The sequence below is a fragment of the Eretmochelys imbricata genome, chromosome 1 (genome assembly GCF_965152235.1).
Source record: "Eretmochelys imbricata isolate rEreImb1 chromosome 1, rEreImb1.hap1, whole genome shotgun sequence".
In the NCBI taxonomy this organism is placed as follows: domain Eukaryota; kingdom Metazoa; phylum Chordata; order Testudines; family Cheloniidae; genus Eretmochelys; species Eretmochelys imbricata.
The window spans coordinates 258,855,872-259,000,050 of NC_135572.1; the positions used below are offsets into that span (position 1 = coordinate 258,855,872).

The 144,179-nt window shown below is 39.7% G+C and overlaps 1 protein-coding gene across 1 annotated transcript; it reads right to left on the reverse strand.

Moving 5' to 3' along the window:
• Positions 1 to 10,972: 10,972 nt before the first annotated feature.
• Positions 10,973 to 88,053, reverse strand: IGF1 (insulin like growth factor 1). Its single transcript, XM_077807540.1, has 4 exons — positions 87,991 to 88,053; positions 84,160 to 84,316; positions 28,931 to 29,112; positions 10,973 to 11,032 (listed from the first exon to the last, which is right to left on the reverse strand). The coding sequence occupies exons 1-4, from the start codon at positions 88,051 to 88,053 to the stop codon at positions 10,973 to 10,975; spliced, it is 462 nt and encodes a 153-aa protein (XP_077663666.1).
• Positions 88,054 to 144,179: the final 56,126 nt, after the last annotated feature.

A 144,179-nucleotide genomic window follows, 5' to 3' on the forward strand; every position in this document is an offset into this window, starting at 1 on the left:
CATCCTAGAAGTCTATTTCCTTCCCTACTCAGATGAAGTCCATCCCGAGAGAACTGTCCTCTGTCCATGAATGCCTCCCAGTGGCCATACATCCCAAAGCCCTCCTTATAGCACCACTGCCTGAGCCATCTGTTGATAGTCATAATCTTGTCACACCTTTGTTGCCCTTCTCTAGGAACAGGCAGAATCCCACTGAAGATCACCTGAGCCTTGATTTCCTTCAGCGTCTTCCCCAGCCTGGCATAGTCTCCCTTGATACATTCCAGTGAGAATCTACCGGTATCATTTGTTCCCATATGAAGGACAATCAGTGGATTCTTTCCCTCCCCCTTTAGGATCCTTTGCAACCTCAAGTCCACATCCCGTATCTTAGCACCTGGAAGACAGCACACCCTTCTATTCAGTCATTGGTTTCCCTTCTGATTCAGTGTCACCTTCCCACAAGTCTCTGACCAGATCCAGGGGGCCTCTGAGCTTCCTTCCATACACAAAGTTGAATGGGGCAAACCCTGCTGATTCTTGGGGTACTTCTCTGTAAACAAATGATAGGTAATGCAGGAACATATCCCAGTCCCTTGCCTCCTGGTCTATATACATTGCTAGCATGAATTTCAGTGTCCCATTAAATCTTCAACTGAATCATTTGCTTCTGGTGATATGGGTCAGACATGAATTGTTTTACCCCACACCTTTTCCACAATTCAGAGAATATGTGGGACATGGAATCTGATAAATCAGATAATCTCTTTTGGGAAACTCACCTTATTAAATATAGAAAGGAGAGCAGTTGTCACTGTTTCTGTTTCTATATGAGCTAGGGCCACTGCCTCTGGGTATCTTGTGGCGAAGACAACCACCACCAACATGTGTTTTTTTTTCCCCATTTTTGGATGGCTTAGGGAATGGACTAATAATGCCCATGGCAACATCCTGGAATGCTTCTCCAATTACAGATAATGGTTGCAATGGGGCTTTACAGAGATTTAGTCTTTCTGCTTTTGGGACAAGTCACAGGACTTATAGAATTCCTGGACTTATAGGTTTATTCCAGGCCAGTAAAATTTTTTCTGTTGCCTTTTAAATATCCTCTGTATTCCTAGATGTCCAGCGAATGGATAGTCATGGGCTAAAGTAACACTGACCAGCACTTTTTAGGCACTAGGCATTTTTTGTGGCATTCTCTGGGACCCTTGATCTTACCCACTGGGGCTTCCCTATATATCCTACTATCTTTCATAAAATGCCTCCCCCATTATCCTCCATATGGACATTGTTATAAAGTGTTTTCCTAATGCTTTCTAGGGAAGGGTCTGTGTCCTTATCTTTAATAAAGGCTGATTGCCGCTGACTGGTTTTAGAGCTGCTTTGGTAAGAAGAGCTGATGCCCTTTCCCCAGGAATGTGTTCCCACCCTACAATGCAGGCAAGGTGTCCTTCCCTTTGGGGCTTTTGTTTGATACCCATTCTGGCCTCCTCATGCAAATCAGCAGCCCGACCAGCCACCTGCAGTGCATCAGGAGATTGTTTCCCATAGGGCAGCTCTGATTTTGTCTGGGAATGCATTCATTTATTCCTCCTGCTTGGTTACCTCCATCCTATCTAACCTCCCTCAACACCCATAGACTTGAGTTTGAGTCAAGAAAGCTCATCATCTTATACCAGAAGAGAGAGGAAAGGAAAAAGCCCCTTTAAAAAGGAGACTAGAAACTCAGGTCTGCATCAAGAAATGGAGGGACGGTCACCTGGCATGCATTCTCTCTGAAATGTTAGATCTCTGGTATGCTGGGAAACTGTTCAAAGGTAATGGGTAACTTCCTGCTTAGAGGCTATCCCTCAGTTTTTGGATGGTCTTTAGTTCAAATCCCTTCTTTTTGAAAGGGTTTCTCCTTTTTTCCTCTCTCAAACTATGGTGACTCATGGTTATTCAGATTGGGGAAATTCAAGGTTGGATGTCTCAAAGTTCACAAACTCACAGGCTAATCTAGCCCTAACAACTGGGAATGAGTGGGTTGTGTTTACTAAAGGTGAAGCTGGAGATGATGAGGATTTTCGCATGGAAGGCAGTGACACAAAATGTTGGTCTCTACAAAAGCAGGTTTTGGAAGAATGTGAAATGAAGAAGTGTTATTAATGCACGAGAAATGTGTAGTGGAAATATAGATTGTTATGGAGGTTGCAATCCAAAGTTGATTCAATAAAATCCAAATGCAAAACGGGTAAACCCCCCAATGTTTCTGTAAGAAGTGGATTATAAGACAAATGAAGGGCATTAAAAATGCAAAGAGATGGAGGAAAATTGGGAGAACAGTACAAATAAGCAGTACAAAGTAAAAACTTAGTAGCTAAAGCTAGAAAGGGCAATAAGAAATGACAAGTGGCAAATTGAAGAAAATATCCCAAATAAAAATAAGGGACCAACTTCAGTTATTGTGTAAGTGGATGCAACTCCACTGAAGTCAATGAATTTGGTCCAAGAGATTTTTCAAATAAGTACACAATAAATAAAGGATAGAAGAATGTTTGGCCTGCTTACAACTGAGAACAGAGAACCTATGCTAAGGGTAAGGAAACAGCAGAGTACTAAACTAGATTCTATTCCCTAAATATAAAAAAATCTACTGGTCAAGATTTTAAAAAGTGATTCTAGTGATTGTTGGGTGCATCAGTTTTTGGGTACCCAACTTCAGACACTTAAAGGGGCCTGATTTTTAAAGGGTAGGTCCTCAGCACCTTCTGAAAACCGTGCTCCTTTAAATGTGACTGGTTGGGCTCCCAAAGTCAGAGTCACTTTTGAAAATTTCAGTCCACTCTTCATAAAGAAAATCAAGAGTTGTTTTTGGGGAACAGCAGGTCAGAGGCTTAATATTGACCATGTATATTCCTAAAAAGACAGTGTGCATTTTATTAAAAAAAACTTCAGTACACATCAGATGAAGAGGGTGGAAATTTAAGTGATGGATTCATTTCCCAAAACAATCCAATCTCTTTTTTTCAGTGAGCTAAGGGAGTCTGTCTCTCTCCATCCTCTCCCCTGGGTCCAGTCAGTATTTGTCTTTTCTGTACTCTCTGGTTCTCTGAAGAAGAGCTTTATGGATCTAGAAAGCATGTCTCTTTCACCAACAGAAGTTGGTTCAATAAAAGATATTACTTCACCCATCTTGTGATTCTCTCTAGGCACTCCTATTCTTCTCAAAGATATAGTCTCCTAGGAAAAATCCTCCCCTGTGAGGAGGACCGGCACAAGACCTGTGCTCCACTTTAGTTCCACTTAAAACTGCAAAATAGGGACTTCAGTGGCGCAGACGTCCTTGCGCAGACTATCTGCGTGGATGTGACTTTCGCTGTATCTTGTTTCACTTATTGAGATGCATTGTTCATAGAAGATAAATCACTGTTGCTGGGGGGAAAGAGTACCATAAAACCATCCTCACTCTTCTATGTTATATTCATTCGGAATGTATTTACAAGATGTATAATAAAAGACACTAGATGAAAGGATGCAATAGGAATCTAAAATTATAAGGGCTTAAACAGAAATGAATTTAGTAATTTGTGACTGAGGCTATTCTTTCATCAACTATTGTACTACAAAAAATAAACACAAGAGAATATACAGGTGAATAAAGTTTCTCCTGACAGATAAAACTGTCCAACTTCTCACATAATATTTGATTTTAAAGTATTTTTAACATTGTGCCCTTCTGCTTTCTGAGCCTCCTCCTTTCCTATTGTCCTCTTTCTCTCTTACATAAGTGCTTTCTGAATAAGTATCTCGTCAAGGAGCAATTGATTGTGAATTGACTTTCTACTCAGCTGTGTCCCAAAACCCATTCTGAGGTTAGGGCAATGACTGAATTAAGATTGCTTTCCCTTATGCCAGTATCTAGACCTGGGTCATCAAGAAAAACTTTTTAATCAAAACTACTATAGATGATTCAACGACCTGCATCCCAGATATTGGGCTCTTTAAGAAAGGAGTTTGCCACTATACCTGTGATCTAACTGAGCTATTAGTAACTTTGTAGTGTTTTGTAAATCTTTTGTCTGTGTTGTTTTTTTTTTACTGTGTTAACGTGGCTTGACATACAATACATATACTGACAATTGTTCATATAAGATCTGAAACATATTGCAAAATATTTAATGCATTAACCTTACACATGTAGTTATCTTTGTTTCTCAGTTCAAATTATGAACAAAATTGTGGTTCAGATCACAAAACCCACACAACTGGTCGTGTCTCTGGCATCTGCATAATGTGCTCAGAGTTACAGGATGAGTGTGTGTTTATTATCCCTGGATCAACATTTTTGAAACAACAGTTTCAATACATTTCCTAAGTATTATTTTAACTTGTAGTGTTTAAAATTGTTTTTGTTCTATGAAAATTTGTATAGAAATGTAAGTTGGTGTAAAGGAACAATACTACATTAAGGTCAGCATAGGTAAGTACCCACAAACTTCTGGATGACTGCAAAATAAGTCACCTACAGCTAGCAAGGCCATCTGCCAGTAACCATCAAGATAATCTCCCTACATCAAACCATATCTCAGCACTAAAACCTAATTTTCTACAGTATTGGTGGATGTTCCTGTATATAGTTTAGATCAGAGTCTAAACTAGTTTTTTTTCCAGAAAAATCATATATCATTATTGTGTGTGTATATATAATATATATATAATGTGGGTGAGAGAGAGAGGAAGGTTGTTCAATACACAGTTATTAACCATTATCCTTTATTAGACCTCACAGAGGTGTAAACTATACATACAAATACATTAGAAAGATACCCTCTTACAGTAATGCTTCACATTTTGGACCTGATACCAAGAGGGTTGCAAATATTTCAGTACATTCTACAAACCAAAGGGTGCATTAGCCTTTATGTATACAGAATGACAGAGCCCTTTACTGAAATCAAAGTGGATAAAAGTGAAAATCAGTCAGCTAGCTCTTTCAACCTTTGGACCTACCATAATGCATATAAAAGCCTTTAGAAGCATGGATACACTATTATTTATGGAACAATGTTTACTGATTTAGACAGTTTGTAGAGAGAGGGGAAGAAAATGGCTAAAATGGCATTACATGAACTGCAAATTAGCAAGAATCCTTGATTAGCTTTTATATTTGTACATATTAAAAGCTCCTTTCCTTGGACTTGATGTTTGTTACTAGAAAGCCTGTCAGTGCTAAATGGGGAGAATAGTGCAACAAATGACATTGTTGAGGTATTTGGGGGGGTTCTGCAACACAATGATGTTACATACACAGTATGAAATATTACTTGTCATCAAGTAGTGACATCACATTGTGTGTAAGCACAGGATAATAAAAAAGAATGAATCCAGTTAGAGGTTTAGTAGGAAGTTTACGGGGTTGAAAGTGAACATATAACACTCATCACTGTTGGGTTATAATGATTTGTATTGTTAAAACTAGCATTATTCAGTAGTGATAATCAGAAATTCAAGTGTCCACATTCATGCCTGCATCATGTAAACCCAGGCTTATTCAGGATATCAATTAAAGTCTAACAATGAATAAAGACAGATCAGTTAATATTTATCTATGGAAAAAGTGGCATCACAATCATTCTTGGATCTTTTGCTGCACTCCTATATATTTCAATTGTACAAGTTCTTCATAAATCAAAGTATACATTGTTTTCATTCACTGAGCGATATTAGGTAGCTTGCATATTTCTATTTTATGCAAACTCCTCACTTAGTGGAAATAATGCTCAATTAAAACATAATTCATCTAGAATACTTATATCTATGTTAATCTGAAGGATTAATTTATTACAGTAAAGTACCAAATCATTAAGGATAAAATTCACCCCTGTGTACTTAGCCAGCATGAGGTTTACAGTGCCACTTAAATCCACAAAAAAGTTCATAAGTGATGTGTGGGCCCCTATATTGGGCCTTTGCACAAGGTGGAATTATATCCTGTAATAGCAAAGTGTGATTAATAAATTAAAGGTAATGGAACACTTATTTACATCTGAAAACTCATCAGTATAATATCCCATTATCAAATATAAATTTGATGCAACAAATCAGCTCTAATTATAGTTTTCTGGATACAATTTTTCTTTAATTCAAGAGTATATTAAGCATTACATTCATTTTAAAGTGTTACCAAGATAGAAATTCTTTCAATTCTGCATTTGTTTTGTTCTGATTGCGGGGCAGGAGGGTAATAAGATTGTATTATTGAATTAGAATAAAAGACACTGAGTTTTATTGTATTTTATCAACTATTCTTAACCAAAGCAAAGTGTGAAATCACATGAATCTCAGTCTTAACTGGATTGTTACTGTGTATTTGTTAGAAAGAGCTTTCAATCAAATGCTATGTAGAGGTTTTACATAGATGCAGATTTTTACAAGTATGTTTAGTGTATGCTTCAGGGAAAGAGTGGGTAGCAGCGGAAATATCATATTAGTGATTATCACGAAATGTATGAGCCAAATTGGTAAACAAAATCAGATTAAAGCATAGACATAGATTAGAATTGGTTTTAAAAAAAAAAAAGTCCTTTCCACTTTTTCAGTATTTGTCTGTGTGACTGGAAGGTCTGAAGTCTTAGAGAACTATTAAGTCCATTTATAAAGCTTATTTAGTTGACATAGGCATAATTCAGATGACAATAAATGACCAAGATCCAAACTCTCCCCAGTTTATAACATCCTTTGTTCCTATATCAAAAAGGAGACCTTAACAATTTTTGTAAAAAAGGTATGTAATGAAGGATGAAATGAAAGAAAACATTTAGGCCAATATTTTTTAAATTGGGTGCCTAAAGTTAGGGTCTTAAATCCATACTTAGGCACCAAAATAGGTTTTCCTGATTTTTTTTCAATAGAGTCTGTAAATTCACAACATTTTTGAAAATCTGGCCATCTATTTAGTGGCCTAAATATGGATGTTGGATCTATCTTTAGCCACTGATATTTTAAAATCTTGTCCTGAAGTTGGAAGAAACATGGAAGAAATTCATGAGAAAATGTGAAAGAAGCAGAGAAGAAAAATTTAATATGTTATAGGTCAAATTTCACTGCAGATTTTTTTAAAAAGCACAATATACACCCTTTATGCAACCAGTATGAGACTTCCTAATGTAATGTAAGCATTAGGGAGGTCCTTGTTTTTGTCTCTGTCAGACTGATATCTATACTGTACTATATGTAATCAAGTTTCAGATATTATAATTTCCTTCATGTAAAAATCAAACAAAAGATGTGTATATATCGGGTATTGTGTTGGACATTGATCATCCTGTAAAATATTACAATGCTGTGACAAGCAAAACGTGTAGTGTAGGATTAAAATGAACAAAAAATTGCATTTATGATTTTTTCTCTTTCAAGACAGAACTTTGATCCATTTGCTTTACTTTATGCTATTTCCACAGGTAAAATGGATAATTTGTGAAGAGTCTTGCCAAGGCAGATTTAGACTTTTTGTCAATTTGTGAAAAAAATCCTTTAAAAAAACAAAACAGTGATGCAAAGGCATTTTAGCTAGATTTGCCATTTGAAAAAATAACAATGGAAAAGTCTGTTTGAGTGAAACTTTGGCATCTTTAAGATTTGTTTGAATTGAAGAAGTGTTCCTAAAAGAGTAACCAGCTGTATAGGTTGAGTCCCAAATAAATTATCACAATTCCTTTTCAGTCTAAAAATAACTTTAAAATAATTTTAAATAGATGGATTATAACTTCATCAGAACATAAGTATTCTAGCCTATAGGTTCAAAGAATCTCTATTTGGGTTTAACTTACTAACTCTCATTCAAAAAATAATAAAACAATGAACTGTCATTTTTTTGCACATTAAGTTGTCCATAGTGACTGTATAAAGTTAAAAAAAAAAATTCACAGACTATTAGCCATATCTTTCAACTCTTTCTCACAACTCAGAATTGCTTAGTATTAGAAGATAACCTGTTTTTCATTGGCAATGCTTTTTCTTCATTTCCCAGCATGATCAGAGACATACTTTGCATTACTTTCTGTACAAGCAAAAACCTTATTGTATGGCTTGAGGATAATAGTGAAGGATGGAGGGCTAGGCAGGAGAAATAGGGAGTTCCAGATTAATCATTCCCCTGAATTAGAACCTGGACTATATTGTGTCACTGACTATAAGCAGAACCCACCACTGATTTCAATGATATGGGACCTTCCATTGACTTCAGTGGGCTTTGAATCAGACTCATGGTCTCATGACTTTAAATGCTTTCCTTCATCTGTAATACCCACTTGGAATAAAATGTTGATAATTGTATTGTGCTTGAAAGCTTACCCTGGCCCAATCCCTATAATTTAGCAGATTTCTTCATGACTTTTTTGTGATTAAAAAATTGAAAAGTTATGGCTAGACATTTCTATTTCAATAAGCTTATCTATATAATTGTCATTTTCATACTTTAAAAAAATATTTATATGCTTTCTTTTATATTTTAGTCAAGTACTTTCTTAAACAAAACAATAGCACCACTTTGGCATTGTTGGCCAAATCGGTAAAAGGTAACTCAAATTGCTACATGTTCTTTTCTGAACTTGAGTTGTAATGCATTTGATTGTTGAAACCGAGGGTCATTGAGCCATTGTACTTGGCATACCAGAGGCTTCATGCATGCATTCATACATGCCAACCATCTACAGAAAGGGCAATCTGAACATGGCTACTGCTTATGGATAAAATTCACTCCTGCCTAAGGCCCATACAAGGCCTATGGACCACAAGCCTTACTGACACACCTAGGCTGCATGTTCTCTTGGGCAGGGACCATCTTTTTTATTACATTTGTGAGCTAGTACCGTACAATATGACTCTGTTCTCTGATCGTGGTTCCTATTTATGCCATAATGTAAATAATAATAATAATAAGCCTTGTTCAGGCCCTCCTCACAGGTGTGAATTTCACTCTATATGTACAATTTTCCAGCTGTGCAGAGAATTTATTTGTGCTATCCTTTCAAAACGGTTAATGGTTAGTGCTAATTACGATTGAATGTGGGCTCAAATCTTACAACCATTGAAGTAAATAGCAAAAAACATATTGATTTCAATATGTAAAAGATTGAGCCCTTTTTGCACTACTTGTTAGTCAACAGTCAGGTTTAACTCTCTCTTTTCTTTTAAACTTCAGTGAAAGTCTATGTAGTAATTAAGTCTTATTTTTGTATCAAATTTTAGAAGGTCAGGATATTTCCTGAAATTTAGTAATTTAAATTTAACACTTTAAAATTTACTAAGGGGTGGAGAGCGCAAAGCTGTCCAGATGCAGAGAGTAGAGCTATGTTGCACATCTTGAAGGGGTGTAGCGTTGTGTGTGCTCCTCCCCATAGTAGGTCATTCTGGTGCTCCCTCTGCAACAGTGTTGGTTCCACATCACCCTTTGTTTCAGAGCTGTTTTAGCCTTGAATCAGAGAGTCACATATGAAGGTTCTGTGAAATGGCAGCGATTAGAAACATACAATCTTATTCCTCCATCAGCAGGGTATCTGGGTGTATAAACGGTACAAAGTTACAGTCTAAAGAACTGCTCTGTCCACTTCTCCTTGCAGATTGTTTTTTCTGTTGTTTGTAACTGATGATAAGGTTAGCTTTTCTGATTTACAAAGGGATGCTGCAGTGTAATTAACACTTGATTTAGTCACATAGGGATGTGGGAAGAAATAAGAGTATGATTAACCCCCGTTATAAGAGCAGAATACTAATGTTTCTTAAGGATTTAGGGCCTGATCCTACCTATTGAAGACTGTTGAAGTTTTTCTATTTACTTCAGTGGGCCTATGTGTATATGTCTGTGTTCAGAATTACTGTAACTGTATTTGTGTGTTACTATAAATACTAGAATCCAAATCTCAAAAAGGAAACTACTAGAACTTCACATCGTTATTTTCTTTTGAAGGTGAGAAACAATTTTGAAATAAGAATCTAAAGCACTGAGTCTTTTAAAAAAATATACTTGTGTTTTTTTGACCTACTTTTTTTTATTTCATCTTTGGCTTAGTTTTCTATCTTTACTTTTACCTTTTACAGTTTTGGCCAGACCCTTTCATATAACAGATTACAAAATAGCACCATTGTACTATAAAAGAGAATTTTACATACTGTTTGATATATGTGTATTATTGATATGCTAAATTTTACATATTGCATTATATGGTGGAAAAAAAGTTATTTATACCATTGCAAAACAATTTGTTACCTGAAACAATCAATGATGGTCTAATAGCCTACATATGCTTTAACTGCTTCTAACAATCATTTGCCTCACAAGTTGCAACTATTTGCATGTTAGCAAGATGTGGAAAAATAAAGCTTTGTCTTAAATGTATTTAACCCATATGCTGTCAAAATGCCACAGATGGAATAAATGGATGTCTAAAAGTTGTGTTACTTTACTGCTGCTGCTACTGGGAATATCAGACTGTGCAAATATGAAAAGGGTAGACAAACAAAGTTATCAGACACTGTAAAACAAACAGCCTGTTCTTGTATAGAAGTGCAAAAAAAAAAAAAAAGACCAAACAAAACAAACCCCCAACTCTACGCCAAGGCTGATGAATGACTCCAGCGGCCAGGGTTCATAGGTTAATTTAGTGCAATTGGATCCATCAAAGGCCCATAAATTTGCAGGCTTTTGAGGGGCACAGGATTTTAAGAGTTTTCATGCAGGACATTTATAACAGGTTAATACTCAAGCAGCATTGTACCAACCTCAGAACATTTTTAGCACTGGGTTGGTTTATAACATTCTGCTCTCTAAAGACTTGATGTTGGAATGTTTACTTGCATTGTTTATTGGGAGAATGCCCACTGGTTGAGATTTCATCAAGCTCATTAAACTATAGTTTTTAAGTCTTCCAATGTTTAACAAATAATTTATTTACAGTGAAGTGTCCTGCAGATGGCACATTCATTCTTCATTCTTGTGGATGGCATTTTCTTACATTCTGTAGTTCCTGTTTCCTGTGTTCCCTCTACTTGTATTCTTCAAATGCACTTCCTGAAAGTTTAAAAAAATATATTTTAATGAGTTTTTAATCTGAGATATGGTTATATGAATAACTTGGGTGGGTGGAATTAGGATTAGGAATCATGAACTCCTCCATTCATATCCCTGGTTCTGACAGTGATGCTGTCTGCAGCCTTGGGCAAGTCAATCATGCAAAATCTACCTTGTAGATGTTTGTGGCAATTAATGAAGGTTTGTAAAACAACTGGAAGATGTAACTCCCTAGAGCCTGTGCAGTAGTGCATACTCAAAGGCTGATGGTTTCCAGACATGTTTTCTGTCCACCAATACAGATATGAAGATGCAGATATCCTAAGTGCGGGTGGTATTAAAGTTCTAACACCAAAACATACAGCACTGGGTCCTGCAGTCCCTTTGCACCCAGAACTCCCAGTGCTCCTGGCATCAGCAGAAAGAAAATTACATCCAGTTATTTATCTGATTTGATCTGTAATCCTGCTCCAATACTCCTGTACCTTTCAACAGTCTCACCAGATAAAAGTTAGCAATCAAGGGATACTCCAATGATTAGTTCAATGAAATACCTACTCCCCTTTACCAGATATTACTTCTTAATGTCACTAATAAATAGTTGCCTCATATACCTTGAACACATGGGTAGATACATTTAAATATGATCTGGATCCACTATAACTTCAGGTCTCATTTGCAGCTTCCTTGTGGAGCCTGATCTATTGATTATATTGATTACTTAAGAATGACCATTTAACACTGAGGGTTGATAGGTTCTTGTCCCAAGATCAGGCCCAGTATTATTCAAATTATTATATAGTTGGGAACCCCAATGTACACAGCTGCAACACTCACACTATAGGAACTCCTCTATATTTACAAATAGTTTATTAATACATTTAGCACAGTCACAAACACCCCAACTCAGTAAGGTACATAGCAATGCTACAGAATGTATATCTGCACATCCATATACTCACACCATCCCTTGTAGAACAACCTGAAATGTTAGCCATCATCTTTCTCATCACCTTCTTCATCATCATCAGTGGCTATCATTCTGGCAACTCCCAAAGATTACGTCTCTTTCTCCTCCTGTCCATAGGCTGGGATGCCCCTTTTATAATATGTTGTACTGATTCCACTATGTCTGATGTTTGTTTAGTAGGGATTTCCCCCCTTTTTCTTATTTGTATATCCTCACTTTACTAATGATGCAGTTTTCTTCTCCTATCGGGTGGTGTTATCAGTTATCTCAACTTCTTATAATATACATCAATTCATTACCATGGCCCTCTTGTGGTTCGGTATCTGCTGATGTAGCTCATGTACCTGTTATGTATGTCAAGTCATTGCTATGACATTCTTTTGATTGGACTCATGTTTCTGTGGTTGGAAATTCCTCTTAAACATTCTATTTTCAGCTCCCCAATACTTGAGGTTTTCCGTTGGGCTGTATATCTGTTCAAAGTTTATCTGTTCAAAGTTCAATGGCCTCAGGCCTTATGATAACTTGCAGAAGCTAATGTTTTTCAGGATACAGGCCTTTAGGTTCCTTGCATTACTGCTGAATATAATAAAAGAAGAATATAATGCAAAACAGTGAATATAATAAAAGTAAGCTGGCCCAATGTACTATACTTGATTTGCCTCTCCCAGGCTTGGCAAAATAACTTTCCCTACCTGTCTCTAATTTTTCCCAAATGACTTCTCCTCACATACACTCACCCCAGATGAACCCTTTGGTTTTCACTGATTCATGTTGCATTTATGCTGCTGGCCCCATATCTTAAAGATTCCAAGGATCCTACCCTAATCCACCCTGATGACAACAACAAATGGGGAAAGGATAAATTATTTGTATCTTCAGCCTTACAACTTCTGCTATGGCAATGGCTTAAAATACCAGCATGATCATTGTTGCTCCAGGATATGTACCGCCTCTAAGAAGAATTTACTAAGAGATGGGGAAGGGACAAGTTATTTCACACAATAATTTTTTCCTTAAGTCAAGTATTCCAAAAATTATCCAAGTATATTATCTATAAACTAGAAAGTAGCACAAATGACTATTCTTGATCTACAGCCGTATTCCATGGTAGAGGAAATGGCTTCCAGAAACTATTAGACTGATAATGAACCATGCAGTTTCCTAATGAGCAGATATATCTTCTCCACTATTGTTGTACTTTGATTTTATGATAGCTTAGTCATCAAAGCAAAACATAGATTCTGATGGGCCGGGGTAAAATCATGTTTCAGTACTGAGATATGGCCAAATGAGACATTGCTTATTATCCTGTCATAGCACATGGAATTAGGTTTGAATCTGAGAAAAGGTGGAGTTGCTCCTCTGTTCTGGTCATGGCCTCAGCATTTTCATCCCTGCTGCTAGACAGAGGAGGCACTGGTGGCGGTGGCAGCCGCAGTGCACGCCAAAAAAAAAAAGGACTCTGCCCCAAGTAGCCCATTTCCTACTAACATGAACAGCTGAGACCATTCAAAACTAACTGGAATGTCTGGTTAGTGTTTGGATCATCTCCCAAGGTCTCACATCTGGCCTCTTCATGCAGACAATGACAGCAATAGAGTAAAAGTATGCGGGAAGCTTGGTCTAGCTCGCGTCTGCTGGTTCACACATGTTGGTTTTAATTCGATCATGCAGGGTTTTCTCAACAGTGCATGACCTATCCCAATCACGTTATGCGGAGTCATGCAATGTGTGCCCCCACTTTAATTGATCTCCAAAAGCCTAGGTTGCTCTGTCCCAAATTCAGCTAAAAAGCCCCCTTGCATTTCTGCATCTCGCTGAATAGATAACAAACAGATGGAATCTAATTCACCGTATTCTTGATGAGAAATCGGTAATCATTAAATACAACATTATATAAAATAAACTGGGGCTGATCATCCAGCCAGAGTGCCATTCTTTATCATTTTTTTATGGATCTTGGAACACTCTGATGTATAAGAATGAAATTCTTAAACTGAACAAATAATACAACAAATTATCCCCAAAACATCCAAAAATGAACAAAGTGAAGAAAAATAAAGACCCTAGTATAGTCCTGATCCAAAGTGCTTTGAAAGTCAACGGGAGCCTTTCCAATGATTTTAATAGGCTTTGAATGAGGCACTTGGTCACTTATGCTGACATTAAAATCCGGAAATATATATTTTTTTAAATGGCTTTTTTCTTTTTCAACTATTTGAGAATCTGTTAGCAATTATTAAATACAGAAAGCATTAGCTATGGTCTTGTTCAGATGCTGGGTTCTGGGATAGACCTCTCCTTAGTTGCCATAACAGACAGAGATAAGGACTACAGGCAATTTTTAACCGACAAAGCGAAGTAGCCATGCTTTCAATGGCAAAATGCCAAATGCCTGGTTTACCTGCACAGAACCAGCAGAGAGTGCACATTGGCGCCAAGCCTTCCTTTACACCTGTACAACTCTAATTAAGACAATCAGGCTGCGGAGGCATGAGAACAGAAATTGAGCTTATCTTCTTCAGCTCTGACTTCTTTCACAGAAAGACCAGCCAACCTTTGGAAAATGACTATCTCCATGATCTGAAGGGTCATTTAACTGAAACTGGCAAAGAGGATTAGGAAGCATGCAGTGGTTTTCTTAAGCTTTCACGGTGGACATTCAAACCTAACATTGGCATAAAAAGACCTCTCTGCTTTACTGGTAATAATAATAAAAAGTCCAATGTTTGTAGTTTACAGCCACTATATCTTAGTTACGAACCCTCTAGAGTCTATTTTGAAAAGCTTTTTAGCTTTGTGGGCAATGTGGTCAGTGACAAAATAACTAGACTGAAAAGTCTTAAAGAAAACAGCCCAAATTCTGTTCTCTGTTACACCTACTGCTTCCCATTGACTTCAGTGGTGTGGCATGAGTCCAAGAGGCGGTAGGATTCATGTCATTGTTCATATTTTGGCCTATGAATATATATATATGAATTGTTAATTGCCAATCACCAAAGATGCTGCTAATCATTCAGAAATAAGAACTAAATCAGTCTCCACTTTTCCTCTTCTAATGATGTTTTCTTAATATAAAAATATTAACTTCCACAATTTGTTGTTGTCGAAAAGTCTACTTAGGGCCAAAAGTATAGATACAATCTTTCTGAGATGACCAAATATCTGAATTTGTTAAAGATCAGCTATACTACTTGTACCTGGATGTTACTACATGGGGGGTAGGGAAAATAAGGCCCTAAAATAAAAGAAAGGGGGAATTAGATCATGAGTTGTCCCCTTCTCTGGCCCTTTTGCTAGAGGGTGAGCGGATGGTCTGGTAGTGAGTCTTTGTCTTCCCCTCTAGCCCTGATGTCTTTCAGAGAGATAAGGTTGGCCCGTTAACTCCAGAATTTGCACAGTACATGGGGTCTAAAACAAGATTTTATTTTCTTGTCCTTAAGGTTGGCTGTGACATCCTTACAAGGGTGGCCAATCATGCATTCCCAGAATACTGGACATTCCAGGAACAGTGTGGGCCTTCCCCTGCCAGTATGGCCTTGAATGCATGGTGCATATAAGGTCATGCCACACAGAGAACACCCTTGTGGAGAGTACTCTACCCCCACCAGTTTGACCTTGCATGCTGGCTGGGGCAGAACAGTGCACTTTTCAAAATGGCGTTCCCCACTCCCCCAATCCCTGATACCAGACAAAACTGCATCCGGTTTTGTCTCAGTACTGGACAGGCGACAAACCATTTAAAAACAGGACTGTCCATATTAAAAACCAGATGAATCGCCTGCCTAATCCTTACATGTGCAATGGTGATGGTGCCTTTTAATCTTAAGTCAACAAGTCTTTTTGTGCCCACTGTGGTAACCACAGCACTTCGATGTAGGAAAAGCCATAGCCTTCCCTATATCCTTGATTTATGTACAGGCTGTTGTGGTAATCTCTCTACCTCTTTGCCTGGACTGAAATTAATTTCCTTTGAGAGTGCTGGCCTGTAATTTTTCCAAATAACTGTCAAAACCCAAAACTCAATTTAGAGATAAATTGACTAAGTTTTTGTTGGCAGAAGAGAAAAAAAAATCAGAAAAATAAAAATGTACGTGCTTAACACAGGATGTACAGCCCACTATATCTAGAACTATAAACTTAAATTCCATAGGAAAGCTGAGGAAAGCAACAATGTTACCTCATGGCCTAAATAATGGAGAGCTGCTCCCACAGTTTTATACTGCAATCTTAGATATTTTATACATGTTCTCCGAAAATCAGATTTCTACCTGAAAACCAGTTTAGTAATTGGTGTAATTCAGAGTTTGGTATGAAGGTGTTACAAAGTATAGTGTACTTTGTACTTAAAACATCGCTTTGCTAATTGTAAAAATATAGTGATGTCTTCTTTTCTTGGTATTAGGCACATTAGCATATAATTAGGTTATGTCCTCTGTAGTAATTTGTTTGCTTCTTTACATGGATAACTACATTCACCTTAGCTGGGATTTAGGTATAAAAACTTTTCATCACACAAAGACTTTCAATTTTAGACAACGTCTTATCGTTTAATGATTCTGGCTAGATAAATAAACACTTTTTTTTAAAACAGACTTCAGTTAACTGGCCTATTGTATTGCTAAGAAATCTAGGTAATATCTTCCTGCAGAGTATTCCAATAACATACAAATGAACAAGCACTTTTAGCTACTTTGGATAAGCATAGTTGAGTAAAATAATGAAATCCAAATAAATTTAGGTACGATTAAAATTAGACAGCTATGTCACATACTCAGTGACATAATACATAATACATACTCAGTGTTTAGGGATATCAGTACCTAAAACTCCATTGGACCATACAGATTGAATCAGAGGTCTATCTCATTAACAATAAACTGTGACCATATGTGGGACTGCCCTTAAACTCAGTGAATGTTCGAAGACTTGGGTTGAAATTCACTCCTGGACAGAGTGCCAACACAAAGGCTGTTCGTAACCTTTAAGTTCTATTTTGAGGAGTTAAGTGGGATATAAGTGGTGCATAAGTTGTGTGCTGACCCTCTGCACAGGGGTGAAATTCATCCTTAATGAATTTGTATATGTTTGGTGAAACTATGGCCCCACAGATGTCAATGGCAAAATTCCTATTTACTGCAATGGAGCCGGGATTTTACCCATGAAATTACTGCAAATCCTAAACATATAAAGTATGTTTTGAAAATATTTTTAATCTTCCCAGAATGCAACATAATAAAACTTTAGATTTGAAATATTAAATAGACTGTATGTGCTGCAAAAATATAATGATATGTATTCAAAGACTAAAAATTCATTTAAAACTAGTATCTTAAAAACAGAGTAATACTGATTTTTAAAAAATGGATTAAACATGTTAGTTTAAAATGCATAGTCTAGAAATGGGCGGATACTGAAACATCCATCAAATCTCTAACCTGTCAAAAGAGGACACCATTAAGTCCATAGGATTTTTAGTATAATTACATCTGCTTTAAATACAACTGTTTTAAAAGTATATTCTGTGTAATTTATTGAATTTAGAGGTTTTTTAGAGGGTTTTAAGACCCAGCTTGACAAAGCCTTGGCTGGGATGATTTAGTTTGTGTTCGTCCTGTTTTGAGCTGGGGATTGGACTAGATGACCTCCTGAGGTCTCTTCCAACCCTAATATTCTATGAGACTATGAATTCCAATGTATATTTGAGCATATAACTTTTCTTATGAAATTGCAGTATTCTTTTCCCAAAGGTACTTGGGAGCTCATGATTTATATCTTGAAATAATTTATTGAGCAATAGTATGTCATCAAATTGTCCTATGTGTATTTTACATTGCAGTTGCAGCCAGTTGGATCAAATTCTGCTCACAGTTACATTGGTGTAAATCTGGTTTAGCTCCACTGGCATTTTTGTAATTCACTCGCAACTTCAGAATTTTTCATGTGTGGCTTGGAAAACTTTGCAATAAAACATACACCGTTTAACAGTTTAACTGTCATCTAAGGAATCAATGAAGTTGTCTGTGGAACCTAATCTGTTATAGCAAGGGGAAAAATTGCTGCTGTCTGGTACTGGTAAAAACATATGTAGTACTGATAATTGTTTCTTGCTAATTTACATGCAACCAAATAAGGTAGAATAGAGGAAAATTACTGGTGACTATTATTATTCTGCATTGATTATTTCAAGTTAAGATAGCTGTAAATGTGTGATTTTATGTTTGCAGTCTTATATGTGCTTTATTTAGAATAAATATGTAGTTGATCACCACAACATAAAGGCCCCAGGAAAAGATGTGGGTTTGAGTGTTACTGAAATTAAACTCAGCATATGTTGAAAAAAATTAATAACACCTAACTTGCTTGAGAGAGGTTGGAAAATGGTTTTTGACATGGGACATTTTACAGCACTGATTTTACAGATTAGCCTGTGTCGCTTCCCGCAGCTCCCGTTGGCCGGGAATGGGGAACCATTGCCACTGGGAGCTGTGGGCGGCTGTGCCTGTGGACGGTCAATGTAAACAAACTCTACCGCAGCCCACCAGCGGATTACCCTGATGGGCCGTGTGTGGGCCGCAGGTTGCCCACCACTGGATTAGCTTGTTCAATGAAATCTGGAGTTGGTGAGGATTTTTTGGTTGGCCCTGACCCTGCACACACTTACACACATGCTTAACTTTACACATTGAAATAGTCCAATTAAATTCTATGTTTCAAGTGAAATGTTTGCAGGATTGGGATTGTCATGGCTGGGTCATGGTCAGCCAGACCTAGTAGTCGGAGCCAGAGTCTGCAGTCACAGGACAGGAGCCAAGAGTCAACTGGGTGGGGACACTGGAAGATCAGAACCACGAATTGGGGACCAGTCAGGCCAAGTCAGGATATTGGGGCCTGGAGGTTAGGAACTGCAAGTCAGATGCCTGGAGTCAAGCCAGGTTGGAATGCCAGTAAACTAAGAGAAGGAAAAGCAGGTAGTAGGTAGCAGGAAGCACAAGGCACACAGTCCAGAGCAGGATGGAGGCCAGTTGTTCATACAGCTTCCTGTTCCTGCTGCTGGCTTAAATAAGGCCAGCAAGCCAATCAGGTTCTTTGGGACTCTGCCAGTTGGACCTCATGGATGGAGCCGGCTTCATTGGTCTCAGGTAAGTTATTGCCAGCAGGCTGCTAGGTGGAGGGATGGAGTGTGGCTGCTCCCATGAACCTTGTGGGCCCAGGTTGGAGACCTATAGGTCATGACAAGGTTCTTGTTTTGTAATAATACTAGAGTGACCTACAAAAGGCAAAATATTAAATTCCAGTAACTTCACCAATATCTTCACAAGTCTCTTTAAAAAAAGGCAATTACATCACCTAAAACCATTTCACATTTTTTATTGCATTTCTCTTTCAGGCTCAGGCTAGCTTCCACTGTGCTGAGATCAGAGTGATCGGCGCACCCTACAGGAGAATGGAGACAGCTTGTAGATGGTAAATGTAAGTTATTTATTTATTTTATGGGAAGGTGTAATGATCTATACTCTTATGGTCACCACTTTTACAAGACTATGATAAATTTTGTACACCGTATGCCTTATTGAGGTATAGTTTGAAAATTGTAATCTGTTGAACATTATTGTCCTGGTAAAATATATGATCAACATTGTATGTAATGTTATAAATTTCTACAGTATAATGTTGCTGTAACATGTTCCAGAGTTAGACAGGCAGGCTGAAACCAGTTTTTCCGAGACAAAAACACACTAGCACCCCAGACAGGTGTTAGAGGGCCATCACCTATTTAAATGGCCATCCTCCAGCCGGGGGAAAGGAGAGATGTAAACAAGAAATTTACATTTAATCACATGGACAATTCAAACCTCACGTCTGCAACGGACTGTGTGTCACCATGACTCAACAAGGATGTTTCTAGCATTAGCAATTGAGTTATAAAGGGGGAGGAAAACATCTGACTACACCTTTCCTCCTCTCATCTCTCTGTTCATGACATCATCAATGCTCAAAGAACTGAGCTAAAGGGGGAGTGGTCCCAGGCTGGAAGGAGACCCAGCCTGTGAATTTTACAGTAGTGTATGATGAGACAAAACCTTTGCTTTTAAGGCCACTTAGTTTGTTAAGTTAGATTATTAGCTTGTGTGTTACTCTTTAATTTTCTTTTGTAACCAATCCTGACTTTTATGCATCAATGTTTAAAATCTCTCTTTCTGTAGTTAATAAAATTATCTTATTGTTTTATTTTAACCAGTGTGTTTGGATTAGCGTGTATGGAAAGCTCCATTTGGGATAACAAGGCTGGTGCACATATCATTTTCCTTTCATGAAATGACAGACTTTCTATGGGCTTACATTGTTCAGAGGTGTGCTGGACAGTACAAGATGCACATTTCTGGGGGAACAAGGCTGGGACTAAGAATTTTCAGGTGTTACTCTGTAGTTTAATTCATTAGTGACTGGTCAGAGACTCATGTATTTATCTGGGAGTGAATTTGCATGCTGGAGGCTGTGTGAACAGGCCAGTACTGGATGTTCTGACTGCAAAGCAATGTAACAGGCACCTCAGGCTAGACAATTAAGGGGACACAGCTGTTTCATGGTCCAGATTGTATCCTGAGGAATGTCACAGAAGGCTGATGATTTTCTTTCACAGATCACTTTCAATGGAAGAATACTTTTCAGCACAAGACTGTGTAAATGGTACCTAACTTTCAGCCCAGATTTGAGTAGTTTCTGACTAGTCAAAATACTTCGGTCTAGCCACAATGGGTATCTCAGGCTGTGACTCTAGAACAAGCTATTGGCTTTTTCAACTATGACTATTTAAACTCTTGGTGCTGGCTGGACTGAAAATTCCATTATAGAATTAGGGCATTTTAAAATTAGAAGTGCAACAGTGTTCTCACCTTCAGCAAAGCCTGTGAATTTTGCCAGTTGAGCTTGGAAGTAAAAATTTTTGATATGTCGCTAGAAACAATTGTAGTTTTGTATTGGAGAAAACCATTTTTCATGATTTTTTTTTTTAAAAAAAGCATTTCCTGTCCACAAATAGTCCTTTCTGCCCAGAGGAAAAACAACAACCTCCAGTTGGCTGCCCTTGTATGCTGGGACCCCAAAAAAAAATTAGTATCTTGGGACCGGGGACAGCCTTATCTTTCTTGTTAAGTAGGGCACTAAGGCCCAGATCCTTAAAGGTATTTCTGAGCTTAACTCCCACTGAAATGAATGGGAGTTAGGTGCCTAAATACTCTTGAGGCTCTGAATCTAACTCCCTGGTTAGCGAGTGAGTATAGGGGTTCCTTTGGCATCCTTTCAGGTGGCTGCCTGCGAACAGGTTACTTCCCAAGGTTTCCACACTGAGGACCGATAGAAGCTATGTCTCATTGTAGTTTGCAATCTCCCCTAACTACCCATATCCTGAAATCTTGCTGGAAGGATACCATATAAGACTGCACTTGCTCAATATGAAGTTTATTGTTGGCCTGCAGCCCCACCAGTTCACCTTTCTGCACCGATCACTTTATCAGATTATTTCCCCCCAATGCTAGCAATTGTGCATGTTTGGCGTAGTAGTTGGCTATGCTGGGAGAGGGCCATTTAGCAGAGCAGTGAAAGAGGGTGATGAGAGGTTGGCATTCTTAGGAGGGCAGACTTACAGTTGCAGTGTGTGGTCCGTAGTGTGCAGTAGTTGTAACAATATTTTTTTAAAAGAGATACCCATCATTGATGAAAAGTAGGACTGCTAAAGAAAAATATGAGCCAAAACCCAAATTCAAAGTCTTCCTGTCAGAAATTTATGAAAAGAAACCAAATAAAAATTACATATAAAATTCAAAGGGAATAAAAACTAACCACGTGTGAAATTTCACTTTCATTGGCCATCAAGTTTTAGAGCAAAACAAAAAATTATGCTCCATTTTACAACTCACTTCTAACTGTAGAAGTGTCTCCATAACAGGAACTCCCTATATCACATAGGTATTGTGAGGCTTAAATTTGTTGACACTGTAGCTGTGAAGTGCTTTGAGAGCTCCGGGAGAAAAGCATTGCAGAAGTGCAAATTATTGATTTAGTTCTGGGACCTGCAGGCCTATGAGATGTGGCTCTCACATAGTTTTTCCTCCAGGGAAGAAGGAGCACACATGTGAAACTTCTGTTTTTGAGAAGAAAATATTTATTTTCAGAAGATTCCCCAAGCTCAAAATCTGCATTAACCTCTCATAATGGGAAATCAAATTGAGACTTATTCTATTTCTGTATTATAAAACTCAAATTGCCTTTTGCTGTACTATGGTAGTCTCCTGAATTTGATTTCTGTTGTTCCTCATGCTACATCTTTTTATGCAAAACCTGTATGTAAAGTATCAGCCTGTTACCTTCTATCTGATGAACATACTGGGTCAAATTCCCCCTGAAGTCAATGGGCCTGAATGGGTGTAATTGGGTGTAAAATTTATCTCATTGACTTATTAATAGTTTTTACTGTAACAGAAAAACTCAAACTTCTCAGAAGACACTCATCAAATCATAGGAAGCCATGACTGAAATATAGCTTATTCATAAATAAATATGCTATTCCAATCTTACTTATATTTGTGAATTGGCTCATCACATTAGGGTCACTGAAATAACACAGTGAATGTTTAAAAGATTTTCCAATGACCTTATCAGCAGGCTATTATAGGGGTTCTAAAGACCTCCAGAACACCTGCTTTCACGGGCAAGAATAATCACTGTTATATTTGTATTGGCTTAGAGTCATGTTATGATGATGATGATGACCTACTTCTAGTAACTTAATTTCATTCTGTGGAGCTCTATTACAGAAGGATTGAAACATTTAGGCATAGTCCAGAATTGCCAGACTTTGCTCAGACATGCAGGGATAGAGAAGTTGATCCCTTCCTCAGAAAGAAAAGTAGTCTCCTTCCCAAAAGTGCTTATGCTGGCTTTGATTTTCAATGACGTTCAGATATTTTACTGGACTTCAGAGTCTCATTACTCCCCTAACCTCAGTGCTTGTTGCTTAATAGTACACTCCTATGTTGGCCAGCATGTTGGCACCAGCTACACAAGAAATCTTCAACAGTGTCTTTATGGTAGGTGGGTAAAATGGGGTCAAATCCTCAAATTCCTACTCAGTTTTTGTTTAGGCAAGTCCCTCTTTGACTTCAATGGGAGATATGCTTGAATAAGGATTGTCAGCCCCAAGGTCACATTTTTTCAAGCTATTCTGCACAGGAGGATCTTGGTACCCACACAGAGGCCCACTGAAGAGAGTGGGGTCTGTACAGACACAGGACCTGCTTGCAAGATTAGGGTATAAGCAAGAACTTCAGGATCTGACCCAGAGGGCCTGCTTCAAAGCCCACTGAAGTCATTGGAAAGACTCCCATTGGCTTCAGTGGGCTTTGGAGCAGGCTTGTGTTGAGGAACTATGCAATGGATATTCTAAAGCAGACAAAAAAATTGTGCACAACCCCAATTTTTTTTTCCCATTTAACATAATTAATTTCATACATTAAAATGAGAGTGCCAGATCTACTCCATGGGTTAGCCATCAGCTAAATATATTCATAATATGGCATGCATTAGAGGAAAAGACCTGAACCTTATTAGTCTATTAACCTTGCCTTCCCCAATGGACACTTCCAAAGTTGATTGCAAAAGCTGTGAAATTTATTAAATTTGAAAATGTACCTATTACAAAAATTGATTGCTTGCCATGTTTTATGTTGTTTCATCTGTATGCTACATAAAATGTGAAGGTCTGTGAGCTTGTATTTATTAATTTTTTATTTCAAAGTGAATTTATGTTCATGAAAAGTCCTGTATTGACAGCCCTAGAGACTGAAGTCCCGGAAGCTGCATGAGCTTTGAAATATCCTACATCTCTATTTATTTTGGCATTCTGGCTTTGCATTTGTAAGAGCTTGAATTCATGCTCCAATTAAATTTTCCCTAGGTACCATAGTTTTGGAAAAGCTATTCCATGCAAGGAACAATAAAAACACATATTACATTAATTTAAGTGGTTCATAAATATGGTGTTTCTCAAACACTAACTCCACCACCTATAAAAGCCATTATATAGTATAACTGTCCTTTTTATTGAAATAAATTTAAAACTTGCTTTTCAGTTATAACATCTAGATGCACATTATTTCTACAAGTTCCTGAGTTAGTTAATTCATCCTCCTTTACAAAGTCTGCAGTATATTAATTGCATTTTGAACTCTCTTGCCTATGTGCTGTAGGAGAATCCACTGTTAAAATATTCTCTCATGCTTATTTTCATTTCATGGCAGCGGTTAACATAGATGAATAGAGGATTCAGGGAGGAAGAAGCTCACCAATTTTGGTGGCTGTCATCAGGCAGAGGAAAGTTTGTCTCATCAAACTTTATATAAAGCATTCTTCTAAAAATGTTCCATTTGTCTTTGTTTTGCTTTCTTTTTGCATTTCCCCTCTTTCCCTCTACTTTATCCCTTCATCTGCTGTAGATCTGAGTTTATCATTCCTTCTATCTCTTTCACCTCAGTCTGATTTTCCCGATGCTTAATACTTAGCAAACATTTCAGTTCATTTTTCTCTGATTGTTCTTCTTTCACCTCCCTTTTCTCATCTTTTTTCTGACCTCCTCTTTTCAACTCTCTTCCCCTCCCATTTTCCCCTTATTTATTTTCTTTCTTGAGCTGATTTTTTTTCTCTCCCCTTTTTTGAACTCCAACTTTTTCTGTTGTTCTTGTAAGTGATTCCCTTTCTCTTGGTTTCCTTGAGTTCTCTATCAGCCTCCTTCTTCTGTTCTCTTTCCATCTTTCCATGTATTCTCTCTCTTCCTCTCAGGTCCCTTAATCAATCCCTCCTCTCTTCTTTTTCTCCCAGAGTGTGCTCTCTTTCTTCTTCTCTTGTCCCCATTCCCCCTTGCTTATCTCCCACTCTCTTCTGGATTTCCTTCCCCCAAGCTTCATTCTCCCTCTCCTTTTGCCTCCCATCGTCCTCTTTCCCCCCTCCTGGTTCTCTCAATAATCCCTCCCCTTCTCTCACTCTTTTCTTCTTCCAGTATCCTCTTCCAAGCTCTCCCTCCCTTAGGATCATACTTTGTTTTGCGAGGATGTGAGGACCTTTCTGCTAATCCTTCTTCCCTTTGTGAGGAGAAGTGTGTTCCAATGTGATGAGGGCAGCCCCATCTTTTGTTTGTGTGGAGAGGAGAGATGTCTAGAGGGTGACTGATTGTTCTTGTGGCCCTCAGGAGGAGGTGTGTCATGGGGAACCAGTAGGGAGCTGCTGGGAATCTTCTCTTCCTTCAGCCATGGTGCAACTATTTTTTCCCCGTCTCCTGAGGTCATCAAAAGGGTGTGGAGCACAAAGAGAAGTTGCCATGGTTCTTCTCTTCTTTTTTTCCCAAGGTCATGAGCACTGAAATGCTGGGACATACAGAAACCACATAGGTTGCTGCTCTATGGTTGATCTCTGCCTGGAGAAGACTCTACTCCTCATACATTCATAGTGGGAGGTATATCTCTGTGGTTGACTCTCAGCAAGTATTACAGAGCCATTTTTTCAGAGGGCTGACAAAGCCTTGGGGAAGAGGTGGGAGAGGGCTCACGTTCTCTCAAAAAAGAGCAGGATGTTGCATTTCTGACAAGACATTCAGACCTTAGAATTTTGCTTTTAGGACTATATAAATTCTACTTTGCTCTTCTGTAACTTTCACTGAAAATGCTTTATCAGCTTGACATTTTGCAAAATATAAATCTCAATATGCTGAGACAACCATTAATTTTTATTTAATTTGATTTAATTTAAATCCTTTTCTCACTACCTTTTGTATGATTATGAATTCAGCTGTCAATTTGGATTCTGTCTTTGAGAAAAAATCCCTCGTGTAACTTTCCAGAGAGGGTCCTTCAGGATAGAGTTGTGACACCAGGCCACTGCACACTGCACTCAGTCAAATGGCCTGGGCAGACAGGCCTAACCCCAGAAAATGTGCTGCACAATGTAAAAGGCAAGTAACACATAAAGGGGAGATGCTCAGAGGCCAAACAGGAGACCAAGGTGGAGACATGTCCAGATGTGACAGTGGCCATGGCAGCTTACTTAGAGTCATTTAGATTGTAAGCTCCTCAGGGCAGGGACATCTTTTACTACATACATGTACAGCACTTAGCACAATAGGGCCCCGATCCTGGATGGAGTCTCTAGGGACAACTGCGACACAAATAATAATAATGCGGGACTCAGAGTGCTAGTGTAATGTATATGTGAAATAATAATGGAGAGCAAGACCAAAACAAGGAATCAGTGGACAACATTTATGCCTGTATATAATAGCTGTGGTGAATATTAAATTAATTTGGTTCTGGGGAAAAATGCCAGAACTACAGCTTTGGAGACTAAAATCATCTATTAATTTACAGAGCAGACACAGCACACATGGGCAGCTGAAGTGCAAGTTTCTTCCCTAATGTCCCCTCATTGTGCCTCTGCTCTGAGCTAGTGAGAGAATTCGGAGGAGATCAGTTCATGATCATTTAGTGTTTGGCTTCTCTATTAAAAATGGCACCTACTGCCAACAGTAGTGATGGTTTTATGATGTGAATAATTGTCCAGTGGGATCTGGAGTGAGGTTATAAACTCACTTCCAGTAGATCCACAATAGCCATCTGATTACATTTGGAGAGTGATGAATTGGTAACATAAGAAAGTAAGAAAATAAGAATGGGCATATTGAGTCTGACCCTGGGTTCATCTAGCTCAGTATCCTGTCTTTCAACAGTGGCCAATGCCAGGTGCTTCAGAGGGAATGAATAGAACAGGCCATCGTGGAGTGATCCATCCCCTGTTGTCCACTCCCAGCTTGTGGCAGTCAGAGGCTAAGGACACCCAGAGCATGGAATTGCTTTCCTGACCATCTTGGCTAATGGCCATTGATGGATCTGTCCTCCATGAACTTATCTAATTCGTTTTTGAACCCTGTTACAGTTTTGACTTTCACAACATCTCTTGACAACAAGTTCCACAGGTTGACTGTACGTTGTGTAGAGAAGTATGTCCTTTTGTTTGCTTTAAACACGTTGCCTATTAATTTCATTGGCTGACCCCTGATTCTTGTGTTATGTGAAGGAGTAAATAACACTTCCTTATTTACTTTTTCCACATCATTCATAATTTTATATTTCTCTAGCATATCTGTCTCTTTTCCAAGATGAAAAATCCCAGTCTTTTTAATCTCTCCTCATATAGAAACTGTTCCATACCCTTTATCATTTTTGTTGCCCTTCTCTATTCTAATATATCTTTTCTGAGATGGGGTGACCAGAACTGCACAAAGTGTGCAAGCTATGGGCATACCATGGATTTATATAGTGTCATTATGATATTTTCTGTTTTATTATCTATTCCTTTCCTAATGGTTCCTAACATTCTGTTATCTTTTTTGACTGCTGCTGCACATTGAGGACATGTTTTAGGAAAACTATCCACAATGACTCCAAGATCTCTTTCTTGACTGGTAACTGCTAATTTATATCCTATCAGTTTGTATGTATAGTTGGGATTATGTTTTCAAATGTACATTTCTTTGCATTTATCAACATTGAATTTCATCTGCCATTTTGTTGCCCAGTCACCCAGTTTTGTGAGATCCCCTTGTAACTCTTCACAGTCTGCTGTGGACTTAACTATGTTGAGTAAGTTTGTATCATCTTCAAATTTTGCCACCTCATTGTTTATCCCTTTTTCCAGATAATTTATTCATATGTTGAACAGCACTGGTCCCAGTACAGCTTCTGGGGGGACCTTACCTCTCTCCATTTGGAAAACTGACAATTTATTCCTATTCTTTGTTTCCTGTCTTTTAACCAGTTACTGATCCATGAGAGGTCCTTTCCTCTTATCCTGTGGCAGCTTACTTTGCTTAAGAGCCTTTGGTGAGGGACTTTGTCCAAGGCTTTCTGGAAGTCCAAGTAGACTATAGCCACTGGATCACCCTTGTCCACATTTGCTGATCCCCTCAAAGAATTCTAATAGATTGGTGAGTCATGATTTCCCTTTAGAAAAGCTTTGTTGAATCTTCCCCAGCAACCTGTGTTCATCTATGTGTCTGCTAATTCTGTTCTTTACTATAGTTTCAACCAATTTGCCTGGCAATGAAGTTAGGCCTGTAATTGCCAGGATTGCCTCTGGGGTCTTTTTAAAAAAATGGTGTCACATTAGCTATCCTCCAGTCATCTGGTACAGAATCTGATTTAAGTGATAGGTTACATACCATACTTAGTAGTTCTCCGATTTCACATTTGAGTTCCTTCAGAACTATTGGGTGGATACCATCTGGTCCTGGTGACTTATTACTGCTTAATTTATCAACTTTTTCTCAAACCTCCCCAATTGACACCTCCATCTCAGACTTTTCTTCAGATTTGTCACCTAAAAAGAATGGCTCAGGTGTGGGAATCTCCCTCACATCCTCTTCAGTGAAGACCGATGCAGAGAATTCATTTAACTTCTCTGCAATGGCCTTGTCTTCCTTGAGTGCTCCTTGAGCATCTCAATCATCCAGTGGCTCCACTGATTGTTTGGCAAGCTTCCTGCTTCTGATGTACTTTTTGCTGTTAGTTTTTGAGTCTTTTGCTAGTTACTCTTCAAATTCTTTTTTCTCCTGGTTAATTCTAATTTTACCCTTGACTTGCCTGAGTTTATGCTCCTTTCTGTTTTACTCTGTAGAAAACTTAGAGGTGAAATATTCCACATTCAAGGAACCAGGCATTCCCTTGACAGACATTACTTTCCAAAAGTGCCACTAAATCTTTGATACCTATATTTGAAACCTACGGGATATTTTAAATAAGATTCACAATCATGATGCTTTTCCTTATTAGGTAAAACACATACTACTTGCTACATGACCAGGCTTGAGTAAAATCTCCTACCCTTTGTGCTTTTGGCATATCAGTGTGGCGCTGAGCACGTACAGAGCGTGCAGATTTGGGTGGCTTGATAGGAGCGCAGTACATTTCCAGCCTCCTCAGGTCACAGCTCTGGAAGCAGCATTCATCCACTATTCCCTTGTGGTGTAAACGTCTACTGGTGGATCCATACCCTGTTGGCTTACCTGCACACAACACAAATGGGAGAATTTTATTGTTGGGGAAAAAATGCAAAAGCCTCAGTAGCACTCCTATAATAGGCTGCATTATTATAGCTGGAATACTAGTGACAGCCTTAGTTAAGGCTGCCTATATGTTTCCATTCTAAGACCCTTTCTTCCATTGCTCATAACTCTCTGAATCATTCACCTGAAAATGGGCTATTATTTTTAACATTTGAGCAAAACCATAACTTTTCTTATAAAATGTTGTTAAAAGCTTTTTTGGAACTATTTTAGCACTAAAGAGGTTGAGGGTAGGAAGCTTAAATTTGGCAACGTACCGATCATCATTTAGGTGAAAACTGACTTTGAATTGGTGGAATTCAGGGTGTTTAAAGATCATAGTTTGTTCATAAACATCATAGAAAAGTAGGACTGGAAGGGACCTTGATAGGTCATCTAGTCTAGTCCCTTGCACTGAGGCAGGACTAAGTATTATCTAGACCATCCCTGACAGGTGTTTGTCCAACCTGCTTTTAAAAACCTCCAGTGACTTCGGGCTAGTCTACACTAGAAGGGCGACAGTGGCACAAGGGTACCAATGTAGCTGTGCTGCTGTAGCCCTGCTATAGCAGACGCTTTGGCCCAACGGGAGAGAGCTCTCCTGTCAGCATAATTACTCCACCTCCCTGAGCAGCGGTAGCTTCTCCTGCTCACATAACACTGTCCACACTGGTGCTTGGATAGATGTAACTTACGTTGCTCAGGGGTGCCTTTTCTACACCCCAAGCGACTTAAGTTCTAGAAAAGTAAGCACTAGTGTGTGCAAGCCTAGAGATTCCACTGCCTTCCTAGGTACTTTGTTCTAGTACTTAACTACCCTTAAAGTTAGGAAGTTTTCCTAATGGCTAACCTAAATCTCCCTTTCTGCAATTTAAGCCCCTTGCTTCTTGTCCTGTCCTCAGTGGTTAAGGAGAACAATTTGTCCTTATTGAATTTCAGCCTACTTATTTCAGACCATTTCTCCCGTTTGTCAAGACCATTTTGAATTCTAATTCTGTCCTCCAATGCATTTGCAACCCTCCCAGCTTGGTATCATCCACAAACTTTACAAGTGTATTCGGTATGCCATTTATCCAAATCATTTATGAAGATACTTAATAGAACCAGACCCAGAACAGATCTCTGCAGGACCCCACTCAATAGCCCCTTCCAGCTTGATTGTGAACCATTAATAACTACACTCTGAGTATGATTTTCCAACCATTTGTGCACCCACCATATAGTAGGTTCATCGAGATTGTATTTCTCTAGTTTGTTTATGAGCAGGTCAGGTGAGACCGTATCAAAAGCCTTACTAAAGTCGAATTATATCACATCTACTGCCTCCCCACTATCCCAGCTTGCTACCCGGTCAAAGAAGAATATTAGGTTGGTTTGACAGGATTTGTTCTTGACAAATTCATGTTGACTATTACTTTTCACCTTATTATCTTCTAGGTGCTTACCTTGATTTGTGCTGGAAATGGCCCAACTTGATTATCGTACACATTGTAAGGAGAGTGATCACTTTAGATAAGCTATTACCAGCAGGAGAGTGGGGTGGGAGGAGAGAAAACCTTTTGTAGTGGTAAACACCCATTTTTTCATGGTTTGTATGTATAAGAACATCTTCTGTATTTTCCACAGTATGCATCCGATGAAGTGAGTTGTAGCTCACGAAAGCTTATGCTCAAATAAATTGGTTAGTCTCTAAGGTGCCACAAGTACTCCTTTTCTTTTTGCGAATACAGACTAACACGGCTGTTACTCTGAAACTTGATTGTTTGATTATTTGCTCCATTATCTAAACTGACTAGTCTATAATTCCATGGGCTGTCCTTTTTCCTCTTCTTATAGATAGGTAATGTATAGTAGTTTCTTTAAGATAATGGATAGTGCTGTTAAGATACTATTTCCTAACATTTTAAACAAAAGGGGGCTTCCTTGTGCCTGCATGTGAGGCTAAAATTAAGAGTAAAGGGGAAAAATATAGTGAATTTCTACAGACTGTAAGACGTTGTTTAATCAGAAAACAGTAAGCAATAGAAAGTAAGGTTGAGTTAGCAGTGTCCAGTAAAGTGCTGTAAAAGCAGTAAGCATTAAGGTGCATGGTGAGTGAGGGAATGCTGAATACTGCTGCCTAGCACTGTATAGTTATGACATAATGTATGAAACAGGCCTGGTATTGCTTACTGTTTGCTGCTGATTGTACGCTATGGTCACTGAGCAGTTGCGATAAGTGTGTGCTCTGTGAACGAGGCAGTGTTTGCCCATTAAATTTTTGCGAAAGTAAAACTTGATTACACTAATGTTTACCCGATGTGAATACAACAGGGGAACCAATGCAGCAGAAATGAATCCACTTAATAACTCAAATTAATGGTCACAGAAAATGTTTTGCAGTATTAATCCAGCTCTAGCCAACAGTGTTATTAAAATCCCCACAACATGCACTTCTATTTTTCTCTCCTTCTGATCCATGGCTTCTTTCTTTCTGACTGTCTTTTTTTGATTTCTCATATAGTTTCTGCTTTTCTCTCCACTCTTTGACATTGGGCAGGGAGTTGGGCATGGAGCAGCCATCTCTTTGCTAAGTGTGTAGTTTCACTACTATCCAGTGATGACATCCAGTTGCACTGTCAGGAGACTGAGTTTTAGGAAGGGACCAGGGACTCAGGCTGGATGAAGAGTGAAACTGTCACAAAGTTGATGAATTTAGTTTTTCATTGGGAAAATTTTGCTTCTTGCCCTTTTACAGTAAATTCTGGAGGCACATCCATAAAGACATCCTGGACTTGTCAGTTTGGGAAGACAGTACAGTTTGTACTCCTTTGTAATTAAAACAAATAATCACTGATCAAGAGCCCCTGAGACCACAGTACATCCATAAAAAAAAAAAACTTTTTTAGTGATAAAATATGTCTAACTTTTTAGCCAGGGATACCGTCAGCTCAGAACTAACTGTCCCTGAGAGCTTTGTAAACTTAAACAATAGGGTTTTTTTAAACATCCTTTCCCAGGGATTATAAATTAAAGAAAAAGAAAAACATGCTTATTTAGTACATTGTAATCCACTGAGGACCTCTATACTGTACATTCTCTCCTAAATTATTCCTTTCATAAGGATAAACAGGACAGCAAGCCAGTAATAGATTATAGTAATATTTTATGGCATAGGTTTGTTTTTTTGGGGTTTTTGTGTGTACCACTGAAATGTCTTATAAATGTGCAGAGATAAAGACATTTTTAACGGATTATCTAGATTATTTTCACCAAGTAAGGAACACTACTACCTGTGAGATATGCAAGATCTGATTCTGAAGCTTTCTAACTTGATCTCCTCAGCATAACTTATTTTATAGAACTTCGTGTTTAGGGGTCAAAAATAGGGTGGCACTTATTTTACTTGATACTGGGAGCTGTCTCAGATTCTCTTAGTTATTTTCCATTTAAATAATTTCAGGTTAAATTATGTCCCTGCTTGTGCCTGTGTAACTCTCACTGACACAGATCTTCCAACTATTCCTAGAAACTAGTTTATTTATCAAATTTAGCTTTTTTCACTTTACATATTGCCCGTTCACAGATTGTAATTTTAAGAAATCTGTTGTGGCTTGTTTTAATTTAGGTTGTAAAATGTTGAGGTCAAGAACTTTATTTTTCGCTTGACATGTGTTTTTACAGTACCTAGAAAGTACTAATCCTGACTGGTTCCTCTGGGTGCTACTGAATTACTTAGGACCTGGGAATCATCATCAAAAAGTCAGTCTGTTCTCAGTCATTCTGCTTATCTTCTTAAGGTATGTAGAGTACAGACACAGCACACCCAGCTAGCACTGGTATAAATAGCAGTGTAGACAGTGAGACACTGCTTAGGTGAGTACAGAGACACACCAGAACCCTACAGTATATACCCTACATGGCTGTCTACATGCCCAAGCAGCACCTTCTCTATCTACACTGCTATTTTCATCAGTGTAGTATGCCACTACCTCCCCGCTGCTGGAGTCTCCCCCTGCTGCAGTGATAAGCTCTGGTACTGGGAAAAGGCAGTAGGGAAAGGCTCTGGGAGCTTCCCCACTGCTGGAGCCTTTCCCTGCTACCTCCTACTTGCCACAGACTTCCACAGTGTGGACTTAGACTTCCTTTCACTGTGACAAGGAGCTACATGTACCCCACATGCTGCTGCAAGAGTAGACAGTCTTATACGGTCCTTATCACCATAATATCTGAGTCATTGGGAATGTCACCATTGTTTTTCATCGATCTAAATGCTATGAGATTTTAGCGATAATCATAATATTTAATACTTCTTTATCACCTTTCATGAAAAGATATCGCAAACAATAAAGCCTCCAGATGGGGAAATTGAGGCATAATAAGATTAAGTCACTGTCAAATACTCCTATAAAATATCAGTCAAGTTGGATATAGAACCAAATTCCCCTTCACTGACTACATGTCTTGTGAATGACAGTGTTTTATGAATTTCCCCGAGAAGATAACAGTATCCCTGGTTCTTTAACAAAGCCAGTGAGCTGTTACGCACATGTATCAGAACATTTTTTACACTAGCAGTTTTCTTTAATGGTAATTTTTTGTCTCACTGCTGTTGCTATTTGCTGTGAAGCGCTGTTGACTGAACTGACATTTCTGAGACATTTGTACTTAAAGAGGCTATAAAGGAAGTAGTCAAATTCAAAGAAAGTTTAAAATGCCTGAAAACTTCCCAACTATATTGAAGTGTATTACAGTTAACATTTGATTTTGATATGAATAAACAAATCAGAAATGAGTTAGTAGGTTGAAATGATTCTACTGGAAAGCATTTCCTTTCTTTTATGGATCAGTAGACCCTGCCAGTGTGCTTAGGGACATTCTATATTTATATAGTATATGCTTTTATTTTATCACTTTTTCCTAGGGTCAAGCGTTTGAGCTGGTGTTTCTTTTCATACATTAATCTTGACAAGCACAGATAAGGGAAAGCCTAGACATACTATAGCTGATATACTGTACTACATTTTACTTTCTAGTATGGTACTTAATCATCTCCCAGAAGGCCACTTGATCTTACACTTACTGTGACCAGTAAAGGGACTCTAGCTGTCTGTTCCAATTTTTACATGACTGACTTAACTCTCTGCCCTGGCTTTGAAATCAAGATCTGCTCAATACATAAATATTGGAATTAGACATGCTTTTATTTGTGGAAGTAGAAATACAAAACAAATATTTCAGAACTATCTGGGAAGGAGTGTTGTGTAATAGTAGAGCATTGGAGTTGGGACTTCTGGGCTCTGTTCTCAGCTTTACCAGCAAGTTACTGTGTGATGTTGTGCAATTATGGAATTCCAAATAATTATTATTAGTCCTAGTAATTAATGTATTAATTTATTATACTGGAACTACTTGCAAGCACTGAATAATAAACTTAGAAGGCGAGACCCAGAATCTTTAAGGAACATTAAATAGGCAATTTGGAATGGAAATCCCTGGTATATTGGTGTCACACTGAACATATCTGTGTATACATCTTGGTATTTATTTATGTGTGGGTGTATACATCTGGCACATGACATCTTGGATTCTCATTTTGCATTGACAAATAATACTTAGAGCATATTAAGGCTAACTGATATCACTGTACTGGAGATCAAAGAACAATCCATGTTTCATAGATTAAAACGTCCCCATCTATGCTGCTAGTTAAAGGGAAAAGGTTAATTTGATAGCTAATCAGTTTCAGAAAATGAGTTTAAAAGGTCATTTCAGGTCCTTACATGGTGTGCTGTTTTTTGTGGATCTCATTCTAAGGCACTTAGCTCTTTCCATTCATTGTGCAGGGTGCCTAGGTGCATAACTCAGGCTTTGTGGGTTGCAGTGTTGCTCCGTTGATTGTCTAGGCACCTAAAATTTAGGTGTTGTAATGCTGAGCATCACAATGCCTAAGTTGCTTTGTAGTTTTGGGCCTAAGTGCTATCAATACACAAAGGAGGCGAACAAAGGAAAATAGATTTTTTTCTCTAGTCTCTTTTGGTTATGATAATTTCAGGTGTTACCTGTAACACGTCAGTATTAGAAAAATGAAACCTTTCAGACAGAAGCATGATTTTTAAGCTGACTGTATCCCCTTAAATCAAGTGCTGCAGTATACAATAACATTTATTATCCCAGACAAGGTCCCAATAATAATTACAGTCAGATATGATAACTACTTCACTGCAGACCTGACAAGGAGTTCTTCCTGCAAAAGGACTACAGGATCAGGCCCTCTGGCTCCTATTCAGCAAAGCACTAAAACATGCACTGAACTTCAAGCACAAGCTTTATTGATTTCCTAAATGGGGATAGACTTAAGCATGTGCTTGGAATGCTTTCCTGGATCAGGCCCTACCTGAGTGACAGCATGAGAAAATATCTAAAAAAGGCAAGTAGGCCTACACATGCAACATCAGTTGTCCTATTCCCAAGAAATTTTATAATAAAAGGAAATAGGCTGAAGGGGAGTTCATTCAAGGGAATGAGCTCCCTAACCTTTCGTTGCTCATATTGTAATCTGTTACCTAAAAGCTAGGATTGCCTAAAAACACTGACAGGTTTCAGAGTAGCAGCCGTGTTAGTCTGTATCCACAAAAAGAAAAGGAGTACTTGTGGCACCCTAGAGACTAACCAATTTATTTGAGCATAAGCTTTTGTGAGCTACAGCTCACTTCATCGGATGCATGCAGTGGAAAATACAGTGGGGAGATTTATATACATAGAGAACATGAAACAATGGGTGTTACCATACACACTGTAAAGAGAGTGATCAGGTAAGGTGAGCTATTACCAGCAGGAGAGCGCGGGGTGGGGGAGGAAACATTTTGTAGTGATAATCAAGGTGGGCCATTTCCAGCAGTTGACAAGAACATCTGAGGAAAAGTGGTGGGGAGGGGGAGAATAAACATGGGGAACTAGTTTTACTTTGTGTAATGACCCATCCACTCCCGGTCTTTATTCAAGCCTAAGTTAATTGTATCCAGTTTGCAAATTAATTCCAATTCAGCAGTCTCCTTGGAGTCTGTTTTTGAAGTTTTTGAACAAAGCCCGTTGCCAACTGTGCCCACATATCTATTCAGGGGACACCATCATAGGGCCTAATCACATCAGCCACACTATCAGAGGCTCGTTCACCTGCATGTCTACCAATGTGATATATGCCATCATGTGCCAGCAATGCCGCTCTGCCATGTACATTGGTCAAACTGAACAGTCGCTACGTAAAAGAATAAATGGACACAAATCAGACGTCAAGAATTATAACATTCAAAAACCAGACGGAGAACACTTCAATCTCTCTGGTCACTCGATTACAGACCTAAAAGTTGCAATTCTTCAACAAAAAAACTTCAAAACCAGACTCCAATGAGAGACTGCTGAATTGGAATTAATTTGCAAACTGGATACAATTAACTTAGGCTTGAATAAAGACTGGGAGTAGATGGGTCATTACACAAAGTAAAACTATTTCCCCATGTTTATTCCTCCCCTCCCCCACTGTTCCTCAGACGTTCTTGTCAATTGCTGGAAATGGCCCACATTGATTATCACCGCAAAAGGTTTTTTCCCCCCTTCTCTCCTGCTGGTAATAGCTCACCTTACCTGATCACTCTCATTACAGTGTGTATGGTAACACCCATTGTTTCATGTTCTCCATGTATACAAATCTCCCCACTGTATTTTCCACTGAATGCATCTGATGAAGTGAGCTGTAGCTGACGAAAGCTTATGCTCAAATAAATTTGTTAGTCTCTAAGGTGCCACAAGTGCTCCTTTTCTTTTTAAAAATACTGATTGATCCTGATATGCTAGTATGACCTATCCAGTCCTACTCACCCACATAATTCTTCCCTTGCGTTCTGACTCAACTTCAAAACTGCTCTCTGGCTGCCATCAAACAGTTCTTTATATTTACTCAACCTTCAGAATGATGCCTTTGGACATGTAACAGTCCTAGGAATTCCTTTCTGCTGATGTATACTGATGTCCGTGGAGGTTTGTTTCCTTTTTTGTCAGCTGTTAGCTCCAAAGAGGTTTCATATCATGTAGGTTAAAGTTTACTTAATAGAATTTTTGGCTACCATTTAATCTACTGTAGCAAAGTATTCTGCTGTTTCTTGAAAATGAGCCAAGTTATAGAATTCCAATGGTTAAACAGCTGGCTTCTGTAATAACAGCACTTCCCTTTAAACAATGCGTGGCCATGAAGTAATTTAGTAGGGCCTTTTCTATGCTAGACTTTTCTTTTTGCAGCAAATTCTCACTGCTGAGAGCACAGTTCAGCTCTACTGGTAGTAGCAATGTTGGGAGCTCTACTGTAGACAGCTACAGAAGGTCTAACCATCCTGCCATCTAGACCTCCTCTGAGGATTAGAAGCTGCACTAGTAATATTAATAATGAGAAATGTCATGAAGAATAGTCCAGAAGAAACACAGACCTAGCTTACTACTACAAGGGCTCTGGAAGGAATTGTGGCATCAGCTAAATCTGAGTCATTACCCAAGTCTTCACATTGTGCTGTAATAAGTAAAGTGTTTGTCATTATGGGAGCACAAGCTGAGAGTGATGTTTAGGCCCTGATTCAGGAAACCATCCCAATTTAGGAAACCACCTAAGCACATGCTTAACTTTAAGCATAAAATGCAAAACGTGAAATCCAAATTAAATATCGTCAGAAAAAGCCAAGATTTTTAAATGTGACTAGTGATTATGGGTGCTCCACTTTTGGGTGTCTGATACTGGCCACCTAAGCAATGAGGTGCCCAAAATCACATTTGAAAATCTTGACTATGAGGGGGATCATTTGCTATTGGCAATGGGGGCAGTTGCCCCCCTGGCATCCATCTTGGTTTCCCCTCCCCACCAGACTTTTCATATGCTTGTGTGTCTTCCACTTTTTGCCTCACTCCATGTGACTTTGAGGATATGATACCGTCACACATAATGTTCTATATGCTGACACAATTTTGCCTCCCAGAATTTTTCTGCAATGATGCCCCTGTTGATGACTAAACTGTTCCCATTGTAACTTCTGCATGAGTTTACTTCTGTGGCATTTCTTTAGGGTTTCCAGTCACTACTGGGAAAACTAGAGGCCTGTGTTAAATCAAAAGGAAATGTCTGTGTTTTGATGATGGTATGGAAGATTTACAGAAATCTTGCTACCTGTAGTAAAAGTTCCTGTACACTAGGAATGATTTAAAACTTAAATCTAGCAAGCAAAGCAAGCAGATTTTAATAAAAATGTAGTGCACTTGTTTTGAACCCTGAATCCTTAGTTGCAATTTTGCTTTTATGTTTTATTGAGTGTTGTAAAATTAATATGTTTGTTTATGTCCACCAAAGTGATCATATATTTGTATTTGTAAATATATGATGAATGGATGTACTAGCTCTGAAGCCTAATTTTTACATGTATGAGACTAAAGGATGAGTTTTATCAAAATATACCAAGTAACATTTGAATGAGAGTTGTGCATTTTTTTTTTAACATTGAGAACACTAGATTGCAGGATACTTGGTTCCATTGCATTCTAAATGTAAAACAATAGGGGATATCATCTCAAATCATTGTAAAGGGCTTTGTCTTTGCAAATCCTAAGAGAGTTTTGTTGGGAACGCAAGAGCACTCAGATGGCATAGCCATGTAACATATGAAATCATATGACTTTACTGAGAGTTTTGCCTGAGGAATCATATAATCATAAAGACTTAGGGCTGGAAAAGGACCTCAAGAGGTCTCTAGTTCATCCCCCCTGTGCTATGGCAGGATTAAGTGTATAAAGACTCACGGATTAGGTTTTATGAGAAAAAAATCACTGTGTTTTGAATAGAGAAATCCACACAGACAACAAAATCAAACATTTTATTTCAGCTCTGTATTAACAGACTGTAGCTAAACCTACTTAGAAGGAAATTATTACTTCCATCTATGTGGATTTAGTCTCCAGTTTAACTAAAATTAAAAATTAACACAGTGTTTGTCAGACAACCGGCCACATAATTGAACAGGGTAATTTTCTTCCCCTAGGAATCTGCTTTCAGAAACAATTTTTTGCTCTTCACTGGATATTTAATCTTAATTCCCCCCACCCCCAAGAAAACCCAACAATCCCTCTTAAACTTGTTTCCAAAGTACAGAGTTTGTAACAATTTACCCTTACACATAGGTGCATTGCACTATGCCACCTGCACAGAGCTGCTATTTGGAAGCTATTAAGTGTACTAAACATGCAATAAGGCCATTATTTGCCACATGGTAATTTCCAAAGTCAGTTGTGCTGATGTGAAGAATAAGGCCTATAAGCTTGGGTAATATTGCACTGGGATACGAAGCAAATATTCTATAGTTTTAGAATTCTTGAAACAAAACAAAACAAAAATCTGAACAAAAAATTGGGAAACAATGTGATGTATTGCTTTAGACCAATACAATTCTCCAGGGGGTGAAAACCTTGCCAACACAGCACAATTTACAAGCCTAGGTCAGATTCCAGCACTGGAAAGTGCTAGACGCTGCCAAAAAAAATATACTTTGGCAAGAGAAATGCTTTGCTGGACAGAAATTCATTTCTAAGAGAATAGCCAGGTTTATCAAGGTCTAGGATAAGATAATCAGAAACCAGTAGATCATTGTTACATTTGAATTCACAGAATGTTGCATACTATGGTGCAGCTTCCATGGAGGACATTGGTATTGCATTCTTCCAACTGTAATGAGAATATATTCCCTATTCTTGTTACAATAAAATAAATTAACATTACACCATATCCTCTTTTTCTTGTATTTTTTCTCACAATGAAGTACTGCATAACAATTTTCTGTGGTAGTGGAGATGGCACTGCTCTCAGCTTCCAAGTAAAACATGGACCCCCAAAATCCAGTTTAGATGGGGATAGAGGCATCTTTAATATTGTTAATGAAATAAATATTGGGAATTGTGTGATTATGGGAGACTTTAATTTCCCAGATATAGACTGGAGGACAGGTTCTACTAATAATGGTAGGGCCCAGATATTTCTGGATTTGATAGCTGCCAGATTTCTTCACCAGATAATGAACCAACAAGAGGTGATAATATTTTAGATTTTTGTATTGGTAAGTAGCAAGGACCTCATAGAAGAACTGGTTGAAGAGGGCAGCCTTGGTTTCAGTGATTATGAGCTAATTCAGTTTAAACTAAATGGAAGGATAGGGTCTTTGATTTCAAAATGGCAATCTTTACAAAATTAAGGAAATTATTTAGGGAAGTGCACTGGAACGATGAACTCAAAGATCTGAGTGTGGAGGATGCTTGAAATTACTCTAAGTCAAAGTTGGAGAGATTATCTGGAGTCTGCATCCCACACCAAGGGAAAACATTTGTAGGAAAGGGTTGCAGACCAAACTGGATGAATAAGCATCTCAAACAGGCTATTAAGAGAAAGCAGGGAGCCTACAAGGAATGTCAGAAGGGATAGATCAGCAAGGAAAGCTACCTCTTGGAGGTCAGAAAGTATAGGAAAAAAGTGAAAAGCCAAGCAGGGCTTGCAAAACAAATTAAAACCAATAATATAAGGTGTATAAATAAAAAGAAAACAAGGAAAGAAGAAGTAGGATGGCTAAGCACTGAGGATGGGGTGGAGATTAAAGATAATTTAGGTGTGGCTAAGGCTGCGAGTCTGTCACAGAGGTCACAGCAGTCATGGATTCCATGACTTTCCAAGACCTCTGTGACTTCTGCAGCAGCTGGTGCTGGCCCAGAGCAGCAATTTGGATGTGTGGGAGGGGGCTCAGGGCAGGGCTTTGGGGGTTGTGTGAGAGGTGCTTACCTGGGGTGGGGGGCCTCCCTGAAGCTCCTAGGCAGTGGAAGGAAGGGGGTGTGTGTGTCTCTGTGCTGCCTGCACCTGCAGGCCCCATCCCCGCAGCTCCCGTTGGCTGTGGTTCCCAGCTAATGGGAGCTGCGGCAGCCGGTGCTTGTGGCGGGAGAGCAGAGGAGCCCCTGCCCTGGCCCCTGCCTCTGCTGCCTAGGAGCTGCAGGGATGTGGAGCTGAGTAGGGAGCCCCTGCCAGCCCTGCCAACTTCCCTAGGGCCTGCGGGGGTCCTGGGTCACCTCCCCCAGCACCCATAGTGCCACCAGACTGCCCTCCCCCTCCGCCCAAGTTTTAGTCATGGTGGGTATTTTTAGTAAAAGTCATGAACAGGTCATGGGCTCGTGAATTTTTGTTTATGGCCCGTGACCTCTCCATGACTCTTGCTAAAAATACCCATGACTAAAATGTAGCCTTAGGTATGGCTGAACACCTAAACAAATACTTTGCCTCAGTTTTTAATAAGAGTAATGAGGAGCTTGGAGACAGTGGCAGGATGGCTAATGGAAACAAGGATATGGAAATAGAAGTTACCACATCCAAGGTGGAAGCCAAACTCAAACAATAATGGGACCAAATTGGTGAGGCTCGGATAATTTCCATCCAAGAATATTAAAGGAACTGGCACATGAAATTGCAAACCCAATAGCAAAGGGCTGTAACCTATGACTGGAAAATTGCAAATATAGTATCTATATTTAAGAAAGGGGGAAAAAGGTGACCTGGGAAACTACAGGCAGATTAGTTTGACCTCAATTGTATGCAAAGTCTTGGAACAAATTTTAAATGAGAGAGTAGTTAAAGTCATTGAGATAAATGGTAATTAGGATAAAATACAGCATGGTTTTACAAAAGGTAGACCGTGCCAAACCAACCTGATCTCTCTTTTTCAAGAAGATAACTGATTTTCTAGCCAAAGGAAATGCAGTAGATCTAGTCTACCCAGATTTCAGTAAAACAGTTTATACAGTTCCACATGGGAAATTATTAGTTAAATTGGAGAAGATCGGGATTAATATGAAAATTGAAAGGCGGGTAAGAAACTGGTTAATGGGGAGACTATAATGGGTCATACTGAAAGGTGAACTGTCAGGCTGGAGGGAGGTTACTAGTGGAATTCCGCAAGGATCGGTCTTGGCACCAGTCTTATTTAACGTTTTCATTAATGGCCTTGGTACAAATAGCATGAGTGTGCTAATAAAATTTGTGGATGACACAAAGTTGGGAGGTATTGGGAATACAGGGGAGATCTGGAATATCATACAAGACAACCTTGAAAACTGGAATAATAGAAATGGGATGACATTGAATAATGCAAAGTGCAAGGTCATGCACTTGGGGACTAACAACACCATCATGAAAAAGGCTAATGCAATCCTAGAGCATCAGGTGAGGTATTTCCAGTAGAGATAGAGAAGTTTTATTACCATTATACCAGGCACTGGTGAGACCTCACCTGGAATATTGTCTGCAGTTCTTGTCTCCTATGTTTAAGAAAGATTAAATAAAACTGGAACAGGTGCAGAGAAGGGCTACTAGAATGATCAGAGGAATGGAGAACCTATCTTATAAGAAAAGGAGTACTTGTGGCACCTTAGAGACTAACAAATTTATTTGAGCATAAGCTTTCATGAGCTACAGCTCACTTCATTGGAGGCATTCATCGGATGCATCCGATGAAGTGAGCTGTAGTTCACGAAAGCTTATGCTCAAATAAATTTGTTAGTCTCTAAGGTGCCACAAGTACTCCTTTTCTTTTTGCCGATACAGACTAACACGGCTGCTACTCTGAAATCTATCTTATGAGAGGAGTCTTAAGGAGCTTGGCTTGTTTAGCATAATGAAATGAGAAACGAGGGGAGATATAATTGTGCTCAATAAATACATCAGAGGAATAAACACCGGGGGGAGAGGAATTATTTAAATAAAGAGCCAATGTTTGCAGAAGAATGAATGGATATAAACTGGCCATCAACAAGTGTAGGCTTGAAATTAGATGAAGGGTTCTAATCATCAGACTGAGCTTGATACATGTATGGAGGGGATAGTATGATGAAATTGCCTACAATGACATATGGCCCATTTGTGACTGCTATTAGCAAATATTTCTGATGGCTGGAGATGGGACACTAGATGGGAAGTGCTTTTAGTTACCATAGAGAATTCTTTCCCAGGTGCCTGGCTGGTGAGTCTTGCCCACACGGTCAGGATCTAACTGATCATCATATTTGGAGTTAGGGAGGAATTTTCTCCTGGCTCAGATTGGCAGAGACCCTGGCGTTTTCGGCTTTTTTTTTGCTTTCCTCTGCAGCATGGGTTAGGGTCATTTGCTGGTTTGAACTAGTGTAAATGGTGGATTCTCTGTAACTTGAAGTCTTTACATCAAGATTTGAGGATTTCTGTAACTCAGCCAGAGGTGATGGGCATATTACAGGAGTGGATAGGTGAGGTTCAGTGGCCTGCGATGTGCAGGAGGTCAGACTAGATGATCATGATGGTCCTTTCTGACCTTAAAGTCCAGTGAGTCTATGTATCCTTTCCTTGCCCACACTCAGTAAAGATATGGTCCTGAGAAGAACTATTATGCCTCTTTTATACCCATCTTTTCCTATGGTCAACATAGCATCTCCCTTTTTCTGGTTGGATTAGTGGGCGAAAAGCCATGTTAAAGCCATTGTTTGAGTAAAATCTTGGCTCCATTGAAGTCAATCTCAGAACTCTTGTTGACTCCGGTGGGGCCAGGATTTCACCCTAAACATTGCCTGCAAGAAGCTGCTTATGTAGGCCCTGATCCAAAGTGCATGAAAAGCGCATCCAAAACTTCCATTGTCTTCAGTGAGCTTTGGATCAGATCCATAGTGAATAATTCTCTGCTTTTCCTTCCATCTGTCCTGATGGAGAACAAACATCAGCTCACTAACATGTAAAGAGAATGGGGTCAATGGATGTTTGGGGAGACCTTGAAGTAGGCAAGAATAATAAAAGCTAGTGAGAGACCCTATATCAGAATGATCATTTTCCTGTGGTAATGCTTATGAAAATGGAAAAGAGTTGACTAATCTGGCTACATAATAAAGTTTCTAACCATGTAGTGCTCCTTGTATGTCCTTAGCTGTATTCTGAGGAATGATAGAAGATAACAAATGACACTTGTGGTGTTCTTCTTCCTACATTTCAGCATCGATATCTTGTTAGGGACAGTAGGATTTAAGCGCTTTTGCATAATATATAGAATAGTATAATATAGACATAATAGAATTTGTTTCTCTGTGGCATCTTTCACACTCCAGATATGTCAAAATACTTTACAAAGATGTGTTAGCCCAGCGACTGTGTAAGACTGCACACAGCCATTATAACCCATGTTGTTATGTGATTTTTATTTATCCTATGATAACCTCCAAAGGTCCTGATCACATTCAAGCTACCATTGTGTTAGCCTCTTACAAACACATAGGTAGACAATGCTCCCTGTCTCAAAACATTTACAATCTCATTAAAGACAAGTGAGAATAATAAGCAATAGGAGGGACAGGAAGAGGGAGACTGAGGATAATGGTAATAATATTGTACAGTTATATAGGTTTGCAATGTGCACAGTATGATAAGAGGCTCAAGTTAACATTACAGAGCTCTTGATCAGCAAAGCAGCAGCTTTATGCTCTAGTCTACATGATGCAGAAATACAGAATGAACCGTAAATAAGCCACTAACATTTCATTCTGTATCTGTGGCTTCAGGTTGAGTAGCATTGTTTGAATCAGCCCTGACTAAGAGCTTTGTCGTTCCAGCTAGGGTACTTTTCTTTAGGAGTTAAAGGGTGATTGGTTACCAGAGCTGTGACAAGATAATGACTTAAATATGGCTTCTTACATAATTTCAGTTTGTAGATTTCTTATGCCCATAATTTTAAAAGTGAGTTATTTGCCAGGAGGTAGAATTTTGGTTTACTGCCACTTCCTAGCTATTGAGGTACCTGTATGTCCCTGTCATCACTATGTTCCCAATGCCTCCCAAGTATTTGTGAAGATATCCATGCAGGAACTCTGATAGCTAGTGATGTATTTACCTCTTTTTCAGGTGGGAAACTAAAGCACAAAGAGATTAATAGTTGTATTAGTTCATCCCTTCTTATGTTAAGTAGAACCTTGCTCAAAGTTCAGAAGGTTCCTCACGGAGCAAGAGACTTCTCAATTTGAATAGTGGTGGCAGAATCCAGCCTGAAGTGATTTGCCTAAGGGAAGTCTGTGACAGTGCAAGGAAGCAAAGTTAGATCTCCCAAGGACCAGTATAATGCCTTAATCACATCACTATCTTCCCTTCAGCCCTCTTTTTAGTTATTAGATTTATGCTATTGGCTTGTAAAAGAGTAACCTTGAAAGAAAAACATTCCTGCAAAGTCATGATGCTCCTGTTAAACTTGTTTAATGAGCTAAAAGAAAAAGTGAAGCTTTCCAGTGGAGCACATGGTTATTAGAGAGTGAGAATAAAGTCACAGGTGAGAGAGGGACAGTGAGTTGTGTCTGGGAAAAAAAACAAACAAGTAGCTAAAATATACTGGTGGTCCTGATTCACCTCTCTCTCTCACTGCTTTTACATTACTGTAACTCCATTCACTTTGATGGGTTTGCTCTCATTTAACACTGAAGTCAGTGAAAAGAGAATCCAATTCAGCGATGGCAATAGAAACAAAAAGAAAAGGAGTACTTTGTGGCACCTTAGAGACTTTTTTGATGTTTTTATACACACAAAAAATGGGTGTGATAAACACCCATTTTTTCATGGGTTGTGTGTATAAAAACATCTTCTGTATTTTCCACAGTATGCATCCGATGAAGTGAGCTGTAGCTCACGAAAGCTTATGCTCAAATAAATTGGTTAGTCTCTAAGGTGCCACAAGTACTCCTTTTCTTTTTGCGAATACAGACTAACACGGCTGTTACTCTGAAACCTGTCAATAGAAACAAAGAGCATGTTTTGAGAAATAAATGAAGCTTCTCCAGAGATGTTCTTTGGATGATCGAACACCCCCTGCTGCTGCTGAGGGGATCCTAGAGGGATCAGCTCTGGTATAATGCTTGTAGGACCACAGAAGACTGTTTACAGGCAGTGAAATTTGGGCGCAAACAGGAAAAATTCCTGAACTTGCAGAGCTGACAGAGCCCTCCTAGTCCTGCTTTTTTTTTTTTTTTTTTTAAAGGGCCACATGCTTTTCTAAGTGGGAATTTTTGAGTTCTTACTAACTTGGTATAGTCTTTTTAGTGGAGTTTAAATGATACATATGTTAAATTTCCCCTTAAAATTGAGTTTCATAAGTAACCAGAGTAATTGCTTTCTTGTACTATTTCCACTCCAACTTTTCTAAAAACTTGAATGATAACGGAAAGCCCAGAATCATTTAAAGATGTTTCTCTGAGATTTCTCTTTTATTTGGCAGTCTTTCTGTCTTATTCTTTCACTAGGTTCATTCTCTGGATGAAACAGGATCATTGTAAATTTTAAGAGAGGTGTGGTTATGTTGAAATCTGTATCTGAAATGAATCAAGTTTTCACTCCCGCTCCTCCTGGGATTAGTATAACTCTTAAATCCCACATGCTATATTAAAAGCTCACAGACTTCTTTTGAGTCCACAGTATTACCCAGATACAAGGATTTATGCAGAATAATCTAGCTCAGTTTATGATGTGGAGAGACACGATGAAACAATAGCTCAAAAATGTGTGAATTTTTTCATTTATTTTAATGCTATGTTAACTTGGAATCCTAGAATTGACCATTTAAATGTCCGTGTTGATGGATGTGTTTTCCTCTTGATTATTCTTCTAGAAAGAGCCAGACAATGTTTTTGCCTAGTCACATCGTGACAGCCCCTTCAGTGGACGGGATGGTTCAGAGGACTAATGTTGCATGTTTTGAATATGCAGTTAGGCAACAGTCAGACTATTTGCTACTAATTTTTAAACTGGGTTAAACGTGAGGTTTATAGTGACGTGGGCTAAAAGTGGTTGACTCAAGCAGTGTGGTTTTTGGAATATTGCAGATTTTTGTGGGATTTATGTTCAGCTTCATTGACACTTCGGCCTGGTCTCTCATTCCCCAGGCGAACAGAAGTTAGGAGTGTTCTGGAGCAAAAATAGTAGCAGGGGCAGGAGGGAAAAATACTTGTCTGTAACATACTTGAGAGGTTTATGGGCCACAAGTGCCATATTAGTGTGGTAGTAAAGGAGGGCTGAATAATTTTTATGAAATAAATATATTTCTACAAAATGTCTTGTACTCCTGTGTAGATTATTGGAGAGCACAGTCTCTTTTAACTTTCTAGCCTTCAACATCTGTAATTCAGTTTTCATTTCTTTAAATGTTAATATTTCCAAAGCCTGGAGGAATTTGGAGGAAGCTTTGTATCACCTGCATGGATTCTAAATTGCATCTGAAGCAACTGCAAAGGTATAGACCACTGTATGGATGTCTTCAAAGATTTTTTGTTGTGTGCCCTGAGGTTCTTAATCAGTTCAGTCAGAGGTTTCTTAATCTATCTAAACGTATCTAAAATTAGTAATCTGTTATTCAAGAAACTAGATTAATAGTTCCAGTTTCACATAAGGAAGTGATGTGAAACATGCTCCCTGGGAACCAAAGTTTGATTTAATGAGATGATAGACATTTTTGACTGACTTGAATATCCTTGAATTGTATGCAGTGTAGTTGTAACCATGTCAGTCCCAGAATATTAGAGATAAAGTGGGTGAGGTCATATCTTTTATTGGACCAACTTCTCTTGGTGAGAGAAACAAGCTTTTGAGCCACATAGAGCTCTTCTTCAGGTCTGGGAAAGATACTTCGAGCATCACAGTTAAATGCAAGATGGAACAGATTGTTTTTACCATAAGTAGTAAGCACATATTCCATTCTAAGGAAACATTCAAGGTAGAGTGGAATATGTGCTAACTACTTATGCTAAACAATCTGTTCCACCTTGCATTTGCTGTGCCGCTTGCAGCACCTTTCCCTGACCTGAAGAAGGGCTCTGTGTGGCACAAAAGCTTGTCTCTATCACCAGCAGAAGTTGGTCCTATAAAATATATTACCTCATCCAACTTGTCTCTCTAATATCCTTGAGTTTTACAGTTATAGCTGGTATTGAAATACAAGAGCTGAGGCAAGTAGGATAGAAAACAGAAAAATCCCCACCACAAAACTGTAGACTTTGGATCAATCTCTGTGATTTTGGGGAGATAAACCTTTGCAGATCTAGAAAAATCACCATGCATTGCTATGGCCTCTGCTGATATCATAGGAAAGGATATGATTAATTATTGTATATATATAAATGCGTTTTGTTAAACCAGAAGCAGTTTGTATGTGAAATTCTATTAACTGTGGGTACAAATGAGGGACCATGTTTTGAAAATCTGACCCATGATGGAACTGATCCAATAACTTCAAAGTGTTTGTGTTTCATTGTACACTTGTATGCACTGAATTAAAAATATCCACCCCCCACCCACACCACTAAGGAAAAATGACTGGCAAGTTATTTGATAAAATCTCATTAACTCTTTTAATAGTTTTTGACACTTTGAAAGAGAATGTTTCATTACCATGAAAATGGGGAGGAAACTCTTGAATGCAGTATTACATTCCTAAACATTTCTATAGTGTGACATGCACTGTGTTTATTTTTTCCCATGGTATCAGTATTAATGATGAGTAACAGCTCAATTAAAATGGTAAGTAATCCATTTTAAATAGGTTTAATTTAAATAATATGGGATGATGAAATATGAAGGTGCAAAAGACATGAGGTTGTTTTGTTTACCTCTTGCCATTGAAGGACAGTCCATACAGTATATTCTAGAGTAGCTTCTCCAGTCTAACTTGAAATGACTCAGGTAATGTGCAACGATGTTCCCTTATGGAGAATATTCCATGGCCTAATACCATAGATGTCAGTGTTAGGAAGAGCTTCCTTACACCTTATTTGGATTATCATTTCCTTGACTTACTTAAAATTCCACTACTCTTACTAATACGCTCTTGGGAAAGTCTAAGTAGTTCTGCCACATTCTTGTTGTATTTACACTGTTCAAATGTTTATGTAGATGTCTATTGCACCCCTCCTTCAGTCCTCCTGTACCAAAGCTATACATAGTTAGTTCTTTCCATACAGAGTGATTTTTGGATAAAATACGACTGCTCCTCTCACAGCACCTTTGGTCAAAATTTGTACCAAATGAGCCTTTTTTGTGGTTTGGGAAAGTTGGATTAGCTTTTTGCCTCTCGTTATTTTTTCATTTCAATGGGAAGTCCCAGAACAACCCAATGAGGTTGTTCAGGCTGGCTGGAAGAAGGAAGTACTGGAAGTCTAATAAGAGAGTCAATTCATGTAAAATTTCCAAATTAATGTCTTCATCATGTGAGATGTTTTGTGCCTTCAACTCCCATTAAGGAGAGGATGCTCAATATTGGCTGCTCAGCACCATGCAGACCAGACCTTAATTTTGCAGATCCCCAAAATTTGTAGAGCTCAGAAAAGCTTCAGGTCAGCATCTGGGGTGAAATTCTGCCTATGCTGAAATCAATGGCAAAGCTCCCATTGACTTCAGTGGGGCCAGGATTTCACTACTGAGCTTTTGGAGGCTTACTCAAATCAAATCTTTTGCAATTTGCCTTTGCTACTTCTGATCTTTCCTCATATGTCAGCCTCTCATGCCTCTTGGTCGTTGCTGCTGCTCTTCTTTGGTTTCTCTGATGTTAGTCATTAACTTTCTGCTAATGAATTGCCCAGATCTTGGATAGTAGCATTCAAGATGCCTTTTTCTTTATCCCTCTAGCAGTTAGACGGCAGTCATTAAAAAATAAAATGCAATCTCTTTAAAAGCCTCACAATTATATTTTTCATCTTCTATTTGTTATAATAAAAATGTTCTGCAATAAGCCATGATCATTCAAAATTCTTAGAGATTAAAAGATGATGACAAATAAACTATTGAATGAAGCCTCATTTATACAACACAAGAGTTATGTAATCTGGAGGCTATTCACATTTTAAAATATATATAATTTGTTGTTTGCGAGTAATGAACAGTCACCATAAGAATGGTTTATGGTAAAATTTTTTTATCAAAACTGAAGCTATTAGGACCATATTAATAAAGCAATCCCAAAACAAAGTGTGAACCAAATGTTTTGATCCATTATACAATTACATATTACAGTTTTGTGTGTGTGTGTATAGTTACATCAATAGATGTGTAGATCCTGGTATGTGTGCAGTTATACTGGTATAAAGGTACCACTGGTATACTGGTATAGCTTAACCCCTTTCACTTATGGACGAGGCTTTTAGGTACTTAAGGAAATTTTGAAAATGGGACTAATTTCCTTGGGCACTTTTGAAAATTTTACCCTACATCTTCAAGTATTTGTTCTCTATTTATTTTTTACACATTTTTGCATCTTGACACAACAGCCATAGGAACAACTGTAGAAATATAGATGAGTTGCTTCAGTGTTGAAAGAATTTGGTCTCCCCATCCCATTTCTTCCCATTCAGCTCAATGACTCATCTGGTTCTTTTATCTGTCATGATTCCATCTGTGAAAGAGTTTCCCTTTCTCCAGGTGGTTGGTTAAATGAGATACCGTCGGAGCCAGGACATAAAATTTTGAGGGAGCGTCATGGAATGGTATTACGTAAGCTGTAAGCAGCTGAGCTGGAGACAAGAAGGAAGAGAAAATGGGAGAGGTAAAGGGTTATTTATTTTCCCTGTCCTAATAGTACTGGTTTAGATGTCTTGCCTTAGCCAGCACCCTGTGACTCCATTTCCTAAAGTTGCTTCTGCATAAACCTGGTGTGGCTGACCTCAAATTCAGTGGCAAACTGTCAGAGCTGAGCTTTGGAGCCTGTGACCGGTTCCCCTCCTCCTTCACAGTTTGGGATACCTAGAAATGTCGGGGGCTTATTTTATCTTTGATTTAAGAATAAATACGTTTCAGGTTCTTTTCTTGGTAAAGATAACCTTGAAAAGGTAAAACATTGTAAATTGGTTAGTAGGATTGAGTTTGTTCCAAATTTTTCCTAAAAAAACCCCCATAGGTTATTTAAGGTCCTTCTTATAGCCACCCATGGATGGACTTTGGGGTCTTTTGAAAATCATGACCACTTGTCGATCAATTGTTAGGAGGATCCAGATCACTTTGTGGACTGAAGGAGTTAATTATATTTTGGTGGAAGAGAAATTATTGTGCTAGTTCACCTCAGAATGCTTAGACCAGCTCTACAAACTGTAATAGGTGCTTTATGTGTACCCAGACATCACAGATACAGTAGCTCAAACACCAGGAAAACAGTAGATTACAAAGGCAGGATAAGTCTTAACTGTAGCAGAAAGGCTCCCCCTTTTGATAAACTCCTCTGGTCTTGTTTATGTTGGAATTGAAAGTGATTTGACGAATCAATAATACTAAATAAAAATTGGTGATAAGTATGTGATTTTCAGGAGGTAAAATTCCTGTTGATCACTTTCCCCTTGCTTTGTGAACATCCAGTCTTGTGTTATGAATAATTTCCTGTTTTCATGGCTATCAGCTATGTATTCACGTAACTATAGGTAATTGTTTAAATGTTACAGATATATTGATAGTGGATTAAATAATTATAATAAAAAACAGATGCTGAAGAACAGAACTGATTTAAGTGGTTTTCTGCTATATACAGAATTATTTTACTGTCAATCCAGCTAATCTTCCTTCCTTTCCAGATTAAATGGAAAATTATGGTAAAAAATCTGGCGATACAAATTTAGGGCAAGATTCTGATACTCTACTTTAGTAGTGCTTTACTCCAGAAATAGCGGGTCCCAATGATTTCAAAGGGACTGCTTGTGGAGTAGAGGTACTATTCCATGTAAATAAGTATGTCAGAATCTGTCCCTAAAACCTGATGATAATTTTTTTTATATTGCTACTGATCTCTACAGACTTAGTTTTTAGCTTTATGCCACTCCTTGTCAGCTTTGTGCTGTGGAATGTCACAGGGCTGACAGCTGGTGGTGTGGAGATGAACAGCCCAGTCCTGTTTAGCATCAAAAATATGCTTGGAAAGTATTGCCATAAAGTAGAAAGACAAGACACTGTAACTGCTGAAAACAAGATGTGCTGCTTATAAAATCCGTGACCTATTGTTTCCGACTGTATCTCTGTATCAGAGAACTCCATGTTGGTTCTAATTAAACATATATGTGTAGGTGTGTTTCACCACCATTCCTCAATAATGCAGCCATTCCTCAATAATACTGCAATGAGGAGATAATCCTTGCTTCCTCTCCAAGGTGACGTCACTGCATTAGATCTCTTGTGCTGAGAAGCAGGACCTAGAAAAGGTTTATGTTCTTAGCACTAGCATTTAAAAATATAATACTCATTTCAATAGAATAATTTTAGCTCTGCTAACTCTTAATATTTATCTTGCAAGATCATTAGAAAATTCTGTAATCATTTATCTCCAGTTTGGGGGGAGGGGGGAAAGAGAGAGAGAGAGAGAGAGAGAGAATGGGGTGATCTAAAGATAAATAAACTTTGTGTTGTAGTGTTCCTCAACTACATCTGGCAAGTATCTAGAATATCTTCCAAACTGATATGCTGAAAAATGGCTAAGTAAATTCAATATTTAGAAGTTCAAACATATTGTTAACATTTTAGTGGTGAAGCTGGCAATAATTATTGAGTATATTTGTTCTCTAAGACAGTGGTTTTCAACCTTTTTTCATTTGTGGACCCCTGAAAAATTTCACATGGAGGTGGACCTCTTGGAAATCTTAGACATAGTCTGCAGATCACAGGTTGAAAACCACTGCTCTAATAGAGCTGAAGTTTCTAATGTATGATTTCACATTGCAAACTTTCATGTCAGACACTGCACTGGCTGAAGATGTCATGTCAGTGATAGGGCACCTGCTTTTTCATACACACATACTTGTGCCATCTTCCATATCTTCTTGAGATTCATTTTGACTAATTTCCTTCAGAAATTGCTAACGCCTCTCCAAGTTTGCCATAGGCCATGCATTAATTACTACCTCTGTCCTGTTGCACAGACACCTAAAGCCTCTTCTATTAGATATGGAAGAAGAAAGTTAAAAGGGTTAGGTGCTCAGGACTGGCCCTGTGGCACTGGCACAGCTCAGGGTGGGGACCACTGGGCACCAGGAACAAGTTATACACTCTTATTGTGCAAATGGTACATGTAATAATTTGATAGCAAAATATCTCTGCTAAAATGAACAAAAAAATCCTAGTACAATGATCATCAATCTAGTGGAAGAACTGAGGTTATAATAATCATGAAATATAAATTGAGATTTCTGCCATAGACTATTACCAACCGAGTAAACTATAATTAAGGTTGCATGACAATTTCCATTATAAGACCCTGTTTTCGGTTACTTATAACCTAGAAAACTAAAACCTTTTGCGTTGAAATTTTTATGCAAGATGGCTGCCCCAGGCTTAATTTTTTGGGGACGTTTCAGCTAAAACAGTTCTGCCATTTCTAAGAATGAGATTAGGGCCAAATACATTGTTTTGCCCATATTAAAAAATAATTGTTCAACTGTTTTGTTGAGAAGCTGTACCACTTCCATGCTGCAGAGCAGAGACTTGAAATTTGGCAAGTAGGGTTGCCTGGGTGTCAGGAATGTGCAATTTGCCATGCGTGTGAAAATTTTCCCACATTTGGCCAAGTTATAAGCCTCTGAAATATCTCAGTTTGCACATGCTGAATAGAGAGTTGTTACAGTTTGGCAGCTATAATCTCTGAAAACTCCATCTGTATTGAGCTTTGGTTCAGGCCCAACATATCTCCTACATGCTGTCCAGACTGTGCATGCGCTGTCCCCAGAGAGTGACGGACGGTCAGAGGGGAAGGAGCAACGGGAGAGCAATGGCAGCAGGAGCCGGGGGGGGGGGTAGGGAGCGGGGAAGGGACAGGAACAGAAGGATGCATATGCACAAGGGCACCTGTTGTACAGGCAACATTAGGCAATTCCTAACTCTTGAGTGCGTGAATTTTCAACCTTGACCACATAGACGTTTGTTTTGTTTCTATGTAATATCACTTGTAGAGTGCAGTGGCACTGAAAGGGTCACAAAGGCCCAATCTGTGCCTAAGCTATGACTGGCACAAAAATCTGAATGAATGAACCTATTGGACTAAGAGAGCAAGAGTCTGCAGAGACAATGGAGCTGTCTTTGAAAACCATGTTAAAAAGCAGTTCAGTCTCAAAAGATTCAGAATTTCAATTCAGGTAAGATAAGTTCCATCCCCTAAATAGATACGTAGCCAAACCCTTTGAAGGCAACTCTCTCCTCTCTGGCACCCTCCCAAGTCTCATCCTTGCTGCCTTCCAGACCAAACAAATTCTTCAGTCATCCCTGACTATCCTCTTCACTTCCCACTAGCTCTCCCGCCTTTCTTTCCAGTCCAATGCTAATTCACAATTACTATCTTTTTGAAAATAGGATAGAAAATTAGCTTCTTTAATTAAGAAGGAACATCCTAAAAGTTCACAATAGAAATTTGCTCAGAAATCCTTACAAACGCTGCTTTCAGCCTGGTCCGGAACACACTTCAGATATGCACGAATGTAAGTGTGAAACATGCTGAGTGGCAACTGAAGCTCCAGGGAAATCTCTCAATTGAGTCTGTTACTCTTTCGGGATTGATTTACAGAAACATTTATAGGGAAAGGAGTGGCGATGCTGCCCTGTCACTAGGAGCCTTTTGGCTCATCCCTGATGTGGCATTGGCTGAGTACTCTGGAGAATGAAGAGAAGCTGCTTGCCAGGCTGCACCACTGAAGTGGAGCAAAGCAGCAGTAGTTGCTATGACACACCTAGGGAGAAAGGGGGAAAACATGAGCTGGAGGCTCAGAGAAAGTTAAAGGATGAGGAATCAGAACATACCTAAAAGTAAACTGAAGACTGGAACTTGGTACTTAAAACCTAACTGCACCAGTTTGCTCAGCACAGCAATCTAAAAGCTTATGTGGTAAGAGAAACAAACCACTGTGTAGAAAGATATGAATTATGGTTGAAGATTAATGCTATAGATGGTGACCCACAATATTATTAGTTGTATTTATTATTTATTAATATCCTCCAAGAGTCTCAGAGCCCGGTATCAGAATTGGAAAAACAGTTTTTATCCTTCCCTTAACATTTCGAATGTATCCAACACAATAATGTCGAGGTGCCTTTTACATAAATAAGGTACCTAACTATTGTTCTGTCCAAAATAGATCTAAAACATTCTTTCTCACCTTTATTTTATCTAATTATGGCTGTTTTTCATGAGACCATTGCAGGAGATCATTATTATTGTGGGAAAGCCTGCTCAAGCAGATCATGCTCTATACCAAGACTTAGGCTCATCCTAGTCCTCTGGTGTTAGAGAGCTTCACAGCCTAAGGCCTTGCATCTAGAATACCTTGCCCTTGAGAGTTTCATTCTAGGGATTGCTAATTGCAGTATTGTGTTTGACCGTAGCTGATACATGAAGCATGAAGAGAGAAGTGGGCTCTGAGATAACACGGGCCTATCCCACTGAAGGCGTTTGAGATTCAGGATCAACACCTTGAACTCCTGCCAAAATTAGATGGGAGCCTTTGTAAAGTGCAGAGCACTGATTTTTTAATTTTTTATTTTTTTTTGCTCTTTAGCCTGTCACGTATTGAAGGCATGGTGCACCAGCGGCAGGAGTTTCAGCCTCCTTATGGTTGCTCCTCTTCCTCCCCCTACAGGATAAGGAGAGAAGTCCTCCTTAGCTTTGCTTGGATGCAGTGGTGGTCAGATCAGGTTATAGGCACTATTACAACACCCCTGATCTCTCCCTTTAGGACAAAAATCCAGTTCAGTCCTTGTTGGGCATTATGAGTAGGTTTGGAAGTCATTTCCATGAGTTCTTTAGTACTTGTGGGCTGATTTGCACTCCATTAGAGTTCCCATATTGGATTTGATCTGGGATTGACTCACATGGTGAGCACATTTGAAAGAGTCTGTTTCCAGAAGGGGTTTTCTTGCATTTTATGTCAGATGCAAATAGTATAGTACTCTACCTCCCTTGTCCTCTCTTTTTATGTGGCAAGCTGAGCAGCCTGGTGCACAGAGCTACACCAATTCATACAAGGCCAGTGTAGTCCTGACAATAGCCTCCTGTTGTCATCGATAGGTAAATGGCAAGCTGAGTAGCATGGTGGAGCAAGCTGTGCCAGCTTATAGAAGACCAGTATAGTCCTGGCACTAGTCTCCTCCTGTTTAAACTAAGGGCTTGTTCGCTCTGACATCTCCACTGATCACAACTGTTGAGGTACCATGAAAGGAGAAAGGTGGCTTCTTAGATAGCTGGGCTTTATAGGTTAAAACTAACCTGAAAACAAATTGGAAGCAGATCAGGTTGTAGAGCATATTTAGCAAGCTGCCCTATAAGACATTTATAAACAAATGAGCCACCGGATTCAGCACTAGCTGACATTTCCCAGTGATCTTCAGGTATAGCCCTGTGTAGACAGCAATATTATGGAGGTAATTCCAAGGTGGCAAAGGAAGAGTTAACTGTAGCAAACTCACAAAGCAAACTTATGTTTTAGCTATCTATGAAATGGATCATTAAATTATCAGCACATTTTTCATCCAAGCATGTGGGAAGGCTGAAATCTAATTCTGCTGAAGCCAAAGGTGAGATGTTTGAACACATGGGAGTTTTGTTGTTGATTTCAATGGGGATGGAATTGGGCTCATATTCTGCTTTTAAACCAATGTTAAAATAATTCCTTTTGTTTGGAGAACAAATCTTAATACAAATCATGGACCCAATCCCATGCTCTTTATACTGGCAATGTTCTTGCTAGTGTGCTCTACATTTAATTTCCATGAAATTTTGTATAATGGTACAGAGATTTACTAAAAGCTTTGAAGAATTCTGTGCAATCACGTGATATACAGTAACAGTTTTTTTTTGAAAGCTGTAGCTAATTTTTATTTATTTATCAATTGGAATGTGTTTATTGCATTTGCTTGGGCTTATTCTGGTAGCTGATTATAACCTATAATTTCCTGGCATGTTCGTATTGCATTTTGCTTAAAATTTGGATTAGTTTTATTCCAACAATGCAATTATAGATCAATGAATTTCTAAAGCAAAAGAAAAAAAAAGAATTTATAAAAGGTGGAAAACATTCTTGAAAACATACAAAAAAGACAAGGTAGAAAAAGAACAATTGAACCTTATTGTGTCTAGTAAAACAGTTTCATTACACTCTAATATGAATAATATTTATATTGTTCTGTTAATCAGTGGATCTCAAAAACACTGAATAGGTTAACTAGGTTCCTCCTTCCCAATTTGCAGCTCCCACTTGTGGATTCATGGACTGTATGGATAGGGGCCAAGTTAGCCTTAATGGTGTCTTACTGAACTTGACCATTTCAATAGCTAACTGCTATTGAAGCTGCTAATAAAAAATTTCAAAAAGGAATATTTAATCTCTTGGTCACCACTTTGAGACCATGCCAGTTTGGTAAAGTCATTACCATCTATTGGCCGCTTACTGACCTATGTGAAACAAAACTGGCATTTCAGTCTAGTTCTTAGTTGCTATACATCCCCATTACAAAATCTGTTATCATAGTTAGTCACTTTGGGCAGCCCAAGTGATGGCTTAAATATGCACCGAAGATGATGAACTACTTCTCTCATTCCTAGAGATGGTCACTCTAAGTCAGTGTTCGGGCATGCTGCCAGAACAATGGTCATGATGCTTGTATTTTATTGGTGGTGAAACCTGCCCCTGCTACCTCAATTCTGTGAATAAATAAAGGATTCCAATTTCTACTGCTAGCGTTCTGGCTTCACAACCTCTACATTCTCTTTTTCTTACTTAAAAAACACCAAAGAGCTCTCATATTTCAAAAAAATATCTTGAAAGATGCTTTTATTCACCATATGTGACTGTTGAGATTTTAAGTTGCTGAATGAATGCATAGTGCATTTACAGAAGTCACATTGCTATGGTTATGAGTTACGCAACGACACAGTGTCAGTCTTCTGACTGGAATCATGCTATTTAGCAATACCATTTGGACGAGCGAGTTCACATACTGAAGCCTGTCCAACAGTTCTAAGAATTTTGTATTGAAAGTATTCAGTATATTTCTTTATGTATTGCGGCATGTGTTATTGTTCTCCACAAATCTCAGTGAACTTGGGGTCATTGGATTGCTTTCTTACTGGCTGCACTGAGACTGAGCAGTCGTCAGTGCACTTACTGTAATTTTAAATGCATCTAAAATGGACCACAAAGCAGTGCTTTAAAATAGTATTACGGCTGTACTTTTAAAATAGAATGAAGGAGGAGTCAGAGACTGAAGAAAAGGTAGGTGATTCAAAGTGTAGTTTGTTACTCTGCCCTGGGGTCATGCTGCTGTGAGATTGTGATGCTCGACTTCAAAATTCCTAACTTTTGTCAGCTTCAGGCACAGTCTATTTATTCTAGTTTCTTTGTGATTGTAGGCCTTTCAGCAAGGAAATAGTCTTCCACTGGTATACAAATAGATCTGAGTTTGCCTCAGGGATGTGTGCAATCAAACTCCTCTGGGGCCGGGGTGGGGAGAGCGAGCTCCTCCATCCCGGGCCAGGGCAGGAGATTACAGCTCCTCTGGTCCTGGGGCCGTGGGGGGAGATCCAGCTCCTCTGGCTGCCAGTGGATAGCGAGCTCCATGGGCCATGGGAGGAGTGGTGTAGAGTCAGCTCTACTGGCCCCAGGGCTGCGGTGGGGAGATCCAGCTCTTCTGGCCTTGTGGGGGGGAAGGGAGAGCGAACTTCTCCAGCTGCGGGAGGCACAGGAAGTGCCCCTCCAAAAGTGGCCACATTTTTATTCCTGCACATGCCCCTGCTTTGCCTGGATAGCTCGCCATATATTGCGTTTAACTAGCAAAATGAAATCTTTACTCAATGTATACTCCTCTTGCTTTGAAAACATAGAAACAAACAGCTATCAGTTTCTCTATTCTTCTGAAAAATTTAGGTCAAAGCCAGTTAAGATGGACTCATTGGGAAAAGCCTGATTTGTGAGTTCAAATTGTTCAAAGTAGACATCAGTTTTTGAGAGTTGCACACAATGGTGAGAGAAGAAAAGCCACAAAGGGAGAAAGCAATGTATAATGGCACTTTGACACATAGAGGGGACTGGGATGGTTCAAGGTATTAGTGGGGTTTTTGTGGTTCATCAGTTCAATTCCAACCAGACTCAATAAGTGAAATGCGTTACAATCTGTAAACGGTTGGGAAAAGAGTTAGTCGTCTCTGTTATAGTTCCTAAGGGGCAATAATTCACATCACAAAACCATTGGCACTAGCTGGCACTCTTGTTAGTAGTTTCAGTAGACTGGCAATGGCCGAGTGAGCAGAAAGCCTGAATTATACTTTCACCCCTAGTAGCCTGGAGATAGTCAATCCAGCTCAGGGCTGAAACACATTACACCTTACTGTGAGGGATGCTTACACAACTGCTGCAAGTTCTGCACTTGTGGACTAATAAAGAGTTTCTGTCTCTATGTTTCTCAATGTTACCTTTCACTAGCTCCTACATTAACTTTTAAAAAAAAGACAGAGAAAAGAAGGTTGTCATAGTTCTTTTCTTTTCTTTTCTTTTCTTTTCTTTTCTTTTCTTTTCTTTTCTTTCAGCTAGCTAAAACCAGGAAATAGAGGAAATCATAGGAAAGAGTCAGATTTCATGAGATTTCCAGACCAAATTGGTTTACATTGGATAAGAAAGCTAAACGAATTTCTGAACCTTTTGAGGTTCACTGACAACTTTTATGCTGGAGGCTTTACTGATCTAAACTATGCTCAGAGAAATATATAGAGAAGAGATGTTGAGGTGTGGGGAGTTTAAGAAGTTATTGATATTCTCTTAAGAGGGTTTGCTATTACAGGGTTTTCTGTAAGTAAAATTGGAATATTGTACATTGTATTGAAAGATACACTGAGTTTTCTATAGAATATAAAAGTTAGGGAACAAGCAAAGGTTTTGTTTCTTTGGTGGCTTGAGAAAGATGTTGAATGCAGTGAACAATGAACTGAAAACAATATCAATTTCTTCTTAGAAACAAAACTAGAAATTGTTCTAAACATAGTGCTGAGGTCGGCAAAATACAAACCATCTTTAGAGGAAATCAGTGAATATAGTTAATTGCTGGATACAACTTTTAAGGAGCTAGGAAGGAAAAATCAAAAGGAGAGGAGGAAACATGAGAGAACATTTTTAGTGACTACACACATACACTGAAGCCACCCTCCCCTCAAGCTGAAAGAGGGTTAAGGCATTATTGTTAATCAGAATCACTGTAGTATCTCAGAAAAGGAGGACTTGTGGCACCTTAGAGACTAACAAATTTATTAGAGCATAAGCTTTCGTGAGCTACAGCTCACTTCATCGAATGCATTTGATGAAGTGAGCTGTAGCTCACGAAAGCTTATGCTCAAATAAATTTGCTAGTCTCTAAGGTGCCACAAGTACTCCTTTTCTTTTTAGGGATACAGACTAACACGGCTGCTACTCTGAAACCTGTAGTATCTCAGCTTTCTCAGGTAAATTAGAATTGCTTCCTTTATGCATAGAGATGCACTTACTGCTGCACTTGTGATCCTGCTGTCTACTCTGAGACAGGGCTACTCTGCTGAGGGTTCCGCAGGAGAACAGCTTTCTATGGGCCTTCCACAAAGGTGAATTTCACTTAGTAAACCTGGCTTCATTATACCAGCGTTTACCACAGGGCTATTCTACTCTTTGTGTATATAGGTTATAGGGGGAGCAGCAACAATTTATAGTTAGACTTGGAATAATTCAATTTTGACTTTTTAAAATAATTTCAACGAATAATATCAATGTTTATTTTAGGTATTTTTCCTGTATTTTTATAGATTTAAATTTTAACAATTTTGGAAAATTATGGATGGGTGTGTGTGTGTGTGTGTGTGGGTCAATAATTATTTAATGCCAGCAGACATTGAGATTCAAAAAGTTAAAGCTTTATAGCTGTTAAAACACATCATATGGCAAAATATACAAAATAAATATCCTTAAATTAAACTCTAATAAGTTCTCAAACAGTATTTTTCATACTTTGCCTATCTGTAAATTTCAATTATTATTGATGGAAATATTTTTTCGTAGATTTGTAGGTGTACAGCGAAATTGATGTTTACTGACATTTACTAATAAAAATCTAATCCTTCCAAGCCTACTTATAATACAATTGCCTAACACTTCCCATTGTGCAGTTTTTCTGACTATTTTTTTGGAGAGTTCTAAAGCTTCCCTGCTTTGCAGCAGGATTTCTATATTTGGCACAGTGAATACTTCTGGGTCAAGAAAAGCCCTTTACTGTCCCTGTGGATCTCTATCTGTTCAGATTTGGTGAGTTGTAAATCAGCCCACTAATGGCTGGTTCACACAGTATAACTCTGTATTCCTGTTGCCTTCTGTTCTAGTTAGTTTTTTAGCTCAAGTAGTAAAGGTCTATGCTACAGTGCCAGGTTTTAAACCCCATTGACAAGGCACTGGAGTAGTGGACGGGACAGTTACAGAATATTATGGAATTTGTTTTTGCCTTGTCTCAATTTCACCATCTGCACAATGGGGATAATAATACTTAGATCTGAGGGGCACTATTAGGATTAATTAGTTGATGTGTGTACACTATTTTAAACATCTAAAGCTCTATTAAAAATGTTAAATACTCTGCAAAATCAGGCCTGCTCCCTCAATGTATTGAGTTGGATGCCCAATCAGTAACATATCTACATTTAGAAAACATCCTGCAAATTTTGGCCTTAATCTCTCTCTATCTCAGTTCTGTAAAATAGAAATAATCACAGGGAAGTTGTGAAGTTAGACGCATTAGTCTTTGTGAGGTGCTCAGATACGTTAGTGATGAGCAGCATAGGAAAGCGTGTAAGAAAATTAATAATTCTTTATTCAATGCAGTGTTTTGATTGTGTGCCATTGATAGGGCCATACATTGAATAATGAGGAAAAGATGAATATTGAACAGCTGGTCCTGTAAAAATAGGTGTCGTGTAATTAAAGACTATCATAATATAGAATCTGATTTGCCCAAAGCTGAACAAAGGAGCACATTTAAGGTTAATAGATTTCCAGCCCAGAAGGGAACATTATGATAATCTGGTCTGACTTTCTGCATAGCATAGCCCATAGAACCCTCCCAGAAGTTCCTTCATTTAGCCCATAACTTCTGTATGAGCGATAAAATAGTTTTTTAAAAAGACAGCCAGCCTTTGATTTAAAGATTTCAAGTGATGGAGAATCCATCACATTCCTAAATAAATTATTACAATGGACAATTACTCTCACTGTTAAGTTTGCCCCATATTTGAAGCCTACATTTGATTCGATTCCAGTCATTGGCTCTTGTTATGCTTTTGTCTGTTTGATTAAAAAGCCCTCTACTATTAGAAATTTTCTCCCCACGTAGGTATTTATAGACCATGATCTAGTCACCTCCTAACTAGACCTGGTTGGGAATTTTCAGACTAAACTGTTTTTTTTTTTGTCTGAAAATGTTGATTCATCAAAACTGAAATTGAACGCTGCAAGGGATTGGTTTTGACAAATCTCCTGGTTTAAAAAAGGTTGGGAAAAAAGGGTTTTGAAACTTTCAAAATGTTCTAACATACTGTATTCAAAATGAAAAGTTTTGTTTTTGGTTCAAAATAACTTTTTGTTTTTATATGTTAGTGGATTTATACTAAAAAAAGGTTAAAAATTTTAAAAGGTGGAAATCGGTATGAAACAGTTTGAATAATTGAAATGAAATGTTCAATTTACCCAATCTGATTTTTTTTTCAGATGATCAATTCATGAAATTTTTCACAATTTCGACTTTTTATGCAGATTCGGACAGGAAATTTTTTTAGAAATCTCAAAAGTTTTCATGGGATGGGAAAATCATTTTCCACCCAGTGGTAGTTCTAACCTTCCGTCTGATAAGACAGACAAATTGCTTCTGCAATCTTAAAAATCAGTCTTAATGCTGATACTTCCTAGCTTTTGACTACTTAGTCACATAACTTTGAGACCATACTTTTAACATATTTTTTATATGTAATACAATTGTGTGTGTGTGTGAAGTGTCTTCTGTTGAAGGATTGTAAGATGAATTGGTATATCAGACATCAAATAAAGTATTTCTGATTTACATTACTATGGGCTTCCCACATACCCTTCCCAAAATAACCAAGCCTTTGTGCCTGTTTACATATTGAGACACTGGCCAAAGATGGGGGTGATATCACACCTTGTCTGTATGTCCACACAGCAAAGAACAACCTTTGGCTGGCCCATGCCAGCAGACTTGGGCTGGGGCTGTGAGGCTGTTCAATTGCTGTATAAACTTTTGGGCTCCGGCTGCAGCTCAAGCTCCGGGACCCTCCCTCTTCGCAGGGTCCTAGAGCCCAGGCTCTGTCCCAAGCCCAGAAGTCTACATAGTAATGAAACAACTCCACAGGCGGAGCCCTGAAAGCGTGAGTCAGCTGGCATGGGCCAGCCCTCCCCCCCGCATTTTTCTGTGGTCTGTAGACATACCCATACATTCCTGCATTCTTAGTGAGTACTTAGAGAAGATAAAGGAGCAATACTGGTATCTTATAGCAACAGAGACTTTTGCAGATCACCAACAATTCCTTATATTCTTCAAATTGCAAGGAATTTAAAATTATTTAAATACAGTTAGTTGCACCTCATTGTTATGGAGACCAAAACTATGGTCAGATTATTCAGAACCCACAGAAATAAAATCCTTTAATAATATGGGCAAAACTCCTTAAGAGGTTATGAGGTATTTTTATTTATACTGTTCTACATATGAGACATTGAAGACATTAGAAAACATGCATTGTCTCATGCTTCCTGCATCAATTACCATTTTTCTCATACTGAATTTTTATCCTCTATTCTTTTTGTCCCACATTTGGGTTTTGGCATGTTGTAGGGTCTTGCAAGCAATAACTTACAAACTTGAGGTTTTGCAGTCTTGATTGACCACCATCTGTTCCAGACTACTTCCTGATATAGAATATTTGTTCATATTCAGCTTTCATTATTTTTAGCTTGCTCTAGAAATTACCATCTTTCATTTCATGTTTTACATACTTATGCTAGAAGATTTTATATTAAGCATATTAGAATGTTTCACATCCGAGAGGAATCACTATGCCAATTTTTATTTGAGAGTTTTTTATGTCTCTCTCTTTTTAAAAATGATCATGTTTTTTCACAAGTGGTGACAGCGTTTACAAACACTACACAAGTCTGCAAAGGGTTAAACAGCTGCTGGGGGTCCAATCAGCTACACTCACCCGTAACATCTGAAGCAGGTAGGCTTTGAGGAAGAAGGTAAAAAGGGAGAGCTCAGCTCAGTTGGTGACTGACTGGGATGAAGAGCAGGCCTTCAGCTTTCACTGTGGGAGTGAAGGCTGCCTGGGGTGAGGAACTGAGGACCTCCCTGAGGGAACATAGACTTGGCCTGGCCTGTTTGCTTTGTTTGGTTGCCAGTGACCAACTTAGACTTGCACAAGCCCATGCGGGGCAGAAGTGTTTGTTTCTTGGTATGCTGCTGAGCCCAGGAGGAGTGGAGGAGTTTGTATTTCTTTGTTTATTTTGGACTTTGGGCACCCTGGATGGGGTGAAACTTCTATGTGACCTAGCCAGAAGGCTAATTCACCTCAGCCCAGAAGGTGTTGGAGGCTGGACGGATCAGTGGAAGACCAGGAGGGAGACCGAGGCAGAGCCATGGCCATACTGCACCATGCAGTACAGGGGCATGTGGGAGAGCATGGCCACACAACCATTCATTAAAGTCGGGAGAGCATGGCCACACAACCATTCATTAAAGTCTGTGAGTAAAACTTTCAAAAATGCCCAAGTGACTTAGCAGTCTATCTTCTATTTTCAAAATTGACTTAGGGCCAGACTTTTAAAGATGCTTATGCTCCCAAAGATGCAGATAAGTACCTAGTGGGATTTTCAAAAGTGCACGAGCACCTAACTCCCATTGATTTCAAGAGAAGTTAGGCACTTAGGAGCTCCTACGTTCCACTGGTTTTCAATAAGACTTAGGGCTTGTCTACACAGCCTTGTAATTTGGACCACGGGGGTATGTGTGTGTGTGAATCAGGGCTGGCTCCAGGCACCAGCTTTGCAAGCAGGTGCTTGGGGCGGCATTCAGAATGAGGCGGCAGTTCATGTCCCACGGTGGCAATTTGGCGGCAGCTCCGCCGATCTTCCGGGCATGGTGGCAATGCGGCGGCAGCTCCGCCGCTATTGCGCTGGCGGTATTTCGGCGGCGACTGCTTGGGGCGGCAAAATTGGTAGAGCCGTCCCTGATGTGAATTGCACATGCCCTAGTATTTTGCACTGAAACTCCCCTATGTGGGCACTGCGGGCTCAAACTGAAAGGTACCCAGTTTGTGTTAACGTAGTCCTTTTGAACAAGGATTACCTTAATGCAGACAAGATACCTTTTAGTTCATACCTGCAGCTTCCACACAGGGGATTTACAGCACAGCACACTAATGCCTGTTACAGTTCAGGACTGCAAGGCTATGTAGACATAGCCTTAAGCTCCTAATCGTAGACCATGTCTACATTTACAAGCTTACAGTGCCGCAGCTGTACTGATACAACCGTGCCACTGTAAAAGCGCTCATGTAGCCCTGTTATGCTGATGGGAGAGAGTTCTCCTGTTGAAATATTAAAACCAGCTCAATGAGCGGTGGAAACTGTGTTAGCAGGAAAGCTTCTCCCAATGACGTAGTGCTGTGCATGCCAAGTGCTTATCCCGGCAAAACTCATGTTGCTTGGGCTGTGTATTTTTTCACACTGCTGAGCGACAAAAGTTTTGCTTGCAGAAGTGCTAATGTAGACATGGCCTAAATAACTTTGGCCAATATGACTGAGGCTTCTAAGTCACTCTAGGGGATTTTGAAAATTCACTCTCTATGCGCAAGTGATAGGTGAACCTCAAGCAGTACACAGGTTGCTTATATAAGCCCCCCAAATGAGTGTTTGTCTGAAGCTCATTTGCCCTATCCAAGCCAAGTGTTGACAGTATCTGTCAATAGTCCCACAGCCACCCTGCTTTTAAACAACCAGGATGCACAAGTATCAGTCGTGCAGGCGGTGGTTCTTAGGGAACCCAAATGACAGTGGACATACAGAGAGAAAAGGTGGGTGAGGTACTCAGAAACCAGACTGAACCCAACCAAGAGAAACAATCTATCTGAAGCTCATGGCACCTGCAGTCAAAAGGCCCAAAGAAACCAGCCACAGAGATGAACGAGAGTCTTTTCATTGACTTCTATGGACTTGTGATCAGTCCTGATCTGAAGGGGGCATGGTGGTCTGGGTTGTTGAGACTATTCATTACCTGAAAGAATTCAGCTGATTGGTTCTTTAAGTTTGTTTTTGTTTGTTTAGATCAAATTTTTCTGAACCTAAATATGTCTGAGATTTGGCACAATTAGAATTTTGGACAAAGGACTGAGTAGGTTCTTATGTTATCCAGTCTGGTTCTCCCTCCTTTAGGATAGTCTGCACTAGTCTTAGCTTTGTAATTTCTGCCTCACTTCTGCTCTGGGCATATTTTTTCCCGTTAGGGTGCTAAGTATTTATTAAAGCTGGGTGGAGTCCTACTTGTTTAATAATTCAAAAATAATCACTTTAAATTCAGAATCTGTTATCTATTAGTTGATTCTTTTTGGTGGTATCAAATCTGATTTATTAAAAAAGTTTCAATCTATTTCCACTCAGTTCAGGTTGATCTGTTTGAAATCAGGTGATCCAGACTAGAACTCACATTTGAAAAGAGTCATAGAAAAATAGGATACCACCACCACCATCAATTGTCTTCTCTTTATGAGTCTTACTCTTTGTGATAACAATTAGGGTTACAGCATCAACCCCTGTGGGTTTTGAAAAATAATATAAGATGCTTTTGCAACAGATATGCTCAACTTAAAACAGAGCTACAATAACAGAGGTAAACTACAGTGTTTGGAAAAACGAAAAGGCTAAGGGTCAAATTCTGTTGTCTCTGTAAATGTTGCATTTTGTAGTTCCTGAAAGAGTAATTCATGATCCACAAAATATTTTCTTAAAAATACCTAAAAAACATTCCGTGGTGTGGACAATAAATATCAAATTAAAGGAATTGACCTAGTGCAGTGATTAAGAGTTACGTGCAGTCACATAATCTGATAACGTGCTATTATTTCTTTTGAGGAGACTAAATTATTTTGACCACAGCTTGTGAAGCTAACATTGTATTTAATACATCTATTACTTGACCAGAGGGGCTATTTAGCAGTGTTTCTAAAGAATCAGTGTTGTGAGCATGTATTTCTAGAGCACACCCTTCAGTTTTTAAATTGCTGACCCCAACACATTATTACAGCTTCTCAAACCTAATTTTCCGCTCACACTATGAGACAGATTAATTTTTTTTCCAAACCAAGTCAAATTGGTACAAGCCAAAATATTAAGATAGGGTTGAGAATGACAAAGAAAACAACACGATTCAAGTAAACTACACATTTATCTATTCATAGCAAATATAAATCATCCTCTTTGTTTTTTTTAGTGCTATTCTCTGGCTCTCCTTGAAGAACGTAACTATTGAAAAAAATTGGCAAGATCCAAATAACTGAAGTACAGTCCTGGCCCCAGCAGTTGGTTTGGAAATTGCAACCACAGCAATTAGCATTTCCAATTTCCAGTTCACAGAAGGTCAGGCAATGGGGTTATCTTTGGAGCAGTTATATTACCTTGGAGAAAAAGAAAAACTGAAGGGATGGAGTTAAAGGGATTTTGCATTGTTGAGTCAGCGCATGAATTGGTAATGTCCTCAAGCAGAGTTTTGTCTTGTTTTCTTCAATCAATTGTTCTACCACATACATATCCACTGCTGAGCTAAGTAGAGCTACACTGTCTGTTACTTTATTGAATCCCCCCAAATGCATATAGAACCTATGGGTCCTCCAAACAGTTCAGCTTAGTGTCATTCAGTGTTCACTTGCTTTTTGAAATATGGTCCCTTTCCCCATGTACTTTGGGGCACAGCATTATAGTACAGATGCTGTTTCTTTCATTGTCAAATTGAACTGTCCAATGGGTTCAGAGATAATCCTTTTATAAAAACAACAAAAATGCTTTCCAGATTCAGAGCTCAATCTTGGCTTCTGGTAAAATTGTCTCCTCCGTCTCTAAGAAAATTGCATTGAGTCAATTTCTTCTATGTATACTCATGGAGCAAGACACTAAATATGAGAAAAGGTATCAAACCTGTCCCTGTATTTGCACATGGGTGAATCATAGAACTGGAAGGGACCTCGAGAGGTCATCTAGTCTAGTCCCCTGCACTCATGGCAGGACTAAGTATTATCTAGACGATTCCTGACAGCTGTTTGTCTAACCTGCTCTTAAAAATCTCCAATGATGGAGATTCCACAACCTCCCTAGGCAGTTTATTCCAGTGCTTAACCACCCTGACAGGCAGTTTTTCCTAATGTCCAACCTAAACCTCCCTTTCTACAATTTAAGCCCATTGCATCTTGTCCTATCCTCAGAGGTTAAGAAAAACAATTTTTCTCACTCGTCCTTGTAACAACCTTTTACATACTTGAAAACTGTTATCATGTCCCCTCTCAGTCTTCTCTTTTCCAGACTAAACAAACCCAATTTTTTCAATCTTCCCTTAGAGGTTATGTTTTCTAGACCTTTAATCATTTTTGTTGCTCTTCTCTGGACTCTCTCCAGTTTGTCCACATCCTTCCTGAAATGTGGTGCCCAGAACTGGACACAATACTCCAGTTGAGGCCTAATCAGTGCAGAGTAGAGCAGAAGAATTACTTCTTGTGTCTTGCTTACAACCCTCCTGCTAATACATTCCAGAATGATGTTCGCTTTTTTTGCAACAGTGTTACATTGTTGACTCATATTTAGCTTGTGGTCCACTATGACCCCCAGATCCCTTTCTGCAGTACTCCTTCCTAGGCAGTCATTTCCCATTTTGTATGTTTGCAACTGATTGTTCCTTCCTAAATGGAGTATTTTGCATTTGTCCTTATTGAATTTCATCCTATTTACTTCAGACCATTTCTCCAGTTTGTCCACATAAATTTGAAGTTTAATCCTATCCTCCAAAGCACTTGCAACCCCTCCCAGCTTGGTATCCTCCACAAATTTTATAAGTGTACTCTCTAAGCCATTACCAAAATCATTGATGAAGATATTGAACAGAACCAGACTCAGAACTAATCCCTGCGGGACCCCACTTGTTATGCCTTTCCAGCATGACTGTGAACCACTAATAACTACTTTCTGGGAACAGTTTTCCAACTAGTTTTGTACCCACCTTATAGTAGCTCCATCTAGGTTGCATTTCCCTAGTTTGTTTATGAGAAGGTCATGCGAGACAATATCAAAAGCTTTACTAAAGTAATGAAATAACCACATCTATTACTTCCCCCATCCACAAGATTTGTTACCCTGTCAAATAAAGCTATCAGGTTGATTTGACATGATTTGTTCTTGACAAATCCATGCTGACTGTTACTTATCACCTTTATTATCTTCTAGATGTTTCCAAATTGATTGCTTAATTATTTGCTCCAGTATCTTTCCAGGTACAGAAGTTAAGTTGACCGCTCTGTAATTCCCTGGGTTGTCCTTATTTCCCTTTTTATAGATTGGCACTATAATTGCCTTTTTCCAGTCTTCTGGAATCTCTCCCATCTTACATGACTTTTCAAAGATAATTGTTAATGGCTCAGATATCTCCTTAGTCAGCTCCTGGAGTATTCCAGGATGCATTTCATCAGGCCCTGGTGCCTTGAAGGCATCTAACTTGTCTGAGTAATTTTTAACTGGTTCTTTCCCTATTTTAGCCTCTTCTGAGCCTACCTCATTTTCACTGGCAGTCAAATACAACAACTGACTTCTCATGATACCCAGCAATACACACCATGTATTGTATTTTAAGAAGCTGTTCATTTTCCTTTGTACCTGGTCTAATCTGTATATACAGTGATTGCCTTCTCTTTCCACTTTTGCTGTACCAGTGTTGAGTTTGCACTCTTACGAAACTCCCACTGAAGTCATCAGATGTTCTGCTTGAGTAAAAGAGCAGGAGGAGGCTCAGCTACCATGATCCACGTGAGCAGATCCCTGTGTCCATGCAGAGTTCCACTGACGTCAGACCCAACTAACACAAGCTCGAGTTTCCAAATGTAGGTCTGCAATCTGATCTGTTTCAGAGTAGCAGCCGTGTTAGTCTGTATTCTCAAAAAGAAAAGGAGTACTTGTGGCACTTTAGAGACTAACCAATTTATTTGAGCATAAGCTTTCGTGAGCTACAGCTCACTTCATCGGATGCATACTGTGGAAAATACAGTGGGGAGATTTATATACATAGAGAACATGAAACAATGGATGTTACCATACACACTGTAACCAGAGAGTGATCACTTAAGGTGAGCTATTACCAGCAGGAGAGCGGGGGGAGAGGGAGAACCTTTTGTAGTGATCTGTGTGAGCTATGCCCACGGTGGAGTCTACCGGAGTCAAGTGCGGGTCTGAAAGGCACAGGAGACCGCTTGTTTGGATCAAATAGGAGGATCCAGGCCTTAATGAGGTTTGTAAAATTAGAAGTAAACTGTCATAAAAGGAAACTACAGAGAGGAACCGCTAGCATTATTACATTATGCAATATTTCTAGCCTTATATCTTTCAGGTGCATGTACTCATATAAATGAAAAATGACACAAGCTTGTCACTGATCATCAGTCTGAGAAAGGACTTAGTGAAGAGAAAAACATCTTATCTTAATTTGACAAAAGAATCAATGGAATATTCAATATAGCATGGAAGGCGGAATTATTCTAACAACACACCTCTTCATGCAAAAATGATGGGAAAGTGATCAGAACCTGGTAGAAAGAAAATAATTACTCTAATAAGGAATGTTGGTTTGCTGAATTCCAAAGTATAGTTAGGATCAAACTGGAAAAGGTTTCACTAGGATCCGTGTTTTTGTTCAGTGCCCATTGATTTAGGGGACAGTGCCAAAAACAATTAGAAAAGGAGCCAGGAATATCTTATAAAGCAATGCACAGGTATATTTGCATTTGATCTTTGTTATATATTTCAGGAATAACAAGACTTCTATACAGGATAAATATTTGGCAATAATGCATCTGTTTAAACCAAGAAAAATTACATGTATTATTAGTAGCTTGCTCCCAAATTACACAAGGAGAAATTGGATACATTTTCAGTAGCTTGCTCTAAAATCTCTTCATTCCATGAGTCACCAGAGTCACTCTGCCAAACTAAATATGTCTCTGAAAGGCTGGAAACTTTAATGGAAAGAAACATAAAACTTAAAATACGTAGGAAAATTTAAGCTTCTTGGATGACCTATTGGCTAGTAATTCAGGAATTTAGGGGATGCAGAGGCGCGACATTACAACCTTCTAATCTACAGGAGTTTTGAAGTATTTCTGAATGTGAACATGCATATTAAACTAAAATAGATGTCCAAATTAACTCCCAAAAAGCTATTGTGGCTGATGAAAAGTTACAAAAAGATGTTTTAAAAAAGCTCTTAGTAATAGTACAAGCACTTGTCTGTTAATTGACAGAGTTGACTGACATAATAGAAAACATTAGTATGTTGTGTGTGTATATGCATCCCAAACAAAAACTCCGTTATAAACCAGTCAAGGTTGCTGAAGTGTATACAACACCAACACATCCATCAAAAGCACAAGGGAATTCCAAATCAGGATTTCCTCATCTTTTTCAACCTGCAACCATCATTTCACCTTCTCTACACATTCTCATCCACATCCCCCATCCACAGCATATACACTTTCTCCCTCCACAACCACATAAAACACACAGCATTTAAATCTGACCATGTAGAGTCGTTTGTCAGTTAGATGTTTGTCAGTTGTTTGGAATGTAGAATTGGTGTTGCATTGAAAGAGATGGCAAGTGTGTAGGGTTTAGATTTTTATCTCATGATTCAGTAACTAGTGTTGGATGACTGTTGGAGAGAATTGTTTAAGCTTAAATAATTTGCTATAGTGTTTATCATTTTGGTTAGTTTGCAATATTTCTGGTCATGCTATTTTGTTGCTTACCTCATTTGGAGGTAGAACTGGTCAACAGGTGTTCACCCTTTATTTATCTTCAGTAATAAAACTACTTGGCCAGGGTGATTGGAATGAGTCACTTCCATTCTTCACTTTTCATAAAAAAGGTTTACATGATAGAGATTTAAAAACCAGAATTTTAACTTAGATTGCTGCCATAACACTGACAAAATAAACCCATCTCTAGAATGGCTTCAAATCAGCGGTGAAGTTTTGGGAAGGGATATCATTTAATTTTACTCCCCTTGATAGAAGTAAAGCAATTTGTCACACTATGCTGAGAACTATTGGTTAACAAGTGACTATGATGAGCTATTTTGGATCAGGAAGGCAGTGAGAGACATTTTAACTAGATTCACTTGTCTAAACTTGTGCTTATAATGACACTGTTAAACTCTAGATTGTTGTGTGCAGCCCACTGATCAGTGTATGTTACATGTTCCCTTCTGTGCCTGATGCACAGAAGATATGGATCTGTTCATACTCTCTCTTTGAGAACCTGGGTCCCTGGCTCAGAACTGTGGAGATATATGTTTTGAGCTCTGGTTTTTAGCTCTTTAATCTCTGATGCAGCAGTTTAGATGGTGACTGTCATATTTGCACTAAACCAAATTGTAAAATAGTTATGAATTTCTAATATTTTTTCCATTTGACATAAGGGGCCCTAGAGTTACTCCAGGCATTAATTTGGCCTAATATCTTTGGTAGGAGTAGCATGAAAGAATTTGATATCACTTTTTAATTTGTTTTTTATTAGTTACATTGAAATATAACTTAGCTGCGCATAATTACTTTCATTTGTAGTCATAGTTTTGAACAAATGGGCTCATTTTAACTATGAATGTTGATATTAGGTTTGGTTAAATAAGAAACTTATCCCAGACGTTTTGCAAAGCATTAGAACGTATGCTCAAATCCATCCTTATTCTACCAAGCACTCAAGCCCATGCTTACATCTAAGCACACACTTACATTCCATTGAAATCAGTGGGACTTAAGCACATACTTTGCTGAATAGACATAGACTGCTGAATTGAGTCACTAGAGAGGCTGCCGTATGAATTCCCTGTCCTGAAACACTTACAATATGGATTGCCTCAGACGCTCAAGCATTTAATGCAAAAGGTTTGAATTAAGAGACTGTGTGGGCTTGGTCAAAATTGTATGATTTGTCTTTGTGACTGTAGCAGCTGTGATCAAATATTGCAAAGCCATTAATAATATCAGGACAAATGCAGAGGACCATGTGCAAAGGTTTTGGCCAATTGCATAAAGGAATATGCCAGAAGTAAAATGAGTCAAGGGTTTTTCTTGGTATTTAAGGTTCAGTGAAAAAGTAAGAGGGGCAGCAATGCCAAGAATTAACACTGAGCTTGCCAATTGCTTCTTTAAGTGACTTTAGCCAACATGAGACTAAACAATGCATTAAATACACATACAACTAACTGCAGTTAAGGAACCAAACGTCAAGTAACAGCTTTTTGCTAAATGTTAAAGTTGAGCTAGCACATTGATAAAGACAGACATCATGACAAGCTTTGTCATCTCTTTTGTCTAACCACTGATGAGGGCACACATAATTTGAATTTTTAGGAAACCTACTGCACTCTCATTTGGATTTAATAGTATAGGGACATTTCACAAAGATGTACATGTGTGAAAGTTTGCCCACTGCTTCGGCTTCAGAGCAGCCAGGCAGCTGATCACTGTGCTCAGTGTAGTGTCACTGAATGAAAAGCAAATTTATTTGTATTGTGGTTGGGACACTCTCTAGGAGAACACAGTGGCATGAGCCCCCCAACCCTTTCCAATGTGGCAAAAAATGCAGACTCTCTCTCATAGGCCCTGCTTCTTTTTAAGGCACTCCTCCATGTTTCTTATGAATGGCAGTAAAATGTAGGTCATCACACCAGGGATTGAATTGGGAACTGCAGAGATAAAAAGCAGAAGCTGCTGCATCTTGAGCTAATCAGCCAAGACTCTATAGGTGGAGGTTGGAACAACTCATACTCTCTGTGGATTGGCACAGAGTAGGGATCCATAGCACACACTCACTAGTGGGTTATATAGACACAAAAGAGGTACGTGTCAGATCCGATTTGATTCCACAATTGTTTCAATCCAAAACTGCGTGGTTTCCATATTGTTACTACACGGGCTCATCTATTTCACCAGCATATATTTTTGAAATGTCTATTAAAAATTTCCCTAATACAGTTGAACATAGTACAGTAATTGCAACTTTTCAACATTTCTTTTCAGGGCTTGGAATAGATCATTGCTTTCAGCTTGGGACATTTAGAGGAGTGAGCATCTATATGGTTGTCATGTCCCCCCCCCCCAGATATGGGAGAGGTATGGAAGAGGTATGGAATGCAATGCAATGCAATTCCATCTGTTGTAATTACATTGATGAATTCTGCTGTCAGGCCTAAAAATCCTAAAGCCATTTTAAAAGCAGACTTTGAGCAGTTATTGACTAATAGGGAGGGAAATCATTGTCCTGGTACTTAGCAGAAGCACTGTGCTGGTCACATAACTACCTATTACTGGGCCACTGATTTCCTTCTCCGCAGGATACTGACTCCTTCATTTATACCTCCTTCCTACACAGCATGGGAGGTGTGATGACAGGTCTCATTTTAGGGATTCCTGCCCATTAACTCTTCCTGACTTCCTGGTGAACTGGGAGTTTGGAAGAATAATCCAGTATTCTCATGACATGTACAAGGGAGGGGGAATATCTCTGAGCATTCCCAGGGACACTGCATTGGTTTTGTTGTCTCAGTGGAAGAAAATCAATAGTAAAAATATGCCATAATAGTCCACATAGTGGTTGTCAAAAGCAATGGGAGGGCTGGATACTGGGAAAGCCTAAATCTGCCCATCCCAGTTATTAGAGAGACAAGGTGGGTGAGGTAATATCTTTGAGGTAATATTTGACCAATTTAGATTAGTGAGAGAGACAAGCTTTCAAGCTCTTCTTCAGGTCCATGTAGCTCAAAAGCTAGTCTCTCTCACCAACAGAAGTTGGTCCAATAAAAAATATTATCTCAACCCCCTTGTCTCTCTAATATCCTGGGGCTGTCACAGCTACAACAACACTGAATACATTCCTGTTCAGAAATTCTTTCTTCTCTGTAAGGAAGCATGTGTCAGATCATTCTTTGAAGAATGTTGGAAGAGCTTCATAATGCTAGGTCCCTAACTTTAGCTTCCATTTTTATACATGGCCCCAGGTACATATTACATCTAAGTTGGGCCTGAGAAATTAGAGTGACTCATTAAATTATGTAAGCATCTGAAAGGCCATTTATTTTTTAACACTTATATGCACCTTTAACTAAATTAACCGTCTCTGTTTGGGAATGTGGCAATGCATATTTCTTAAAGAAGAAGGAACTGAACTGAAAACAATATGACTTATTTCCTAGAGCAAAATGCACATGGTCTCCTCTCCCAAGCTAGTTCAATTTATTCATAACATAGAAGTGTGAGCTAGAGTAAACTGTATTCTGTTATTCTCTTTGAATTATATAAAGAAACAAAGAAATAATATCCTTTTAGAGAAATCGACAGAAAAACTATTACAGGAAGAGTAGAACACTTACAGCAAAATTCTACCCCTCTGATCTGTGCTGTAGCTCTCCGGAGCATGTTCTGCTTCTATTCTTTAACTTTGAAGTGTCTAGTGAAATGTGAATGATGGAAGAATAATCTTCTTATAACACTATTTTCCTGAGCAAGTTACACTCAGATTTATCAGTTTGCCAGGCGAAATAAGCACGGGGTCTACAATGTATGAACCTGAAATAACAGGATGTGAGAATACAAGGTCTACATTGCCTAGAAAGCTATGACAAGGAAGGATGATCTTGAGTTTCACACACAAGACTGCGTCAGGACGAGATCTGTGTTCTATACCTGGCTTCGTTACAGACTTCCTGAGTTTCCTCAGGCAGTCACTTAACTGGTTTGGTTTCAATCCAAAGCAGGTGACCCTTGAAGGTGTCAGTTGAGTTGTTTGTGTTCATTCTAACCTGAAACTCTGAGTGAATCCTAGATATCTGACCCCATATTTAGGGAAACAAGGGGAAAGGTCCACACTGATGGCAAACCAAAACTGCAGAATTCCACCTCAGTGTAGCAATATTTATCCTTTTAACTTTCTGCTTACTTATGGTAATATCTTAAATGAAAGGGAGGGTGGTTCAGGGAGTATAATAATTTGAAACAGAATCCTTAAACTCAAGATCACTAGGGCTGAAAGTGAAATGAGTGATCACTGCTGACTAATATCTTACTTTTATGTTTACCCCTAAGAAACCTAAAGAGCTCTACATACACTGGGTCACATTGTGTGGCATTAGTTGCCACAGTTGCAGTAAACAGATGCAGTGGTCCTTTGCACAAGCAACAGAAATTCTGCATGTGGAGAAAAGACTGCTAAGGAGTACACACAGGACTCTCACACCATCATAGGGGCCAGCACATGCTTCTCACAGTATTGTCCTCAGCTGCCAACTGGTATGGACGGGGAATGGTACATGGTCATAACCTGCAGTGGCATTATGGCCGTCCTCAAACTCCTACTTAGTGAACTCAGAGTGTGGGATTCAGGTTGCCTATTAGTGCAGGAACAGAAGGACATGCAAATCTCCCTATACTTCCTCTGCCCATGTCAGAAACCATGCAAGAGAAGCCAGAATGTGGGCTTTTATTAATCTACCACTTCATGGAATGTACCAGCTGTTGAACATTACTGGATTCAGTGTTTAAAGCATCATGTGTCATAGGATGGAGAATTGACTGTCCCTTCAGGGCAGAGCCCAGTGTTTTCCATGTGCAGCAACTGGATGCCATGTTGATAGGCACTTTAGAAATTCTGATAAATAGATAGTGATAGGTAGATGTGAAACACAATAAAGAAGGATTCAATTACATGCATGCAGGGAGGTAGACTGACTTCCCAAACTAGCCCACTGGGGCTAATTTTTCTTCCCTTGTAAAACATGAGCTAGGATCTTTTCCGTGGTTAGGACTTCTCTTAGTCTCATCCAAAGGATGGCACCTTCCTAATAGAATACTTTGTCACTGGCTCAATACTGACTCCCAGGGAAGAATACCACTTACTGAATATGCATCTCCTGCAGCAGCTTGTTGTTTTCCTTGGGGCTCTCCCGTCCAAATACCAACCAGGCCCAACCCCGATTAGTACACTAGTTCTAACAAGGTAGCAACAGAAAGCGATGTGGTTGAATTGAAGGATTCAGTCTCGTAGCTAATAGACAGGTGCTCACATCATAAAACTGCCATCATAGTAAGTACTATTTAGCACTCTTGACAGCATTCTCAGGAGAGAACTCCAAATATAAAAGCAGTGTGTAGAATGAACTACCCTCTCAGTCCTAGAGATGGTCCCTTCGGATCAGGGTTGAGGCACACTGGCAGAATAGTGTGGGGAAACTTGCACTGCGGCTGCCCATTTTGTGTTTGTTCTGTGAATAAGCAGAAGACTTCAGTCTGCCAAGCTATCAGTACAAAGCCTATTAGAAGCACTGCATTCACCTAAAATTCCATGGTGTTTAATACTTAAGCATTAGTTAAGTTTGCTTCTCCTCAGTGGTAATGAAGATAGCATGTGCTGTAACTAAATACTTGGCTGTGCTAGTAAATGGAAATTTAACTTTACATATAATTACACACACAACCCTCCACCCCATATTAAAAGAACATTATGAAGGTTGCAAAATCGAGCACTCAAAAGTGCCAGCATTAAGTTACCTATGCCCTTTGCATATGCATTATGAGACAGTTTTTAATTACATAGTCACATACTGTTTTTGCCACAGGACTCCTGCCTCTTTCAATGAATAGGATGGACTGTGCTCACTGTGAGAAACCCTGTACTCTAGTGGGTTCAGACTGTTCTGCCTATTTCCGCCCAAGCTTGAATGCTTCTGCCCTGTCCCTATCCCAGTCCTGTCTCTTCCCCACCCTGGCTCCTCATCCCAGTCCCATTCTCCTCACCTAGCGAGTCCCAGTCTCCACGCCTCAGGCTTCTCATCCCAGTCCCAGTCACACTGCCTAGCATACACTAACCTGACCTCTCCAGTATCCCTGTCCCAGTTCCCCCTTCCAGTTCTTTGTCCAATCTGTCTCTCTCCCCCAACCCATGCCCACCAGTCTCCCTTCCTAGGCTCCTTGTCCAAGCTCAGTGTCTCCCCCCTAGTGCCCTCAAGCTCCTTGTCTCAGTCTCTTTGCCCAACTATTCCCAGTTCTCCCCCCAAACCCTGGCTCATAGTTAGATTTGTGTACTTTCCTCTCATCTCACTCTTCTGCCACACTGGTTCTCATCCCAATCTCAGTCTCCTTGTCTAGCCAATCCAAGTCTCGCTTACCTCAGCTCTCAGTCCCAGGCTTCCCACTGAACTCTCAGTTTCACTTTCCCTCTCCGCCACCCCCAGCCTCCAATCCTAGGATCCCACTTTCAAGCTTCTTGTCCAAATCTACTTCCTCTGTCCCATCACAGGTCTGGCTTTTGTCCCTTCTGCATTCAATTTGGGCAGTTTCATTTACTGCCTGGGCCCAGTGGGGGTTCATTGAGAGTGCAAGAGATTTTGGGTCTGATGCCTAGCCCCATCATGGCCTGCAGCATACCAGAGCAGCAATTGCAGGGAAAATCCCACTCAGCCCTGGGCTTGCGAATGCCCAGGGTGGATGGGATCTCTGGTAAATTTAGCGGAGAGGCTCTCTCAAGTCTTTACTGAATATGTGCAAACTATGATTTTTTTCAAAGACTCAGAGATTGGCCAAATTTGGATGCATTTTCATGGGGATGGGAAAAAGCACATCCCAGGACAAAGACTAAATTCCAAGATCTTGCTGCAAAGTATGGGGTGCTACAGCTTCTCAAAGACGAGATCACCAGAAAATTTTAAAATGGGCAAAATAATGTATTTTTCCCCTTGTCTCCTTCTTGGAAATGATTACACTGTTTTGGGTGAATTTTTTTTTATTCAGCCTAATGTAGATACCTGGCATGGAAATTTCAGCCCAAAAGTTGGCAAAGTTATAAGCAACTGAAACCAGGGAATTATAATGGGAAGTGTCAAGCAACCTTAATAATAGGCAATGCACCAGTCTCATCGATACTATGTTGTAAAACTCCTATTGACTTCAATGGGGCCAAGATTTACCCTACACACACACACACACACACACACTATTGTCTATAACCAGTATAATATATAATTTAATATCTATATTAAAAATACTGAGTATTATTGAATGACAGCAGTTGCAACTGAGGTTTAATTACATAAGCCTGATTTTGAACCTCGCTCCTACCTCTTAATAGACAAAACAAAACAAAAACAAAAAACCCACAACAGCCATGTACTGGCCTCAAAATTTGTGGCTTAGATCTAGGGTTGACATATGAGTTTTCTACAAAATTTGAAATGACTTGAACAATGTGTTATTGAACTATGACACCCTAAACATAGAAGTGTTCACCAGAATTCCAGAAGTCTTCCGAGGATGGTTTTTTTTGGCACCAAATAAACAAAAAGAAAGCAGAAAAGGAATGAAACTTAATTTATTTGATTTCCTAGCTGATATCTGGGGCCTAGTCCAACATAAATTAAAATAGCTGGGAGTCTTTTCACTGACTTCAGCGTGTATTTCATTGGACAGCTAGTGCACGGCATCAGAATTCATATGATGAAAGTCAATTTGAGAAGTTGCCAACTTTTCAGTTGAGATGTTGCTCTGGAATGTTGGCTTTGGTGAACTTAGTACAGCTCTTAGTAAGCATCTAGCCCCTTTTATTGCATACATAGACCTAAACATGTAACTTATTCCCAAATGAGGCTTGGTGAAATAAAAGATAATTTTTTCCAAAATGGTGCATTATGGGCTTTGAGCCTCCTCAGGCTCATGGGATTTTGCACTTGTACAGACCTATGAAGATTCACAGGAAAAGGGGGAATGACCTCTCTGCTCTTACCTCAAGCTACTCCTTCCTTGTACCTACTGAGGTCTTCCTTTGGGAACTGACCCAAAGCCCATTGAAATCAATGTAAATTCTTCTGTTGACTTCAATTGGCTTTGAATCATGGCTGTGGTCCTCTGTGGCGGCAGCAGTCCCCTGTGACCAGCCCCAACAAGTTGAGTGGAAAAGGCAGGGAAGTGTTGAGGGATAGCCCCAACAAGCTGAGTGGAAAAGGCAGGGAAGTGTTGAGGGATAGTGTGTGTATAAGAGACACCTTACTTATTTTAGTCTGGGGAGAGCAGTGTTGGGCTGGTTGAAAAAAAAATTGATCTAAACTGTTTTTCAATAGAACATTTTCATGGGAAGTGCCTGCTTCCTGGGGGAAATTTCAACTTTTTGTTGAAAAACCAAAAACAGGAAAACCAAAAACTTTTGTTTTATTTTTCCGCAGGAGAAAATAATAATCTTACAAGCTCTAGAGGCATGGTAACTTGGAGCAAAAGGCGAGCTGGAAGGTGTCAACCCACAGAATTTTAAGTACTGAGGGTCAACATTTTCAGGAGCTCTTGAAGATCTCATAGGAGCCCAAGGTATAGTATATAGTATATTCTTAATATTCCTTAGGGGGAAAAATCCCAGACAAATCTTCATTGTTAAAGTAAGTAATAAACATCAGAACAATAAATATCAAGAATGTTACACTTAAAAAATAGAAATAATAAGGAAAGTTTTATATATAGGTTTAATTACTCATATAATTCAAGCATTTGAACTGCTTCAGGAGTATAGTTATCAATGGTTCACTGTCCAACTGGGAAGATGTATCTCCTGGGGTCTTGCAGAGGTCTGTCCTGTGTCCAGTACTATTCAATGTTTTCATTAATGTCTTGGATAAGGGAGTGGAGAGTGTATGTATAAAAATTACAGATGGCACCAAGATGGGAGAGGTTACAAGCATTTTGGAGGATGGGATTGGAATTAACTGGAAAATTGGACTGAAATCAACAAGATAAAATGCCATAACAAGTGCAAAGTTTACTCTTAGCGAGGAAAAATCAAATGCACAAAACAATATGGGGAATAACTGGGTAGGCAGTAGAACTGCTGAAAATGATCTGGGGTTATAGTGGATCACAAATTGAATATAAGACAACAATGTGATGCAGTTGCAAAAAAGACTGTTATCGTTCTGGGATGTATTATAGGAATGTCATATGTAAGACACAGAAGGTAATTGTTCCACTGTACTCAGCAGTGATGAGGCCTCAGCTGGAGCACTGTGTCTGATTTTGGGCATTAAGAAAGATGTGGACAAATTGGAGAGAGTACAGAGGAGAGCAACAAAAATGGTAAAAGATTTACAAAACTTGTCTGGAAAGATTAAAAAACTGGGCATGTTAGTCTTGAGAAAAGATGACTGAGTAGGAACCTGATAACAGTCTTCAAATATGTTAAGGACTGTTATAAAGAGGACTGATTAATTGTTCTCCATGTCCACTGAAGGTTGGACAAGAAGTAATGGGATTAATCTACAGCAAGGAAGATTTAGGTTAGATAGTAGGAAAAACTTTCTAACTACAAGGATATTAAGTACTGGAAAGGTTACAAAGGGAGGTTGTGGAATTCCTGTCATTGAAGGTTTTTAAGAACAGGTTAGACAAACACCTGACAGGGATGGTCTAGGTATAGTTAATCCTGCTTCAGTGCAGGGAGCTGGTCTACATGACCTCTCGAGGTCCCTTTGAACCCTATATTTCTATGATTCCATGATACTTCCACAAAAATGTAAACATGTAAAAATTAACATTAAACTTTACAATTACAGCCTCAACTCTGACCCCAGGACATAGCTTTCAAAAAACATAGCATTTCAATTTTTTAATTATAGAAAGATAGTTATAAAGATTTAAATAACAGTGTTCAAAGATAAAGCACTAACAGATCTACAGTAACTATAATCCCTTGCACCAAAATACAGAAACAACACATTCCAAGGTCTATTGAACACAAACTTTCTATCAGAATGTCAATATTTTATAATTATTAAACTATGCAGACATTGTGCAAAGAAGAATGTTGCATATTTAATACATGTAATGTATCTTTGTCCAGTACACCTTCTATTATGGTAATATATAATATCTATACATTTGGGAGTTGTTCTTATGACCTGTGCAGCTCTAGAACATATGAATTTTGAGGACAGTGGTTGTACATAAGTAGAGACCTAATGTACTTGGTGTGATATTGCCAAAGCAATGGAAAGCCTGTAGGAGACCAGGGAGAAGGATATTTGGTGTTGGAGTTCACAATAAAAGCATGAAGGAGATAGAGGTAACCGTGTCAGAAAACTGATTGTGCTTGTGGGAATTGGGAAGAAAAAGAGGAAGTGACTTCATTATTGAAGTGAGGTTGGGGATGGCTGGAAAGAAAAGGAAGGATCTGAATAGACTGAAAGGATGGAGAAAGCGTCCAAAGATTTGGATAAGCTTCAGGTAAGTGTCCAGAATTGAGGCACTTGATCTGAATCTTTTGTGGTTTTCCCAAAATGAGGGCTAGTAGAGGCACAGAGTGAACCTCATACCAACTAGAGTAACCTTACCAGACACTGAATGGCTTTTCTTTAGCAAAATCACTGAAAGTTTCATTAGAGGCCACATGTCTTTCCGTGGACTCAAAAGCTGCAATCTGAGTAGTTACCAGACTGAGATGCACTCAACATGAGTAAATGTGGAAACTTTGATATTTTGAAGCGTATCAGTGGTACAGCCAGAATATGCTTGATATCGATGCACTGGAATCTTAGAATAAGCCACCTTTCAGGTAGGAAGTGACACTGAAATTCCCTCTGTTTCATAGCTTTACTCTTTTTGAATTGCAGACCACTTATAATTGTTTAGTATCAGAGGGGTCGCTGTGTTAGTCTGTATCCACAAAAACAGTGAGGAGTCTGGTGGCACCTTAAAGACTAACAGAAAGCTTGTGCCCAAATAAATCTGTTAGTCTTTAAGGTGCCACTGAATTCCTCGTTGTTTTTGTAATTGTTTAGGAAGGTATAATGAGTTTGAATTACCACTGCATTATTCCGGTTTCATACAAAAGAAGCTAAGTCAGTGAAATATTGTAGTGGTCTATCAAGGCCAATTTTTGAGATATTGCTCAGAACAGGAATTCATGCGTTAACTTATGTTCAGTCTTATAGTTCATTCATTTGAAATATTGGCTGCATTTGTGATTATTGTTTTTTATTACCCCAATGCAAATTAATTTTGTCTTCTCTTGAACTGAATTGATGTAGTGTATGGATATTCAAATGTTGTAACTTTCTGCCTTCCAGATTTCCTCTCTCAAACCAGATCTTGGAGCGTAGTGTGTTTTTAACATGATGTGGTATGTACTTAACTTGTTTTCTATTGCTTGATATCTTAGTACATAGAACATCCAATAATATACAAATTGGTACATTCATGTATCACTGCACCTACTATGCTGCCACATGAACCTATCAGGTCTAGCATGTCCTGTCATTCCATTGATTTCAATGGAAGGCCAGCAGAAAGTAGCAGAACAGCAGGTGGAATAGAAGCAGCTGGGAAGTGGTTAAAAGGAATAACATAGTTGAAAAAGAAAACCCATTAAAACCTCAGATAAGCTGAACTCAGACTGTGCTCTATGCTTTATTGAAACTTCATGTTCACTTCGGATTTGGATAACTCCACGATTTAGGATAGTAGCCATACTTCACACTCTGGTTTGATTATTCTTGTGCATGCTTGTAGTGGTTGCAAAACCCAAAGGATTACATGGAAAATTTTTAAAGCTGAACGATAGAAGGGGTTGACTTACTGAAATAAAAGCCTCTGTCTCCACATACGAACTGAAGAGCATCAACCAGCTCAGCACCACAGAGTGTCTCTGGGCCAGCGGTGGCAGAATTGGTTAAGGTAAGCAAACACAGGCCAAGGTAGAAGAGATGAATGTAGGACACAGTGTGCATCTTCACCTGCCAAAGAAGCAAAACCACTGCGTCAGAGTTTCCCAATAGAGTCCTAAAGAAAATGAAATACTGCACCCCAGTGAGTTGCGAATGCATACGCAGTGTAATTTGTTAAATAAAAGTAACCACATATTAAGAAAGCTCTCATGATAATACTGTAAGTCTTTACATTTTCCATTGTATGCATTTTATAACCTGTTTTTTTCTTCCTGGTGAACATTCATGGTTCATGTTTACACAGAGTTAAAGAACCTTCTAAGAATGGACTTTGACTTGTTGCAACTGCATGTGGAAGCGATAGAAGGAAGGCAAGGGAACTGAGAGAGGCCAAAATAACTAGGGTGGGAGAGAAAAAGCAGGAAACAGGAAATGTTCAAGAAATTAAGATGAAAATTAGTCATGGTTTATGGGCCAAATTCAGTTCAGTGCCAGCAGGTGTATCTTCATTGAAGTTAGAATTATACCCATTTAGCTCAGATCTGAACTTGACCATATTCAGAAGAGCTTACAATTACTTTCTCTCTCTTGTAGTTGTGGTACAGACTTAGCTTTTTCTTTCCTAGAAAAAATATTAAAGGTCCAAATTCTCAGCTGATGTAAATTGACAGAGCCACATTTGTCTCCATTTCTGTATTGATTTACAGCAGCCAAGGATCTAATCCAATGTGTGCAGTGCTACAGAACCCTTATGCTGTAGAAATGACATAGCAGTTTTAGAAAATACCATTGTTAAAATAGTAGGAAATCCCATTTATGTTTAGTAGTAGGGGCAGTGAGTGAGACAAACAATGAGCCAAATTCATGCCCCATGCTTACCATGTTGCAGAGTTCAAAAGAAGAAAACATATAAATAATTTGGAATGGTTTCCCTTTTTTCTAGATGGCATTTCTGCTGTGAAAATAACCAACAAATCCAAATCCCTTAGTATGTCATACAAAGTATGAGAATAATTATATTCCCATTTACAAGAGTCTTTAGCCAATTTTGCCATGGAAAAACCAACAAAATGTTATTGCATTAAAATGACTTCAATGGTAGATGCAAGAAGATCAGATTATAAATGACTGACAATATCGGGCATTATTTCTTGTAAGGATTCCATATTTTAACACCACCAGTTTCTTCTTTCCCCTTCCATACTCTTGAATTTAAAATAAGAAAGTGATGCACCTGCAATTTAACATAGCTCTTACTTCAGAGGAGATAAATCAGAAAGCTGTTAAACACATAGTCTCAGTAGACTGAAAGGCTTTGTATATATAAGAACATTATGTATTTAACAGTTTGTTCTTGAATAACATTTGGGACTGCAATAAACATAAATCCTAAGAATTTAACAATTTTATGTTTTTCAAGAGTTTTCAGCTGGGTTACATGGTAAGATAAATATCAGCATGTAGCTAGGACAAGACAGATTCTCCAGTGTTTTTCCTTTAGTGCAGGCCAAGAAAGCTGCACAGTCCAACCACAGAGAATTTCTGCAGTTTATCCCAAAATATAAAACAATCAAGAACTTGCAGACAAGTTAAAATGTTGAAAAAAGATATGGATTCACATGTTCATAGGGCTCAATTGATGGATTAAAAAAAAAAAAAGTTAAGTACTGTTCCCTCCAAACTTATTCCGGAACAGGATTTATTTTCTTTATCATTTTAATTAAAGGTGCCATTAGTTGATTCAAGATGTTTGTGATAAGATTAAAGTTCCCATTTACATCTCAGGGGAATATAAGAAAAATACTTACAGAAATGTAACACAATTGGTCACAGGTTTTTTACAACAGGTTAGGGTGTTTATTATGAGTCCAATCTGAATAGAAAACCGAGGTATTTAAAAAAATGCACTGGTTGGTGGGTGGGGTTTACTGAAGCATTTAATTACATTTGGACACCAAATACAGGTACAGGATGAGCCTGGGTAAACACTTCTGTTAATTGCATCAAATGATTGATCATATTTTCACAGCTGGAATTTCCATGGATCTTTCTTCAGTAACATAACCAGCTATTACTGCAGTTCTGTTCCAACAGTGCAAAATAGTGGCACATAAATGAACTGACAGAGGCTGACCACTCCAGAACTCTTTTACACCTTTCATGTTTTCTAATCTCCACCCATTGCAAAAACTTTAAATCAGTTGGCACAAATTGTATGTAAATAATCTTTACATTTATGAAAACAGTTGTCCATTTAATTACATTTGCAGTTATAATAAATGCTATGTATAAATACCAGTAATGACATAAGTATCATGTATTACAGCGTAAAATAGAATATAGGGTTATATGTATCTTCTGCAGGACAGGTTGCATATGAAACTGCTGGACCGAATTACCAAACCAGAGTATCTGAAGAAACATGTAATTACAATGTAATAACATAGTGTTCACTAGTAATTATCATGTAAGTAAAGTATACATTTGGACCAGATCCTCAGCTGGTGTAAATCAGTGTCGTTCCATTGACTTCAATGGAGTTATGCCAATTTATACTGACTGAAGAACTAGCCCATTATTTTTAGGTCTCTTAACTTTTAGCATTGCTCAGCTCTTTCTTTATTTGTTCATCTTTCAGGTATGTTGGAATGAGGTGCCTATCTGGACACCAAAAAATTGTTCAATTGCAATTCACATATTTTACTTAGAAAAGCTATTATGAATTATAGTAAGGAAAGTGGATGAATTCTGCCTGTGACAGGCACTTTTTTTTAATGAATTGGGCCCTCGGGTAATTCTGTGGAGCTGAATAGCTGTGGAGTCTGTGTCAGCTTCTTAAAACTGTGCTTGCAAATTGGAAAAAAAATCCCAACATAATTCTTGAAAGATATGATTTTGCTGAGAATGGAAACTTGAATGGGGACCAGTTGATAGAAACGGAGGTCGGTGCATCTATTGCAGTCCAATTTACCTAAAGAGAATTGACACTCCTGAATAGAAATGATAGTATTGTCACATGAAACTTTGCCTGAAAAAGCCCTCCCTACAAAGGGAAAAGTTGGACAAGATGATGGGAGAATATTTCCACTTTCCTTATGTACAATTGTTTAAACTATATGAATATGCAAGGTCAGCAAGAGTTGTAACTGGTTTCTAATATAAAAGGCAAACCGAACTTCATTTTTACTTTTAATATATGAAAGCACAAAAATAAGTAAATGTAATATAGTGGCAAAACATTGCTGCAATGCTACCTTCACCTATAAGTTTGAACACCATAAAGTATGAACATTTTATATATTGTGGGCATAGAATAATAGTACAGTACTTTAACCTTTACAATGTGTATAATGCATATATCAATATAAACCTCTGCACCTGCAGAAAATATCTAAAAGTTCTTATTCTATGTTGAACAACATTAATTAACTATAGATAATAATGTAACTGGAAGCTTTAATATTGACATAACAGAAATATTGTAAAGTTTTCCTAACAGAAGCAGAATTTAAAATAATTACCTGCAATAGTTCTATCTTTACAGTTGTTATCGGTATGTAATTGCAACTATCACATACAGCCATTTTTCAGATCATATAAAACTGCATATTCAGCAATTTATAAATAATTTCCAGTTCAGAAATAATGTTACTAAAAAGTGCATAACATTCTCTTAGCCAGAAGCAGACAATCCACAATAAAATAAAACTCCAAAATGATTTCAAATAGTAATAAAGATTTACCTTCAAGAAATCACAAAAGCAGCACTTTAATAATTGTGTTGAAAGACTCTTGATTTTTTCCATTGCTTCTTAAAAGTGCAAAGTCTGGAAATGAATTTGTTAGCAGAAATAATGAGAAAAAAGAAATCCAGAGAGATGTGGATGTTGAGAGCAATGTCACATTTCAATATTGAGGACTTTATTCCATTGCACAGGCTCTATTTGCTCTGATTTTAGCAGTGACAGTGAGATTTAGCAAACAGAAGAGGGATTTAGAGAAAATCCTCACATTTATCTACATTACACAGACACTGTAGACAGGAAACAGCTGGGGGAGCATTTGCCTTCTCTCTCTCTCCCTCTTCTGGCAAAGTTACCGAGTAAGGACTTTTTTGGGCATGGTGACAAATAACATCATACCTTTGCATTTTAAAACTAGAGCACAGAAGCATATTTTTTTCCCCTTAAAAGAATGTGCATTAGTGACAAAAGTGTTAGCACATGAAAAAACTTATGCTGCCGTGGAAAACAAGAAAGTGTATTACGGTTAACTTTCAGCTGGGTATCTATCTATCAGGTTATACACCTTTGCATTGTTAGGGTTGGAAATTTGGTAGTCTATACAGTGAGTAATAATTGAAACCTCCAGCTTGTAGTGACATTAACCCTAAAATAGCAGTTAGCAATTTGATATAAATATGAGGCTCGGTGAGCACTTACTTGTGCTAAATAAGACAAAATACCTTTAACAACCTCATGGGAGAAGTGATAGCATTTCCTAGAACCTCCTGGAGTCAGAATATAGCAGTGCTATTGACCTAGTATGGGTCACTGTCTCATGACTTTGCTCTTTTTTTGTGCAGTAAAAATAAAGTGAAATTTACCCTTTCACTAGTATTCTTCATAATTAGTCTTGGTAACAAGTTAAATGCCAAGAGGCAGGAGATAATTTTACTTTGTTAGTTTTATAATACATAACTTTTGCCTTTTTATTTTTCCTCAGTTATGTGTATATTATAAATAACACCAGCTGGCCAGCAACATGCTCTCACGGGTTATGATGTCATTCAAATCCCTCAACTGTTAGTGGCTTGCAACACAATCCAAGCCAGCTGTTTTTCTGTTTATAATGTATATTGCATTTCAATTTTTGCCATTGAGAATAAAGATGTGATGATATTTCATAGATGCAATTTTTGCTTGTTATCCTTTGGGTTTGAGAGGTGGCCTATAAAAGAAGATTATTAAACAACATTGCATGGCCAGGGACCAAACAAATGCCATAGGCAGTGCATTATTTCTATAAAAACTGTTTATTTACATTGCATTTTGTCGTTATCTCTTTCCACCCTCCATATAATGAGGAGCTAGTTGGATGTTATTAAAAATCACGTTAGTTCATATCAATACACGTGTAATGGTTCAAGTCCAGTTTTCAGGTCCACCTTGGAGTACATCATATCAGTCAGGCAGAAAAGATACATGACAGTGATTAATCGAACAACATTTGGTTATTCCAACACTCTCTCACTGGTTAATACCCCTTTGATTATATTCTCTGTATACCGTTAGAGGTGGCCTACAACTGACCAAACTGAATACTCTTTGGTAGGGACTTCTCTCTCCTAATCATGGGTAGTAAGGCTGAATCATTTGTACTTCTGAGCTAAATTAAATATTGGCTGCTCAGATAACACCCAATATTAAAGGGATCTTCATATTCATGTGTGGTACAGGTACTGTATTTTATTATTTTTACTCTCCAGAGTGGCTTCAGTGTATTTTAACCTTGTCAATATATTTCAGAGAGTCCATTGAATAATCACATGGTCATGCAGAGAGTCAGACATGTCCTGCTGTAACTAAGAATGCATGTATCACCTTACTTCATCAATTTAATAGGATTGTTTTGGAAAAGAGGTGATCAAAGCACTGATCTCCTATAGAAGTAACCCTTATAGCAACGAAGATGAGTATGCTTGATCCTTCCTCCACACTCTCCCCTAACCAGTAGAAACTCCAAACACAAGCCCTCTCTTACTCCCTCCCTCAGTCCTTCCTTCCTCCCTCCAACCTCACTAGACCTTCCTTGGTTGTACTCCTAGCAAAGTGGATACAATTATATTGGAAGATGGTATTAATATAGCTCCTATGGTGGTTGGAAAGATTTGTGGTCTCTGGTCACTTCACATCACTGCTAATTCTCCCTCCATACATGGATCCACTCTGAACGCCTGTAGTGAGGCGGAGTGGCTTCCCTCTGAGCCAGAGGGTGAGGGGCTTCTCTCTGTGCCTGGGTGGGTGAAGTCAGGCTGAGCTCCGCCCTCCCACTGGAAGTTGAGAGGTAGAACAGGAAGTATAAGAAGCAGGGACCACAGCTCAGTGGAAGAGAAGCCAGGGAAGGAGACAGATGCCTCTTGTTTGCTGCAGGCCTCCAGCCTTGTAGCCAAACTGGGCTGCAGCCTGCTCCCAGAGAAGACCAAGCCCAAAGAGGAGCATCTGGGATTGCTGGTGGCCTAATACTGCGAAGAGATGGAGGACCTGTGGAGCCCGGAGGCCGTCCCCAGATTGTGGTAGGAAGTGGCCCAGGGAAACCAGACTTTAGTCCATTTTGCTGTCAGTGCTGGAACTGGCATGTTTCGGTAGGATCTCCACTGACCCAGTGGCAGAGTCCTCCACCAATGTCAGGTCCTGGGCTGGGACCCAGTGGAGTAGGGTGGGCCATGGTCCCCTTACCCCCTGCTGCCAATCCCACTTCTGTGGTGGCAGCCTCCCCACCTTAGGCCAAACAGTTTGTTTGCTGCTCTTCCCTGCCTGAAGGCCAGAGCTCACTGGACTGTTTGCTGCCCTGCCCTACTTGAGGGCCAGAGCCCCCTAACCATTTGCGGCTCTGCGCCGCTTGAGGGACAGGGCCTCAAAGATCATACCCTTGAGTCTCTAATTCCCCCTGCAACTGGGCTGACCCACAGTGACACAGTGAGGTGGAGTGGCCTCTCTCCTACCCAGAGAGGGAAAGATGACCATTAAACCCACTACAGCTCCACATTCCTCACCCAGCCTAACTTTCTGATGCACTTCACTTCTTTCTTCCAGTTCTTGGCCTAAGAGTAAGGTCTTGAACAGGCAACCAGGGGGAGGCTCAGAGAGAGAGCAGACCATGTTAAGGTGACGTTCCTGGCAGTGGCCCATTTAGACTTACTGCTAGTAAGACTCCTAACCTGATCTCTCTTCCCATCATCCACAAACCATCCCTCTTACAAAACCCCTTATCAGACTCCCACTTACTTCCTCTAGAAAATTAACCATTCCATAGGTGACATCTACCTTCGGTTTTGCTAGTTCCTGAAGATGTAAGGTACAGAGTCACAGCTCCTTTTTCTGGTGGCCAAATTCCAGTAACCTCTTTCTAGCCCTATCTTGAAGACAGTATTTGTTTAAATGTGTGGCCTAGCTATTGGGCATGAAACAAATAAAACTGATTTTTTGGTGAGTTGTAATCATCCTCATCAGCTGCCCATTTTGAAACATTCTAACTTTAAATGACAGGTTTCAGAATAGCAGCTGTGTTAGTCTGTATCCGCAAAAAGAACAGGAGTACTTGTGGCACCTTAGAGACTAACAAATTTATTTGAGCATAAGCTTTCTTGGGCTACAGCCCACTTCATTGGATGCATAGAATGGAACACATAGTAAGAAGATATTATATATATATACACACACACACATACAGAGAATGTGAAAAAGTGGAGTAAGAGGCTAATTAATTAAGACGAGCTATTATCAGCAGGAGAAAAAAACTTTTGTAGTGATAATCAACATGGCCCGTTTAGACGGTTGACAAGAAGGCGTGAGGATACTTAACATGGGGAAATAGATTCAATATGTGTAATGAAACAGTCACTCCCAGTCTCTATTCAAATCCAAGTTAATGGTATCTAGTTTGCATATTAATTCAAGTTCAGCAGTTTCTCACTGGAGTCTGTTTTTGAAGCTTTTCTGTTGCAAAATTGCTACCTTTAAGTCTGTTACTAAGTGGCCAGAGAGGTTGAAGTGATCTCCTACCTGTTTTTGAATGTTATGATTCCTGATGTCAGATTTGTGTCCATTTATTCTTTTGCGTAGAGACTGTCCGGTTTGGCCAATGTCAATGCAGAGGGGCATTGCTGGCACATGATGGCATATATCACATTGGTAGATGTGCAGGTGAACAAGCCCCTGATGGCGTGGCTAATGTGATTAGGTCCAATGATGGTGTCACTTGAATAAATATGTGGACAGAGTTGGCAACGGGCTTTGTTGCAAGGATAGGTTCCTGGGTTAGTGTTTTTATTGTGTGGTTTCTGGAGAGTATTTGCTTCAGACTGGGGGGCTGTCTGTAAGCAAGGATTGTTCTGGCTCCCAAGATCTGTGAGGGTGAGGGATCATTTTTCAGGATAGGTTGTAGATCTTTGATGATACGCTGGAGAGGTTTTAGTTGGGGGCTGAAGGTGACAGCTAGTGGCATTCTGTTATTTTCTTTGTTGGGCCTGTCCTGTAGTAGGTGACTTCTGGGTACTCTTCTGGCTCTGTCAATCTGTTTTTTCACTTCAGCAGGTGGATATTGTAGTTTTAAGAATCCTTGATAGAGATTTTGTAGGTGTTTGTCTCTGTCTGAGGGATTGGAGCAAATGCAGTTGTATCTTAGAGCTTGGCTGTAGACAGTGGATCATGTGGTGTGTCCTGGATGGAAGCTGGAGGCATGTAGGTAAGTATAGCGGTCAGTAGGTTTCCGGTATAGGGTGGTGTCTATGTGACCATTGCTTATTAACACAGTAGTGTCCAGGAAATGTACCGCTTGCGTGGATTGGTCTAGGCTGAGGTTGACGGTGGGATGGAAATTGTTGAAACATGGTGGAATTCCTCAAGGGCTTCTCTTCCATGGGTCCAGATGATGAAGATGTCATCAGTGTAGTGCAAGTAGAGTAGGACAAGAGATAAGGAAGCGTTGATCTGAGTCAGCCATAAAAATGTTGGCATACTGTGCGGCCATGCAGGTACCCATAGCAATGCTGCTGACTTGAAGGTATATAGATTTCAATTTGGGGAATGTTTTTTATTATCATGCAGGACTGTCTATTAACTGTCACTGCTAACTACTAGAAAAGTGTCCATTCTTTCCTTGCTAATTGTAATAGCCTTGACTATATAAACCACAGGGAATAATGTGCCATATGATTACTATTTAATGACTGAGTGATTACACGGTTACTTGTGCCCCATAAAATTAAGCACATCTATAAACTACAGATTACATTGTAGTCATAAAAATGATCACCAAGAAATGTTTAGGTCACAAACAAGGATTTAATTTGAATGTATGTAATCAATCTAAAATTACAGAATGATTGCATGGGTGGTGCTTTGTTTGGTGAGAGTTCATCTTAACTAGATCCTGAAATTATATAATACCCATACAAATAACTGAAAACATATGAGATAATTGGACTTTTGGAGATTTATATATTATCAGTGTCACCTTTTGCACTTTTAAGACCTGAATTATATCAATTACATGCTGTAATGGCTGTTTGTCAAATTTTCCAACAGGCACAATTACACCTTCTCTCTTCATCCCTATTTATACATGGCAGGAGCTCTTGGTAAAAATCTGCAAGGCTATTACAATAGCCTTATTTAAATCTCTCCTTAAAACCACTAATAGTGTGATGCCTGCAAAACATTTGACAATGGGTAGGCAATTGAGATGCTGTGACTTCTGCTTAATACACAAATCATAACCATATCACTGTTACTTTGTGTTCCATGCATCTGTTGGTTATCTCTGGTCTTATACATAGATTGTAAAGTCTTTGGGGGCAGAGACCAGGATGGTGTGGGGGAGGATGAGAAATACAGTGTCACCATTCTTGAGCAGGGAAGAAGGTGGGATGTAGGACGGCAGAAAACCATAAACAGAAATCGTAGTGAGTAATTTTGCTTCATTGTACATTTCTCTTCTCCCACTCTACACAGAGACAGGGCAATCATCTTATTGTGCTGCTTGAAAGACAATGATACTGAAAGAAACATTCAGAGAAGCAGTGAGATCAAGATGGTAGTGCCTTAGGAATGTGAGGCGATATGTTGTCTTGATTATCTGTGGTGAGATTCCTTCAGCTCTCGTTCCCCAAGAAGTAGAGAGCCCTCCGGAGTGATGCCTAAATAAACATGATTGACTAGGTTGCTACTAAATTAAAGTCTTTGGCCTATCTGGCAATTGTCATTTTTCTGGCAGCTTTTCCTTTGTGTCCTTACTTGCTAAATTAGATGTTAATGCTGAGATTTCCAAAGGGATGAGAGGCACCCAACTCCCATTGAAAATCAATGCCTAATTGCCTTTGAAAATCACAGCCTCAGCTTTGTAAAGTGGGGACCATCTCTTTTCATACATTCTGTCAGTCACCACGCATGCTTTTAGAGGCTGTAAAATTACAGGTACTATCTCCTGAAGCACACCATGATTGTTTGGCTTTTCTAAACTCTTGTGAATGAGGTGTAAAATGTCACATTAACCCTGGACAAATGTAGTTTTTAATATCCTGGGAGGAAACTGGGCTTGGAGAGATGATGGGGGAGAACAACAGTTATATGAAATTCTGTGTTCCAGTAAGGGATAAAGTCAGGTGGACAATGAAAGACCATGTTCATCATGCTGCAAGTAGTGGGGAGTAATAATGAGAGAACTTATCTTATCAATTTGCCTAGCAGAAGTGGTAGCAACTAAAAGGGCTGCTTTAAAAAGTGGTTCCTGCAGGGGCTCCTGACTTAGGGTTTTTTCCATGAAGTTATAACTTATTTTTGTGGAAATGTAGGATTTCTATTCAGCAGGTTCATTGGTTGTTTATTTTGCTGACTTACAAAGGAACAAAAATTAGAAAGTATATTATAGCCAGGTTACACATTTCCACACAAATCAGACAGTGTGAGGACATGGCAGGAAAACCTGTTTTTATCTTATCATAGACTGAAGCGATCTTGTGTGAGGTTTGATAAGGAATTTATTTACCAATGTCTGCAGTTCTATAAATTTCCTAGAAACAACCGTTAATGGGGTTGAGGGAGATAGTTCCAAATGGAAAAAGGCAAGCCAAACAGTCCATTTTCTTGTACTCACCCTCCAGCCACATCCCATGCAAGGCCTATGCAATGATAAAAGATTAATAATACAAGATTAAATAATAATTAAATAATACAAGATTAAGATTAAAAAGATTAATAATACAACTTATTTGTAATAGTCTATTATTAATATTGTAAGCACTTCAACATATGATATAAGGGTCTACCCAAAGCCCATTGAAATCCGGACTTTGACTCAGCAGCTACTGCCAGTCCTCATCTAGCCCCCGCACACTGGAGCAGACTTCAGTCTGTGCCACTCATCATCGTCAAGGAGGGTTTGGATCTGCTGCCTTTGTCTAATCTTGGGCTGCCCCTCTGCAACCCCAGTACCTGCTTTAGGCCTTCAACAAGGCCTGCAGGCTGGGGGTTTTCCAGCCTGGAGCACCCCAGCTCTCCTGGTCTTTCCCCAGCTCTGCTTCACTCTAGGCACCCTGGTCAGCTCCTAAGCAACCAGACCAGTCTCTCTCTACAGCTAGAGAGAGACTGTCTGAGTACCTGGCTCACAGTCTTTTATAAGGCCAGCTGTGGCCTGATTGGGGCATGGCCCCAGCTGTGGCTGCCTTCCCAATCAGCCTAGGCTTTTCCCTCAGCCCCAGCTCTCTCCAAAGGCTGGCTTTAACCCTTTTGAGCCAGAGCGGGGTGACCGCCCTGCTACAACATGTATGTGCAAATCCTTTTGTTCAATCCTTTTCCAGGTGATCTGGGACATTTCTTCATACCAAGCTGCTTTGCCGGTTGAGCATTTATGGCACCTCATTTATGGTACCTATGACATAGTTTTTATATGTCTATGTACAAAGTTAAAAATGTTATTTAGGTTGCAAAGCTAAGCACTCAAAAATTAGGAAATGTCAGATTTACAGCTGCCTCTGCAACCTTAATTCAGCCTCCTTATGTATCTAGCCTGTGCACTGAATAAGGCAGTTGTGATAACGTAATTAAAGATCATAATAAGGGGGCTGAATCCAGGTTGCATTGATAACGATACATTTGGCATTTCCTAATCCATTTTCCATTTCTGCAAACATACACGTGACTAGTCTCATTGGTTTCAGTGAGATTACTCATACATGTTAAGCACATCTGTACAGGTTTGCAGGATCAGGGCCTTAGTTTGTCAGCAACCATACCATCTTGTGTTGTGATCTTTTCATGTCTCACACTCAAATAAAGGTTTAATAAGGTAAGTATTTGAATGAAAACCTGCCTCAGAGAAAAATGCTATCCACTGCAAAAATTGTTTTGTCAAGTGGCCCTCTTCCAGTAAGGTGTGTAGACAGTCTTGCCTAGCAGTCACAGCTAGCCTGAGGTCTGCCTACTAGAGACAGGAGTTGCCAGGCAGGAATTGGAGGAATTGCAAGGCTGGGTCCCATAAACAAGAGCCAGAGTCAGAGACCAGCGGTAGTACGAGGTTAGAATTAAGAGGCAGGAATCAGAGTCCATGTCAGGCTGGAGTCAGAGATCAGGAGATGAGGCAAAGTCTGGCATTGCAACAGACCAAAGTCTGTGTGATTGCCCAGACAACTTCCTTCCTGGGGCAACCCCTGGGTTTAAGTAGTGGCATTTGGCCAACCACAGGGCTGTGGGGTACTTTCACTCTAGGTCTCTTGGGCTGTATTTCCTGTGGCACCTGCGCTCCACACTGCTTCCTGGCTGTGCCTCCTCTTGGCCTCCTGATGGCACTGTGGGAATATCAGTTGCCCTATGTTCCTGGGCCCTTACGCATCGCCAGCATGGTGCGAGTGGGCACTGTGCTGCTGGAAAAGCTGCCTTTTATTTCTTTTTAACTTTATTGCAGGAATGAGGGGCATCCTGACAGATCCCAATAGGGTTCTGTATAAACTTCCTACATTCCCCTGCAATTTCAGTTGGCTACGGTATTCTGGATGTTTTGGTGTGCAGTCCTTTGCCGTGAAAATCGGTGCAGTGTGCCACTCTACTGCTGCATGAAGTGCGACTTTTTTTGCAACGCACTTTAAGATTCTTCAAGATACACACTATTATGTACTAATTTATTGTGTTTCCTGGCCAATGCGATCTATATTTAAAACACGATCACCTAGCACTTTGTGCACAACATTGTAATTAAGGTAATGTTTGAGCTATAGACTGGAGAGAGAGGTTCCATAACAAAGGGTCAGTTACTTACGGACCAGGTTCTGCCACCTTGACTCAAACTGAGTTGTACCTTATTATATTCGTGTTCCCAATCAATGAGACTACATGCGTTTTTAAGTATTATTCAGTGTGCATGTAAAAGGGTGGCAAAATCTGGACCCACGTTAAGTAGAGGAAACTTGCAAGAAATCCAGTGAAATGCATTATATCTTGCAATACATTTTTTCAAACAAATGTGAGGTGAACATCTCATCTCTGGGTAAATTCATGTGTTATAAAAAACAGCTGAAGTTCATGATGTAACCATGTTAACACTTTTTTATAGCTCTGTGAGAACAGAACAAAATTGTGTTTAATGGTAATCATTTAAAGAAAACTCCATATGTTCCAGATGTTGAGTATGTAATCTTTTTCACTGGCAAAAAGAGGTGATTCTGCCATGTCTATGTTCACTTTCAGTGACTGGAACCTGTGCATGAGTAAAGTTGTTATGTTTCTTTATAGACTATACTAATAAGCCAGAGTTTGAATTGTGTGTGAAAATAATAGTGAAAGAAAGAGAGAGATCTAGAAAAGCATTTTCTTCTTTTGGTTTGGGACCTTTAGTCTCCAGCAGACTATAGTCCAGGCCCACAAAACCACTACAATTAGAATGACTGGCAGACTCGGCTCTCATTGTCAAACTAGCCCTTTAAGGTAAATTTATAAGAACTATGAAAATTTAGCTAACACCAAAAAGTAGAGAAAAGAAAGCGAGCCACAAGCAGATTCAAGCATACCATTAAATAACTGATTTTGAGTAAACCATGAAATTAGATGACCTATATTAACAGAAAACATGGCATTTACTTATTTGTTGTTTAAATTTCAAAAACTCTTCCAAGGAAAATTTGACATTCAATATCTAATCAACAAGATAGGTGTGTCTTATTAGACATACAGTAGACAGATATGTCTAAATTTGTTCAAAATGTTAAATAAACATTCTATTTAAGGTTATAACTTAAAGAAATAAATAAACTAGGGCTTTGGGAGGTGGTGGAGCATTTTCTGTATATCCATTCCACGGTAGTAGCTGTCAAATGTCTCCAGTTGTGGGAATAGGTTAGAATAAATTTCTATTTCTAGGCCTACCTTTTTGCTTCTCTCTATCCTACATGAATTAGGAGGAATTAGTATGGCCCAAATGCTCTTCTGCACCTAGATCTGCTCAAGGGAAATAGGGATGGGTGCAGTCAGGAAACTGATTATAGCTCCTTGATTCTCAAGCTGCACTGGCTCTGACCACAGCCTTGACATGACTATTTTAAATCTACTTTCCCCAGTTACCCCATCCCATCCCCTGATCTCTCTCATGCACACTCTTATCCCTTCTCTTACTCTTCTCCTTAACCTCTTGCTCTCATAGACTTTAAGGTCAGAAGGGACCATCGTGATCATCAAGTCTGATCTCCTGCACATTCCAGGCCACAAAACCTTACCCACCCACTCCTGTAACCTCTGGCTGAGTTACTGAAATCCTCAAATCATGGTTTAAAGACTATAAGTTACAGAGAATTCACCATTTACACTAGTTTAAACCTGCAAGTGACCTGTTCAGCATGCCACAGAGGAAGGTAAAAAAATGACCAGGATCTCTGCCAATCTGACCTGGGGAGAAAATTCCTTCCCTACCCCAAATATGGCGATCACTTAGACCCTGAGCATTTGGGCAAGACCCGCCAGGCAGATACCTGGGAAAGAATTCTCTGTAGTAACACGAGTCCTCCCCATCTAGTGTCCCGTCTCTGGCCCTTGAAAATTTTTGCTACTGGCAGTCACCGATGGGCCACATGCCATTGAAGGCAGTCTCATCATACCATCCCCTCCATAAACTTATCAAGCTCAGTCTTGAAGCCAGTTAGGTTTTTTGCCCCCACTGTCCCCTTGGAAGACTGTTCCAGAACTTCACTCCTCTGATGGTTAGAAACCTTCACCTCATTTCAAGCCTAAACTTGTCGATGGCCAGTTTATATCCATTTGTTCTTGTGTTTACATTGGTGCTTAATTTAAATAACTCCTCTCTCTCCCTGGTATTTATCCCTGTGATGTATTTATAGACAGCAATCATATCTCCCCTCAGCCTTCTTGTGGTTAGGCTAAACAAGCCAAGCCCTTTGAATCTCCTCTCATAAGGTAGGTTTTCTGGATCATCCTAGTACCCCTTCTCTGCACCTGTTCCAGTTTGAATTAATCTTTCTTAAACATGGGAGACCAGAAGTGCACACAGTATTCTGGATGAGTTCTCACCCGTCCTTTGTATAATAGTACTAACACTTTCCTGTCTCTACTGGAAATACCTCGCCTGAGGCCTCCTAGGACTGCACTAGCCTTTTTTTCACAGCTGCTTCACATTGGTGGCTCAGCGTCATCTTGTGAACAACCAATACACCCAGGTCTTTCTTCTCCTCTGTCACTGCCAACTGATAAGTCCCCGGCTTATAGAAAAAAATCTTGTTGTTAGTCCTAAATGCATGACCTTGCAGTTTGCACAATTACATTTCATCCCATTTCTATTACTCCAGTTTGCAAAATCATCTAGATAGTCTTGTATAGTATTCCAGTCCTCCACAGTATTGGCAATCCCTCCCAACTTTGTGTCAGCTGCAAATTTTATTAGCGCACACTCACTTCTTGTGCCAATGTTAAGTAAGATTGGTCCCAAGACCAATCCCTGAGGAACTCCACTAGTAACCTCCCCACAGTCTGACAGTTCACCTTTCAGTGTGACTCACTGTAGTATCCCCTTTAACCAGTTCCTTATCCACCTTTCAATTTTCATATTGATCCCCATCTTTTCCAATTTAGCTAATAATTCCCCATGTGGAACCATATCAAATGCCTTACTGAAATCCAGGTAGATTGGATCAACTGCATTTCTTTATCTAAAAAAAAAACAGTTATCTTCTCAACGAAGGAGATCAAGTTGGTCTAGCATGATCTACCTTTTGTAAAACCATGTTGCATTTTATCCCAATTACCGTTCACCTCTATGTCCTTAACTACTTTCTCTTTCAAAATTTGTTACAAGACCTAGCATACAATTGAGGTAAAACTAACAGGCCTGTAGTTTCCTGGATCAATTTCCCCCCCTTTCTTTAAAATAGGAACTATAATAGTAATTCTCCAGTCATAGGGTATGACCCCTGAGTTTACAGATTCATTGAAAATCCTTGTTATTGGACTTGCAATTTCATGTGCCAGTTCCTTTAATATTCTTGGATGGAGATTATCTAGCCGTCCCCCTCCCCTGCGATTTAGTCCTATTAAGATGTTTTTTCCACCTCGGATGTGGTAATTTTTACCTCCATATCTTTGTTGCCATTAGCCACCCTGTCACTACCTCTAAACTTTTCATTAGCCTCATTAAAAACTGAGGCAAAGTATTTGTTTAGGTGCTGGGCCATGCCTAGATAATCTTTAATCTCCAACCCATCCTCAGTGCTTAGCGGTCCCCCTTTTTCTTTCCTTGTTTTCTTTTTGTTTATATAGCTATAGAACCTTTTACTACTGGTTTCAATTCCCTTTGCAAGGTCCAGCTCGGCCTGGCTTTTGTCCCTACACTTTCTGACCTCCGAGAGGTAATTTTCCTTACTGATCTTTTCCATCTTCCATTCCATGTAGGCTGTCTGCTTTCTCTTAACCTGTTTGAGATACTTGCTCATCCAACTTTGTCTGCAATCCTTCCTACACATTTTTTCCCTTGCTTGGGATGCAGGCTTCAGATAGCTTCTGCAGCTTTGACTTAAAGTAATTCCAAGCCTCCTCCACATTCAGATCCTTGAGTTCTTCAGTCCAGTCCACTTCCCTAACTAATTCCCTTTATTTTTTAAAGTTAGCTCTTTTGAAATCAAGGACCCTTGTTGCAGATTTGTTTATCCTTCCATTTAGTTTAAATTGAATTAGCTCATGATCACTTGAACCAAGGTTGTCCTCTACAGCCAGTTTTTCTACGAGGTCCTCACTACTCTCCAATGCCAAATCTAAAATGGCATCACCTCTTGTTGGTTCAGCAACTATTTGGTGAAGAAATCTGTCAGCTATCACATCCAGGAAAATCTGAGGCATAAACGTCCATAAAGCTACCTCATTAAGAAAGTAAAATCCATTGACTCTGAATATTGGTGACACCAGAGCAAAATTTTTGGAAGCCTTCTTGATCCATCTCTGAAGATTCAGCAGCTAACATCAAAGTGATCTGCAAGCACCTTCTATCCACCTATTCGCTGGTTGGCTCCTACTGAGATGACCTGCCAACATTCCTTCCATGATAAATTTCTTGAGGTTATTTCCATCTCTACACCTGATGTGACCAAAGTACATAAGTTTGCGCCTGTTGATTTCTAACAGTATGGTATGCTTCTCTCCAATATTATTTCTAACACAAGCATTTGTCTTCTTTTCTGTCCAGGAGATATGCAAGAGTCTTTGCCAGCACCACATCTTGAAGACTTCAGTTTTTGTCTTGTTAGCAGCATTAATTTCCCATGATTCACATCCAAAAGTCACTAAGGAAAAAAATTAAGCTTTTAACCAGTTGAACCTTCATACATTTCCAGCTGCCACATTTTTTCCAAACTTTTGTAAGTGAGGCCATGGCTGAGCGAGACAATCCTCGTCTTTTTCTGATTTCTTTTGAACTGCCTTCTTGGTTATATAATATATATATATAATCCGGGATAATTTAATTCATATACTACTTTTACAACTTGACTATTAATTGTGTTGTTTGATTGCATCTTATTTTTGTTAATCATGTCAATATGCAGGCATTTCATTTTTGCCATATTCAGGAACAATCCATATTCCTCACTAACTGTTTTTACAGACTTACATTGCCCTACAAGAGTGGTTGTAGTCAAGAGAATCATATCCTCATCAATCTTAGGTCAGTTAAGAGGTGTCCACCAATTGAAATCCCAGTTCCTTCCACTTTGTCAAAACTTTCCAGGGTGTCTCATAATAAATTCTGTGTGCATGTTGGAAAGGTCTGGGGACAGAATACAGCCGTGGGTCACACCCTGCCCAGTACAAAACCAGTTGCTGTTGCCTGCTGCTGTTTGCACCATGGTCTCTTGTTGACAGTAGAGACTCATGATGAGTTAAATGAGATGCTTTGGAATCCCCATGTCTGCCAATATCCTCCAAAGATGGTCATGCTGGATGGTACTGAGTGCTTTTGAGTAGTCAGTGAAACATATGATCAATGTGTGACTGTGCTCCCTGAATTTTTCAATGATGTGAAGGATGTTCACTCTTTGATCACATATACTTCATCCCTCTCTGAAACCAGCTTGTTGGGGTCGTAGTTCTGCTTCCATTATTTTCTTCATCTGATTCTAGATTATGTAGAGCAGAACTTTCTTGTGTATGATATCATGGAGACGATACTATTATTACTGCATTCTGTTATGTCTCCTTTCTTTGCTAAGGGCAGAAAGATTTGTCCAGTTGTATAGTCAATTTCAAGTAATCCATATATCATTATTCACCTTCAAATCCTTATTATCCACCTTCAGCTCTCTCCTCAAAACTCTCCTTTGCTGAATGTTACGCTCTCTGGAGTGGCTCACGACTGTGAGTGCCTACCTCAGGGCAGACTGTCAAAGACAGGTCAGACACTCCCAGATGGTGGTATGTTCTAGAATTAGATTTCACCAAGCCAATAACAAATGTGAACTCCTGGATTGCTATAACTGTCTTACCATGGAGTCATAGACAGTCCCCTTGGGCACTCCAGTCTATCTTGCGATCCAGACAAACTGGACTTTGTGATAAATGGTCACTTACACCAAAAATCACACCACATTCAGATTCCTTCCAGTCCCAAGAGACCAGTCACTTACCCTTTGGTCAATTGGTTCCCTAGATCTTACATCAAAGACAATGCCTGTAACTAATCCTGAAATAAACTATCTAAAGGATTATTAACTAGGAAAAAGAAATAAGAGAGTTATTTACAGGTTAAAGCAAGCAAACATATACACACAAATGAGTTATTATCTAAATCCTAAGAGTGACAGAATTGTAGTGCTCTGTCTAATCAAAGGTTTCAGAGTAGCAGCCGTGTTAGTCTGTATGGGAGTGGGGCGTTACAGTTTCAGAGCAAACACTTTTATAGTTACAGAGCAAACACTTAAATATTACCTTATAACAATGGTTTTCAATCTTTTTTCATTTGCGGACCCCTAAAAATTTTTGATTGGAGGTATGGAACCCTTTAGAAATCTTAGACATAGTTTGCGGAACCCCCAGGGGTCTGTGGACCATTGGTTGAATACCACTGTTCTGTGGTTACAACAACCATTCTCGGACCCCTTTGACATCGTCTGTGGAACCTCAAAGGTCCGCGGATGACAGGTTGAAAACCACTGCCTTAGATGATGGGCTATAGATATTATAAGTGAGATTAATGCATGCAGCAACATACAAGCATTTCATAGAGTCTAAACACTAAATACATACTTGTAAGATTAATACCTTTTTGAACAAAACTAACACAGGTGACCTGGTCTGGTCCCCATCTGTTCTTAGTTAATTCCTGCAGCCTGGGCAAGAACTGGCACCTGGCCTGCCAGAGTCTCACTAGCATGCCTAGAAAAAACTTGACAATAGTTAAGCTGTTGATATGCAGGGACCCCAGTGTTTTGTGCTGATCAGTATTGTCTCATTGTTCACTTAGAGTTAGCACTTAAACTACTTGTTGAGTCTCCCAATGATTTATGTGAAGGGTTATGACATTTTACAAAGACATATGATTGACCCTGGTGTGAATTGGGGAACTGAATGTGTGTGAAATGTGTAGTTCTAAAATACAATTTCCCCACTATCCTTGTAATCCTCATTATTCAGGAAATACTACCAGAGAGCTCCTATAGCTAGCAAACGTACATTGTTAATAAAGCCTGAGTCGTGTGATGGATGCAGTGTCAGGTTTACATCACACAGGTAGTGAATTCAAATCTAGCTGTACATATTCTTTTATTAATAGCTGGCTGCCTATAAAAACTTCTTTTGGGGGAACACTGGCCTTCCCAGAAGATGCCTGAAAATGAGTGATAGAGATGCTCTTAGGACAGTGGGAATGACTAAATGGAAAAGGGAAGGAGGCTCCTCAGGTTTGTTCTGGGAGGGGGTGGAAAGGTATCTGATGGAGGGATATAGTGAGTACAGGGGCCTATTAGTGGGAAAAAGGAAAAAGAAACATGCAGATTTCATTAGAAAGTTGGTGACTTGCTCTGTTTGTACCAGTTTCATCCAGAGGATTTGGGATTCAATCATCCCTGGGGAGAAGAGACGGGTTGGAGGACGAAGTGTTGTCTATAACTTAGACAAGTCAAACTGGACAGTTTTTGTTGGCCCAAACAGGATAAACCAAAAGTAGCAGATATGGCAATCCTATATGGTAGCAAAGATAGGCTCATGTGGATCCCAGCTTTCCTGAACGTTGGGCCCTATCCTGATAATAAGTCAAAGCCTTGAAGCCACGCATCCCCATGCATTGTAACTGAAATTGAGGTTCAAAATCAATATTTACATTTCCTGGTTTGGGCCTGTCCTACAGGAGTTACCGATAAAGCATTAGATAATACTGCAACTTGTGGCCTCGATATACAGGCTTGTATTAATGGCAAAGTCTGCATCATTCGTTAATTAAATCTTCCTGAAACTTTTTTCTGTTGCTCTCATTTCCTTGTATCACTGCAACCAAAAGAAGTTGTAGTGGCTGGATGTTTTTAAAATAAACAGAAAAACCCTTGCTGTTATTGGACGAGATGTTCTTGATAATATGTTGCCAACAGAAAAGTTCTCATCGTTGAAGAAAGTTTTTCAAGTGGTCATGACACTCTCAGTCATATAAGCCTCTCTTTGGAACAGACATTCAGTGCCCTCAGATCACTCTCCAGACTTGGCTCAGAAACAGCCTGACTCAAAAGGGGCTAATTAACACACTGATTTTCATGTGGAGGAATCTGGTTTCTAAACAGATTTTTACCAGCAATACAGCTGACAAACTGATTCTGCTAGGGCTGCTTCCTTCCTTCCATTTGAATGAAAATGGAAACAGAGAGGGGGAAAAATTTCATTCCTGTGATGATGCTGACATGATGAATTCCTTTGAGCTGAACTCCTGTCATGTCAAGGTTCTACTTGAATGAAGCAAGACACACAATTTCAGGGTAAGACAACAGATGATACTTTATTTAAAACAGACAAATGTTAACTGTGCCATGTGCACAACAGGACAGTGTGTTAGTCATCCTCTTGCTAGTACATATGCCAATTAGGTAGAAAGATGGCCCTATGGCTAAAGCGCTGGACTAGACTGGGAATAGAAGCTTTATCTTCACACTTCTTCCATAGACTTTGTGTCTCTTAATCCTGCTGTGTTTCAGTTCAGTCTGTAAAACTGGTTACAATAAAACTTCTCTATTCTAGGTTATGGGCGTGTCTAGTCTGCATAAACAGGTGAATATGAAAGAAGCCATTTGTTGGCCTCCGGTGGGGGTGATGACTCTGGTAGGATCCAGAGACTAGACAAAACACTGACCCCTGTGAGAGGCATATGTCCTCATTGAGTTGGGTCACCATTGTCTCCTTTGACTAGCGCAGTCTGTATTTCAGCTGGATTGATTTGGAGGCAGTTACTGCCCTTCCAGGTCCCAGGGGAGATTAAATATACCCCTGTCCCCACTAAAGGAACAACTACCTAAGGTTGATAACTAATTGCTCCAGACTAATCCACTGAATGTGCACATCAGACTGGCAGGATATTGTATTCGCTGCTATCAAGGGGTTCTGGAGATAAGAACAGGTTAAAATATGTTTTAGTGCATTACAAAGAGTCCATTGAAACATTATGCCCTTTGGATTAACATTAAAGAAATGTCTTCTTTGTCAGTTTATCAAAGGAAAATTAATGCTCTTGGACATCAGTTATATTAAACACGAGCCTTTAATCAAACTGACAAGAAAAGATCGAGAATGTATTCGAGCTGAAGAATGTGCTTATAGCCTTAATGTTGGGCCCCTGGATTTAACTCTGTGTCACCTACTGCTTTTAAACCAAAAGAAAGCAAAACAAAATAAACAATGGTCTCCCCCCTCCCCATTTCCATTTCAGAATAAAATATTCCCGTAAACTTCATGATCATGATCATGACATCTGACACGTACAATATGTAATACACTATTTTTTTATTCCACAAGGTATTAGACATTATTCCATATAACTGTAACTGTATATTCAGGAACCACTGAAAGGCACCAGCTGTTTAGCAGCCTGCAGCAATACCAGATAGTAGTTTAGGACTGAAGAGCCTGATTTTCCTTTACATTAATGTCTCTGTATACCACCCTGGCACTGTAGAGGGCTCTTTATGCGAACGTAATTATAATTTACAGAGCACTATAAAGGGGCCTTCATGGAAATAAGAATCAGGCCCCAGATGCAGATCTCCATATCCATTTGAAACTGCAGTGCAGTTGCAATATTACCTAAGTCAGAGTATAGTCAAGATGGTAAGATCAGGAAAATTCCCCTACTCTTGGAGAAAGATCCAAGGGATCTTTAATGAACACAAGTAGTAAGGACCATATTTTTATGTCTAATTCAAAAGATAGCGCTTCCAACAGCATAATAAAGTGACCCAGGGGATGTAGTAGAAGATGATGCCTCAAACCTTAGTGGGGAAGTCCCCGGCTTCATAGGGCCCTGGGTCGAACCTGGTGGAGTCGGAGGAGCCAGGTTCCCCTACCACACCCTACAGACCAGTAGGCACGGCTGCTGTTTGCTCTCGGTCCCAGGCCGGAGGCTCAGGGACCATAGACTGTTTGTTTGTTCTGCCCCACCCCAGAGGCTGATTCCCCAATTGCAACTGTCTGCTCCAGCCAGGAGGCTCAGGGGCTATAAACTATTTGTTTGCCCTGCCCTGGCCGGGGGCCATAGAATGATAACTGTTTGGTCTCACCCTGATGGCAAGAACCCCAATTACTACTTCCTGCCTCAGACAGGAGGCTTGGGGACCATAGACTTTTTGTTTGCCCAGCCCTGCTTGGGGGCTATAGGCTGACCTTTGTTCCACCCTACCCAGAGGGCCAGAACTCCAACTGTTGTTGTTGGCCCCAGCCCGGAGTCTCAGGGGCTACTGTCTGCTTGCTCAGCCCCACCAGGTGTCCAGAGTCCACCATATTGCAATTACCTGATCTAACAGGGAATCCCAACAACTGGGTGACGGGGTGTACCAACCCCACACTGGGCCAATGGGGGCAGCTCAGCCAGACAACGGGGCCCCTCGTTACAATCACACCACATCCGACAGCATCTTGGGTGTTCACCAGAAGTCTAATATCCAAATAGTGAATAGACCTGACCCTCTTTACATCTCTTGCAATCTCAGCTCAAGGTGGTATGACTGTGGAACTGAAAATGCTGAAAACTTCATGCTTCTGCTGCTTCACTGAACCTCATAGTTCATAGTGTCTCAACCCCAAAATGATGTAAAGAACCAGTGAAAGGGCAGTAGTGAGTGCAAGAAGATCCTTTCCAATCTTGCTGCTCCTGTAGAAAAAAAATGAGTTTCTGGTGTTATCCCTTAAAAACAGAAGGGGGAGCAGGCCAATTAGCTGCTCCCTCAAGATCTGTGTGTGGAAAGTGGGTCTACCAGCCATCCTCTAAAGATGAGAGGGACAAGAGAAGGCCACTGATCATCCAAACCAGAAGATGGCTTAAGATAAGAAAGAGATTAGGTCCTGTCACAAGAGGTTCTTGGATGGATCTGTTGGCACACAGTCTGAACCAGGTCAAGACTAACTCCTGAGTTTCAATGAAGCTTGACTGAACTTTTGATTAGTTTTGGGTTTATAAACAGTCTAAAGTACCTTGTTAAAATGTGTTCAATCCTATTGAACTTCTTTGAACTTGAACATAGGCTTGGGTCATCACATCCAGTCCCCAACTTGATTTGTCCATAAATCTCAATGTGAATGCTAGTCCAAACTATGCAAAAAGGCTGTTTTCTGACACTAAGGGATAAAACTTCTGAATTTTGATTTGTAATCTGAACAGCATAACTGTATCTCTATTTGAACGGCATCAACTGTGGGTTTGGGCATTTGTTCAACACAGGTTTTCATGAAAGTTACCATATAAATACTACAAATGTTTTTGCCAATCAATCTTGCAGGCTGCTGAAAGAAAATGTTGAGCCACAGGAATAAGAATCTTTTTCATCTGGTGTGTGAAGACCATGTCCTCCTATTTTGGGGGTGTCAAGTTTAGTGTGATATCTAACCACAGTCCTTTATAGTGGTTGATGTCTAAACTTGATCCAAGTGCGTGTTTAGCCAGATGTCATTTGAGATTGCAGGAATTTGGACTTTTAGATAAACCACAAACCTGGATGAACGACTGTTGTTCCAGATGCATTAACTCTCCTCTCCAATCTTATTTTCTTTAGGATTAAAAGAATAATATAATTTTTCCCTGTATGAGCACTTATAGCTAGGGTTAGTCCTTAGCCTATTAGAAAAGATTAACCCACAAGTGTATAAAATTTTAGCCAAACCAGAGCTGAGGATCATAGTGCCTTTAGTATCCCTCAGATCCGTAAAGAGGCATTCAAAATTATTTGAATTTATTAATTAAAGAGATTTCTTTGGGATAAGAAATTTTAGGTTAAAGCCAGGGATGGGAGAATGATGCAAGATGCATTGAGTCAAAAATGTATCCATGGTCTTAAGCCATTTTGAAAAGATCTGACCTGGTGAATGTTACAATTCTAAATTTTTGCTGGTTTATGTTATACTAGCATCATCCAGCTAGTGGCAGTGCTTGGAGCATATTAGTGTGCAGTATCCTCATGGTGAAATGTAGCTATAGAGCAGTGACCTATGGGCTTGCACTGTTGTCAGGAAACAGCATAGTGATATCTGTGAGTAAAGCAGGACCTCAAGATTAAGACTTTGTGAGGGTGTGAAAGAAAAGAAGATGTGAGGAGGAGAGAAGGAATGTGTAGGAGAGTTGGGGTAGGTGGAGAACCCAGGGCTCCATGATCCCGATTAGTGCATGGTACAGATGTTCTGTAAAAGTTGCACACAAATACTCTTCCTGAGATGATTACACATCAATTTCATCCAAACTGACTCCCTGCAGCTGCAGCTCTGTGCTCTGACAGAATGACCAATCAATGCCGTTGTGCTCAGTTACTTGTTCTTATATAATTAGTCTTCTGGAGTGACAGAAAAAATGTAATTAAAAAACAAAGGGGAATATAACAGGAAAAAAAATCTGTACGCCTTTGGCTCACCTTCAGTTCCAGTACCATTAGTGCTACCCCACCATTCACTGGTTACTTAGCTGAAGATGCCCTCTACACTTTTAACAGCACTGGGACTAATACAACCTATCATTAAAGTTAATTTCTATGCAGATACACTCATTCACAAAACAGTATAGTCACCATGAATGACAAAGCATTTTGTTAGGTCACTAGGATTGCTGAATTATAAAGAGAGAAAAGGAGTACTTGTGGCACCTTAGAGACTAACCAATTTATTTGAGCATAAGCTTTCGTGAGCTACAGCTCACTTCATCTGTAGCTCACGAAAGCTTATGCTCAAATAAATTGGTCAGTCTCTAAGGTGCCACAAGTACTCCTTTTCTTTTTGCGAATACAGACTAACACGGCTGTTACTCTGAAACCTATAAAGAGAGAGAGCACGCAAGTGGATTGATAGCTTCCTGAAGGAATGAAATAAAGGAGAAAGTTCTCATTTTTTCTTATTTACAACTGGACTGTTGTGGTAAGCTGAGGGAGAGAAGTAGACTATCCAGATAAAGGGTGTTTATAACTTCAGTGTCAAAAAGAGGAATGATCAATGACATTGTCATCCAACTTTTCCATTCATGACACATTGTGAATACAAAAAGAAAAGGAGTACTTGTGGCACCTTAAAGACTAACCAATTTATTTGAACATAAGCTTTCGTGAGCTACAGCTCACTTCATCGGATACATACTGTGGAAAGTGTAGAAGATCTTTTTATACACACAAAGCATGAAAAAATATCTCCCCTCACCCCACTCTCCTGCTGGTAATAGCTTATCTAAAGTGATCACTCTCCTTACAATGTGTATGATAATCAAGTTGGGCCATTTCCAGCACAAATCCAGGTTTTCTCCCCCCTCCCCCGCCACACAAACCCACTCTCCTGTTGGTAATAGCTTATCTAAAGTGACCACTCTCCTTACAATGTGTATGATAATCAAGGTGGGCCATTTCCAGCACAAATCCAGGGTTTAACAAGAATGTCTGGGGGGGGCTATTCTCTAAAGAATGTCTCTATTCAAGCCTAAGTTAATTGTATCCAATTTGCAAATGAATTCCAATTCAGCAGTCTCTTGCTGGAGTCTGGATTTGAAGTTTTTTTGTTGTAATATCGCAACTTTCATGTCTGTAATCGCGTGACCAGAGAGATTGAAGTGTTCTCCGACTGGTTTATGAAAGTTATAATTCTTGACATCTGATTTGTGTCCATTTATTCTTTTACGTAGAGACTGTCCAGCCTGACCAATGTACATGGCATAGGGGCATTGCTGGCACATGATGGCATATATCACATTGGTGGATGTGCAGGTGAATGAGCCTCTGATAGTGTGGCTGATGTTATTAGGCCCTGTGATGGTGTCCCCTGAATAGATATGTGGGCACAGTTGGCAACGGGCTTTGTTGCAAGGATAGGTTCCTGGGTTAGTGGTTCTGTTGTGTGGTATGTGGTTGCTGGTGAGTATTTGCTTCAGGTTGGGGGGCTGTCTGTAGGCAAGGACTGGCCTGTCTCCCAAGATTTGTAAGAGTGTTGGGTCATCCTTCAGGATAGGTTGTAGATCCTTAATAATGCATCGGAGGGGTTTTAGTTGGGGGCTGAAGGTGACGGCTAGTGGCGTTCTGTTATTTTCTTTGTTAGGCCTGTCCTATAGTAGGTGACTTCTGGGAACTCTTCTGGCTCTATCAATCTGTTTCTTCACTTCCACAGGTGGGTACTGTAGTTGTAAGAATGCTTGATAGAGATCTTGTAGGTGTTTGTCTCTGTCTGAGGGGTTGGAGCAACTGCGGTTATATCGCAGAGCTTGGCTGTAGACAATGGATCGTGTGGTGTGGTCAGGGTGAAAGCTGGAGGCATGTAGGTAGGAATAGAGGTCAGTAGGTTTCCGGTATAGGGTGGTGTTTATGTGACTATCGTTTATTAGCACTGTAGTGTCCAGGAAGTGGATCTCTTGTGTGGACTGGACCAGGCTGAGGTTGATGGTGGGATGGAAATTGTTGAAAGCATGGTGGAATTCCTCAAGGGCTTCTTTTCCATGGGTCCAGATGATGAAGATGTCATCAATATAGCGCAAGTAGAGTAGGGGCGTTAGGGGACGAGAGCTGAGGAAGCGTTGTTCTAAGTCATCCATAAAAATGTTGGCATACTGTGGGGCCATGCGGGTACCCATAGCAGTGCCGCTGATTTGAAGGTATACATTGTCCCCAAATGTAAAATAGTTATGGGTAAGGACAAAGTCACAAAGTTCAGCCACCAGGTTAGCCGTGACATTATCGGGGATAGTGTTCTTGACGGCTTGTAGTCCATCTTTGTGTGGAATGTTGGTGTAGAGGGCTTCTACATCCATAGTGGCCAGGATGGTGTTATCAGGAAGATCACCGATGGACTGTAGTTTCCTTAGGAAGTCAGTGGTGTCTCGAAGGTAGCTGGGAGTGCTGGTAGCGTAGGGCCCGAGGAGGGAGTCTTCATAGCCAGACAATCCTGCTGTCAGAATGCCAATGCCTGAGATGATAGGGCGCCCAGGATTTCCAGGTTTATGGATCTTGGCTAGTAGATAGAATATCCCAGGTCGGGGTTCCAGGGGTGTGTCTGTGCGGATTTGATCTTGTGCTTTTTCAGGGAGTTTCTTGAGCAAATGCTGTAGTTTCTTTTGGTAACTCTCAGTGGGATCAGAGGGTAATGGCTTGTAGAAAGTGGTGTTGGAGAGCTGCCGAGCAGCCTCTTGTTCATATTCCGACCTATTTATGAGGACAACAGCACCTCCTTTGTCAGCCTTTTTGATTATGATGTCAGAGTTGTTTCTGAGGCTGTGGATGGCATTGTGTTCCGCACGGCTGAGGTTATGGGGCAAGTGACACTGCTTTTCCACAATTTCAGCCCATGCACGTCGGCGGAAGCACTCTATGTAGAAGTCCAGTCTGCTGTCTCGACCTTCAGGAGGAGTCCACCTAGAATCCTTCTTTTTATAGTGTTGGTAGGGAGGTCTCTGTGGATTAGTATGTTGTTCAGAGGTATGTTGGAAATATTCCTTGAGTCGGAGATGTCGAAAATAGGATTCTAGGTCACCACAGAACTGTATCATGTTCGTGGGGGTGGAGGGGCAGAAGGAGAGGCCCCGAGATAGGACAGCTGCTTCTGCTGGGCTAAGAGTATAGTTGGATAGGTTAACAATAATACAGTTAACAATAATACAGTTTTATTACATACTGCGTGATGAAACATACATAAACACCAATATTGGCTGTCCTTTCAGGTAATACATGGGCATATATGGAACAATTTATGAAGGGCTTTGGGGAATTCTCCATCACTGGAAATTTTAAAATCAAGGTTGTGTTTTGTTCTAAAATACATGCTCTAGGTCAAATGGGAATTAATTTAGGGAAATCTTATGGCTTGTGTTCTGCAGGAGGTCAGATTACAATGGACTCTTCTGGCTTTATAATCTGTTAATCTAAAATGCACAAGTAAATGTTCTATTGTGTTGATAAGGAAGTACCTTTGTGAAGGGAGTGACAGAAAAATGTAATTTGTACTTCTATAGGACTTTTCATGAAAGATCTCAAAGTGTTTTACAAACCTTGATTAATACAGCTTCACCACTCCCTTCTAAGTATTTGTTAGAGCAAAATTTCATTTTGAATTTCTTATACATCTCTAATTATAATCCCCATTTTGCAGAGGAGAAAGCATATGCTGTTTTATTTATGTAGATTTATCAAGTTGCCCAAGAAGGCTGCATAAAGAGTCAGTGACAGAAGGCCTAGAAGCCAGACACCTAGTCTCTTGTTCTATACCTATATCACATTCTGTCCCTCAACAGCAACAACAAATCCCCGCTTTATCTGTAAGAGTGACATTGCTTTCTCCCCAAGAAAGAATGAAAAAACAGAGAACCAAAGGAAATAAAATAAAAGCTACTGTAGGTCTAGCATTCTAAGTTTCAGCTTTGTTCAGTTGATCTATCTCAGGCTGGTTTGGAGGCTGGCCTTGTGGCTGACAAGTTCTGTTCAGGGGTGGAAAGAAAATTCTATAGCTAGTGCTGAATCATGTCCTATCATTTGGAAATGCTATTGTGGAGTTACATGCAACTCTGTATGTCATTACCATCCTGTGTATAGAGTTTGCACACAGGCTGAGAGAAGAGACTGTGAGCTGGAGTTAGTCTTTCTGTGTTCTGGTGGGGCCTTCAGTATGTAAACACTGAGCTATATCACATCCGGACAGTCCTAGAGTTCTCTCTCTCTCTTCATAACACCAGTATTAAGTGAAGAAAATATTGTGTATTGCTGTTGGTTCAGCCTGTGCCATGAGAGTGATTGATCGTTTCTGAATTCCAGTTGTGGAAGGAGCCAGAGAATGAACAGATGTAGAGGTATAGGAAACAGTGACATGGTCTGAATATGCAGGATGCGGAAGTCAGTGATGCTAGAAATATTACTGTTAATATCTTAGCAAAATATCCTGGGTCTTCTCACAGCATATATATCTTTGAGATGTCTATGGTTAGCCAGATGATGAAGATTTGATCAACCTCTTATCAGTAGCTAATTGGTAAGGGTTTGTGCCAAAGAAGAATGGTATTGTTTTAATTAGGGACAGATATTTTATGGGAGAATTGTCTTATTGATGCCATATGTCATCCTCCAGTCTTGGTGAACATTGCTATAATGAGGAGTGCAGAACTGTGGGTAGTGATTCTTTCCAACCACAACTCATTAGGATCTGGATGAAAAGCTGAAAATTTGCTAACATGCTGCTCAATAATCTATATCTGACTACTTAACATTTGACTTATAGGTGCCAATTTAGTCCTACTTGTATCTTGTTTACCTCAACCATTTAAATGTCTAGTCCTTGTCTGGCTTGGTCATTTTAAAATAGATGACACATCTTTATAGGGCTGAACTTTCTCCTATCTTGACTGCTTTCAGAGATGATATATTTTGTCTCAACTATTATATCTGTTTTCACTCTTATTCTTTGGGAAAGTAGTGAGAATAATTAATGGCATTGATAATAAAAATTATTAAAAGAATATGTACAGCTAAATTTGAATTCACTACCTGTGTGATATAAACCAGATGCTACATCCATGATGCTACTCAGGCTATGTTATCCATGTCCATGTGCTAGCTAAAGGAGTTCTCTGATAGTGTTTCCTGAATAATGAGGATTACAGTATAGTGGGGAAATTGTATCTTAGAACTACAAATTTCACACGAATCCAGTTCCCTAGTTCACACCAAGGTCAATCATATGTCTTTGCAAAAGGTCATGAAAATTTGACTTATGACAAGGTAGAAAGGTGTTCCACAAGCCCCAGTGCATGGAGAGTTAACCCTGCCTATCCCCTGGGTGATCAGGGTTGTACATATAAAGTTGGAGGGGAAGCGGTCGTGGTGATGGTTAATTTGAGGGACGGATGTGTTGTTTCCTCTCCCAGCTGTTGAGAAGCTGGAAAGGTCTCTTGCAGCTGGCATTCACTGTTCTGAGTGACTTGTTTTGGTCTTGGATCCTTCATTTATGACTCAATAAAAGAAGACCCTGAGGTAAGGCACTGAAACTCAGCTGCTGGTGAGAACATTATTCATTTTCCCTGGCTGGTCATTCTGCCCACAGACTCAGTATGTCAAGCATGTAGATTAAACAAATAAATGACATGATGAACATCAATTTTCTTGCATTTATTTATAAATCTTTCCATAAATAAAGCCTCTATTCAAATAACTTTTCAATATGATGTGATTAGGTGTGTGCAAAACACAGGAAAAACTAGATTTCCAATACTTGCTAGAGATTATGCTCCTTTTTACCTTCCTCAGCAGGATTTGACTTCCGATTTTGAATGGAAGCCTTTTCTCCTCTAATTGCCTCTTTTACTCTGTTGATTAGCCATGGTGGCATTTTTTGGTCCTCTTACTGTTTTTTTTTATTTGGCATATACATTTAGTTTGAGGCTCAATTATGGTATTTTTAAATAATTTCCATGCAGCTTGCAGGCATATCACTCTTGTGACTTTTCCTTTTAATTTCCATTTATCTAGCTTCCTCACTTTTGTGTATTTCACCTCTGAAGCTAAATGATATTGCTGTGGGTTTCTTTGGTATTTTCCCCTTCTACAAGGATGTTAAATTTAATTATGTTATGGTTGCTATTACTGAGCAGTTCAGCTATATTAATCTCTTGGACCAGGATTTAGGACTAAGTCAAGAATTGCCTCTCCCCTTGTGGATTGGGAGTAGGTGCTCCAAGAAGCCGTCATCAATAGTGTCTAGAAATTTTATTGCTGCAGCCCACCCTGAGGTGGCATATGCCAAGTAAATATGGAGATAGTTCAAATCCCTCATTATTACTGGGTTTTCTGTTTTTGTAGCCTCTCTAAACTTCCTGAGCATTTCACAATCACAGTTACCCCTCCCCCCCGGTCAGGCGGTTGGTAGTATATTCCTACTGCTATATATGGTATAGTGTGATTCATTTAAGATTTTTACTGCATTTGACTGTATGCTTTCTTTCACATATAGTGCCATGCTCCCACCAGCAAGAACTACTCTGTCATTCCTCTATATTTTGCACCTTGCTGTTAATGTGTCCCATTGATTATCATAATTCAATCAAGTTTCTGTGATGCCTATTATGTCAATATCCTCATTTGATACCAGGCACTCAAGTTCATCCATCTTAATATTAAGACTTCTAGCATTTATATATAGGTACTTATAAAATTTGTCAATATTTAGTTGTCTGCCTTCATGTGAAGTAATTGAATGGGACAGTTTTTTTGTTTGACTGTTTCTCTTCAGTTACTACTTATACTTTATACATTTCTATTCTCTCCTCTTTACTACATCTGGAGAAATGGTCTGAAGTAAATAGGATGAAATTCAATAAGGACAAATGCAAAGTACTCCGCTTAGAAAGAAACAATCAGTTGCACACATACAAAATGGGAAATGACTGCCTAGGAAAAAGGGATCTGGGGGTCATAGTGGATCACAAGCTAAATATGAGTCAACAGTGTAACACTGTTGTGAAAAAAGCAAACAACATTCTGAGATGCATTAGCAGGAGTGTTGTAAGCAAGACACAAGAAATAATTCTTTGGCTCTACTCCGCGCTGATTAGACCTTAACTGGAGTATTGTGTACAGTTCTGGGTGCCACATTTCAGGAAGGATGTGGACAAATTGAAGACAGTTGAGAGAAGAGCAACAAAAATTATTAAAGGTCTAGAAAACATGACCTATGATGGAAGATTGAAAAAATTGGGTTTATTTAGTCTGGAGAAAAGAAGACTGAGGGGGGAACATAACAGTTTTCAAGTACATAAAAGGTTATTACCAGGAGGAGAGAAAAATTGTTCTCCTTAACCTCTGAGAATCGGACAAGAAGCAATGGTCTTAAATTGCAGCAAGGGCAGTTTAGGTTGGACATTAGGAAAAACTTCCTAACTGTCAGGGTAGTTAAGCACTGGAATAAATTGCATAGGGAAGTTGCGGAATCTCCATCATTGGAGATTTTTAAGAGCAGGTTAGACCAACACCTGTCATGGATGGGCTAGATAATACTTAGCCCTGCCATGAGTGCAGGGGACTGGACTAGATAATCTCTTGAGGTTCCTTCCAGTCCTACGATTCTAAGACTCTATGATGATATAGAGTATCCCCTTTAATAAATCCTTCCCTAAGGGATGTTTCATAGTTGCCTCCCTCCATGTCAACCCTTGGAAAGCTGGGAAGAGAGCACTATTGTTACTTACTTGTCTCAGGTCACTCTCATGATCTTCCGAACTAGACAGTAGTTTTAGAAATATGTTGCCTTTTTGCTGCCTGAAGTTTTATGTTTTAACTTTTGGCAGTAAATGTGTCACCCATCCAGAAGTCTGATTAATTGGTACATACTCCATTATATCACAAAATACTAAATAATGAGTCAGAATGATTTGCAAAAGCCAATGAATAGAATGACAAAAATAGATGGAATAATTGCGAATCTCAAAAAGGATGTTGAGATGTACAACTTACATAAATCAAAAGTGAAGTATGTACAAGACAGCATGAGTCATCCTGTGAATAAGGGGAAGATGAATTCAAATGTTGTGTGCCAGTACTAAAAGATGGTACCACTTGGGTTCTGTCAATCTGCTACATAATAGTGATGCACCTGATCCTGCATTCCAAATACTGTACAGGAAGTCAGTGGGAGTTTTGCTTGTATAAGAAATGCAGCACAGAGCACCATCAAATTTCTGAAGTTAAATAAGAAGAGTGAATTGCATCGGTTTGCCTTCTGATCCCACTCTGGATGAAGTACATGGGAAAATGTTCATTAACATTAATGGGAACAGGAGTAAACACCTAGATAAAAATAAAGTATTTTGTTGGTGCCAAAGTGAAACCTTAGATAAATTGCAAATAATCAGCCTAATATTAATTTTAAGGCCCCCGCAGTATAAAAAGCTTCCATGTATGTCATTTTAGTAATGAATTTTACCATCCCCTATGGTTGTGCCAATAAAAGACCAAACAGGAGAAAGCAATTCATTTGAGAGGCAGTGTTAGATTTATCTGCATTTATTTTATATTGCATGTCACAATATACATGAAAACAAAATGCATAATAAGTACGCAGCATGAGATTTTGGTAACTTCACTTGGGTAATGTTTGTTCCTTAGTCCTGGTAAGTGAAGATACAGAGCCGAAAAATCCAACCTGGTGTAGGTGGGTGCAATTACATCGCATCAGGTCTTAAATTGGTCTCGAGTGTTCATGTTTGGAACAGAGATTGTCAGTTCGAATTCAAATGGTGTCTTTTTACACGGGAAATTCAGACAAAGGATAGGAGGACCACAGATGGTTCTGAAAGTCTCCATTGGTTTTTAGGCTTTTGGGCTGGTTTGCAGAACTCAGCTTTCAAGTACCTTCAGAAATGAACATGTACCTCCATCTTTCCTGTTCCTATGTGTAGATTCTCATGATGAAAACTGTCCAAATGTTTTCTGTTTTACTGCTTCTGTGAACCTGAGCTCTCTGCATTTTCAGCTGTCACTGTTCAAAACAAAGAATAGTGGCATTTTTGGTACTATGGAATTTATATTATTGGTGCTCTAACCGCAGAAAGACTTGGCTACAAAAGGGATAAAGAGAGACGAGAAAGGCAGAGGGGAAATAGAGTTGAAGGAAAGAGTCTGAAAGAACAGACAAAACAGAAAAAGGAAGAAAGTTTGGAGGAGAAAGATGGGCCTGGAAATAATAAAAAGGGCAACTTAATTTTTGGAGTAGAGAGAAGTCTTGGACTCTTAGAGCAGAACAAAACAATGAAAGAGGATTTGGGGACCAGAGAGAGAGAGAGGAATCACACATTGGACAGAGGGAGAGGGAAACAGAGAGACCAGGAAATAGGGCTGAAAGAAAGATGTGGGGGAGAGATGGAAAAATGAGATTTTGGGAGCAGTAGAAGGGCTTTGAAAGGACAGAGTTAAGCAAAGAGTTTTGCTGAAGGATCCAACTCTGTGAAATGTCAGCCAAGGTGGCTGTCTGTAAATCTCAGGGTTTGTTTATTTTTTCTTGCCATAATATATAAAGGAATTTATTTAGTTAGGGAAACATATTTTTATTGCATTCTGCAGAGCCTATTCTCCTTTCTGTGTACATGCTAATGGGAAATAGTTCAGCAAATCGGTGGGAGAACAGATGTCTCTGAGTAGTTTTTCACCGACTTACCATTTTTAGAACTGGAAAAGTCCAGAGAGAATACAGATAATTTATGTAGTGCAAGTACCCAAAAGTTGGAATGTATCTCACAGGTGAAGGACTAGACTGTGTAACTCTTAATAACTTTGTTGAACTTTTAGGCCAGAAAGTTACTTAGGTGCTTAAGCCCCAATTTTAGGTACTACTGCAATCCACAAAACTTGCATGCAGCTACTGCCTTCCCTGTAGGCACCTTAACTCACTCGGTACTTACGTTTTTGCAGTAAAAGTTCCCCAGCCACCTATGGTTCTGGCTCTGGGCACATGCATTGCTGCTTAACTGAACACCAACATCCCACCTAAGCCCCAGAACAATCCACAAATTGGGGGAAATAAGTGCTCCTCCACCTAATTTGTGTATGGGCCACGATCCAGTAGGTGTGCTCATAGGCTGCCAGATCTACCCAAAACACATAGGGGTAGGGGGGAGGATGATGATGATGACAAACTCTCTTCTAACCTTTAGTTCAGTAGTTAGGGTACTCACCAGGATGGTGGAGACCCCTGTTCAGTTTCTTCCATCTGTCTAAAGGATTTGAACAGGGCTATACCACCACTCAGGAGAGTGCTCAAACCAGTACGCTATGGAATAGTGTGATGTGGATTTCCCTCAGTCTCTTCTATTGAGGTTCTTCCACTTTAATTAAATAATTAAATATTAATTGGGCCAGCAAGAGTGTGACTGACTCTATAGTCCAGTGGTTATGGCACTCCCCTGAATGGCAGCAGATCCCTATTCAAATCCCTTCTCTTCATAACGGGGAGGGGACTTGAGCTGGAGGTCTCATTATTCCAGGTGAATACTGTAACCACTGAGCTGAAGGTTTTACAGGTCTTCCCTCCACCCCAGCTGCTTTGTGTAGATCTAGGTGGCCTCTGTGCACACCTATTGGACTGGGCCCTGCATGTGAGTTCAGCAGAGGAACACCTATCTTGGCCTGGTTTGTGGATCACTAGCAGAGATAGGTGCCTCCCTGCAGCCTGGACTTACATTCTGATCTCTGCAAGAGGGGCAGGGCTTAGGACACATCCCTCTCATCAGCATATCCCATTGGCTAGTTTAGATAGCTCTCTGCCTACCTTGATGGCTTTATGAATCACATTTTAAGGCTGCCTATCCATACAGGGACCCTAGGCACCTAAATGAGGCTTTGTGGATCTCAGTGTTGTTCGTGTGATTTTTCTAGGCACCTAAAAGTTAGGCTTTGTGATGCTGAGCATCACAATGCCTATGTCCCTTTGTGGATTCAGGCCTTACTCACCAGAGCAGTCCAGTTGGGTACTATTGGTGCTACTTATGAAGTGCTCACTCATGTGAGTAAGGATTGCCCATTGTAGTTCCCAAATGAGCACCTCTGATGGTGAATTTAAATAGGCTGCATGATTAATATAGTTTGTACTAAATGGATTAATCAACCATGGGTGGAGGGTTGAGGGTAGTGGTGGTAAAGAAGGAAATGGAAGATATAAATTGGGTCACATGTGCTCCAGCGGTATAGAGCTTCCATTAAAGAGTTTGGAAGATTTTAGCCAACTGTATATTTATAATGAGATACAACTGTTAGGACTAGATTCTTCTACCCTTACTCATGCAGATTAGTGCTTTACTTCTCTACTAGTCCCATTGAAATGGTGGGACTGCTTGAGAAATAACATATTACTCATCATAAGGTTGAGAGAATCTGACCCTTATTGAGTAAGATATTAAAGCTACTCCTTCATCCTTTCTTTATTTCCCCATGGCAGGCAAACGAAGTCCCAGCATAGTATCATCCTGCTTCCAAAGATTTTATTCCAAACACATCCTGTTCTTCTGCTTTCACCACCATACGTAACTGGGAGCAAACCCAAACTAAAGGTGGCTAATCTTTGCAGTTTTCCATATGCTTAGTGTTCTTAAGAATTTTTCCAGTGGCTTGTCAAGGATTAACTGTATCCAAACTTGTAGATATGTGGTAGCAAAACTCATTACATTTCTCATGGCATCTCCCACAAATGTGATTCTTGCTGGGATGTGATAAAACCTAGTGCCATGATGACTTGGGATTGGGATCTGAAAAAACAAAAATTAAAATTCCTTTTGCACTGAAAATAAGCTACAGTTTTGGATCCTTCCTCAGCTTCATTTGTATGTTTTCTTGTTATAGCCCCTAAAAAATGTTTTCTTCTCTGTGTGTCGCATTGACACACGAATGTCAGACTAATATAAACAGAGGCAGCAAAAATATGTTCAGACAGGTTTTTGTAAACTGGTGTGATGTGGGCAGAAGGGATAACCCTTCTCCCTGCTTGTCTTTGGATGTGGTTTCTCTCTCTCCCTGAGTAGAGGAAAGAGCACAGCTATATGCAATAAGTACAGGGATTGTCAGGATAGCAGGGTTGGGCCAGCTGTCATGAACTGAGTAATTCCCCAGCATGCTGCGAGGGAAAGTTAGGTGGGTGGCATGAGGCGCCGGGTCCTTCTTTGGGAAAAGAGAAAACCGTTGGCCTCTTTGAATTCTGTTTCAACTTATAAGCACCTTCTGTGTATCAGAGCAAATGGTTGATGCACAAAAAGAGGGCCGGTATCACAAGGCTTGCCTTGCAACTGACCTCAATGAGACTTCATCCACAGCCTCCCATAGGGATCTGAGTGAATACCAGACTCCCTTTAGGTCAGAGAGCTCTGCCAACTTGCATCAAGTTTACATTAAAACAAGGAAAGGAGAAATGAATTCTCAAACCTTTCAGATGGGGAAACATTTTTTGAATTAAGATTTATGACTTGGTTTCATAATCTGTTACTTGACAGCGGCTGGTCATACAAAGTGTGGAGTCTATTGGATTAGTTTATATAACAGATGGTTCTGTTTTCAAATTTACTCCAAATGTTCAGATGCTGGACTAAATTAATATTTACCATGTGATAATACCCGATGGGTTTAGCTTTAATCTTTGGTCTTTCAACAAAAAAGAGTGAATAAAGACCATCAGGGTTCACTGACATTTGATTTTAACATGACAGATTGGAGAGTGACAGCACAAGCAATGCCAAATAACAAGGATGAGGAGAATATGAGATTTTTGTTAGAAGTACAGTATATACAGTCTTGTGTTTTGCACTTCCACAGGCCCTTTCATCTGAGGATCTCAAATCTGATTACATATGTTGGCCTAGAGCCTATTTTCCTTGCACCTTCCAGAAGTCCCACTAATATACATTTTGAGGGTGTAAGGAAAGTAGGACTGGCCCAATAAATTAATTAAGCCTTACAACAGCCCTGTGAGATTGGGAATATTGTTGATGTCCTTTTCCAGATAGGATACTTGTAATTAATGGGTCATCTGTGTGTAATTTTGAAGGGGGGGGGGAGTGAAGCCAAGTCAGCCCCAAAAGACCTACAAACAGTACATTATGTTCCCTGTCTCAGGCAGTAGTCTCTCTCTCTCACACACACACACACACACACATTGCTGTATTAAACTCTTTCTCTGTCTTTATCTCTAATTATTTCAAAACAAAAGTATTTTAAAAGAAAATTAAGGTGGCAAAGTCAAGCATTCAGAAATTGCCAGAATTAAGGTTGTCTGTGCAACCTTAATTTGGCCCCCTCATGTGTGTACATTTCGATAGTTTTTAATTACATGATCACATACTTTTTTTCCACAGGACCCCTGCCTTCTGAAGTCCACAGGAGGAATGGTAGCTATTCAATCATTCTATTTATCCTCATCATTCAGTGTAAGGCCCCATGCATCATTTACTGCATACCATCCAAACCCTGCCCCAAATACAGAATTATTATTTCCTCCTAAGTGTTTCTATGGCTCTCATTTTAGTGTCTTAGCTTTTTTACAAACAATAATGAAATTTTCTTTGCATCACCCCGGTGAGGTGAGGCAGTATTTTACACATGGGGAACTGAGGCACAGAGATTAAAGCCAAACTTGCCACAAGTGTCAAGTCCTTTTAGGTGCATAGTTTGACACGCTTAGGGTCTGATTTTTCAGAGTACTTAGCATTATCTAGACCTTATACGTACACAGCTCCTACTGAGCTTCCATTGACCTCAGTTGCTGTTGTGATTGCTCAGCGCTTCTGCACATCAGATGTCTCAAGTTGTGCACCCAGAAAATAAGGAATACACAATTAGTGACCACTTGTGAAAAGATTGGTTTAGTGGCTTGCCTGGCATCACATAGGAACTCTATGGAAGAGGAAGGGATAGAAACCAGTTCTCCATGGAAGCATTCAACTGCTGTAGCCACAAGACTGTCCTTTCTCTTCCTGCAATCCCCTGCTTCATTCACAGCACACCGAGAGTTAGATCTCCAGGACGAGACCCTCAGTCAGGGCTCAGTCCTGTGATACACTGAAGACCCTCAAATCCCTAATTGTCTTGGCCATGTATACTACTCTGACTGTGTTACCTCAGGCTTTGATTATTATATTCTATTATTTTTCTTAACCCTGTTCATTTTATTCCCTTTCCATTCATCTAGATTCGCCGCCCCCGCCCCCCCAGTGGTGAGTTTTCATTTACTATAGGCCTGATCCAACTCCCACTGGAGTCAAAGGAGTTTTGCTATTGACTTCCGTGGGAACAAAATCAGCCCCTTCCTATTCTTTCTCTCGTCAATGTCCCACAGCTGTCATCCATCTATTCTTGTGTTGTATTTCTAGTTTTTTTAATCCTCTGTCCAGTATTATAAACTTCATATTTTTTTAATATTCCCCTGGCCTCTTCATGCGCTGTAATCTGACTCTTTTGCTATTCAATCTCCTTAACATTTCACACACCCATTCCCCCATCCCTGTTTCATTTTGTTTTGCATCCAAATCCTGGCTTCCCAGTTTTAATTTCTCTGACTGAAATAGGAAACAGAAAAAATAAATGAAAATACAGAGCACTCTACACAGTAGCTGATCGAGGCATGGAGTTGGATTAATCGAAGGAAATTCATTTTTCAAATTTTAATGACCAGCTAGAAATTCTGTTCGTAATTCATCTACTTCAGAGTTGCAGGAAAAGTTCCAGTGATGAGAATTGAATTTCCAGGCAGAAGTTTCAAAAATAAACTAGCGTTTCCTAAATATCAACTTTTTCTGCCTACTCATTATCAGTTCTTAAATTATAATGAATGAATTATCATGGATAATTATCATATCCATATAATGATAGAGAACCTCTACATATGAAGATAGTAGGATAAGAACATAAGAATGGCCATACTGGGTCAAACCAAAGGTCCATCCAGCCCAGTATCCTGTTTACCGACAATGGCCAATGCCAGGTGCCCCAGAGGGAGTGAACCTAACAGGTAATGATCTAGTGATCTCTCTCCTGCCATACATCACCACCCTCTGACAAACAGAGACTAGGGACACCATTCCTTACGCAATCCTCTTATTTCAGGAGACTGAAATAATCTATTTAGCCACAAAATAGGTTCAAGCACAGGCAACAGCAGTGCAAGATTCTCTCCCTCTTCCCTGCCAATGTACCTTAAGCCCTTACTGGAAGGACAGCCTCTAGGAGTAAGAGGACAGTTAAGTCTCCATGGCCTCGTCAGTAACCAGAATTCCTGTTGAGAGTGTCAACAAGAGTATCAGTTGTGGAACTGGACAGAGACCGCTAGCCTCATTTCTCAGAGAGAACCAAACTGCTATTAGGTTAATAAGACAAGGTGGCTGAGGTAATATCTAGAGCTCTGTGTAAGCTTGAAAGCTTCTCTCTCTCACCTACAAAAGTTGGTCCAATAAAAGGTATTACCTCGGGTGACCAGACAGCAAGTGTGAAAAATCGGGACAGGGGGTGGAGGGTAATAGGAGCCTATATAAGAAAAAGACCAAAAATCGGGACTCTTCCTATAAAATCGGGACATCTGCTCACCCTAATATTACCTCACCCGCCTCTCTAATATCCTGGAACTGACACAGCTACAACAATACTGCGTAAATCAGGTTAGTAATAATTTTCCTCATCACTGAGCTAGAATGGGTTTGAACCAGTGACCTAGAAATGAATGGAACACCATTATCATGAGCTTTAGTTACAATATATCCAAACAGGGGAGGGAACTCACCAATTTCCATGGTGGTAATGATTATTCATAGATTCATAGATATTTAGGTCAGAAGGGACCATTATGATCATCTAGTCTGACCTCCTGCACAACGCAGGCCACAGAATTTTACCCACCACTCCTACAAAAAAAACCCCACACCTATATCTGTGCTATTGAAGTCCTCAAATAGTAGTTTAAAGACTTCAAGGAGCAGAGAATCCTCCAGCAAGTGACCCGTGCCCCATGCTACAGAGGAAGGCGAAAAACCTCCAGGGCCTCTTCCAATATGCCCTGGAGGAAAATTCCTTCCCGACCCCAAATATGACGATCAGCTTAATTATTATTGCTTAATATTTATATCGTGGTATCACTGCAAGGCCAACCAGGGTGGGCTGTGATGTTCTTGGTGCTGTCTAGGATATCCCCCAAATGCTTACAATCTGAAAGTGGTTGCATGTCATTATGCAGGTTGAGGTCATGTTGTATCGTTTGGTATCCTGGGAACTGGCTTGGAGGAGAAAATGGAGGCAGTGGAAGGAAGGTGTCTGGACAGAATCTATCCAACTCCTGAAGACCTACCACCACCAAAAGGTGTGTACATGTGAAGAGTATGGAGCTAGATTGGGGAATAACCCTTGTGCTCCCAGGCTCTCTCCCAATCCCTACCTCACCCACACAGCCCCATTTGGAGTGGCAGGAGGGAGAGAAATTTGACAGCTGTGTTCTGAGCATCTGGTCCCCCATGGTGGTTCCTATCCCTCTCCAGTGGAGCAGAGCTAAAGAGACAGAGCTGCATGTTGGAGAAAGGAAGCAGGTAGGGGATTCCCAGGTTGAGCGATTCTTCTTCTCCTCTCAAGTGCCAGTGCCTAAACATTGACAGGCAGGAAAAGCTTGGAACTTTATAAACTCCTCAGTCATGGGTCAGTTTCTCCTGCTGCTCCCAGTTCAGCTTCTCCTGCCTGATGTGTCCTTGTTTCACCAGCCAGCGAACAGACAGAAAGATGTGGGCTGACCTCCCTCAAGCTCAGGAGAGGATAGGAAGAAGAACCCTGCCTCTTCACTTAGCAGAAGAAGTGGAGCTAAGTTCCCAAATACTCCTCTTTCTTTAAGAATCTCTAGCTTGCTGGACAGATGCCAAAGATGTCAAGCTAGCGAATCCTTTTTATCCTGGGCTTATGTCAAGTTGCAACCTGAGCAAAAACCAAGGAAAAACCTCCTATGCTTGCTGGCTGTGTATGAAGATTTAGATGTCTATGACATCTATGGATGAGAACTTCTGCATTGTTGTAAGAGGACAATCCACAAGTCACTAACTGAGCATCTTTTATCATGTTGGTGTGATGTCAAGGGGCAGGCCTCTGTGAGGTCACTGACCCAACAACTCTGGTTTGATGTCAAGAAAAGTGCTGCTGTGTGGTTACAAGATCAGCACCTTAAACTTTCTGTGCTCTTTTCTTTGCACAGATTATTGTATGGTCTCTTGTTCAGAGACCATGCATCTCTAACTTTCTGGGTTGATATCATGACTCTGAGTTCATTGGCAGAGCAGCTCTAGTTTTCACAGAATCATAGAAATGTAGAACTGGAAGGGACCTTGATAGGTCATCTAGTCCAGCCCCCTGCACTGAGGCAGGACTAAGTATTATCTAACCCACCCCTACAGGTGTTTGTCTAACCTGTTCATAGAAGCCTCCAAAGGCGCAGATTCTACAACTTCCCTAGGTAATTTTTCCACTGCTTATCTCCCCTTATAGGCAGTGGTGAAAGTAAGCTGGTACAGGCCGGTATGGCGTACCAGTACAAATGCGTAAAATAGGCTAGGTTTAACTGTAGTAATAACAAAAATCAGATTTATAGCTTGAATTAAATATATTTTACATTCTCTAGAAACAAAATGCTCCTCTTCAGTTTTCAGTTTTTACTTCTTGTCAGGTGGAAGACATACATGTGGTTCGGAACGTTAGCTTTTGAGTGCCATCATGGTAACCACTTGCTTCTTATTGGTCAAGTCTGTTGTGTAAGGTGCACAATTTACAGTAGAAAGCACCCGATGTGACTGTCCCCTCCGTTGGAACAATGTAACTAAATGTAGTTGATTGCAGAATCACACACTGCATAATTCAGCCTTCGCTAAGAGGGAACAAGTCATCGGAGTGGAAATGTTGCTGGAAGGGGCCCAGTGTTGTGAAATCCATGAAGGCAGAATGGATTGCAGCAAACATCCCTCTCTGCAAGCAAACCGACCACCCTAAACGTAGTTGGAAAGGGAATTAGAGTTGACCTCAGAGAATAGGGGAGCTGATAGGTGGCAGGTGGCGGGGGGGTCCTAAGGAGCGCAATGCGAGCAGGACCTAGGAGTGTGATTGTGCAGAAAGCCCCTCGTTCCCCACCTGGTTCGCTCTTGGGCTGGTTCTCCTGTGGGCCACCTGCTCTCCAGCATGCAGATCCACACGCGCGGGCCCTTGGGGGACAAGGCAGCTTGGGGAGCGAGTGTTATGTGCATGCTGCAGGACGGAAGGGTGGCTTTGCACTCTGTGCCCAGGGTGCTGTGCTCTGCTTCCAGCCCTTGGGTTCATTCATTATTCAGCCAGCTGCAGGAGGGAGAGGTAATCTGGCTGCAATCGGGGAGAACCAGAGCCAGGGACCCTCCTTCTTTCTCCTGTGCCCGGGATCTTTGGGGAAGTCTCTGTAGCAGTCTCTGTTGTAGGAGGCTGTGGAGTGCCAGAGGCAGGAGCCAACAGCAGGAGGGGGGCATGGTGTGGGGCTTGGCCTCGCGCGAGCTGAGTTCCGAAGCAATTGGTGCCCTGGGTGAAACTTCTCCATCTCGTGCCTCTTTCCCGGTGTGGGGGCTTGCTGCTGTTTGCTGGTCTGTGGCACCCCCCAGGCCTCTGCTCATCTTACACACTAATTGGTATTTTTAAACGTAAAAGTGAAGAAATGGGGGATTGTCAGTCAAAAAGAAGAGCAACAAATGAAGAAGCTGAAAGTCATCCACAAAAGGGTATGTCTACACAGCCGACATGAAAATGCTGCCGCGGCAGCCCTTTAACGTCAGCTGTGCAGATGTACCCTTAAAGCTACTACCAGTAATCTGGAATAAAACTAATAGCTACTGTATCAAAGTCATGCCAAGGGATCCATGAAGTTAAGTGTATAGGAGTGGAGGTGAGATAGGGGTTTGTGACACGACTGTACCAGTAATAAATTTAAGTTACTTTCACCCCTGCTTATAGGTAAGAATTTTTCCTAATATCTCACCTAAATCTCCCTTGCTGTCTTTTAAGCCCATTACTTCTTGTCCTGTCCTCAGTGGATAAAAGAACTATTTCTGGGTTTATGACATAGTACAAGCATCTGTACAGCTAGGATTCACCTCTTCCACACCTCCAGTTTGAGGGATTTTTGGAAAGGTTCAGATGGGCAAGCATCTCTAGCTGGCTGGGATGATGCAAAGGTCCTTTTGAGATTACTGTCTCATCAACCAACTTTGCCTAGCCAATGGGGAAACGCAGGTCTCTGAGACCCTTTCCAATATTTCCAATTGTCCAATAGAGAGATTAAAATTAATACACTAAAACTGATCATATTATCTCATTGTTACCCTGTGCTCCACTCAGTCTTCTGTATCCTTCTGTTGGTTGTCTTCTTTTACTTAGATTATGACTGTCTTTTTGTTACCTGTTTGTATAGTGCCTAGTACGATGGGGCTGGGGCTGCTAGACAGTATTGCACTACAAATAAAATCTGTATATATTCACATTGTCTTGTTTCATTCTTTCCTTGACCTACACATTCATATGCCTTTATTTTTGACTGAAGTAATACAAAAATAAAAATAAGCAGGAGTTATTACTGGTAGGAACATGCTCATACTGCCTGCTACTAAGTGTGAGGTTCAGAAGCAGGATCCTCCAGCAGGAGGAGATTGGTCTGTAGGAAACAGAGGCCCCATCACCTGGTCTTGAACACTAGGTGAGTCATAGACCTGAGCCTGTTCATGGGCAAGGGGAGGTAGAGAGGGAAGAGGAAGCAGGAGGCCATGACTGAGGGAAGTGTCTCTTTTGGTGCTTGAGGACGTGGTAGATTGTTGATGAGCTTGCAGACCCAGAGATGGAGGAGGAAAAGGCGGGACCAGAGGCTGTAGGAGGAATCATGGGACTGGAAGGGACCTTGAGAGATCATCTAGTCCAGTCCCCTGCACTCATGGCAGGACTAAGTATTATCTAGATCAGTGCTTCTCAAGCTATCTGACTGGCAATTTTTTTTCCCAATGTGCACGGAGACCGGCAGCTAATGGCTCGCGGACTGGCACCGGTCTGTGGACCACCACTTTGAGTAGCACTGATCTAGACCATCCTTGACAGGTGTTTGTCTAACCTGCGCTTAAAAATCTCCAATGACGGAGATTCCACAACTCCTCTAGGCAATTTATTCAAGTGCTTAACTACCCTGACAGTTAGGAAGTTTATCTTAATGTCCAACCTAAACTGCCTTTGCTGCAATTTAAATCCATCTGTTCTTGACCTATCCTCAGAAGTTAACAGCAACAATCTTTCTACCTCCTTGTAACAGCCTTTTGTATACTTGAAAACTATTATTATGTCCCCCCTCAGTCTTCTCTTCTCTAGACTAAACAAACCCAATTTTTTCAATCTTCCCTCATTGGTCATGTTTTCTAGATCCTACCTCATTTTCACGGGCATTCACTGTATTAGATGGTGAAAACTGAAAAAAGTTATTTAGCACTTCTGCCATTTTGACATTTTCTGTTATTGTCCTACCCCCACCCCCCACATTGAGTAATGGGTTTACCTTGTCCTTGGTCTTTCTCTTGCTTCTAATGTATTTTTAGAATGTTTTAAGAACATAAGAACAGCCATACTGAGTCAGATCAAAGGTCCATCTAGCCCAGTATCCTGTCTTCTGACAGTGGCCAATGCCAAGTGGCCCAGAGGGAATGAATAGAAGAGGTAATCATCAAGTGAGCCATCCCTTCAGCTTCTGACAAACAGAGGCTAGGGACACCATCCCTGCCAGTCCTGGCTAATAGCCATTGATTGACCTGTCCTCCATAAACTTATCTAGTTCTTTTTTCATTTTATCCTTTATGTCTCTAGCTAGTTTAATCTCATTTTGTGCCTTGGCCCTTCTAATTCTGTGCCTACATACTTGTGTTGTTTGTTTATATTCATCCTTTGCAATTTCACCTAGTTTCCATTTTTTGTAGGACTCTTTTTTTGAGTTTCAGATCATTGAGGATCTCCTGGTTAAGCCAGGATGGTCTCTTGCCATACTTCCAATCTTTCCTACGCAATGGGATAGTTTGCTCTTGTGCCCTTAATAATGTCGCTTTGAAAAACTGCCATCTCTCTTGAACTGTTTTTCCCCTTAGACTTGCTTCCCATGGGATCTTACCTACCAACTCCCTGAGTTTGCTAAAGTCTGCCTTCTTGAAATCCATTATCTTTATTCCTCCTACCATTCTTTAGAATTATGAACTCTATCATTTCATGATCACTTTCATCCAAGCTGCCTTCCACTTTCAAATTCTCAACCAGTTCCTCCCTATTTGTCAAAATCAAATCTAGAACAGCCTCTACCCTAGTCACTTTCTCCATCTTCTGAAATAAAATCTTGTGGCCTTGTTCCCAAGACAGCCTGGGAGCTGTATTTCCCAGGAGGCTGGTGCAAGAACACTTTGTAATGTGCACACTGCTTCCTGCTGCAAGGCATAGAAAGTGCTGTGTTCCCCAGAAGCAGTCACTGAGCCTCTCCTCCTTTCTCCCCCAGGTATGTGTGGTGGAAACTTATTTTTGAATTTATTTGTCAAATTCAGAAAAATGTGAATTTATCAGTCAAGATCATGTCATCCACAGCAGCCTGTGCTCTCGGTGCAGCTTGGGGTGACTGTTGGTCACTAGTTTTCCTTCTCTGTCTCCAGAAAGAGCTACATTGTGTTGAGAAGTCCACCCACACTCAAGATCCCTCATACCAACAATGGCTCCCCAACCATGAGATGCTGACCATGTGTACTCATTTCCCCATAACAATCTCCTCTGTTTGTCTGAGACATATCACTGCTTTGCCATTAAAGACATGCCCGGCTTGACTCTCTCCTTTCAAAACACTCTGCACCCCAACCTTCAGGCCCAAAAGACATTTGGCCTGGTGGAGCCATTTAAAACTGCTACAACCATAGGCTCTTTAGATAAGAAAGTGTTCTAAGACTCAGAGTTTAGGATCAAAGGGGCCCAAATGAGCCTTAATTAAACATTAGCAGAATTTGTGAACAGGAGACACATAACTCCTGTAAATGGTTATTCTACTTTTAATTTATTAAATTAATATTTCATATACATGTACCCTGACTGAGAAAGTTCTCATTGCCTGTCTGACTGCTATCTCAGATTTTATGAGATCATTTTACTTTAATTCATTGCTTAATTTAGTATTATCGATTAGGCACCTTTTTAGATATTCAGATCTGAGCTACTGATGAAGTAAACTGAGGTGTCAGAAGGTGTAGTTCATCATTCCGCAAAAGATCACTGCATCGGTGAACTGGTGTTTTGAAGGGTTACATGAGATTTCAGTCATGCATTGTCCGTATGCAGGACTTCTACACAAGGGTGAATTCACCCTATACAAATAGTCCAAAAACCTGATTATACTAAACATAATACAGTGTAATTAAATTAATGATCAACAACCCAAGAGTGTACAATATTCCTTGTAGCAATACCAAATTGCTATGACTTGTGTATGTTTGGCTGCATTAGACACCCCATACTGATATTTGTACTTACTCTGCGTGTACCGGGGAAAGCTTAGGTACTGTCTAATTCTGAATCACGTGGCTTGAACAAACCAACTGTATTATGGATTAAGCAAGATTCTCTTTTGTGGATTGAAATGGAAGTCTAACAATTCTAGCATTTAATTGTTATTAATCATAAAGTATTATAGACCTTCTCAGAGTCTGCTCTTTTCATCCTTAGCTTATTTGATCTTTAGCCAAGTAACCAGCATGATTCAGTATTCTCCCAGGATATGCTATTAAAGTTTGCAAACGTGATTGGTAAATGCTTTAATAATTTAGAGGGGATCATTAATGACATCTCTTGTCAGTGACCTAACTGGGATAATAACTTTCTTGTGACTTGCATCAAAGATTTTTTTTAAAATGATTTCTAAAGGTTTCTAGATGTCTTTCAATTGTTTGCCAGTGACAGAAATAGCTTTTAGCTGTGGTGTGTCTTGAGGTTTATGCATTCATTTCTAAGAAAATGCGATAATCGGTTAACCAACTATTCCTCTGTAGTTGGGCTAACTCTTTAACCTAACAACTTCAGCAGTAGTTGCTATAAATAAAAATAATAATATATAATTTTCATCATAATATTATGCTGTTACTAACTAGTTTAAGATGGCAGCCTGTTATTGTCACACATTATGTAAGTATAATATAGAAGAAAAATATTTAAACCTGATCTCTTGTAGAACAGCAATTAACATTATAGAATTTTGATTAGTATTATGTATTCCTTTTCCTTCTTAATATTTTCATATCAAGACATTTATATATTCACATAGGGTGAGATTATGACTTTAGGTGTAGCCATGAGTAGCCCTGGCAGGCACTGTGATTCTGAGACACAGCTCTGACTCACAATTGCCTACCTCCTTCTCCCAGCTCTGGGGAAAGAATAAATTACAATACCCCTTTTTGTGGAGCAGCTTACTTCCTGCCTTGTGTGCCCAGCCATTTTATCTCTCTGTCTAGTGGGAATGCTCCTCCCACTCCCTTCTGTCTTCCCCCCCGCCCACAACTTGCTTACCTGTGGGAGTATCAAGTGAGTAACCATTGCTCTCTCCTCCTTCCCCAGATGGAGTTACAGTCTGAGCCGAGGCCTTACTCCCCTATGTGGCCCAGTAAGGAATGTAAAAATCTAGCCCTTAGGGACAAAGCATCAATCTCCACCTAAGTAAGGAAGCTAAGAAAAATGTCCTGGAAACTGCACTGCAAACTGTTAAAGCAATGAGGAGGAAAGAAACTCAGTACAGACACAGTGTCTTCATAAATCTGTGCAATCAATCTCATAGCCACTTCCTTCTTTGGCTGGCCTGGTGTAAAGAACATAGCTAGCGGAATGGTCACAAGAAGGTCGTCAGGATTTATGCCGAGGCAGAGGTCCTGACCATGGTCCTTAGTTTGTGAAGCAACACCCCATTTACCTCTTCTGTGGATCCTTGCACTCCAGTGAAGCTCACTCCCAGTTTGCAGAGTGCATGGTAATCAGCAAAGCTAAGATTTTGTCATGATTATTTTTACTAAAAGTCATGGCTAGGTCATGGGCAGTAAACAAAAATTCACAGAAGCCATGACCTGTCTGTGACTTTTGCTGTTGCAGCTCCATGGTTTCCCCCAGCACCATGGTAGCTGGGAGCTGTGTGGATCCCCCTCTGCCCGTGGCAGCTGGAAGCTGCGGGGAGGGGCCCTCTGCCCAGGGCGGCTGGGAGCTGCAGAGTGACCATATTTCCCAAAAAGAAAATGGGACACCTCCAGCCACTCATCTGAGGCGTCCCCCTCCCCCCGCATGAGGCTGTCGCCTGTCGCTGGAACCCTGAGGAGGGCCCCCTCAGGAGTCTGTCACCTGTTGCGGGAACCTTGCAGGGGGCCCCTTGTCGCCTGTTGCTAGAATCCTGTCAGGGCCCTACTGGCTGCCAGCTTGAGAGTGCCACAGCCCCGGCGCTGAAGCAGAGAATGTCAGTCCGGTCTCTGGAAGTTGTGGATTCCGTGACTTCTGTGACCTCCGATGCATCCGATGAAGTGAGCTGTAGCTCACGAAAGCTTAGGCTCAAATAAATGGGCTAGTCTCTAAGGTGCCACAAGTCCTCCTTTTCTTTTTGTGACATAAACGTCGTTTTAGTAACCTGTATTTTACATGTATGTTTTTTCCTACTGGTTCCCCTAGTTGTGCATTATCAGCAATGATCCAACTTTTGATTCTTGTGCACTTGCATTACCAGGTTCAGAATAGGGCCTATAGTGAACATACCCAATAAAAGGAATAGGGTGTTGCATTGGTATAATTCATGGTGTATCTTGTGCAGAAAACAAGACGGCTTGGTTAATTTGAAAGACGATATTTTTCCTTTACCATTCAAATGACTGTATGCCTGCTGTAATGCTAAACACATCAATTAATACTGCAACATCATTTTCAGGTTCATGTTATTATAAAGCCTTGACAGTATACATAGTGTGGTACAAAACAAAGCAAAGGACAGTCCCTGCCCTGAAGAGCTTACAATGTAATAGATAGGCATAGGAAAGAAATGACAAAAGTAGAGAAGCAAGGGCGGGCACTGACATGATGATTTCATTACTCTCCTAAGCTCCCTTTTTGTGGGCAGTGCAGTTCTGAGCTGTTAGAGAGGAAGGGAAGAGGAGAGAGTAGTGGTCTGTTGAATGAAGATAGGGATGTTGCTCCAAGCATAAGGGACAGCGTGGCAAAAGGAATGGGAGAAGGAAACAAAGTGGGTATTTAGGCTAGGTTTTGGCTCAGGTTCATTTTCACAATCGAGTGGGTTTGCAGATGCAATAAGAGACCATGTCTGAGATGTAGGCTGTGGCAGAGTTGCTCAGGGTATGTAAGGTGAGGGAAATTAAATTGAAACAGGATGTAGTGGACAAGGGAGAGTCAATGAGGGATCTTAAGGATGGAGAGGATGCAGACCTTGGCATACATTATTGAATCAATACCCTACAAACTCAGTAGAGTCACCAGCGAGGCATACACTACTAATTTTGAAAGACAATTTATGTGGACAAGGATCATTCTAGTTGGGTGACTCCACACAAATGAAGCATTAATGATAGTACTCACTTATATAACACTTTGTGGGCTTGATTTGCTCTTGATTTGCACCTTGTGTAATCATTTAAATCTGTGCAAAGCGGGCTAAACTTCTCCAGGCTGGCCAAGAAGCACACAGCACAAATCTGGAGGATGGCAGAATGACCAAGCTGGCTTTGAGCCATCTTTGTGGTTCCCTAGACCTGGAGCCACTACACTTTAACCTGATCCTTAGCACACACACTCTTTGTACAGTTGTGAACTGTGGTATATTGAAAACTGTATTAATTGTAAGTAGGGCTGTCAAGCGATTAAAAAAATTCATCGCAATTAATCATGCAATTAATCACGCTGTTAAGCAATAATAGCATACCATTTATTTAAATATTTTGGATGTTTTCTACATTTTCAAACATTGATTTCAATTACAACACAGACTACAAAGTGTACAGTGCTCACTTTATTTATTTTTGATTAAAAGTATTTGCACTATAAAAATAGTATTTTTCAATTCCCCCATTACAAGTACTGTAGTGCAACCTCTTTATCATGAAAGTTGAACTTACAAATGTAGACTTATGTACAAAAATAACTGCATTAAAAACAATATAAAACTGTAGAGCCTACAAGTCCACTCCGTCCTACTTCTTGTTCAGCCAATTGCTCAGACAAACAAGTGTCTTCACATTTGTGGGAGATAATGCTGCCCACTTCTTGTTTACAGTGTCACCTTAAAGTCAGAACAGGCATTCGCTTGGCACTGTTGTAGCCGTCGTCGCAAGATATTCATGTGCCAGATGCGCTAAAGATTCATATGTCCCTTCTTGCTTCAACCACCATTCCAGGGGACGTGTGTCCACGCTGATGATAGGTTCTGCTTGATAAAGATCCAAATCAGTATGGACCACTGCATGTTCATCATCATCATCAGATGCCACCAGCAGAGGATTGATTTTCTTTTCTGGAGGTTCGGATTCTGTAGTTTCTGCATCAGAGTTTCTGAAAGCATGTTCCACATCTTGTCCCTCTCAGATTTTGGAAGGCACTTCAGATTCTTAAACCTTGGGTCAAGTGCTGTAGCTATCTTCAGAAATCTCACATTGGTACCTTCTTTGTGTTTTGTCAAATCTTCAGTGAAAGTGTTCTTAAAACGAACAACATGTGCTAGGTCATCATTTGAGATTGCTATAACATGAAATGTACGGCAGAATGCAGGTAAAACGGAGCATCTTTTTTTTTTACATTTCAAATGCTGTAAAACAGAAACAACTTCAAATTTTTTAATAATGGTCATGAAATTGTTTTTCTGTTTGTTGACAAATTCAGATAACTTGCAGGATACAGTAGTGTGCATATATTTTATATTCGGAGTTAGCTGGCTTATGCAACTACTTACATAAGTAAAGCTATGCACATCCTTGTTTGAAGGATCAGGGCCTTACACGTTGGCCCAATTAGTAGATGATGTAAACATCATAAAATGATTTTTTTTTAATAAGTGGATATTTAAGACCACATGAACCCCAATTCAGCTGTCCATCCCTATGCTATAAACCACTTAAGCACATGCTAAAACTTTTGACTTTGGTGGGAACAGAGTTCGGTTCAGATTTTCAGAAGTGCTTATTGTTGGCCTAAGTCTATGTTTGCGCCCTGATTTTCCATTTAAGTTAATGGGATCTTTGCCACTGACTTCAACAGGAATAGCATGAGGGCCTTGTTGCCAGACTGATACTTTTACTCACTTTGGATAGTACTTTACACCACAAGAAGCCTCACTGAAATAAAGAGTAAGATACTACTCATTGTGACTACGGTGATCACACCTTGATTTTAAAGTAGTAACTTTTTACATCAAGCTCTTAGCTTCTGTGTGAGCTAGAACTGTATTATGGTAATAATAATAATAATTAATTATTATTATTACCATAGCACCTACGAGCCCTAGTCAGAGACCATATCTTTTGGAAGATTGAAATTAAAAATTGATTAAAATACTTCAAGTGATGGAGAATCAACCACCTCTGTTGGTAATTACCCTCACCTTATTTTCAGTCTGAATTCATATAGTTTCAACTTCTAGCCATTGGATCTTGTCATGCCTTTGGCTGCTAGGTTATTAAGCCACCTACTATCAAAACTCTTCTCCCCATGTAGGTGATGAAGTCACCTCCTTATCTTCTCTTGGATAAACTACATATATTTAGTATCTCTAATCTCTCACTTTTTTCAGACCTTGGCTCATTCTTGCAGCCCTTCTCTGAACACTTTCCAATATTTTACTATCCTTTTAAAAGCGTGGACACAACTGAACACAGTCTTCCAGTAATGGTCTCACTACTGAGAATGAAGCCTAAAATATCTTACTAAATACATTGCTCAAATACTGTTATGATAGGGACCATATAAGTACCTAGCTAGACAGATATACATAATATCTGTAATAGCATTCCATTCAAACCTTTCTTTTGGTTTTGGGTCATGTGGTTATGTTAACTTGCCCTGTTCATTTTGCTGTAAGTTTTGAGTATTCCAAGAAACAAAGTGAAACTCATCCCAAACCTTCCCCCCACCCTCAGCCTTATTTTGAAGTGATGCAAAAATGTGCATTTCATTGAAGACTAAAATCATTTGGACTCACTTTTCTCGAGATTGGGTCATGGCTTTCTCAAAATATTTGCAATCATTTCAAGGAACATCTATTGCATTTAGAGATTGTAAAGAAGTCTTAAATCAGCTGACTTACAGAACTCACTTGTGAACATTTTTCTTCACTATAGTTAAAATGGCTGAGCTTTTAAATATTTGAAAATTGATTACCAGTGGCCAACTCCTACTTGCCTTCACAGGTAAGTAGCCCTATTGAAGACAATGGGTGCTTAACTAATTTGTTTTTCTTCTAATGCGTTTAGTACATAGAATAGGAGTGAGGGGCAAATGCACTCCATTCAAGTCTGGGTATTAACAATAGAGTTTGATGAACGTGAAAATGAACCCATGTTCCTGGCACAGTTGCCAACTTTCATGCGGTAAATAAGCACCCCAACTTTCACAATAAGCCAAAAATCAAGTTAATCCCATTTCAAAACAAGGCCAAAACAAGCCAATTCCTAAGAAACCCAACACTCTGTGACTAGATCCCCCTGCTGTGCACCCCTGACTCTCTCCCCCGCTGCCAGGAGCCGATTAAAAAAAGAAAAAGGCAAGAAGCTACAAGCCAAACAAGAAACAACCTACAAGCCAAAAACTAACCAACAAGCAACTCACAAGCCAATTAAGCCAAAAACAAGCCCAATTTCTGTATTTTTTTCACGGGTTTGGCATGTCTGGTTCCTGCTAGCATACTGGGAATATGTTTGAATCCTTGAGTTAGCAGTCTTCTGAAAAGACAACACAATGTGATGACCATTGTCACACAACACGGTGTTTTCTGACCAGATTCAAAATGTTCTGGCTTAGTTAGGTAGACATAAATGCAGGTGATTCCCTTAGTATGGGATTTCTGCCAAATTTTCCCAGCCATATCACAGACCCATATTATATTGCAACTGCCCTGTTTTATCCATATATCAGAGCTGTGAAAAGCAAGTCTGGGTCAATTTATGTTTTGAACTGAAAACAATAAAACCTGGCTGTTTCAATTTAGGGTTTTTTTTTAAACTTGATGCAATCCTTTATGCAAAATGAAAATGAGAAAAAGAAGGCTTTGGCAGCCTTGCAAACTAGACCCAGCTCTACAGTCCAAATAAGACTGGACTTCATATTAAGGGCATGTCTACACTTACAGCTAAACTGGCACTGCAGCGATCAATGCAGTGGTGTCGATTTAGTGAAGACACGCTAAATCGATGGGAGAACATTTTCCTGTTGGCTTCTGTACTCCACCTCCCTGAGAAGCATAAGGTAAGTCAGTGGGAAAACATCTCCCGTCAACATAGCGCAGTGTAGACACTGCTGTAAGTCAACCTAAGTTATGTCAACTTCAGTTATGTAATGTATGTAACTGAAGTAGCATAACTTAGGTTGACTTACAGCTTTAGTGTAGACCAGCCCTAAGGGTGAGATTCAGTGGAGCGCCTCTGAGGTTGAGAGGACTGTGGTAGATTTAAGTTACCTCCTGATCCTCACCTTAATCACAGATGATATAGATACAAAGTGCATTTTAAATTTGTCAGATAAGTTTGTTTTTAAAGGGAATATGTGTTTACAAGTCCTCTGTTTCCCTTAGAAGCAGGAGAATTAAGCCCTACAAATGTATTTTCAAATAATACTAATTGCTACACTTCCAAAGCAGTACAGAGGGATTTAAAACATGTGAATCCTATTAACATCAAACAGTGTCATATTGCTAAATCTCTGTGCTTTTCCTTTGAAAATAAAATTCTGAATTCAACCCAAGAAGTGGACAGCTATTGCTCCATCTTTAATTCAGCTCCTTATACTTAGTTCTTGTAAGGAGTCACAGAGCCATGAGTGACTTTCTACTCTGTCTTATGGAAAGCTGTGCAACACTTTTGATAAGAAACCTGGAGTCATTCAAAAATCCACTGTTTCATTGGAACCTCAAAATCCAGGCCAGTTTTTCTGAAAGGTTCAGAAATCTTAAGTGAATCATAGACTCGGTTTTGAGAGAGCATGCACCAATTAATGATTCTGCATCTAAACCAAGGGAAATTGTGGTTCCAACTAAGCTCTGGGGTTCATTCCCTTTATTGGGTCAGATTCTACTCTGTTACACTAATGTAATTTTAGAATAACTCAGTTAAAGTCATTAGTGTAAATGATAGCAAAATCTAAACTTAGGGGATGCAAATGCTTGTGAATCAAAACCAAAGATAAGGGGCCCAAACCAACCCAATGGGTTCTTCCATTGACTTTAGTGGGAGTAGGATTGAGAACAGAGCAAGGCCTACACTTAAAAGTTTTGCCAGAACAGCTGTACTGGGCAGGAGTTGAAAAACATCACATCCTTAACTAACATAGCTATGCTGGCAAAAGCCCTACTGTAGACGCAGCTGTACTGGCATAAATATTCTTTTGCTGGTGTAACTTATTTCATTCAGGGGACTGGTATAAGCTGTACTGGCAAGGGAACTATTTTACAAGTATAACCTGTTTCTCCAATAGAGGCTCCACTATAGCTATATCAGCAAATCTTTTCTAGTGTAGACAAGGCCCAAGTTTTGCACAAATCCTTGTAAACCAAAACCACCATGTTTCACACAGCCCTGCTCGTATATGCTACAATACCTCAACACAATGGGGTGAGTTAAGGACAGAGTTTCCGTCCTGACTCTGAATTTCCTAGCTTTTATGGGCTTACATCATACCCTTAATGCTTTTGAAAGTATTTCTTTGTGGTTTAATATATACCATAACTTGTTATTTTGTGACAACTGGATTTACACTGGCTTAAGCCCTAATACCACTGGAAACTGGAAGCAGGCTCACAATGTGAGCCTGTTGTCCAAATATTTTAAACAGACAGCAACCATTCTGCACTGATTTGGTTTGCACTGCTGCTGTTCTCCCATAAAAGTTCTATGTGGCATGTTAATTAGAATGATACCTCTTACGTCAATACCACACTCCACTTGTTGGCCTTTCAGCCGGCTAAATGTTAAAGTAACCAGCAAAGGAACAAAAATGTTGTTGTACCCTTTTTTCACCTTCTTCTTTGTGTTATACAAAAAGGCCTGAGGAATGATGTTAACTTAAAGAAAAAAAAAAAAGTGGGTGGGAGATTTTGGTTTTTCACATTAGAAATTCAGCTCTTGTCCACCCTGTTTTCTTGGCAGACTCTGGATGACCAGGGGAACTCAGAGGTGCACTATGGCACAGCAGCAGAACCAAGGAACTTGCTTTAACTGAGAAAGGGAAGTGACTTTTATTCAGGCTGTTTACATCTTTTACTCTTTGTTTTCATGAATGCCCTTTTAACTCAAATGTCTAACAAACAGTTGGAAGAAAATACTTTTTTTTTAAATCAATACCTCACTACCTCTTCAATTAAGAAAGGCTGGAGAGAGCACTCTAAGAAACCTCCCAGGACTTTATAAAGAAATAAAAGGGACACAGACTTTCTTGCTTTTACTTTGCAGGTCATCTGTGAGGAGGCAATTTTAACATTGCCTTGTTTCCCTTAAAGTTTTTAGTTGTGAATGAGAATACTGGGCATTTGGCAGACAAAGGGTTAACCTTTATCTCTTATATTTCACCACATACTTGTTTCTTTTACATATGCTAAGGTGCTGGGCCTGGGCCTTTCTATGTCCTCTTTGTGCTGCCCAGTCAGTGCAAAGGGGATGGAAAGCTTGTGTAGGTTGTATAGGGGAATCTTTAAGTGGTATAAAACTGGCATAGCTGGCTGGTTGTCACCTGCCCCTCTTTCTCTCCTCCCCCCTCTTTCCCCATATAAGGGTGTGGCCAGACAGCATGCTGGGCTCTGGCAATCCTGGCTGGCAAAATAGTCTCTGGTGAAACACTGATATTGGTGAAAGCTAGAATAGCCTTGAGAGTGCTTTACCTTGTGCCAAGGAAGGATCTGGCTTGGTTTGGTTTCTCCCTGCCACTGATTGCTAGTAAAAGGAAGTGATGGCCAACTGAGAGGGGGGACACTTGAATCTGGAGGAACGTGCTCAGATGCTCAAAGGCTGCACCAAATGGATAGTGTTTATATAAGGCAGAAAGCATGGTAACGACAGTTGCTGCTGCTCCTCTCAGGAGATCAACTCTTCACTACTAATAGGGGTCTTTCAAGAATATAAGGGGTCCTTTTCGTTTTTCATTCTTTTTGGGCTGTGAGTTCTAAACAGCCAAGAGCTGAAGACTTGGACTTGGAGTTTGTTATGCTGACTATCTGAAAATAAACCCTTGGGAGTGAAGGGGGTGGGGAACCCTTCTTTTGGAATGTCTATGACTGTTTGACAGACAGGCTCTGTTAAAGGCTCAGCCATGATGCTGAACCAGGTTCCAGCTTCCTCTTAGGAGTTGGGTGCAGAAAAGTGGCAGAAAGCAATTGCCCAATCCTGTAAACTCTTCACATGTGGAAACAGCATTTGAATCAGTGGGTGATCTTCATGCAAAAAGCTTTCAGGGCTTGCTCCTACATGTCCACAGTATTACTTTAATGCTTAATTTTTCAAAGCTGCTGAGTATCCACAGACCCCATTGACTTTGAATGGAATTATGGGTGCTTAGTACCTCTGAAAATTGGGCCCTTAACCTTCAAGACACTTTGACTTAAAACTAATCGCTCAAAAGGGACTTAAAAATGTAGCATCTGGTATTTGGGTTTATGTACCGTTTTTGCTCAAGGTGACATTTCCTGGAAAAGTTACACTGCAGGAAAAAAAAAACTAAACAAAACCCCCAAACCCCAAATCCTGACTTATTCATAGTCTAATACTGTGCTTTTAAAACTTATAAATGCTCTTAACCACAAACAATTTGGAGCAACCAACTGCAATCTATTAAGTTTCAAGTCATAGGAATTTCATTTTTTCCCCCTCAGCCCTTTCTTGTATGTTACACAAGTATTTATATGAAACTCACAGATCGTACTGTATTAAAACATAAGTTTGTGTGGAGAGGCACACTAATGTCCACACTTCCCAACTTAGACTTCTGAAATGGAGAACAGTCTTCAATATTGTTTGATGTATATTTTCTGTACTTTGGCTTTCTTTGGAAAGTATATCATTTAGATTTACAGGACCAAATCTTGCCTGACTTATGCATGTAGCATCACGGAGGATAATGGAACATTTATCCTTTTACTTCCTTTGCTGTGACTAAGGCAAATATGATTTGACCTGAAAAACAAATATTCCCAGATTATTCTTTCAAGAAAAGTCCTATCACGTGACACATTGTTAGTGATCCTTATCTCCGTATGAATGGTCTTCCGTACAATTGTTAATAGTTTTAATAGTGCACTTCTCCTAATAACCACAATACCAAGCAGTTCTACTTCTCTCTTTAATCAAATAGTGATATTTAAGAGGTTCCAGTTAGGACTGACATATGTTCATATCAGGGTAACTTTGCCAGAGTGACAGGGGTGATTTATTTTTTTTCAATATAATAAAAATGCCAACAAAATTCCATTGGTGTATCATCCTGACAGGATTTCCCCCTCCCCATCTTTGAAACTTGATTTTTTAAAAATCACATGCAATAGATACTGTTAGAAGAATGGCTTTATTATCTGTTTGGTTTGGTTAAGCCAGGAACTAATGAAATCTAATGACTAAAGCCTGTCCATAGATTTTATAGGGTTGCTCATTATGTGCTATTCTTCTTTTATAGATTTATTAAATATTTTATGGAGAGGGCTTATTTCACATTTTATTAGGATTTGTTAGAACAGCAGGTCTTGGTATTTGGGAATAGATACCTGGCAGATGAGTGAAAAGCTTTACAACGCTGTTAAAAAACTGATTAAATGCAAATAATGTTTGCTTTGGGACTTTTGTGATTTTTAAAGTTATTAAAATATTCATTTTATGATCCTCCCACACTGGTTATAGAACATAATGTGGGCCAAATTCTTCTCCCAGTTTCACCAATAAAACCCCACTGAAGAGAAAGTGGTTGCACCAGCTTGAGAGTAGAATTTGGTCCTGTTGTATAAGTAAACACTAGAAGCCAATCCTTAAATTTTATCTCTGCTTGATTTGTTCTTGGAAAGATGGGGTATTTTGGAGAATTGATATTATGTACTGTTCACTTCCACATAAGTGAGGAAAGTACTTATAAAAACAGTTTATAGAGTATCACTTGAGGTTACTTGCATTGTGCCAAGTATCTGATCTAACACAAAGATGTCCTGGAATCCTGTCCTTTTGAATGTAGAGGGAAAATACGTTTTTTGTAAGCTTTGGACAATCAATCAATCAACTA

Bases quoted from the DNA above. Each gene is read 5' to 3' on its own strand.
- IGF1 (XM_077807540.1), bottom strand. From the start codon at position 88,053: ATGGAAAAAATCAAGAGTCTTTCAACACAATTATTAAAGTGCTGCTTT. The intron at 29,113-84,159 runs GTAAGTCAACCC...TGTTGTGTGCAG, and splicing joins AGACAGAGGCTTTTATTTCA to GTAAGCCAACAGGGTATGGA. The intron at 11,033-28,930 runs GTAGGAGATTTT...TTAAACTTTCAG, and splicing joins ATATGCCAAAAGCACAAAGG to GAAGTGCATTTGAAGAATAC.